The sequence below is a fragment of the Suncus etruscus genome, chromosome 7 (genome assembly GCF_024139225.1).
Source record: "Suncus etruscus isolate mSunEtr1 chromosome 7, mSunEtr1.pri.cur, whole genome shotgun sequence".
In the NCBI taxonomy this organism is placed as follows: domain Eukaryota; kingdom Metazoa; phylum Chordata; class Mammalia; order Eulipotyphla; family Soricidae; genus Suncus; species Suncus etruscus.
The window spans coordinates 130328482-130472660 of NC_064854.1; the positions used below are offsets into that span (position 1 = coordinate 130328482).

General features: G+C 41.3%; 3 protein-coding genes and 1 non-coding gene across 5 annotated transcripts in view; 1 reads left to right on the top strand and 3 right to left on the bottom strand.

The window, feature by feature from the left end:
• Positions 1-6053: 6053 nt before the first annotated feature.
• APPL1 (adaptor protein, phosphotyrosine interacting with PH domain and leucine zipper 1) lies at positions 6054-51680 on the top strand. Of its 2 annotated transcripts, XM_049776180.1 has the most exons (22): positions 6054-6128; positions 13744-13842; positions 17647-17706; positions 18204-18275; positions 19776-19863; positions 21412-21453; positions 23450-23508; positions 25974-26120; positions 28042-28124; positions 30800-30958; positions 31960-32148; positions 33704-33746; positions 35205-35261; positions 38310-38401; positions 38892-39074; positions 41724-41776; positions 44563-44737; positions 44840-44876; positions 45574-45720; positions 46326-46376; positions 46858-46947; positions 50157-51680. In XM_049776180.1, exons 1-22 carry the CDS (start codon positions 6075-6077, stop codon positions 50301-50303), a joined length of 2127 nt encoding a protein of 708 aa, XP_049632137.1. In that variant the 5' UTR covers positions 6054-6074; the 3' UTR covers positions 50304-51680. The 2 variants fall into 2 exon arrangements, with proteins under 2 accessions (XP_049632137.1, XP_049632138.1); XM_049776181.1 differs by lacking the exons at positions 6054-6128; positions 13744-13842 and having other exon boundaries at positions 18217-18275.
• A 5122-nt stretch (positions 51681-56802) lies between these two features.
• On the bottom strand, positions 56803-69700 carry ASB14 (ankyrin repeat and SOCS box containing 14). Its single transcript, XM_049777722.1, is given in 8 exon segments — positions 56803-56978; positions 56981-57175; positions 67168-67301; positions 67303-67324; positions 67404-67534; positions 67998-68051; positions 69583-69676; positions 69679-69700. Coding segments are annotated over 8 exon segments (828 nt in total).
• Positions 69701-73399: 3699 nt separating this feature from the next.
• Positions 73400-144179, bottom strand: part of DNAH12 (dynein axonemal heavy chain 12) — a 227137-nt gene continuing 156357 nt past the window's right edge. The window contains 28 exon segments of the mRNA XM_049776149.1: positions 73400-73620; positions 74932-74999; positions 76621-76712; positions 77493-77630; positions 79571-79775; positions 83984-84087; positions 86244-86432; positions 86984-87217; positions 90613-90750; positions 93186-93326; positions 96202-96455; positions 97043-97193; positions 100982-101126; positions 101283-101441; positions 103773-103913; positions 108272-108444; positions 114561-114753; positions 117837-118029; positions 119367-119581; positions 125381-125526; positions 125980-126127; positions 127686-127927; positions 128283-128423; positions 129714-129803; positions 136798-136929; positions 138380-138556; positions 139446-139526; positions 140222-140384. Coding sequence (XP_049632106.1) covers positions 73430-73620; positions 74932-74999; positions 76621-76712; positions 77493-77630; positions 79571-79775; positions 83984-84087; positions 86244-86432; positions 86984-87217; positions 90613-90750; positions 93186-93326; positions 96202-96455; positions 97043-97193; positions 100982-101126; positions 101283-101441; positions 103773-103913; positions 108272-108444; positions 114561-114753; positions 117837-118029; positions 119367-119581; positions 125381-125526; positions 125980-126127; positions 127686-127927; positions 128283-128423; positions 129714-129803; positions 136798-136929; positions 138380-138556; positions 139446-139526; positions 140222-140384 — 4444 coding nt within the window. The 3' untranslated portion in view covers positions 73400-73429.
• LOC126014956 (small nucleolar RNA U3) lies at positions 133892-134109 on the bottom strand. The gene has a single exon (XR_007497880.1). It is a non-coding gene; the product is annotated as a small nucleolar RNA U3 (small nucleolar RNA).

Sequence of the window (144179 nt, forward strand, 5' to 3'; positions counted from 1 at the left end):
CTATACTATGGTGCCAAGGGTGTTTGAGACAACTCCCATTTGGACCATTACTTTCTATTTTCTTTTTTTTTTTTGTTTGTTTTTTTTTGTTTTTGTTTTTTTTGGGTCACACCCGGCGATGCTCAGGGGTTACTCCTGGCTGTCTGCTCAGAAATAGCTCCTGGCAGGCACGGGGGACCATATGGGACACCGGGATTCGAACCAACCACCTTTGGTCCTGGATTGGCTGCTTGCAAGGCAAACACCGCTGTGCTATCTCTCCGGGCCCTACTTTCTATTTTCTTTTTGGGCCACATCCGGTGCCATTCAGGAGTTATTCCTGGCTCTGCGCTCAAAAATCTCTCTTGGTAGGCTTAGGGACCACATGGGATGCCAGGAATTGAACCAGTCTCTGTAGGGACTGGCCGCATGCAAGGAAACGCCCTACCACTGTACTATCTCTGGTACCTGGACCATTGCATATAAGTGATATCATTCTGTATTTATCCTTCTTCTGGCTTATTTCATTTAACATAACATCTTCCAGTTCCATCCATGTTGCAGCAAATGGCATGATTGCATCACTCCTTACAGCTATGTAGTATTGTACATATGTATTACCTCTTCACGATCCACTCTTCTGTTGTTGGACATCCTTTTGGATAGATGTTTTTCTGCTCTGGGGATAGATACCCCAAAGTGGGAATGCTGGGTCGTACAGCAGCTCAATTTTAAGCTTAGTGAGGATGTTGGACCAGGTAGCATTTCCACCAGCAGTGGAGCAGTGGATGAGCGTTCCTTTCTCACCACATCCTTGTCAACAGAGATTGTTCCCAGTATTTTTGATATATGCCGGGCTCACTGGTATAACATGATATAACTCATTGTCTCCATGATGGGCATTTTTCTCATGTTCCTTTTGGCTATTGGTTGGCCTTCCTCAGAAGTGTCTGTTCATTTCCCTCTCCCCACTTTTTGATGAGGTTTTTAGGGTATTTTTGTTTTGTGTTGGGTCACACCCAGCATTGTTTAGGGATTATTACTGGCTCTGCTCTCAGAAATTGCTCCTGGGGGGCCAGAGAGATAGCACAGAGGTAGGGCATTTGCCTTGCATGCAGGACAGTGGTTTGAATCCTGCCATCCCATATGGTCCCCCATACCTGCCAGGAGCAATTTCTGAGTGCATAGCCAGGCGTAACCCCTGAACACAGCCAGGTGTGAGCCAAAAATTTAAAAAAAAAATTGCTCCTGGCAGGCTGGGGAACCATATGGGATATTGGGAATCGAATCACAGTCAGTGCTGGGTCAGCTGTATGCAAGGCAAATGCCTTACTCCTGTGCTATCTCTCTGGCCCAGCGATATTTTGGTTTTGTGATGTTAACCATTGTGAATACTTTGTATATACTTGATATAAAACGTTTACCCTGTGTTTCTTTTGCCATACAGAAACATTTTAGTTTAAAGTAGTCCCGTTTATTCAGAACAAATTCTTTTTTTTTTTTTTTTTTTTGGGCCACACCCTTTTGATGCTCAGGGGTTACTCCTGGCTACGCACTCAGAAATTGCCCCTGGCTTGGGGGGACCATATGGGATGCCGGGGGATCGAACCATGGTCCTTTCCTTGGCTAGCGCTTGCAAGGCAGACACCTTACCTCTAGCGCCACCTCGCCGGCCCAAATTCTTTTTTATTTATATATATATATATATATATATATATATATATATATTTTTTTTTTTTTTTTTTTTGGTCTTGTTTTTGGGCCACACCCAGCGTTGCTCAGGGGTTACTCCTGGCTGTCTGCTCAGAAATAGCTCCTGGCAGGCACGGGGGACCATATGGGACACCGGGATTCGAACCAACCACCTTGGGTCCTGGATCGGCTGCTTGCAAGGCAAACGCCGCTGTGCTATTTCTCCGGGCCCCTTTTTTATATATTTTTAAACACTTCTTTTTTGGCGGGGCAACTCACAAGGTTGCTCCTGACTCTGTACTCAGAAATCACTCCTGGAAGACTCTGGGGATTATATAGGATGCTGGGGATTGAACCCAGATTGGCTGCGTGCAAGGCAAGTGCCCGACCACTGTGGTATTGCTCTGGCCCCAAATTCTTTCCGTGTTTTTTTTTTTTTTTTTTTTGGTTTTTGGTTTTTGGGTCACACCCAGCAGCGCTCTGGGTTTACTCCTGGCTCTACGCTCAGAAATCGCGCCTGGCAGGCTCAGGGGACCATATGGGATGCCAGGATGCGAACCACCGACCTTCTGTATGCAAGGCAAACCCCTTACCTCCATGCTATCTTTCTGGCCTCCCCAAATTTTGACTTAAAACAAATCACATTACTTGTGATTTATTAGTTAACATCTGAGATTGTTTTCATTGTACATTATTCTCTTTTTTGTTGTCTTCTTTGAGTCACACTTAGAAGTTCTTTAGGGCTTCTTCAGACTTGGGGTGTGGAGGTTTACTCCTGGGGAGCAAGCCATGGGTTACAACATGTGAAGTAGTGCTTCTGCTTTTTGATCTATTTTCCCAGTCCTATACACGATCATTTGAGGAAAGTACAAGTTCACCAGAATTTCAAATTGAGGGAGTGAATCCCTAGCCACTTTCAGAGGCTCTTTAAAGGAGCCTGTGAAAGGTCCCTTTGTCATCCTCAGTTGGAATGGAGGAAATCTTTAAATGTTTCCGTGATTCTAACTTCTCTGGAATCTTAGATCACTCCAGAAGAGGGAAATGGTTATTCTCCTTTTTAGAGCTTTCCAACCTGTGGGCTGCAAATTCCCCACTGTCATTTAAATGTGAAGAGCCCAGCCCCACCTCTGCCCTATTGCCTCAGAATCTTGGTCTAACAACCTCCCCAGGTGACTTTCAAGTGTGTGTAACATTGGTCATTACTAACCTAGGGAGACACTTTTGAAAGTAAAGCGCTTGCATCATTTGGGCTGCTGGGTTCTTCCCTTTAAGAGACCGCAGATCGGAACTTCCAGGCACATCACGTAAAAATCCAATTACTAAAAGAGCAAATAAAATTTTAGGAGACTACTAATTAGCAAACCTACTTAGCTGCTTGTCTTTTGGTTGCTAGTTATGTGTGTGAAGTGTCTCAATGTGTCAAAGAATCCTTTCGGCAGCTGCCACTTCTCCTGCCTGGCCTTCCACACAGTTAACCAGCTGGTCAAAGTTTTTTTTTTTTTTTAATTTTTTTATTTTTTATTAGGCTACTCGCAGGAGTCTCCAGTAACCCCCGAGGCATTCTATGAACAAAACTCGTTTCCTACATGTAGGGAGTTTGGACAATCACATAAAATTCAGACTGGTTATTAGAGAAGACTGACTTCTACGGCATTAAAGTCTTTTAAAATAGGGGCTACAGTCTTACACCCTCAAAGTACTGGATCCAAAGAAGGGTTTTGTTTATTTTTGGGCTACACTCAGTGATGCTCAGCGGTTACTCCTGGTTCTAGTGCTCAGGGGTTCATATGGGTTCTAATCTGAGTTGGTCATGTGCAAGGCTACCTGCTATAATATCGCTCTAGCCCCAGAAGCATTGAAAAAAATTCTTTTTAGTTTTAGAATTGACTAAAATGCCTCCCCATCAAATTTACTACTAACTTATTGTCTGCTTTTTCAATTTTTTTTTTTTTTTTTTTTTTTTTGGTTTTTGGGTCACATCCGGCAGCGCTCAGGGGTTACTCCTGGCTCCAGGCTCAGAAATCGTTCTGGCAGGCACAGAGGACCATATGGGATGCTGGGATTTGAACCACCATGGAGAGATAGCTTGAAGGTAAAGCATTTGTCTTGCATGCTGAAGGTCAGTGGTTCAAAACCCGGCATCCCGTCTAGTCCCCCGAGCCTGCCAGGAGTGATTTCTGAGTATAGATTCAGGAGTAACCATTGAGCGCTGCCGGGTGTGGCCCAAGAACCAAAAATGAAATCTACTCATTCTAGATTTATTCTCTTGTGACCATGGAGTCAGACCACTCAGTCTCCCTTATATTTCATGAAAGAAAATGGGATAGATAGGTGGGACCGAGGGCAAGATTTTTCAGAAGACAGATGACTTTACGATTTTACCATCTTCTTTGTATGTTGTTGAAAGCAACTTATAATTGTACAATTATAAAAAAGGCAGTGTGAGAGATTGGGGAAGAGAGTCAAAAAGGCCTAAATTCAAATCCAGACCCAGTTTTAGAAACCATCCTTTACTTTTTTTTTTTTTTTTTTTTTATGATTTATACAGCAAGAAGCTGAAGCGAATTAAAGAAGCTTTTTCTAAATAGTTTAGACCTACCAGAACTGCTAATCAGTCACTAACAGAACCAGTGAATCCAGATTGTTTGGTTGATATTTGCTTCTGGTCCGCACCCAGAGGACCGGTGACACCACACTCAGGACCTGCTCCCAGCTCAGTTCCTAGGGGACATTGTGACGCAGGGAACTGAACCCTGGGTTCGATTGTACATAGAAAACAAGTCCAGTCCCATTTTTGGATTGAGTCACACCCCTGCTGTATCTTGGGTCCATTCCTGCCTCTGTGCTTGGAAATCACTTCTGGTGATTGGAATTCAATGTCTTGTGAGGCGAAGCACCTTAACTCTGGAACTGTCTGTCTGCCCCAGTGTCCAGGTTTGTTTGTTTTGTGTGTGTGTGTGTGTGTGTGTGTGTGTGTGTGTGTTTGGGTCATACCCGGCACTGCTCAGGTGTGTGTGTGTGTGTGTGTGTGTGTGTGTGTGTGTGTGTGTGTGTGGTTTTTGGGTCATACCCGGCAGTGCTCAGGGGTTATTCCTGGCTCCAGGCTCAGAAATTGCTCCTGGCAGGCATGGGGGACCATATGGGACGCCCGGATTCGAACCGATGACCTCCTGCATGCAAGACATATGCCTTACCTCCATGCTATCTCTCCTGCCCAGTGTCCAGGTTTTCAAACGATGTTTTCATTTGTGATTTAAGACAAATCTGGAAGTCTGAATTGCTCTGCCAGTGCTTCAAGATCAGATAAGAAGAGTCTAGGAATTGGTTACAAGGTCACACATGACATTTTTCCCCCCACACCACTCTCCAGATAAAGCAAGGGCAAGATAAAAACGACATGCATTATAATGGGTGCTAATGTCTAATGGGGAGCACAGGACTGACCTTGAAGACAATGGAGTGGACAGAAAGGCCCAAGATGCGACGGAGGTTAAGACAGTCCTCCTTTTGGCCAACCTGCCAACTTCTAGAGTGAGACCAGCTAAGTAAAAGTGGTGCTGGAGGCCCTGTGAGGTGCATCGTTCAGGGAGTGAAGGAGCCTGCTTGCAGTCCTGGATCCTAGGCACCACATCTGGTCCAGTCACTGGCAGAAATAAGCCCAAGCGCATCTGCTTGTGGCCCCCAAATAGGGAAAAAAAAGGAGGGGGGGATAATGTTTTAAAATCTGCTGTTCAAGGGGACTTCTTCTGAGAATTATGTTACGGGTGACTGTCCTTCCACTGCAACTTTACCTTGCCCTCTTTCTTTGCATCTTTGTTCTCATAATTTAAAATAAAAAAATAAAATAAAATCTGCTGTTTTGGTGAAAGGCCACTTTTTTTTTTTCTTTCATTTTTTGGGCCTCACTGGGCTGCACTTTGGGCTCACTTCTGGCTCTGGGGTCAGAAATGACTCCTGACAAGCTCAGGGGATGGATGCTCGGGAAAGCTGGACATCGAACCCGGTGGCCCGAGTGCCAAGAGGCGCAGGATCCTTGCCACCTCCTGGCAGACTAGGCCGCACGCACGCCCCGGGCACTCGCCCCGAAGGCAGGCCGGGTGGGCGGGGCCTGGCCAGTCAGGACCGGAAGGGGCGGGGGACAGGGCGGTGACGGACGTCCGCGCGGCCAATGGGAGCGGGAGGCGGCGGGCAGGAGGCGGGACTTCCGGCGCGGCCGCGGGCGCCAGGCGGCGGGCGGCTCCTCCGAGGCTCGGGCGCGGAGGCGGAGGCGGCGGCGGCGGCGGCGGCGTGGGCGGGGCCGGCGAGAGCGTCGGGGAAGCCGCGAAGGTCTCGGCGCGTCCTGCCGCCGCCCTCCTTCCCTCCTCCGTCCGTCCGTCCGTCCGTCCGTGCGCGCGCGCGCCACGATGCCGGGCATCGACAAGCTGCCCATCGAGGAGACGCTCGAGGACAGCCCGCAGGTGAGGGCCGCGGGGCGGGACGAAGCCGGAGCGCGAGCCTCTCCCGGGCCTGGGGCCGCGCGCGGGGCGGGAGGTCGGCCCCTCAGGGGTCGCCCCGAGGACCCGGATGTCTCACTCACCTGGGTCCCGGAGGTCGCGCGGAGGACCCGGATGTCTCGCTCACCTGGGTCCCCGAGGTCGCCCCGGGACCCGGATGTCTCGCGCCGCGGGGGGTCCCGGAGGTCGCGCGAGGCTTGGGCCCGGCCGAGCTGTCATCGGCGGGGCTGCCTGGCATGGGTGGTCCCTGGCGCCCCGGAAAAGCCTCTTCGGGAGGGAAAAGGAGATGCAGTGAGGAGAGGATCCAGGATAAGTCAATGGTCACCAAGCACGCATGCAGCAGTGGAACGAAACCCAACGACTCCAAGACCCCCGATGCCGGGAGACCGCCACTGCTGTCTTCGTCCCCCCTGGCACCAGGAGGTCCTGGCCATGGGGACCGTCGGTGAGGCCCGGGGGCCACGAGCACGGCGCTTGGGCCTCTCTCGGGGCCTGAGATGGTGCCCAAGAAGATCGAGGACCGCGCAGACTCCCCCAACTCTTTGCACCCCCTATGCCTCTGCGCCCTCTGCGCTTAGCTGATCCCACTTTAAAGCTGGCCTAAGGGACACCAACCCCGTCACACCTCAGGCCTTCCTGCCCTCTTCATTGTCTTTAAGGTCAGCCCTGCATTCCAGATCGGACACTAATGCCCGGTATGGTTTATGCCGTACGTTGCACAAAGTGTGTCTCCAATCTTTTCTCTTTTTTTGGACATATTTTTCCATGAGGGGATGGGCCACACCTACCCGTTGTTCAGGGTTCTCTCCTGGCTCTGTGCCCAGGGGACCCCTTGGGGTACCAGGGATTGAACTTGGGCCAGGGGGTTCCTCCTGGTTCTGCACTCAGAAATCACTCCTGGCAGGTTCAGGGGACCACACGGGATGCCAGGCGTCGAATCGGGGCCTCTTCCGGGCTTGGCCGCTTGCAAGGCAAAGGCCTTTTTGCTGTGCTATCACTTGGGGCCCCCTTTATCTCAAATCTTTAAAAAAAAAAAACAAAACTGGTGGAGAGATAGCATGGAGATAGGGAGTTTGCCTTGCATACAGAAGGACGGTGGTTCAAATCCCCCACATCCCATGTGGTCCCCCAAACCTGCCAGGAGCGATTCCTCAGCATAGAGCCAGGAGTAACTCCTGAGCACTGCCGGGTGTGACCCAAAAAGAAAAAACAACCAAACCAACACCCATATACATAGGACAGTGCATACCACTTAAAGTGAAGACAATTTCTTAGAATACTTTTTTAGGAGTACTAAAATACTTTGGGGGCCCACCCAGCAGTGCTCAGGGCTCATTCCTGGCTCTGCACTCAGGACCAGTCCTGATGGCAGGCTCAGGGGCCCATATGGGAGGCGGGGGATAGAACCTGGATGGGCCCTTATGCAAGGCAAACAGCCCTACCCATCTTGTAAATAGCTCCTGGGTCAGAGTTTATTTGTTATTTTTTCTATTATAGTGTAATATGGCCCCAGAAGGACAAGAGAAAGCAGTTGCATTCCTCCGTTCCTGGCTAGCCTTTCCGCATGGGTTTTGTGCCAAATTGAAATTGGGCCCTGATTGATTTCTTTTTCATTCTGTTATCTCCACGAGCCAGTTGTTTGCTAGTCATATACTCTTATCAGCCAGCAGTGATACAAGTGAAACCTACTTGTTGGTTATATTGACTTACAGAATAGCTGAAGATTCTCTTCAGCGGCTTCGGGTGTACATTTATAAGCTGTATTTGTTTAGATGATTTGTAAAAAAAAATTTTTTTGTTTTTGGGTTAGACCAGGCAACGCTCAGTGGTTAGTTACTCCTCGCAGGCTTGGGGGGGGGGGGGAGGGTACCATTTGGGATGCCGAATTGAACGTGCTATCACTCTCAGCCCCTTTTTCCTTTTTGCAATTTGAGGCGAGATGTCTTCTCTGCTTGGGTGCCATGGGGCCAGCTTTTGGTTTGGCTACAGGGAAAGGTATATGTTCTGCTGGCCTCTACTTATTTTCATTGTCTAATTTAGCAGGTTGCCTTACCTTTCTTTTACTAGCCTGGTTTTTTATGACCCGTAAAAATTAGACATTGCTCACTGCATACTGCTGTGACCATGACTCATGAAGGATATGATCTCGTAACTCTTTCAATTAACTTCTTAAAATCTTCAACAGGTAGTTTACAACTCGTGCCATATTTTTCTATTGGGGAATGGGCCACACCTATCACTTGCTCAGGGCTTTCTCCTGGCTTTGTGCTCAGGGGACCTGATGGGGTACCGGGAATTGATCTTGGGTCAGCTCTGTGCAAGGCAAGTGTCCTACCCATTCTACTATCTCTCGGGCCCCAATGTTTTTAGAATTTGTATTTATTTTATTTTACTTTTATTTATTTATTTTGTGTTTTGAGTCATACCCGGCAGTGCTCAGGGGTTACTCCTGGCTCTGTGCTCAGAAATTGCTCCTGGTAGGCTCAGGGGACCATATGGGATGTCGGGATTCTAACCACCGACCTTCTGTATGCAAGGCAAATGCCTTGCCTCCATGCTTTCTCTCTGGCCCCACTTTATTTTATTTCATTTTTGGGCCACACCCAGCAGTGCCCAGGTTATTCCTGGCTCTTCACTCAGAAATCACTTCTGGCAGGCTCAGGGGACCATATGGGATGCTGGGGATTGATCCCGGGGTCTATCCTGGGTCAGCCACGTGCAAGGCAAACATCCTACTCACTTTGCTATGGTTTCAGCCCACTGATAATTTTTTTTTGGGGGGCCACACCCAACGGCACTCAGGGGTTATTCCTGGCTTTGCCCTCAGAAATCGCTTCTGGCTCAGGCCATAGGGGATGCCTGGGATTGAGCCCACGTCCATCCTGGGTCAGCCGTGTCCAAGGCAAATGCCCTACTGCTGTGCTACCACTCTGGCCCCTGATAAAATATTTTTGTAACTAGCCTAAAGATAGTTTGGTTATTGCCCTTGACATTTTGGGCATGGCTGGACAGATAGTTCAGAGGCTAAGGCACTTGCCTTAGCACATGGCTCTGGTCTTTTTGTTTTTGTTTTTGTTTTTTTGGGCCACACCCGGCGGTGCTCAGGGGTTACTCCTGGCTGTCTGCTCAGAAATAGCTCCTGGCAGGCACGGGGACCATATGGGACACCAGGATTTGAACCAACCACCTTTGGTCCTGGATCAGCTGCTTGCTAGGCAAACACTGCTGTGCTATCTCTCCGGGCCCATGGCTCTGGTCTTGACCCGGCACCAATTCTTGTTCCCCAACCACTCCCAGGCCTGGCCTTTGAGCACAGAACTCGGCTTGGCTCCCACCTAAAAAGAAATAATAACATTTGGGCATACAGTTAATTTTCAGTTTGGATTTTTTTTCTTAGGATGAAGGAGAGCAATGAAAAGTGTGAAAACTTCCCCTCCCTTCTCTTCTCTTCCCTTCCCGTCCCTTCCCCTCCCATGGCAATGATGGAGTTACACAAACACAGTGAGGGCTCACTTTAGTTGTTAGTGTGCCAGAGATCACACACTTCCTTATTTTGTTGTGGCCCTGGGGTGTCAAACGGCCTTGCCACAGGGACTACACTCTGCAAGTCGGGCATGTGGGGTGCTGCCATGATTGAATTCCTCACCTTCGTGCCTGCTCTTCTGTTGAGCCGCATTTCCTCTGTCCCCTGAAAACATAAACTGCTCTACAGTTATGGAGCTTTTTTCTTTGTCTGCTTAAAGTACCAGGGATTGAACCTATGTCAGCTTCCTGTAATTTCCTTAACTACTGTACTATCGTTGTCATCTCTCCCTGGACCATTCCTTTTGTGGGGCTGGCACACCCAGTGTTGCTCAGGGATTACTCCTGGCTCTGTGCTCAGAAATCATTCCTGGCAGGCTCAGGGGACTCCTGGGATACCAGGTATCGAACCCAGGTCAGCTGTGTGCAAGGCAAACACCCTACTCACTGTGCTCTTGCTCCAGCTCCCCACCCCCTCGGGCCCATTCATAAACTATTCAAAAAACCAGAAACAACATGAATTTTCTTGGCTAGAACAGATAAAGTTTTTATTATTATTACTGTTGGTTTTTTTTTTTTCCAGCCACACCCGGTGGCACTCAGCGGTTACTCCTGGCTCTGCACTCAGAAATCATTCCTGCCAGGCTTTGGGGACTGTATGGGATGCCCAGGATCAAACCTGGATCTGTTGAGGGTTGGCAGTGTGCAAGGCAAATGCCTACCATATGCTATCACTTGGCTCCAAGAACAGATAAGGTTTTTAAAAAGTAATTTTTTGTACATAGCTATCTCGCCAAAGATGTATCTGTGAGAAAACTGTGAAGAGAAATCCCAGTACTAAATTGAGGCTTCTTTGGCATGATAAGAAATACAAATAATGTGATCTACTCTATCCCAATCATAGTTTGTTTGAGGCCACCCTTGTGGGTCTCCTGGTGGGCTGAGGGGACATATGGGATGCCACGGATTCAACTTGGGCTGAGCATGTCCCTACCCATTGTACTCGGCCCCAGCCCCCCTCATTTTAACATCATGTGTTATGTTAAAACATAAAGAGTTTTTTTTTTTTAAGGGGGGGGTTCACACCCGGCAGTGCTCAGGGGTTCCTCCTGGCTCTACGCTCAGAAATCGCTCCTGGCAGGCTCGGGGGACCCTACGGGATGCCGGGATTCAAACCACTGTCCTGCATGCAAGGCAAACGCCTTACCTCCATGCTATCTCTAGCCCAAAACATAAGAGATTTTATCGAAAAGTTTAGAGCGAGTACAGGAAATAAGCACTTGCCTTACATGTAGCTGGCTGGGTTTTGTGTGTGTGTGTGTGTGTGTGTGTGTGTGTGTGTGTGTGTGTGTGTGTGTATGATCCCTTAGGTTCTTCCCAGGTCTGCTGCGTGCAAGTATGCTCCATTTCTGGTAATATGGTGCCTGCAGACCCTTTGACCTTGAATGTTACATATATGATTATCTTGGTCAATATAATGTAAGTAGATGGAATCTTTGTCCCTTTTAGAGCTAGCATACCATGGTTGACCAATTAATTGTTGGAATAAACTGATTTTTTTTTTTTTTTTTTTTTTTTTTTGGTGTTTGGGCCACCCGGCGGTGCTCAGGGGTTACTCCTGGCTGTCTGCTCAGAAATAGCTCCTGGCAGGCACGGGGGGACCATATGGGACACCAGGATTCGAACCAACCACCTTTGGTCCTGGACCGGCTGCTTGCAAGGCAAACCCCGCTGTGCTATCTCTCCGGGCCCAGAATAAACTGATTTTTAAAACAAAGTTCTAATATGCAAACATGCTGTTTTGTGGAATAAAAATAGGTCATTAAATTTTTTATTTAATTGAATCACCATAAGATACAGTTGCAAAGTTGCTCATGATTGATTTTCAAGCCATACAATGTCAACACCCATCTTTTCACCAGTGCACACCTATGTCCCCAGTTTCCCTCCCACCCTCCCCTCTCTGCCTGCCTGTATGACAGACATTTTCCTGAAAGGCCATTTTAGATTTTTAACGTGTAGTTAATCAAATAGTTAACATTTGTCAACAGCCAACTTGACTGGCTGTTCAGAGATTAAATCTGAACTTTCTGCATGCAAAGGATGGCACACACTTTAGCTAGTTAAGTTATGTCCTCAGAGAATATTTTAATTTCTTATCTGATCTTGGGATATAAAAAAGTATATCTTTACTTGATATGTTGTTTTTCTTTTTTTTTTTTGTTTTGTTTTTGGGCCACACCCGGTGACGCTCAGGGGTTACTCCTGGCTATGTGCTCAGAAGTCACTCCTGGCTTGGGGGACCATATGGGACGCTGGGGGATCGAACCGCGGTCCATCCTAGGCTAGCGCAGGCAAGGCAGGCACCTTACCTCTTGCGCCACTGCCCGGCCCCAGTTTTTCTTATTTCTTTTTCCTTTTTTTTTTTTTTTTGATTCTTGGGCCACACACAGTGACACTCGGGAGTTACTCCTGCTATGAGCTCAGAAATCGCTTCTGGCTTGGGGAACCGTTTGGGACGCAGGGTGATCAAACTGCAGTGCCCTACCACTGCACCACCGCTTTGGCCCCCTTAAAATAATTTTTGCGTTAAAAATCCCTAGCAAAGGGCCCGGAGAGATAGCACAGCGGCATTTGCAAGCAGCCGATCCAGGACCAAAGGTGGTTGGTTCGAATCCCGGTGTCCCATATGGTCCCCCGTGCCTGCCAGGAGCTATTTCTGAGCAGACAGCCAGGAGTAACCCCTGAGCAACACCGGGTGTGGCTCCCCCCCCCCCCCCAAAAAAAATCCCTAGCAATATGGAAATACATAAGCAGGAAAAAGTAACCTTGAAATCTACACTCAGGAAAAACTAGCTTTTCCCCTTGTTTTCATTGGGGAGTTGGTGTTAATTTGGATTGGTTCCTGGAGGGGTTTGTCACTACAATTAGAGACCATGAAAGAAGTAGTTATTCCAAATTATCCTGAAATAGCTTACTTAAAATCTTCTTATGTGAAATACTGCTAATTTAGTCTTGACCATTTCTTCTTTGTCCATTCTTTGTTTCATTACAGACCTTTTAATTCACATAGCTATATATCTTAGTTATGCCTTCTAAAAGTTTGTATGAAGTATTTGGGACCCCCTTTTATTTTTTGGTGGTGACATTAAGCCTGACTTATTGACATGCGTTTTACAATTAAGCCACACCGTTGGGCAGAAAATACATTTATTAAAAAGTTTCTCATTTTTTTGGTCTATGGGCCACACTGGCGGCGCTCAGGTTCCACCTGGCTCTGAGATCAGAAATCTCTCTTGGTAGGCTTGGGAGACCATTTGGGATGCAGGAGATACAACCCAGGTTGGCCATGTTCAAGACAAATACCCTACCCACTGTGCTATTGTTCTAGCCCCCCCCCCCCAAACTTTTTTTTTCTTTTTCTTTTTTGGTTTTTGGGTCACACCTGGCAGCACTCAGGGTTGCTCCTGGCTCTCAGAAATCACTCCTGGCAGGCTCAGGGGACCATATGAGATGCCGGGATTCGAACCACTGTCCTGCATGTAAGGCAAACGCCCTACCTCCATGCTATCTCTCCAGCCCCAAAGATACATTTTTTAAAAGTGATATCATGAACAAAAACTCCCAATATCTTGGCATTACTATCAAATGTGAGAGAACATTAAAATTCAAACTTAATAAATGTCAAATTTCCTAGGATTTTTTTCTTTCTTTAGGAAAAAATGCCCTTCCTTCCCTTCTTCTTTCCCTCCCTCCCTTCCTTCCTTTTCCTTTTGTTTTTGGGCTATAGCCAGTGGCACTTGGGTTACTCCTGGCTCTGCACTCAGAAATAACTCCTGGCTGGCTCCCTACCATCTTCCTTCCCTCTCTCCCTTTCTTCCTTTTTCCTTTATTTCAGCAACGGTCAGGGATCACTCCTGGTGGGGTTCAGGGGACCATACGGGGTGCCAGGGATTGAACCTAGATTGACTGTGTGAAAGGCAAGTGTTCTCCAGCCCTGGAAAAATGTTTTTCTTCATGATTGATGAAGTGATACACCTTCTTTTATTTCATGCAGACGAGGTCTTTACTGGGTGTATTTGAAGAAGATGCCACAGCTATTTCCAACTACATGAACCAGTTGTACCAAGCTATGCGTCGGATTTATGATGCACAGGTAAGAGCTAGATAGAGGCTGACTTTTTTTTTTTTTTTTTTTTTTGTGGTTTTTGGGTCACACCCGGCAGAGCTCAGGGGTTATTCCTGGCTCCAGGCTCAGAAATTGCTCCTGGCAGGCACGGGGGACCATATGGGACGCCGGGATTCGGGATTCGAACCGATGACCTCCTACATGAAAGGCAAACGCCTTACCTCCCTGCTATCTCTCCGGCCCCAGAGGCTGACTCTTATTTTTGAAAAGGAATCTCGGAACCATGAGGACAAAGATTGTGGATGTCTGTTTGACTGGTTATTTGCATGTTCGTGGTAATACGTATTTACTGAAAGGAAGAATGTATATTAAGTATTCTGTATATCAGAACTCAGTTAATAGTAGCTAGTTTTGTTTTTTTAATCATTTATGTATTTATTTGGTTTTAGGACCACACCGGATGGGGTCCTAAAGATTCTTGTGTACCTAAGGATCATTCCTGGGACTAGATGAGTTGCTGGTTGTTGAGCGTGGGTCATGCAAAACACATGCCCTACCCGTTGTACTATCTCTCTGGCCCCAGTAGTGTATTTATTGTTTATAAGTACTATGAAAGTAATAAAAGAATGAAGCATCTGCCCCAACTTTCTAAATACAGTTCTCACTAGAATTCATTGATAGTGATCTTTACTTATGGTTTGATTAAAAGTTCCATATTGTCACCAGAAGTTTCCCTAATTATATACTTTTTGTCTACTTTTTCTTTTGGAGTATAGTGTTTATAAAATAGTTTAATATGCTTAGAGAAGATATTAAAAAGTAGAGGTAGCTTGGGGCACAGGGTAAAGAATTTAAGAAAGAGTAAGACAACAATTAAGAAACTAGTTTTTTTTGTTGCTGAGTATGCATCAGGTTTGTGGCTATCTTTATATGATATGATCATAACTTAAATAGTAAGCCAGGTTCTAGCAAGCAATTTCCATTTCTTTTCACTATTTTCCTTTCGGACTCACATTATGCACTTTTTTCGTTTGCTTGTTTTTTGTTTTTTTGTGTTTTTTTGGGGGGGGTTACGCCCAGCAGCACTCAGGGGTCACTCCTGGCTCGACGCTCAGAAATATCACTCCTGGCAGGCTTGGGGGATCATGCCGGGATTCGAACCACCATTCTTCTGTATGCAAGGCAAATGCCCTACCTCCATGCTATCTCTTTGGCCTCTCACATTATGCACTTTAAAAGTTGCTTTGATAGTTAATTTTTACCTTGTGATAGATCTCTTACGATGATATGATTTCTAGGGGCCGGCGAGGTGGCGCTAGAGGTAAGGTGTCTGCCTTGCAAGCGCTAGCCAAGGAAAGATTGCAACCGTGGTTTGATCCCCCGGCGTCCCATATGGTCCCCCCAAGCCAGGGGTGATTTCTGAGCAAGTAGCCAGGAGTAACCCCTGAGCATCAAATGGGTGTGGCCCGAAAAACCAAAAACAAATGATATGATTTCTTTTTTTTTTTTTTTTTTTTTTTTTTTTTGGTTTTTGGGCCACACCCGGCGGTGCTCAGAAGTTTCTCCTGGCTGTCTGCTCAGAAATAGCTCCTGGCTGGGGCTGGAGAGATAGCATGGAGGTAAGGCGTTTGCCTTTCATGCAGGAGGTCATCGGTTCGAATCCCAGCGTCCCATATGGTCCCCCGTGCCTGCCAGGAGCAATTTCTGAGCGTGGAGCCAGGAATAACCCCTGAGCACTGCCGGGTGTGACCCAAAAACCACAAAAAAAAAAAAAAAAAAAAAAAAAAAAAAAAAAAAAAGAAATAGCTCCTGGCAGGCACGGGGGACCATATGGGACACCGGGATTTGAACCAACCACCTTTGGTCCTGGATCGGCTGCTTGCAAGGCAAACGCCGCTGTGCTATCTCTCCGGGCCCATGATTTCTAATCATAGATATTTTTTATTAATTTGTAATTGTAATGTTATTTTTGTCATATTTATCACTCACAATAAAACCACTAAAGCATTTTCTTCAAATGATGATTTTGCTTTTAATTAAGTTGATCATATTTGATTGTATGTTTTTTTGTTTTTTTGTTTTTGTTTTTTTTTTGGTTTTTGGGCCACACCCAGCGGTGCTCAGGGGTTACTCCTGGCTGTCTGCTCAGAAATAGCTCCTGAAAAAAAAAAAAAAAAAAAAGAAATAGCTCCTGGCAGGCACGGGGGACCATATGGGACACCGGGATTCGAACCAACCACCTTTGGTCCTGGATCGGCTGCTTGCAAGACAAACACCGCTGTGCTATCTCTCCGGGCCCTGATTGTATGTTTTTATTTTTGGGGGGGGGGTCATATTCATCAGTGCATAGGACTTCTTCTGGCTCTGCACTCAGTGATCATTCCTGGAGAGCTTATATGGAGTGCCAGGTATCTTTTTTTTTTTTGTTTGTTTTTGGGCCACACCCGGCGGTGCTCAGGAGTTACTCCTGGCTGTCTGCTCAGAAACAGCTCCTGGCAGGCACGGGGGACCATATGGGACACCGGGATTCGAACCAACCACCTTTGGTCCTGGATCGGCTGCTTGCAAGGAGTGCCAGTTATCTTAACCTGGTGGGCCACATGCAATGCAATTGCCCTACCTGCTGTACTATCACTCTGGCCCTGGTTATACGGTTTTATTTACTTTTTATCGTTTTTTGAGGGGGGGGAGGGATGTACACTTGCCTTCCTTAGAACTTACTCCTGGCTTTCCATTCCAGCGTCACTCTTAGCAGTGTTCAGGAAACCATATTGGGATGCTGATGTTGCTCAGGGACCATAAGGGTTGCTGGGGATTGAACCTTGGTCGGCTACACCTAAGGCAAATATCTTACCTACTATACTACCACTTTGGCCCAGTTAGGTTTTTAAATGCTTACTGTTGTCTAGAATCAGCATCTTCAAAGATATATTTTTTTTTTGTTTTCGTTTTTTTTTTTTTTTTTTTGGCCACACCCATTTGATGCTCAGGGGTTACTCCTGGCTACTTGCTCAGAAATCACCCCTGGCTTGGGGGGACCATATGGGACGCCGGGAGATCGAACCGCGGTCAGTTCCTTGGCTAGCGCTTGCAAGCAAGGCAGACACCTTACCTCTAGCGCCACCTCGCTGGCCCTATGTTTTCTTTTCTTTCTTTTCTTTTTTTTCTTTGAGGGGGCCATATCCAGTGGTGCACAGGGGTTCCTTCTGGCTCTGTTCTCGGGTCATTCCTGATGGTGCTCAGGACACTCTATGGATGGCGGAGTTTGAACCCAGGTTGGCCGTATGCAAGGCAAATAGCCTATCTGTTGTGCTATCACTCTGGACCTGCTTTGCTTTATTTTGGGGCCATCTCCAGCTGTTTTTGGGCTTACTGAGGTCTTTCTGACTGGTGGGATTCAGAGGACCATAGGCAGTGCTGGATAGCAAACCCAGGTCAACTCCTTACAAGCAAGCTCCTTACACACTGTCCTATTTGCTTGTCTCTTAAGAGGCAAGATTATTCATCAGCGTAGAATCTTTTGATTTTGCTAAGGTTATACACAATTTATTTGGAGCTTTCAAGCTTTAATAATACTTCATGCTTCGTATTCATTAGATGAAAACAGGCAGCAGTTAACTGGAATATTGCTGAATTCTTTGCTGTGTCTACTTCATGGTTTGAGCTTTCTTGTGTTTTATTATGGTAGTGCCCTTCCCGGTGAGTTAGCAAGGGGTTTAGTTTAGAGAACATTACAGTACAGCACATGTTAAATGGTATATAAAAATGGCTTAGGTATCTAAATAATCTCAGCAGTATTGTACTTATTTTACTGTTAATCTTTTTCCATAGAATGAATTAAGTGCAGCAACACACCTTACTTCGAAGCTTTTAAAAGAATATGAAAAACAGGTACAGTATTTGAAAATTTTAAATCATATTTTCAAATATGCGATAATGTCGATTCATAAAGTATCTTTATAAAGAAAGGATTCCTTAAGAATCTTAAGGTTTGTTTTGAGATCACTGATGGTAATTTTATTATGGCATTGAAATCTTATTATACCACACCTCATTTTAATGATTTGATGTTAAGACAAAGAATTACCCAGTAAAAGACTTGCTTGGCTACCTAATGGAGGAAGTCAAACTAAGTACTAAATTTAAATTTCTAGTGCAGTGTGCATTTTGTTGCCATATTAAATGTTTACTTAGCAAACATTTTAATTTTTACTAGTTATATGAATTATACTTAATTTAAATGACACTTTTATAGCTTATTCAGAATTTTGTGAGTCTTTTGAAGTTATTTAAAAATGTAAATTTTTTTGGGGGGGGTTAAAAATGTGAATTTTGATCTCATTCACCCAAGATTGAAATATTGGGCCTTTTTATTTCTCACTTAACAGCGTTTTCCACTAGGGGGTGATGACGAAGTGATGAGCTCTACTTTGCAACAATTTTCAAAAGTTATTGATGAGGTAAGTGCTTATTTTGCTTTAAAAAATAAAAAAATAAAAAAATTTTTGTTTGTTTGTTTGTTTGGCAGCACTCAGGGGTTACTCCTGGCTCTGCTGCGCTCAGAAATCACTCCTGGCAGGCTCAGGGGACCATATGGGATGCCGGGATTCGAACTGATGACCTTCTGCATGAAAGGCAAACGCCTTAACTCCACGTTATCTCTCCGGCCCCGTAGTGCTCACTTTTAAATTAGGTTATTTTTCTTATAAAAAGTCCTGATTCTGGAACTGGAGAGACAGACATTACAGTGGGCTCTTGCCTTGCATGTAGTAATCCGGGTTCAATCCGTTGCGTCCCATAAGGTCCCCCAAACACTACCAGGAATAATTTCCGAGTGCGGAGCTAGGGGTAACCCCCGAATATCACTGGGTATGGCCCCCAAGTTCTTTGTTTCCATACACTTTCCTGATCAGATACATGACTAGCAAATAGCATTATGTGGGTATGTTTTTCACTTTCTTGATGCTTTTTTGAAGAGACCTCTCAGGCAGTGTCTGCATATGTGGGGGTGTGCATATGTGGATACCTATGCTTGCATGGAGCTACCTCCAGCACTACTTGGCCAACTAGGCCTGATGGTTGAATGCTGTGACCCAAGGAAGAAGTGCTGTTTGGGCCCTGTTGTGCTACTCAATCAATCCTGGTGGCCACTGGGGCCATCTTTAACAGTGCTTTAGGGCCTCCTGCGCTACACCAGTGCTTTGGAGGCAAGCAGAGCTTGGGATCCAATAGAAGTTCCAAGCATGTAAAGCGTGTGCTTCTGACCTCTATGTGGTCACCCCAGCCTCTTTGATACTATCTTTTCATGCACAGAAATTTTTATTTTTTTAGTTTCTGGGTCACACCCGGCAGTGCTCAGGGGTTCCTTCTGGCTCTACGCTCAGAAATCGCTCCTGGAGGCTCGGGGGACCATATGGGATGCCGGGATTCGAACCACCATCCTTCTGCATGCGAGACAAACACCTTACCTCCATGCTATCTCTCCGGCCCTAGAAGTTTTTAAATTTTGATGAAATGTAGTTTCTATTTTCTTTGTTGTTTGTGCTTTTGGTGTTAGAACTAAGTGACAATTGCCAGCTCAAGGTTAGCTTGTTTTCTTTCACGTTTTAAATTATAATTAATTTTTAGCGTTTTTTTTGTTTTGTTTTGTTTTGTTTTTTTGTTTGTTTTTCTTTTTTTGGTTTTTGGGTCACACCCGGCAGCACTCGGGTTACTCCTGGCTCTGTGCTCAGAAATCGCACCTGGCAGGCACAGGGGACCATATGGGATCCCGGGATTCAAACCATCGTCCTTCTGCATGCAAGGCAAACACCTTACCTCCATGCTATCCCTCCGGTTGGCCCCTTTAGTGTTCTTTTATAGTCACTCTCCACTTTCTCCTTTTACTAGATTTTATTTAATTTATAGAACACCAGGTAAATACTTTTTGTTTTGTGTTATTTGACTTTTATTTTTCCTAGCTCAGCTCTTGTCATGCCGTGCTTTCAACGCAGCTTGCTGATGCCATGATGTTCCCCATCTCCCAGTTTAAAGAAAGAGACCTGAAAGGTACTGAAGTCAATGTTGTTTACTTTAATCAGCTGTCCAAAGATCAGTGCCTGTAAAATGTGTATTTTCCTCTATCTTAACTTTTTCTGACTGTAACTTGCGCCAATTTTTGTTAGTCACTAGCATTTATAGGAACACATGATAACTGTTCAGCTACATACTGAGGAATTTCACTGAATAACATGTTGCTGCAAGAAATTCTAATGAAGGAAATAAAGAGATAGACAATTGATATTCATGTGTTTGTAGCCAGGGAATGAGCATGTGCTCTGGAAGCTTAAAAGAGGGTGTCAGAATGTGGCTTGAATATTGAAAGTGAACAAGAGCTTGCAGGGAAAGTCATTGTCCTATGGTAGAGACTAGAATGCATGAAATTATGATTATAGAAATATAATACTTGGGACTGGAGAGATAGCATGGAGGTTAAGGCCTTGCATGCTGAAGGATGGTGGTTCAAATCCCAGCATCCCATATGGTCCCCCGAGCCTGCGGGGAGCGATTCTGAGTGTAGAGCCAGGAGTGGTCCCTGATCACTGCCGGGTGTGACCCCAAAAAAACAAAAAAAGAAATATTATACTTGTTTTGAAAATGAAGAGAAATTCAGTGTGGTATGTTTTGGGGCATGATAGAAGGCAAATTTAGAAAAAGATTAATTGGAACTAGATTATGCTAAAAATGGTTGGATTTGAGTTAATGAGAAAAGAAGGCCAATGACGTTCTTTAAGGAGAGAGGCATAGTTCCTTCCTTTTGGTAAGATGGAACTCAGTGAAATTGATTTCTGGGAGATAAGTTGTGAGAGGCCGAAGAGGTAGGGCCAGTGGCCCTGGAACTGGAGCTGTGTATGGGCTAGAGTGGCAACAGAGAGGGTTATGTGGTTATGTGTAAAATCTAGTAAGCAGGAGGACTAAGTCGTTTGTGGATGGTTTCTTTTCCTTCATTTAGGATAATTAAGTGATAAAATGAGAATTTCATAGAACTGACTGCTTTCTCTTAATTCACAATCTGAGGCAACAGATATACATAGAATAAAAACGTTGTCCTCGTGTGGTAGTGGCTGGTAAAGTGGTTAAATTAAATATGGAATAAAGACAAATGTATCTCAGGGAAGAATTCAAATTTGTGGTTATTATTCTCAGGAGTGGTCATGTCCAGAAGAAACTTTCTCTTTTCTCAATCTTCATGAATTGTCATAATTTTACTATTTTTTCATTCAGTATTTGAACTTGAGTTAATGTCAAAAAATAAATGTAATTGGATTCTATAACTAAGCACATTTTCACATCTTAGAATTTAAAATAGTTTTGAGTTTTGCTTTGTGTTTACTAATTTGTGCTAAGTAAATTTTTCTGAAGTGTGCTAATGATAGTATTATCTAGGGATAGGTATTATTCCGTAGAGTACCTGACACACAGAATTTTTGACATTGTGATTGTTGAAGCATAACATATTTTGAATTCTATAACCTAACTGGCAGTTAGTATTTTCTAAATAAAATGTATAATATTTTTTGAATATGCTGAATTGAAATTATTCTTGAACTTTTCCAGAAATCCTGACACTAAAGGAAGTGTTTCAGATTGCTAGTAATGGTAAGGCCTGAATACTTTGCTTACTTATTTTTTTTATTACAGAGATGCTTTTTTTTTTTTTGGTTTTTGGGCCACACCCAGCAGTGCTCAGGGGTTACTCCTGGCTGTCTGCTCAGGAATAGCTCCTGGCAGGCACCAGGGACCATATGGGATGCCGGGTTTTGAACCAATCACCTTTGGTCCTGGGATAGCTGCTTGCAAGGCAAACGCCACTGTGCTATCTCTCTGGCCCCAGAAATGCTTTTTTTTTTTTTTTTTTTGTGGTTTTTGGGTCACACCTGGCAGTGCTCAGGGGTTATTCCTGGCTCCAGGCTCAAAAATTGCTCCTGGCAGGCACGGGGGACCATATGGGGTGCTGGGATTCGAACCGATGACCTCCTGCATAAAAGATGAACGCCTTACCTCCATGCTATCTCTCCGGCCCCAGAAATGCATTTCTTTATGAACATAACTTAGTGGCTAGATTCTGTGTAATGATTTTTTTAAATTTTATTTTATTGTATTTTTTGGTTTTTGGGTCACACACGGCAGCACTCAGGACTTACTCCTGGCTTTATGCTCAGGAGTCCCCCTGGCAGGCTCGGGGGACCATATGGGATGCTGGGATTCGAATCATCATCCTTCTGCTTCTAAGGCAAATGCCTTACCGCTGTGCTATCTCTCCGGCCTCCTGTGTAATGATTTTTAAAAACTTGAGGTAGTGAAGTGATTTGGTGGTAGAGTACACACATGTCTTGTATGTGTTAGGATCTGGGTTTGATCTGTTACTGGAAAAAGAATTGGGGCTGCTGGGAAGAGTTCTCAAGGGGCAGGACATATCCCGAGCATATGTGAATGAAGTCCCGAACTTGACCTTGGTACCACATGGCTCTCTGAGCAGAGGGACTTCAGGCCTCTGGCATTGCTGTTTGACCCCATAAGAATTTTAAAAATAGGTGCCGGAGCAAAAGCACAGCAGATAGGGAGTTCGCATGCGGCTGACCCAGTTTTAATCCACAGCATCCCATAGGGTCCCTTGAGCACCACCAAGAAGGGCCCTTGAGCGAAGAGCCAGGAAGAACCCCTGAACACAGCTGGGTGTGACCAACATTTTTTTTAAAATTGAAATTGGAAAAAGTGATCCTAAATAAAAGTTTAAAAGTTTAAGTAAGGCCGGGTGGTGGCGCTAAAGGTAAGGTGCCTGCCTTGCCTGCGCTAGCCTTGGACGGACCTCGGTTCGATCCCCCGGTGTCCCATATGGTCCCCCAAGCCAGGAGCAACTTCTGAGCGCATAGCCAGGAGTAACCCCTGAGCGTTACCAGGTGTGGCCCAAAAACCAAAAAATAAAAAAAAAAGAAAGACTTTGACATTTGTAAACGGGGCCGGAGAGATAGCACGGAGGTAAAATGTTTGCCTTGCATGCAGAAGGTTGGTGGTTCGAATCCCGGCATCCCATATGGTCCCCAGAGCCTGCCAGGAGCAATTTCTGAGCATAGAGCCAGGAGTAACCCCTGAGCTGGGTTACCTGGATGTGACCCAAAAACTAAAAAAAAAAAAAAAGTTTAAGTAAATATTAGTTGGATCAGTGCTGTATTTAATTTTCACTGTGTGCATTTGTTAAAGTAGGATGGAGGGAGAACAACATTGGTGGTGGGAATGCCCCTGATCCAATGTCACTATGTGCCTAAAATATTACTGTGAAGGATTTGTAATCCCCTTTGGTCAAAATAAAAATGATTATAACATAAAAAATATGAAAATATGAATAGAGGGCCCGGAGAGATAGCACAGCGGCATTTGCCTTGCAAGCGGTCGATCCAGGACCAAAGGTGGTTGGTTCGAATCCCGGTGTCCCATAGGGTCCCCCGTGCCTGCCAGGAGCTATTTCTGAGCAGACAGCCAGGAGTCACCCCTGAGCAATGCCGGGTGTGACCCAAAAACCAAAAAAAGAATAGAGTAGTTAAAGCATGTTCTACAGCTTATTGTTGAGTTGCTAATAGTCATTTCTGCTTTCTAGATCATGATGCTGCAATTAACAGATATAGCCGATTATCCAAAAAAAGAGAAAATGACAAGGTGGGTGCATGCTTCTTTGTTTGTTTATTTTTGGGTCACACCCTGTGGCGCTCGGGTTCCTCCTTGGCTCTGCATTCAGAAATCACTCCTCGCAGGCTCGGGGAACCATATGGGATGCCAGATTTGAACCATCTTCTGACGTGGCTCGATTGCATGCAAGGCAAATGCTCTACCACTGTGCTATCTATCTCTCTGGCCCCCTGTATTCTTTTTTTTTTTTTTTTTGGTTTTTGGGCCACACCCTGTGACGCTCAGGGGTTACTCCTGGCTATGCGCTCAGAAGTTGCTCCTGGCTTCTTGGGGGACCATATGGGACGCCGGGGGATCGAACCGCGGTCCATCCTAGGCTAGCGCAGGCAAGGCAGGCACCTTACCTCCAGCGCCACCGCCCGGCCCCTTTTTTACTTTTTTTTTTTTTTTTTTCCCCCTGTATTCTTTACTTTTAGTGTTTCAAACCTGATAATTACTAATGATTAGAAATTCGGGATTATTTCTTTAAAAGTATTTTCCTACAGGGCCAGAGAAAGAGTACAGAGCTGAGTGCATTCTTTGCGTGTGGGAGACTGGATTCGATTTCCACACTGCATGGTCTCCCTGGCATTCTCAGTAATGACCTTGGAGCCAGGAGGAGCTAATGTACCCAAATCCATCAAAAGACAAAAAAATATTTTCTACTGACAAAGATTTCTACTGACAGATGTATGCTGATATTCAACATATGCCTAGCCCTTTTTTGCTTTTGATAAGGTTGCATATTTAAAAATGTTTATTTTCGGCCCCGGAGAGAGATAGCACAGTGGCGTTTGCCTTGCAAGCAGCTGATCCAGGACCTAAGGTGGTTGGTTCGATCCCGGTGTCCCATGTGGTCCACCGTGCCTGCCAGAAGCTATTTCTGAGCAGACAGCCAGGAGTAACCCCTGAGCACTGCCGGGTGTGGCCCAAAAACCAAAAAAAAAAAAAGTTTATTTTCTGGGGCCGGAGAGATAGCATGGAGGTAAGGCGTTTGTCTTGCACGCGGAAGAACAGTGGTTCGAATCCCGGCATCCCATATGGTCCCCTGAGCCTGCCAGGAGCGATTTCTGAGCATAGAGCCAGGAGTATCCCCTGAGCGCCACTGGGTGTGACCCAAAACCACCCTCCCAAAAATGTTTATTTTGCTTTATTGTGCTACCCTCAGAGTTGCTTAGTGTTAGGAGTTACACTTGGGAATTATTTCTGGCAGTGTTTGGACCATATGGGATGCCAGGACTGAACCCAGGGCATCTGCATGCCAGGCAAATGCCCTGTCCGCTGTGCTATTGCTCCAGTCCTTGGCAGATTTCTACTTCTTTTTTTTTTGTTCTGTTTTGTTTTGTTTTTGGGTCACATCCAGCAGTGCTCAGGGGTTACTCCTGGCAGGCTCGGGAGACCATGTAAGATGCTGGGATTCGGACTTCCATCCTTCTGCTTGCAAGGCAAATGCCTTACCTCCATGCTATCTCTCCGGCCCCAGGCAGATATTTCTTTATTATTTTCCTCTTGGTAGGCTTGGGGGGACCACACTGGATGCCAAGGGTCGAACCTAGGTAGGCTGCATGCAAGGCATACCCCTACCTGCTTGCTATCGCTTCAACCCCAAGAACTCATAGTTTAATCGTGGCCAAGTGCTGTGAGCAAGTTTAAGAAAGGGAGAGCAGTAGCGAGAGAACCTGTACAGTGTGATAGCAGCTGTACCTGACTGCAGTAGAGACCAATGGCTAAGCCAGTGCCAATTGTGGAGAGACTTTCTGTCATGTCTCTGTCATGTCTGGTTTAGTTACTGTACTACTGCTTTGGTTTTTAAAAGCAAAAGAATTTTGCTTCTAATATGTGATTTTTTTTATTTTAGCTTATTTCTTTCATTCTTTTTTTTTTGGGGGGGGGGGGCATACCCAGAAGCACTCACAGGTTATTCCTGGCTCTATGCTCAGAGATCACTCCTGGCAGGCTCGGGGAACCATATGGGGTTGCTGGTGATTGAGCCCAGGTCTGTTCCAGATCAGCCACTGCAAGGCAAATGCCGTACTGCAATGTTATTGTCTTGGTTCCATAGTATGTTATTTTTTTAAATTGATAGTAAAATACGAAAAATGCTTTAGCTAATATGATTTCTAAACTATCAGAAAATAGGAAAGTTATGCAGAATTGCTGGTTTTCTACTCATTCCTTAGATACACTTTTCCCTATAACCATTAGCTAGTTCAAAAATAGATCATAGTGTGTGGCCGGAGAGATAGCACAGCGGTAGGGTGTTTGCCTTGCATGCAGCCAACCAGGACGGACCCCAGTTTGATTCCCAGCATCCCATATGGTCCCCTGAGCCTGCCAGTGGCAATTTCTGAGCACATAGCCATGAGTAACCCCTGAGTGCCGATGGGTGTGACCCAAAAACCAAAAAAAAAAAAAAAAAAAAAAGAATGGTAATAGTGTTCTGAATCTATTCACAGGTGAAATATGAAGTAATAGAAGATGTCTACACTTCTAGAAAAAAGCAACACCAGACTATGATGCATTATTTTTGTGCATTAAATACTCTTCAGTACAAAAAGAAAATAGCTTTATTAGAGCCGCTTCTTGGGTACATGCAAGCTCAGGTGAATATTGAACTATGTTTTGTGTATAACTGCCCTAAAAAGTTGATATCAAGCTTTATGTTTATATTGGATACACACAGAATTACAAACCTTTGTCAAAATATTCCTGTGTGTTTAAGTAGTAATTATTTTTTGTTTGTTTTGTTTTTGGGCCATACCCATTGACACTCAGGGGTTACTTCTGACTGCCTCAGAAATCACTCCTGGCTTGGGAGGACCAAATGGGACGCCGGGGCATCGAACCACGGTCCATCCTAGGCTAGCACTTGCAAGGCAGACGCCTTACTTCTAGTGCCACTGCTCCAGCCCTTAAGTAGTGATTTTTAATATTTTTGGTTTGGGGGCTAGCCCCATCAGTGGGCATGGCTCAGTTTAAGTTTGTCTTACATTTCTGCATACTTCCTGAGTTAAAGATTATATAGACTGCAGAGATCGCTCAGTGGACCAAGTGCACGTTTTGCTTACAGGAGGCCTAGGTTGTCCCAAGCCCTGCTTGCTCTCTTGAGCACTTGCTAGGAGTGAATCCTAGTCACAGAACTGGGGGAGCATGATCAGTATAGCCCCAAAATCAAGCAAAAATTATAATAGAAGAGCTCCAAGTTTTCAAAGAAGTGAATCATGGCAGAATCTAGAAAATTAAATTTGAATAACAGAAGATGAGCTGGCAGTCCCCTAAGAATCCAGAACTAAAAGGAATTGGATATATTTTAAATATGGGAGATTATTTCTTTAAATATAAAATCTCTGTAGTAAGCAAGCTTTAGTTATTTATATGACTTATTTACAATGCTTAAAATTTATATTTTTTGTTTTTTTTTTGTTTGTTTGTTTTTTTGGGCCACACCCGGCAGTGCTCAGGGCTTACTCCTGGCTGTCTGCTCAGAAATAGCTCCTGGCAGGCACGGGGGACCATATGGGACACCGGGATTCGAACCAACCACCTTTTGGTCCTGGATCGGCTGCTTGCAAGGCAAACGCCGCTGTGCTATCTCTCCGGGCCCTTAAAATTTATCTTATCAATTAAAATAGTTTTGTATATACATGCATTATTTATTTATTTTTTGTTTTTGTTTTTGGGCCACACCCGGCATTGCTCAGTGGTGACTCCTGGCTGTCTGCTCAGAAATAGCTCCTGGCAGGCACGGGGGACCCTATGGGACACCGGGATTCGAACCAACCACCTTTGGTCCTGGATCGGCTGCTTGCAAGGCAAACGCCGCTGTGCTATCTCTCCGGGCCCTATACATGCATTATTTATTATTATTATTACTACTGGTTTTTGGACCATACTTAGTGGTGCTCCAGGGTTATTCCTAGCTCTGTGCTCAGAAATTATCCCTGGCAGGTTTGGGGGCCCATAGGGGATGGCAGGAATCAAACCTGGGTCAGTTGTGTGCAAGGCAAATGCCCTATAGCTGTGTTATTGCTACAGTCTCATGTACATGTTTTTTTTCTTTTTTTTTGGTTTTTGGGTCACACCTGGCGTCGCTCGGGGTTACTCCTGGCTCTTCGCTCAGAAGTCGCTCCTGGCAGGCTTGGGGGACCATATGGGATGCTGGGTTCCAACCAGGGTCCATCCCAGGTTGGCCACATGCAAGGCAAAAATGCCTTATCGCTGTGCTGTCTCTCCGGTGCCCCCATGTGCCTGTATTATTATGTAAAAGAATGTACAGCAGTAGTTCCCTTATTTGTCATTAAGCACATAACTTTTAAAATATATAGTAAGATATTTTGTGTTAGAGGCCATATTAGTATGTAGTAGTATATTATTATAATTGTTCTATTTAATTATTAATTATTGCAACTGTTATTGTCTACAAGTTAATTCTTTGTTTTTTTATTTGTGTCCTTGGAAATTGTTGAGATGATTAATTTTCGTGTTTGTGTTGTTTACCTTCGTTCCTACATCCTTTTGCCCCAGATAAGTTTCTTTAAGATGGGTTCTGAAAATCTCAATGAACAGCTGGAAGAATTTTTAACTAATATTGGAACAAGTGTGCAGAAGTAAGTACTTTCTTTGATAAGGTTGAAAATAAAGTTATGTGAATGATAAGTTGACAGCTAAATGCTATCATCTAAATAGGTTTGGCATTTATTTTTTGTTTGTTTCTTGAGCCACACCTTGTGATGCTCAGGGGTTTTCCCTGGCTCTGCAGGAATTACTCCTGGTGGCGTTCACAGAACCATGTGGAATGCTGGGGATCCAGCTTGAGTCTGTTGTGTGGAAGGCAAGCACCTGCGGTACTGTCTCCAGATCCAAGGCATTTCATTTGTTTTTTCGTGTTTTGTTTAATTAATTTTTATTTTTATTTTTTTTTGTTTTGGGGTCACACCCAGCAGCGCTCGGGTTCCTCCTGGCTCCACGCTCAGAAATCGCTCCTGGAAGGCTCGGGGGATCATCTGGGGTGCTGGGAATCAAACCCCCATCCTTCTGCATGCAAGGCAAACGCCTTACCTCCATGCTGTCTCACTGGCCCCAATGAATTTGTGATTTGGAACCACTCCTGATTCTGGCCGTGTACTCAAGACCAATCCCAGCAACTTGGCAGGACCATATGGATGCCAGGGTTTAAGCCTGCTTGGCTGTGTGTAAGACAAGCACACTGCCTGCTGTTTTTCTTTGTTTGTTTTGCTTTGGGGTTCCTCCTGGCGGCGCTCAGGGGTTTCTCCTGGCTCTATGCTCAGAAATTGCTCCTGGCAGGCTTGGGGGATCATATGATTGCCGGGAATCGAACCCAGGTCCGTCCTATGTTGGCTGCATGCAAGGCAAACACCCTACCGCTGTGCTATTGCTCAGACCCCTTACTTATAAATTTCTGGCTTTGGGGCCAAACCAGCCATGCTCAGGGTGTGCTCCTAGATCTGCACTCACGAATTATTATTAAGAGGCTTAGGAGGGGGGCGGGGCCAAAAAAAAATAAAAGAGGCTTAGGAGGGCTGGCGAGGTGGTGCTAGAGGTAAGGTGTCTGCCTTGCAAGCGCTAGCCTAGGGAGGACCTCGGTTTGATCCCCAGGCGTCCCATATGGTCCCCTCAAGCCAGGGGCGATTTCTTTTTTTTTTGGTTTTTGGTTTTTGGTTTTTTTTGGGCCACACCCGGTGACGCTCAGGGGTTACTCCTGGCTATGTATTCAGAAGTCGCTCCTGGCTTGGGGGACCATATGGGACGCCGGGGGATCGAACCGCGGTTCATCTTAGGCTAGCGCAGGCAAGGCAGGCACCTTACCTCTAGCGCCACCGCCCGGCCCCTCAGGGGCGATTTCTGAGCGTTTAGCTAGGAGTAACCCCTGAGCATCAAACGGGTGGGTCCAAAAAAGCAAAAAAAAAAAAAAAAAAAAAAAAAAATTTAAGAGGCTTAGGAGACTGTATGGGCTACCAGGGATTTAACTATATTCTCTCTCCAGCCCTAAAATTTCATGTTTAGTGACTCAGTAGTATTACATGTGTGTGTGTGTGTATGCATATGTACATATACATATATACACACGTTACAGCTTATATCTTTATTCAACTGTGTGGGTGAGCATGTCCAAATCTTGGATGTTATAAGTACTGAGAAGATTGTTGGATCAGATAGTAGACTTATTATATAACTCTTAAGAATCTCTATACACACACAAACCTTACAGCTTATATCAGGGGTCTCAAACTCAATTGACCTGGGGCCGCAGGAGGCAAAGTCGGGGTGATCCTTGAGTGCAGAGTCAGTAGTAGGCCTTGAACATTGTGGGGTGTGACCCAAACAACTAAAACAAAACAAAACAAAAAAAGAGTCCTCTAGGGCAGGGCCACAAAACGTTGTACAGAGGGCTGCAAATGGCCTGCAGGCAGTATATCTTTATTCAACTGTGTGGGCGAGCATGTCCAAATCTTGGATGTTATAAATACTGAGAAGATTGTTGGATCAGATAGTAGATTTATTATATAACTCTTTTGAGGATCTTTGTACTGATTTTTCACAAGGATGGTATCAATTTACATACCCACCAACAGAATATGAGGTTCCTTTTGTGATTGTTGTCTTTTTGTTTTGTGTTTTGGGTTATACCTTGCTATGCTTAAGGCTCACTCCTAGATCTACACTCTGGGATCATTGGTGCTGGTGCTCTGGAAACAATATGTGGAGCTGGGGATAGAACTCGGTTCATCTACATGCAGTACAAGAGCCTGACCTGCCGTACTGTCTTTCCAGTCCTGGGAGTGATGTTTTAAAGGCCAGGACAGTGTTTGAAAATTCTTCTGATGTTAGGCATTTAGTTTGACTTTCTCAGTCTTGGGGTTTGTATGATTCTCCAAATTCCTAAGGCTAACTCACAGCATGTTATAACTTTAATCTCTGATGTCAGTGGTGTTGTCTTTATATGGGGCGAGGAGATAACTCAGGACTGGCACCATCTGAGACTCTGTCATTAGCTTTTGTGTCTTCTGAACACTGCAGGGTGTGGCCCTAATGGCTCTGGTGAGAGGAAGGAGTTGGACTGGTTGAACCAAGTTGGCCGGCATCGCTCTGCCCAAGCAGCCCCCACACTAGGCCACATAGTACCTGGATTGGTCCCTGGACACCCCGAGTGCTGCTTGGGTGGTCTCTCAACAACCCCCCAATTATATAAGGCAAAAACATACCTAGACGAACATGCGTTGGTAAGGAAAAGTCCACTGTAGTGATCGTCTCTCTGTGTCAGTGTTCGCAGGGAAATGGACAGCGACGTAGAAACCATGCAGCAGACAATAGAGGACCTGGAAATCGCCAGCGACCCCTTATACATGCCTGACCCAGATCCCTCCAAGTTCCCCGTCAATAGAAACCTCACCCGAAAGGCTGGATACCTTAATGCTCGGAAGTAAGTTAGCTATTGTGATCTTCAGAGACTGTATCTTTGAAGTCATATCAAGCTGATAATAATATGTGTTTGAATTTGTCTGCTAAATTTTTTTTTTCCTTTACCAAAGGTTGAATCTTTTTATTTAGCAATATTAATATTTATACAAATTGTTAGAAGTTTCTAACAAATGGGGTACACAAATTTTAAAAGAAAATCCTACTTAATATTTATTAAAAATAAATTTCAAAAGTAAAATTATACTTGAGATATTTGCTGAGTAATTTATAATTATTTAAAAAAGTTAAGTCGGGCTGGTGCAATAGTCCAGTAGTGAGGCATTTGCCTTTCACGAGGATGATCTAGGACAGACCTCGGTTCAATCCCTGGTATCCCATATGGTCCCCTCAAACCAGGAGCGATTTCTGAGCGCATAGCCAGGAGTAACACCCTGAGCGTCACCGGGTGTGGCCCCAATCCCCCTAAAGAATTAAAAAAGATAAGTCACTGTGCATTTAAAAATAAATATCATAATATGAATGTTTTTAATTATATCTAATTTTATATGCAGATGACACTGCAAAATTTGTTTTTACCTGCAGATAGGATAAAGTAGGATAAAATTAGAATATGAGGGGCCAGTGAGTTGGCGCTAGAGGTAAGGTGTCTGCCTTGCAAGCGCTAGCCAAGGAAGAACTGAGGTTCGATCCCCCAGCGTCCCACATGGTCCCCCCAAGCCAGGGGCAATTTCTGAGTGCTTAGCCAAGAGTAACACCCTGAGCATCAAACGGGTGTGGCCCGAAAAACAAAACAAACAAAAAAATTGGAATATGAACTATAAATTATAGCGCATTAGGGATTAGTGGATTTGAATTTGTTTTAAAGACTGAAAAGCTGACATTCACAGTTTCTAGGTACTCTGGCTTCCTTTTGCAAGCTAATTCTTTGTGATGTACTTTATATTGATCTGGCATGTGTGATTCAGATGCGTTGTCACTAAGAAATATATTCTTTTCATTTAGTAAAACAGGCTTGGTGTCATCGACCTGGGACAGACAATTTTACTTCACACAGGGTGGAAACTTAATGAGCCAGGCCCGCGGGGATGTCGCGGGGGGCCTGGCCATGGACATAGACAACTGCTCAGTGATGGCCGTGGACTGTGAAGACAGGCGGTACTGTTTTCAGATCACCTCTTTTGATGGAAAAAAGTTAGTATTCTTTTCTGCTACTAGTCAAGCAGAAGTTCTAGATAATCCTTTTTCATTTAGACATCTTATGGATAGTCCAGGCTTATGTGTTTAATCATTTTCTTTCCAGTTTTGTAGACATGTGTTGGATTTTTCTTTCTCACTTTTGTAATGGTATCCTTGATATTTTGAGACTGTCAGAGCAAGGTCATCTGGTAAAGACCTGTGATTGCCTGTGGCCTAGACATTTTTTTTATTAACAATGCAGCACCTTATGGGAAAGGTATCACGGGTAGTGGGAAATACCCTAACCCATTGGGGTCACGGAGTTCAAATTCTGGTTCTACCACTGCCTGTGTAGTCTTAGATATGCTGCATACTTTCTCTGAACTTTATTCGGCATGTAAAATGCCTTGAAGGGATTAGGCATTCCTAATTTTGTAAATTGCCATGAGGGATAGAAATCTAACTTGTGCTATTGTAACCAGAATATAGTAGATGCCAACAATAATGTTACTATCAGGTGTCTTCTGAGAACCAACACCTGTTTCTTTTTTTATTTTGGAGTAGGAGGAGCTGTATTTCCTATGCTACTAGTGTTCGAGGGTCACTCCTGGCAGAGCTTGAGGGACTATGTGTCCTAGGTATTGAACTGGAACTCTGACATGGGATATATGTGCTCCAACCCACTGAACTCTCGCTGACTGCTTATTTTGGGGTGCAGTTAGCCATCTCAGAGGTCATTAAAATCTTAGTTCAGGGCTAGAGTGATAACACAGGACAGACCCTGGTTCAAATCCTGGCATCCCATGTGGTCCCCTGAGTCTGCCAGGAGCGACTACTGAGCGTGAGTCGGGAGTAACTCCTGAGCGCTGCTGGGTGTGACCCAAACCACCCCCCCCAAAAAAAAAAGTTCAGAGGTCATAAAAATCTGAGTCTGCCAATAGTAGGCTACAGGGTTTGCACATGCAAGGCCCTGAGTTTGGTTTTTCTGCACCGAAAATTTGACATATAAAAAAACTCTTGAGTTCTGGGGTTGGAGCGGTGGTTCAAGCGGTAGGCCGTTTGCCTTGCATGCACTAACCTAGGATGGACTGCAGTTTGATTCCCCCAGGGTCCCATATGGTCCCCCAAGCCAGGAGTGATTTCTGAGTGCCTAGCCTGGAGTGACCCCTGAGTGTCACCGGATGTGGTCCAAAAAGCAAAAACAGAAACAGAAAAAAACCTCTTGAGTTCTGATGTTGTGGGGTTTGTTTAGTTTGCTTTCTATGCCTTGGTTTGGTGGCCGCAACTGGCAGTGCTCAGGGCTTCTGGTTCTGTAGTCAGGTCACTCCTGATGGTGTTTGGGGGAATATTTGGGGTGCTGGGATTGAACCCAAGTTGGGTGCATGCTAGGAGAGTGCCTTACTCACCTGCACTAGCTCCAGTTTGTTTTTTTAAGAATCTTGATTTAAAGATTTAAATTTAAATTTAAAAAATTAAATTCTCAGATGAAGTTGAAAATGCTTTGAAAAAATGAGATCAAAGGAAAAAAAGAAAATGGAGTCAGAACTTTTTCTTTTTCTCTTTTTTTCAGATCTTCAATTTTGCAGGCAGAAAGTAAAAAAGACCATGAAGAGGTAAATATTTTAGCTAGTTTCTCTAGCAGTATTTATAAAGTATTTTTAATGACAAAGTACATTTTTTTTTTTTTTTTTTTTGGTTTTTGGGCCACACCCGGTGATGCTCAGGGGTTACTCCTGACTATGCGCTCAGAAGTCGCTCCTGGCTTGGGGGACCATATGGGAAACCGGGGGATTGAACCGCGGTCCATCCAAGGTGAGCGCAGGCAAGGCAGGCACCTTACCTCTAGCGCCACCGCCCGGCCCCGACAAAGTACATTTTAATGTAGTTATTAAATTTTATTTTGTCAAAGCTGTTCTCAGAATCATGGTGTTTAAATAAAGCAATTATTAATTAAAAAAAAGGCTGTTCTCAGGCATCATTTTCAACAAATTTTATTGTTCACCCAGTAAGATGAGAGAGAGACCTCAGAGGTTATCTCTCTATCTCTCTCTCTTTCAGCTCGGATTTAAAAATGATCTTGTGACTGTTGCTTTCTGGCAGGCTGTTTATATCATGAGGTGACAGTTTAATTTATTCCCTTTGCTCACAATCCCAGTGAGACAGTATTTGCTGCATTTAGACCATGTGGCAGTAGGTACGGCCTGGCAGAAGGTAACTCATGCCTAAAGCCTTGGGGAAATGAAAGACAGAAAAACAAAGATTTGGAATGTCTGTTCTTCCTAACAAGCTTATTATTTTTGGCTCCATTCTTAATCCTGATTCAGCAGATATGGAAGGTAAGTTTTAGAAAGTTTATCTTGATAAAGATTCTTCAAGGAAAATGTGCTTTTAGTGGATTTTGAATATTCTGGTACTAGAATTTTATCATTGATAGAAGATGATAAGGTTAAAAGTTAAGTAGCAGTCTACCTTTATGGCAGCTTGTGGAAAAGAACAGGTATTAAAACTTAATCTTTTTTTTCAGAGACAAGGGTTCTCTCTACAGTTTCCCAAATAATGTTGTGTTATGCTAGTGAGGCTCTTCAGGTATTGGAATCCTAACTAGTGAACCAGTAGACAGGGAGGAATGTTTTTCTGTTAACTATTTATAACCTTGAAAGAGATGAAATTTTGTAAAATACAGTCACAGAAAGTACATTTTCTGCAGTAACAGTTTTCATGATATCTGAATCCAGACTATCTCCTCTGGTGAAGTTGAGGGGTTTCTATTTCACTATGTTCTGTTTTGTAGTTAGTATATATTGTGTTACGTGACACTTGAGCATGGTTATTGACTTGTCTCCTGTGAAAACTAAATGTGGCATTTGAAAATAAATAACCTGTTAAGTGTTTTATTACATCCCCAAATATCATACATCTCTGTTTCTGTATAGAGGGTAGTATTTATATGCGGCAAAAATTATCTGCTACTACTTCAGTGAAACTTAAATTACAATTGAATTTTGAATATTCTCTTTCAGAAGAGATCTGGGAAAATGTTACTTATATCTTTTTAATTTTTCTTCTTGCAGTGGATCTGTACAATAAACAACATATCTAAGCAAATATATTTAAGTGAAAATCCAGAGGTAATATTTCTTTATTATATTCACATCTGGCAGAATTGAGTATTTGTGGTTTGTGACTTTTATTCAGTCATGATTTCCCAACTTTTGCTCTGGAGCAGGGAGCTTTTATATATGGTGTATATAATGATGCTGGTCTTCCTAGGACAATAAATTACTTTAAAATCAGCTGATGTTGAAATCATCTAGCTAATATGTATTTTCATGGAATCAACTTTGTGTTGTACTGAACACCATGAAGAAGGGAGATATAAAAGGAAAACAAACCATTTTTTTTTTCTATTTTTAGTCTTTTTTTTTTATTTATTTATTTTTTTTTATTTTTATTCTTTTATTGTTTGTTTTTGGGTCACACCCAGCGGCCCTCAGGTTACTCCTGGCTCTGTGCTTAGAAATCACTCCTGGCGGGTTCAGAGGACCATATGGGATGCCAGGTATCAAACTGTATCCATCCCAGGTCGGCCATGTACAAGGCAAACACCTACTCTCTCTCCGGCCCTATTTTAATTCTTACCACCCACCAACCCTTTCTCCCACCTACTTATCAACCAACCAACTGACCATTGGGAGCCACACCCGGCAGCGCTCAGGGTTACTCCTGGCTCTGTGTTCAGAAATTATTTGTGCCAGGCTCATGGGATATGGGATGGCCATGTTCAAGGCCATGTACAAGGCCTTACTGCTGTCCTATCACTTCAACCCCTATTCTATTTTTATTCGATTTTTTTTTCTTTCAGTAACCTTTTATAGGAAGATAAAGTAAAACTTTAACATTTCACATTGGTTTATAATTGAAGCCTGGGTGATAAACTAAAATCTTAAGATTTGAGGCCAGGGCTAAGGAGTGACTCAAAGGGATAAAGAACATGCTTGGGCCCGGAGGGATAGCACAGCGGTGTTTGCCTTGCAAGTAGCCAAGGCAAACACCCGATCCAGGACCTAAGGTGGTTGGTTTGAATCCCGGTGTCCCATATGGTCCCCCGTGCCTGCTAGGAGCTATTTCTGAGCAGACAGCCAGGAGTGACTCCTGAGCACTGCCGGGTGTGGCCCCAAAACCAAAAAAAAAAAAAAAAAAAAAGAACATGCTTGACCTCTGGGATGTGGGAGCCCAGCACTGCATGGTACCCCAGCACCGCTCCAGGAATTGCCAGTTGAACACTTCCATGGTGGCAGCTCCCAAATCCGAGAACTTTTAAGATCAGAGTGAACTTTGGTTTTAGAGAAGAGAACTCTGGACAAGTAGAAATCCTAGAAAGTAGGCCTCATCCATGTTTTGAGGAACAGAGAAGACATTGCAGAATAAAAGCCAAAGCAGAAATGGAGAAATGGGGCCAGAGTGGTAGCACAGCGGTAGGGTGTTTGCCTTGCAAGTGACTGACCTAGGACGGACCACAGTTCCATCCCCAGGCTTCCCATATAGCCCCCCAAACCAGGAGCGATTTTTGAGCTCAGAGCCAGGAGTAATTCCTGAGTGCCACCAGGTATAGCTGGAGTTGAAAGTTCTTGTTGGAGAATAAAAGAGAACTGTGGATACAGTTTTTCTGAGTTCTAATAATTCTAACCAATTAATAGAATACTCTGGTTTTAATTAATATTTTTTAGAATATCTAGAATTGCTTTACCATATTAACCAGAGGAGAAAAGGAATTTTGATCAGTTTGTGGAATCTTAAAGTTTTTTCTAACGGGCCCAGAGAGATAGCACAATGGTGTTTGCCTTGCAAGCAACCGATCCAGGACCAAAGGTGGTTGGTTCGAATCCCGGTGTCCCATATGGTCCCCCGTGCCTGCTAGGAGCTGTTCTGAGCAGACAGCCAGGAGTATCCCCTGAGCACCGCCGGGTGTGGCCCAAAAACCAAAAAAAAAAAAAAATTTTTTTTTCTAACTAGGGGCTGGAGAGATAGCATGGAGGTAGGGCGTTTGCCTTTCATGCAGAAGGATGGTATAGTCAATCCCAGCATCCCATATGGTCCCCTGAGCCTTCCAGGAGTGATTTCTGAGTGTAGAGCCAGGAGGAACCCCTGAACACTGCCGGGTATGACCTCAAAAACAAAAAAAATTTTTTCCATTATTATTTGTTTTAAATTTTGTCTTTAACAAATGTACTGTTAACTGTGTGTTCTAGTGATTGACAATACTAGCCTTAACCTATATTCTAAGAATCTAGTCTTAAAATTTTTTTTTTTTTTTTTTTTGCTTGTTGGGCCACACCCAGCGGTGCTCAGGATTTACTCCTGGCTATCTGCTCAGAAATAGCTCCTGGCAGGCACGGGGTACCATGTGGGACGCCGGGATTTGAACCAACCACCTTAGGTCCTGGATTGACTGCTTGCAAGGCAAACACCGCTGTGCTATCTCTCCAGCCTCTAGTCTTAAAAAATTTTTTTTTTTTTTTTTTTGGTTTTTGGGCCACACCCGGTAATGCTCAGGGGTTACTCCTGGCTATGCGCTCAGAAGTCGCTCCTGGCTTGGGGGACCATATGGGACACTGGGGGATCGAACCGCGGTCCGTCCAAGGCTAGCGCAGGCAAGGCAGGCACCTTACCTTTAGCGCCACCGCCCGGCCCCAGTCTTAAAAATTTAAAGAAAAAAAAAATCACTTCTTATTGTATTACTATGAAAAACACTATTCCCTTTAAGATCTAGAAGTAAATAGGGACCTAGTATATAGTATTATAAAGTCAGTTATATATTTTAATATTAAAATGAGAGATGTAGGAATACTTGAATGGTTCCAATTTGCTTTTTTTTTTTTTTTTTTTTTTTTGGTTTTTGGGCCACACCCGGTGACGCTCAGGGGTTACTCCTGGCTATGCGCTCAGAAGTCGCTCCTGGCTTGGGGGACCATATGGGGCGCCGGGGGATCGAACCGCGGTCCGTCTCCTAGGCTAGCGCAGGTAAGGCAGGCACCTTACCTCGAGCGCCACCGCCCGGCCCCTCCAATTTGCTTTTTAAGTATAACTCAAAGAAGTATTTTAATTCAGAGAATTCCATTCAACATTTTAGGTTTCTTGTTTTGCCGATATTTGTTCTTTTTTCAAAATAAAAACAGGAAATTGCTGCACGAGTAAACCAGTCAGCCTTGGAAGCGGTCACTCCTTCCCCATCTTTCCAGCAGAGGCACGAGAGCCTGCGGCCAGCTGGGTGAGTTACTGGGCTGCAGATCATATAAAGAACTATTTGGCCTAGTGGGAGTCTTAGTGCCTGCTTTTGTGGTAGCAGAGATACAGAATAGTATAGAATAGTAATGTGGGGCCGAGAGAGAGCACAGCGGTAGGGCATTTGCCTTGCACGCAGCCAATTCAGGACTGATGGTGGTTCGAGTCCCGGCATCCCATATGGTCGCCCGAATCTGCCAGGAGCGATTTCTGAGCGCAGAGCCAAGTGTAACCCCAGAGCGCCACCAGGTGTGACCCAAAAAGCAATATATATATATATATTAGTGATGCTGATGTGTTGATGGAGGTGAATTAATGGTTTTAAATGTAATGTTCAGGATAAAAGGGGTTTGTTGCTTGAGGGATTGTGAGTATTGAAATATGCTCTTTTCTTAGGTAAATCTATGTTTACTTTTTTCAGCTGGGGATTAATTTCCAGAAGAAAAATCAAATAAAAAACTTTGTTTCTATTCTAGACACTCTCGGCCACCGACAGCTCGAACCAGCAGTTCAGGATCCTTGGGATCAGAGAGTTCCAATTTGGCCGCTCTCTCTCTGGACTCACTGGTTGCGCCAGACACCCCCATTCAGTTTGATATCATTTCCCCCGTGTGTGAAGACCAGCCTGGTCAGGCAAAATCCTCGGGCCAGGGAAGCAGGTTGGTAACGGCTCTCCCAGGGAGACTGTTCCGGTCTGGAAGGTTTTGGGTTTAATGCGTTTAGCTCAGAATCATCCCACATATCATCCTGTGTTTCTTGGCTGTATTGTACTTGGATTTTTTTTTTTTTGGTTTTTGGGTCACACCCGGCAGCACTCAGAGGTTCCTTCTGGCTCTATGCTCAGAAATCGCTCCTGACAGGCTCGGGGGACCATATGAGATGCCGGGATTCGAATCACCGGCATGCAAGGCAAATGCCTTATCTCCATGCTATCTCTCCAGCTCCTGTACTTCGAGTTTTAATAATTTGATAAAGCAAAGTAATGAAGGCTTCTCACAATTAGCATTCTTCTTTTTTTGGGGGGAGGAGTCGCTCTCTACCTCAGGCTCTACACTCAGAAATTGCCCCTGCCAGACTCTCAGGGGACCATATGGGATGCCAGGACTCGAACCACGGTCTGTCTGCATCAAGGCAAATGCCCTACCACCCTACAGCTGTGCTATCTCTGGCCTAATTCTGAATTTTTTATTCGCTCTAAGGCAGGAGAGGTAGTATAGAGGGTAAAGTGCTTGTTTTGCAAAGGCATTACCATATTTTGATCCCTGGCACTTCATATGGTCCCCAGGCACCACCAAGAATGATCACTAAGCACAGACCCAGGACTAGCCCTTTTGTGCCCTAGCCCCTCTTCAAAAGGAATTTGTTCTTTTGGTAGTTCCAACAGGATGCTGCCTCCCCCATACCATTGGCCCACGCTGTCTGAGATTTCCCCCCCTCCCCCATTTTTTTTTTTTTTTTTTTGTTTTTGGGCCACACCCGGTAACGCTCAGGGGTTACTCCTGGCTATGCGCTCAGAAGTCGCTCCTGGCTTGGGGGACCATATGGGACACCAGGGGATCGAACCGCGATCCGTCCAAGGCTAGCGCAGGCAAGGCAGGCACCTTACCTCTTGCGCCACCTCCCGGCCCACCATTTTTTTTTTTTTTTTTACTCCTTGGCTGTCTGCTCAGAAATAGCTCCTGGCAGGCACGGGGGACCATATGGGACACCGGGATTCGAACCAACCACCTTTAGTCCTGGATCGGCTGCTTGTAAAGCAAACACCGCTGTGCTATCTCTCCGGGCCCGAGATTCCCTATTTTTACTGTTGCAAGATTTTTTATTTCTTTCTAATTTTTCCCCCCCACATGAAAAAGATTTTTTTAAATTTGCTCTTAAAATCGCAGGAGAGGGGCCCGAGCAATAGTACTGCAGGGAGAGTGTTTGCCTTGCTGCGGCCTACCCAGTTTTGAATTCTGGCATTCTGTATGGTCCCCTCGGCCTGCCAGGAGTGATGTTGGACCACAGAGCCAAGTACATTAACCTCTGCACTATCTGCCCCTGACTTTTTTTTGATTTGGGGGGGGGGGGTTATTTTTTTCAAATCTCTTTTTTTTGTTTTGTTTTGTTTTGTTTTGTTTTGTTTTGTTTTTGTTTTTGGGCCACACCCGGCATTGCTCAGGGGTTACTCCTGGCTGTCTGCTCAGAAATAGCTCCTGGCAGGCACGGGGGACCATATGGGACACCGGGATTCGAACCAACCACCTTTGGTCCTGGATCGGCTGCTTGCAAGGCAAACGCCGCTGTGCTATCTCTCTGGGTCCTTTTCTCAAATCTTGAGAGTAATCAATTGTCATAAATTTTTAGAAAGTATGAGCTGGTATCAGAATAAGAAATATCCAGGAAAATATACTAAAATAATTTCCATTATATTTTAATGGATATTTATTTATATAAAAGAATTTTTTTCATCAAATCAATAAAAAATTTTTCTTTGGCCGCAGAAAGAAACACAGAAACATGACATAAAGGAAATGATTGAGGCAGATAGGCTGGTCACCTAATAGATTGTAAGATGTTAATTTGTATATATGATTAATACCTGATCATGGGAATATATTTAACATTTGCTTCAGGTTAGTTATGTGGTAAGGAGATGAATTTCAAATGATCTCACTGTTAGTGCAATTTTCGAGTGACTTAGGTCTCTGCTTACAAAATCAACTTGGTATCGTATTTTCCTTATTTTTTTGGTTTGACAATAAACAGGCACACTGAGAAGAAAAATTGCTTCCATCTCAGATTAGCTTCAGTCTTGCATTGTGCCACTGGGGCTATGAGGAAAACAGGCTTAAAAAATACTTGGTCTGTTTTTTTCTCAAGTAGCTAAAATTGAAGCCAAGTCAGCTGTTCCTTTTCAAAATCAGTAACTTTTGTCTTTCCTTTTGTTGTTGTTTTGTTTTTGTTTTTGGGCCAGAACCCTTTGACGCTTGGGTTACTCCTGGCTCTGTGCTCAGAAATCGCTCCTGATCGAACCGTGGTCCGTCCTGGGCTAGCGCACACAAGGCAGATGCCTTACCTCTAGCACCACTGCTCTGGTCCCCCGTCTCAGTCACTTGAATTGTGATTACGAGGGGGGTGATGGTGTTTGTGCCTATGCATTTGCGTGTGAGTGCAATCAATTGGTCTTCAGTAGTAGTTTTTGTTTTTTATTTTAATATATGTACAGAGTTTTGTCATACCTAATTTTTAATTCTTTTCAAGGAGGTTTCTTCATGCGGTTCAGTGACACCTGACCATTAGTTGATGAATTTAAAAATGTTTTTCAGGCGTACAAATCCATTTGGAGAATCTGGAGGAGGTACAAAATCTGAAACTGAAGGTAAAACAGATGCGTAGTCATTCTTAAAATACTTTGTATTGCTTCTTTTTCTCTTTTTTGTTTTGGGCCATCCCCAGTGCTGCTCAGGCCTGTTCCTGACGCTACTCAGGACCACTCCTGGCAGTGTGCTTGTACCCTGCCATATGTGTGGTACCAGGGATCAAACTCAGGTCAGCTGTGTGCAAGGTCTGCCTGCTGTACTATCGCCAGTCCTGATGTCTACTATTTTTATACTTTAGAAATTCTCAGATTAAACTGAAGAATTTGTTTATATTACTTCTCCTGCATATGCTATTTTAATGTTATAAGCTTTTTTTTTCTCATTGTACACCTAACAAAATTTATTTCAATGTAAGATTTTTTTTAATGTACACAGAATTGTAGTAATGGCATACTTTTGACTTCATAGACAAGTTCTCATATAGAAGATATGCTTTAGGATGAAATGATGACTAGGAATGTGGAAATTATTCACCCAATACTCATCTGATAAGGGGCTAATATCTAAGATAGATAAGGTACTGATGAGCTTATCAAGGAAAAAAATCTAACCCCATCCAAAAATGGGAGAAGAGATGAACAGAAACTCCTCGAAGAAGTAACACAGATGGCCAGAAGACACATGAAAAACAGTGAGATGTCATCTCACACCACAAAGAACAAGAACAACGGTGTTAGCACAGATATGGGGAGAAAGGAAAGGGACTCTTATTCGCTGCTGATGGGAATGTTGACCTGGTCCAGCTTTTTCGAAAAACAATTTGGAGATTCCTCAAACACTAGAGTTAAACACACACACACACACACACACACACACACACACACACACACACACACACACATACACACACACACACACACACACACACACACAACTAAAATTGAGCTTCCATATGATTTAGCAATACCACTCCTAGAAATATAGCCTAGGGCCCTCCAAAATATGCAAAAAAGCCCTCTGCACTCCTATGTTCATTGCTGCACTATCCATAATAGAGAGCATCTGGGAACAATCAAAATACCTGAGAAAGATGAGTGGCTAAAGCAACTGGTACGTACATACACAAAGGATAATTCCTCAGCTGTTAGGAAAAACAAAGTCCTGAAACTTGCTTATATACATGGATAATATGAAGAGCATTATGTTGAGTGAAATTAGATAAAAAATAATTGCACTCATTTGTGAAATAGATATGGGCCCGGAGAGATAGCACAGTGGCGTTTGCCTTGCAAGCAGCCGATCCAGGACCAAAGGTGGTTGGTTCGAATCCTGGTGTCCCATATGATACCCTGTGCCTGCCAGGAGCTATTTCTGAGCAGCCAGCCAGGAGTAACCCCTGAGCACCGCTGGGTGTGGCCCAAAAAAAAAAAAAAAAAAAAAAAGGAAGATAGTCTGGTAATATCCAGAGATGAGACAAGGACCAGGTAGGAAGGAAGTCTGCCTCCACTAGAAGGAGAGTTGCATTGAGGGCAGAGAAGAGACTGTTATAACAATGGTAGTTGTCAGGAACTGGGTGCTGAAAGGAGATAAAGTAATATGCAGGATATCCCTTCAGTAATAATACTGCAGACCACAGTGGCTGAAAGGAACAGAGGCAGAGAGAGCAAGAGAGAAGAAAAATGTCTGCCACAGAAACAGGCAGGGGAGAGTGCAGTGGGGGAGGCAGGAGGGAAACTGGGGCATTGGTGATCCGAAATGTGCACGGCTGAAAGGTACTTTGCATGACTGAAACTCGAATCACGAACATCTTTCTAACTAATTCACAGTGATTAAATTCAATAGTTTATATACATAAAATATATATATATATTATATATTTATATATTATATACATATAAAAGCTTATATACACATATAAGCTTTCCTCACAGTGGATGTTTTCTGATACTCAACATAACTTACATTTTTTCTTTTTTCCAGCTGCTATTTTGATATCCTTTCAAACTTAAAGAAAAACTGTAAAAGTACAAGGAATTCTTTTTACTCAGAACTACCGACCTGTTTGAATTTGCGACTTTCCTTTTCCTATAATGAGCACTAGTCAGAACTTACTTTTAAATGCTTGGGTTAGTTTCACTCTTTTAACTGGAAAACCTGAAAGGAGGAGACCAGGTATCTTATTATTGTTATTATTTTGTTTTGGGGGCCACACCTGGCAGTGCTCAGGGCTTACTCCTGGCTCTGTACTCAGGGATCACTCCTGACTGGCTTTGGGGGCCTTATGGGATGCTGGGGATAGAACCTGAGCCGGCAGCTACAAGGCAAGTGCCGTACCTGCTGTCCTACCTCTCCAGCCCCAGGTATCTTAACTCTTTAAGAACTGTGGTGGAGGGCCTGAGAGGGATGAAGACACTTGCTTGCGTGCTGCTAACATTAATTCCATCCCCACACTTAAGCCCTCAGTGCACTGCTGGTAGCAGTGTCTGAGCACTGCCAGGTATGGCACCCTCCCCCCCAAAAGGGAAGATGTGGTAAAGGTACAATTATATCCCCAAAACATTAAAACTGTTGTAACCTGTTACCTCAGTAACAAGAAAGTATTTGTTTTTTTTGTTTTTTTTTTTTAAAAAAAAGGTAAACGAAGGCAAAACTAGAAAGGATGTGCAGTGGATAAGCGGTGAAGGGATTTTGTACTTGGGAGGTGGACATATTGTGATAGCACATATTTTGGAAAGGTGAAATTAAATTCCTGAGATACTTTTCAATCTTCTAAACCAATTGTTACCTTAAATTAAGAATAGGAAAAAGTGAGAGACATAACATCATGAACCTTGTTCTGTTGTAGATTCTATTCTTCATCAGTTATTTATTGTCCGATTCCTTGGTTCTATGGAAGTAAAATCAGACGACTGTCCAGATGTTGTTTATGAAACTATGCGCCAAATCTTAGCTGCGCGGGCCATCCATAACATCTTCCGCATGACAGAATCGCACTTACTGGTCACTTGTGATTGCTTAAAGTAAGTGTTGACCTTTCCCTCAGTAAAAAATAAAGGAAATTTTGTTCACATTTCAATTTAATTGAAATCTTTTTCCCTATTTTATTTTAACCATTTCTATAGGTTAATTGATCCTCAGACACAAGTTACAAGGCTCACAGTGAGTTCCCTGTTTGGAGATCATTATTACCTTGTTGGGGGCCACTTCTCCAGTGGTGCTGGAGGCTACTTTTGACTTGAGTACAATACCAGGGGCAAAGCTGGGTCTCCTCCCAGGGAAGGACGTAGACTTCAGTCTTTGGATCCTTTTATATTACATTGCTTTACACATGTACAATTTTCCATCCTTGGAATAGTCCTGATTCTGCATATTCAGGTATGATGGTATAAATTATGATGATTGGGACTTAGGCTTTTAGAATAAAAAAAAAGAGGTAGTGAAAATTCCATGCAATTTAGAAAATCAGTGTAATCTAGTATGATCTGTGTTGTTTATGCCTTCAGTTAATGAACATGTGTTATACACACAGGAATTAGAGACCACTTCTGTTACCCGACTTTGTAAATAGGTTCATGGCTAATACAATAAAATCGGTATACCAGAGTTCTTAATTCTGCCTGGAAACCCAGACCAAATATGACATTATCTGTTCTTACATTACCATTCTACTAAAAGATACTCTGGTTTCTCTTCAGATCGCATAAATCTTTTGCCTTTTACCATTCTGTTAAAAAAAAGTTGGCTATCATGTGCTATTTAGGGTATTTTATATAACTTAATGGATGTATAACTTTTAGGGAAGTTGTACTAGCTAGAATATTTTCATGTTTGCTTCTGATGTTTTCTGTGCCAACAGTTTCCATTACCCAGTGTAGTTCTTTATGCTACACACCAAGAGAATAAGAGGCTTTTTGGATTTGTTCTGCGTACATTAGGCGGAAGAAGCGAAAGTAATCTGTCATCAGTCTGCTATATATTTGAATCAAACAACGAAGGAGAAAAGGTACATTATTTCCCAAAATGTGTTCTGATATAAAATACAGACCCTAATTACAGGTAGTTCTTACCAAGACTTTTGGGGAAAATATTCTCCAACTTCGCCTTGTCCAAGTGAATTTCTCTCTAGTACTATCTAGAGAATTGGATTGATCACTGGGGCCTCCAGACTGCAAATGCGTATCTTCCTTTCCATTCTAGCTAGTACCATCTCTTCTGCTTCCTGGCCCCGGGTAAGCTAGTACTAGTCGTTAGTTTATCCTGGGCATGGACATGGTCCTCTGCTCAGCCATTTTTATAGGAATTCAGTTTAAGCAGCAGCAGTTGCTGCTTGCTTCATTCTTTGCAGACCTTACTAAGCTCAGTGACGAATTTTTGATAATGATGTGTGGTAGATGAGGGAAGTAAGAACCAGCAGTGGCAGCTTACAAACTCTGGAGGAAATACTCAAGGGTTTGATCTGGGGGTGTTGGAACTTATTATATCAGCTTTGTTTGAAGTTGTATATTCTGGAGCTACAAGACTTCTTACATCCACTCTTCGTTACTTGGATATTTGAAGTGACTACTTACATTTGAGAACTTTCTGAGTTTTCTCCACTTTTTCTTTTAGATTTGTGATTCTGTTGGACTGGCAAAACAGATCGCTCTGCATGAAGAACTGGTAAGACCCTTGAGACACATCATTACCCAAGAATGTAAACTGAGATAATGTAAGAGTTTTATATTAGTAAATAAATAATCTTGCTAAGGAGGGTTAACTGTGTAGGCTCTTGCTGATATCATCTTTAGAATTTGGACAAATGGCTGACAGAGCATGAGAGATTTGGCATTTTTTATACAATTAAAATCATTGAAAGGGTTACAAAGGTAATATTAGACAGTCTAAAATGGATGGTCTTTAAGTTTGGGCCTCACAATTTCATTATTATTGACGCTGACTTGGCTGGGGTGGGAGGTGGTGGCATGGAATGGACTCTGGGAACACTGGCGGACGGAGGTTGACACTGGCGGTGGGATTGGTGCTGAAACATGGTATGCCTAACACGCAGTTGTGAAGAACTTTGTAAATCACAGTGCTTTAAATAAAAAATTTAAAAATGAAAGTTCTCTATTTAATTCATGTTTTAAATTCATCTCTTTAGGATCGTAGAGCATCAGAAAAACAAAAAGAAATAGAGAGGGTAAAAGAGAAGCAACAGAAAGAGCTCAGTAAACAAAAGCAAATCGAAAAGGTGTGTATTTCTGATGTCTGAGTTGTCTGTATTCGATTTATGGAACGTCTTTCCTTAATCAGCATGGTCATTTTCAAAATCAAAAACTCAGATCTAGATCTGTTCCTGCTTGCACAGCTACTTTGTAGCCAGGCGATTCTTAGAATTGCAGGAAAGATAAAACATTTGGTTTCTGATATGATATTTACATTTTACTAATACAGATATGTAGTGTGTTTAAAATTTGTTTACCAAATTTCTAATTTCAGTGATACTGACTCTTTTGCGAAGCCATATATTGAATTAGCTGCCTTAAGAATGCATATGTAAATAAAAATTTAATATTCTTGGGAATATCAAGTCATTATCCGTTTAATAGTGATTTTTTATGCTCTCAGAGGTTTTTCCAGAAATAGCCCCACAAACCAAATCAATTTACATACAAGTTATCATAAAATAAAATGAGCTTTTTGTCTGGTATGCAAAGATTGCATTCTATCAGTATTTTAATACTTTTTGTTTGTTCTTTGTTTGGGCCACACCTGGTGACACTCAGGGGTTACTCCTGGCTATGCACTCAGAAATCGCTTCAGCTTGGGGGAACCATATGGAATGCCAGGGGATCAAACCACGGTCCTTTGTAGGCTAGCACAGGCAAGGCAAATGCCTTACCATTTTGCACCACCACTCCGGCCCCAAATTTTAAATTTTTGAAAGTTTAATTAAAGAACCATGGTTCATGAAATTCTTGGAAGCTGAGTTTAGTCCCACCACCATTACCAGCTCTCATCACCACTGCTCTCATTACAAATTATGAAGTTCAGTGGTTACAGCCTAGATCTCAAGTTTCAGTGTTTTGAGTCTGTACTTTGTGTGTGTAGCTCTATCCCACTCTCCCACATCTTCAATATAACCAAAGCCCTGACCCCTGCTCCCATGACTTCCCTTTCTCTTCTTCTTCCTGCCTGCCTGAATCTTTCTCCTCTGTCCTCGTCCTCCCTGGGTCAAAGGTGGATGAGGCGTCTCCTTACTCCATGGTATTTCTTCATCTAGTTATTCTGTGTGCCACAGATAAGTGAGAATGTCCTGTATTGTCTTTCTTTAACTTCCACTTCCAACCAGGTTGCAGCAAATGGCATGATTTTACTTTTTGTTGGAGCTGCATTGTTTTCCCTTGTGTGTGTGAACCACGTCTTCATTCCATTCTCTGTCGTTGGACACCGAGGTTCTACCTCTAATTTTCAAACTTCCTTTGTTAACTGTTTGCAGTAGATTCTTTGTCAGGGTCCATGTCTGGTAGAAATCATAGGTAGTAGTTGGGATGGCTTCCTCAACATGCTAACTTTCATATCAATAAATTTGGAGAATGTATTAGCTTCATGGGATTAGTAGAGTTAGTAATATGCTGTGGCATTGACAGCAGCGTTCCGAAGGAGGAGATAACTGAACCATGTAAATTGGCAGCAGGTTGGAGAGATGGATGGATGAAGGAGAGGGAAAGAAGTTCAGAGACATTGAAGTCAAGGCTCACTTAGTAAGATTAGACCTGTGGTTCCCAAACCTATTTAGTCTACCACGCCTCACCCTTTGTTTTTGTTTTTTGGCCACACCTGGTGATGTTCAGGGGGTTACTCTTGGCTCTGTGCTCAGAAATTGCTCCTGGCTTGGGGGACCATATGGGACGCTAGGAGATCGAACTGTGGTCTGTCCTAACTTAGCGTGTGCAAGGCAAAGGCCCTACTGCTTGTGCCACCGCTCCAGTCCCTCACCTCCTCCTTTTTGTTTTTGGTTTTTGGGTCACACCCGGCAGTGCTCAGGGGTTACTCCTGGCTCCACGCTCAGAAATCACTCCTGGCAGGCTCAGGGGACCATATGGGATGCTGGGATTTGAACCACCGACCTTCCGCATGCAAGGCAAACGCCTTACCTCCATGCTATCTCTCCAGCCCCCCTTCACCCCCTTTTTAAAAAATTACTTTATTAGGGGCCAGAGTGATAGCACAGCAGTAGCACAGTTATAGCACAGAGTGATTGCACTCAGTCAATCCCGGACGGACCCTGGTTCGACTCTCAGCATCCCCGATGGTCCTCCGTGCCCGCCGAGAGCGATTTCTGAGCACCGCTGGGAGTGACCCAAGCCCCCTCTCCAAGAATTACTTTTATTCAAACACCGTGGTTACAGAATTGTTCATGATTGAGTTTCAGTCATAAAATGTACTCCAGTACACATTTCCTGCCAGTGTCCCCAGTTTCCCCTACCCCCTCGCCTGCCTCTGGGGCACAGCAGACATTTTATCCCCGCTCTCTCCCCTTTTTATTTCCTTTTATATACTGTACTACTTTCTTTTCAAAAAATAGTTTTTAAAACCCCCCCTCCCCCCTTCTTTAAACAAGCAGAAAGTGACTCCTGTTAGTACTAACGGCATTATGGTCCAGGATGTGATATTTCCCCTACTTTGGAAACACTGGGTAAGGCAGAAGAAAGTGATTATTTAGCAAGTTAAATTATGTAAGATGGAGAAGGGCTGGGGATGATGCGTAGTGATCCATTGTGAACCCGTTAGGGTGTAGTGAGAGGTAAAGAAGGACTGAGTCTGGCCATAAAAAAGGAGAAAGGGAATGTTGCATTTAGAATACATACAGAATTTCTAGAATGATGCCGTAGTTGACTTTGGTTTTAGTATTAGTTGGTGTACAACCTTTGTTTTTGGTAAGTTTCCACATTACACATGCATATTATCTAGATAGAAAGATTAAGATTCAAGTGGGGGGAGTAGGGAAGTGGGAAATGTGGGGTATTGGTGATGGGAATGATGGCACTGGTGAAGAGGGATGTTCTTTATATGACTGAAACCCAACGACAACCATGTTTGTAATCGAATTGTATAAATAAAGGCGTTTATAAGAAAAAAAATACAATCTAAAAAAAACTCATCCGCCTTGTGTATGGTTTAACTTTAATGTAATTCCCCGTGATCTCAGCCAGTTTCATATGACTTATATCACTCCTAGAATAGTAGTGATTATTTTTGCTTTTTGTTGTTTTGAACCTCTTTGAGCAAGAAACCTGTGGTGTTGCAAATTACAGCTTGTGTACAAATTAAACTGAAAAACAAAACAAAAACACAAAAGCAAGAAAGATTAAAGTGGCTCTGAGGCATGTATTTTAGCTGTATACTTTTCCACTTGACTACAGTTAATTTAGTTTCTTTTGTGTTTCTTTCCTCTAGGATTTAGAAGAACAGAGTCGCCTGATAGCTGCTTCCAGCAGACCAAACCAAGGCAGTAGTGAGGGGCAGTTTGTCGTCCTTAGTAGTAGCCAGTCAGAAGAGAGTGATTTGGGAGAAGACGGAAAGAAGAGGGAGTCAGAAGCATAAATAGGTTATTCTTTGTTATCTATCCCCCTTGGGGGTTCATTGACACTTTCTGTGACGAAATGGCACAAGGTAACAACTACGTTGCAATATCAGGAGGAGAGTCAGGTTTATATTTGCTTGTTTGTTTTAGTTTCCTTTCAAAACCAGGTTTACCGTGAGGACTTAACTTTGCAATATTGCTTCTTTAAGAATATAGACTCTTCAGTAGCATCAAATCCCACATGCTCAAAGTTCACCTCCCGGATGTAGATGGCTAAGGAATTGCGTTTTGAATTTTATTGCATTGTGATTGACTGTGACCAATAAGAAACCATTTATCCTTCAGCTGTAGCTCTCCATGGATGTGCTCTTTCACTCATTTAGGACTGTTGTTCTTTGCTGGTGGAGAAGAAACTTGACTGAAGAGGTTCGAAACCCTTTAATCAGAGAATTCCTTCAACTGGGGAATATTTTAACAGTATGAAATGTGCAATAGAACTTTTTTAAAATGAGATTTTAGACTGAGTTTTGAATTGTTGTAGGTGGTACGGTTGACTTCAGGGCATTTCCATGGTGGCTCATGTTTCTCTGATGTTTCTTACTTGGTACCGGTGGAAAAGAAGCTTCAATGTTTGCTCAAGATTGATTTGCCCTTGGCATTTCGCTATCACATTCTTAGTTCTCAGGTTGGAACTTGAATTATTGCTGCAGAGCAGTAATGGTTAATATAAGATTTTGGGATTTATTAAAAGGGACTTTTGTTTCAGAACATTTTAGATTAGGATTTAATATATAAAGATACTGTTACAGGATAATACAGTGTATTTTCTGCATTGTGTGAAATAATTTTTATTGAAATCAAGTGGCATTTCAGAAGAAGCTCGGTAACAGTGATTTCCTGCTTAACGTAGAAATTACCACTTTAGTTTAAAAAGGTAACCTTCCAAAATTTCAGACTGATGCTCCCAGTATTTTCATAATCCTATGTTTTGATAAAATACTGATGACCACTTTTTATCCATAAAGGCGGACAGCTAATATATATGGATAGAATAATTTGCACTAATCATTGTAAATACTGTTTTTCTTCACAAGAGTAAAAGCTCTAATTTCATTTAAATTTGAAAAGAAATTGCATGCTTGACAGAAAAGTTGACTAAGGAAGAACTTAGCCTGGTGCAGAGGTTAAAATGCTGATTCTCTGTTCTCTAAAACTCGGATTTCTTTCTTGTCTCAGATTTTTAACATTGCTGGTAGAAATTACGTCCCCGTGTTTCACATGGAAAAGTATATATAGGTACATTAAATATATTGAGTAAAATATTTTACAGAAGTCATACACTAAAATTTTTCAAAAGATCAGCCATTAAAACTAATTTTACAAGGGAAACGTTATTTTTACTCAGAAAAATAGATTTTTTTTATTAGTTTTGAATTAGAAATGGCATCTGTTTTGTTCTCACGACCTAGTGTGCTTGTTTCCTCGTGTCACATGCACTCTTTGTAGGAAAGGGATAGTTAATCATAGATAGGATCATGGTTTTTATTTTCCATGTGCCAAATGGGAATGTTTATTTGAAGATCATCATTTTTAAGTCTTATGTTACCAAAACATATAATTAATAAGTGTATTTTGTGCATATTAAAAAGGAGTTGGTTTCACACTTGTTTATTATTCTTTTTTTTTTTTTTTTTTGTAGAATTTTCTATTTCTTTGGTGGTGTCTGCTTCATTAAGTTTTTCTGGTGTGTACTATTTAATTGCCACCTCAATTAGAAGAAAATGATCAACCTGGAAGGTGGCTGGCCTTAGGCGCTACCTCTACTAAGCTGGGGCCTTGCACACCGGTCCCCTCCGTTAGCACTTGGTCTAGATACTTTAAGGGTATTTTCAGACTTAGGGACGCTAACTTGCTAAAAAAAAAAACTCATCAGCCTTGTGTATGGTTTAACTTTACTGTAATACCCCGTGATCTCAGCCAGTTTCCTAGGACTTGGTAGGTCTTGGTAGGTTTTCACAATGCCACATTAATGGCCATAGTAAATCAAGGCATTTCAACACCAAATAGAATTTATAATCCATGTAAGGGTTTAACAGTTTTAGGTGATTTAACTTGTTTTCCATTGCTGCAAACTGTATGAAATATTTCATAATTGTCTGTATCAACTTTAATAAACTCTCCTTTTTGTTTCAAAAGGCTACTTGTGGGTTCATGTATTATGTTAAAGATCACCTTTGTTATTCTCTGAGATTCCTTTTAGCTCTTAGATGCTTTGTTGGTGACTTTTTTCGATCTTGGGATGGCCTGCGTAGAGTCAGACTTTCATTGAATGATTTCTGTTTCAGTTTAAAAGGACAAAACTTGATCCTACCTAATCCAACTACCTTTGGTGCTACTGTTATTACTGTTATTGTTGTTGTTGTTGGGCCACACCCGGTGACACTCAGGTTCCCCCTGGCTCTGCACTCAGAAATTGTTCCTGACGGGCGGGGTGTGCAAGGGAGACAGGGACCAATGTTGGACGCACCGCTCAGGCCCAAATTCAGCTACCTTTAGGAATAGTACTTCTGTTACTGGTAATGAAGTCAGAAGTTAGGACGTTATTGTATCCTATTTTTCCTTTAAACGTTTTTGGTTTTTTTTGGGGGGGTCACACCTGGCATCGCTCTGGGGTTCCTCCTGGCTCTACACCCAGAAATCACTCCCAGCAGGCTCGGGAGACCATATGGGATACCGGGATTCGAACCACCATCCTTCTGCACGCAAGGCAAACATCCTACCTTTGTGCTTTCTCTCTGGCTCCCTCCTCTAAATATTTTAAAAAATTGCTCACAAGGGACTGAAACTTTCCCTTGCAGAGCGAGCCCCAAAACCAGTCTAGTTTTTGCTATGTCTACCTGTGTTGAATTTCAAAAGAAATCTCAAGCTCCACAAATGAAGGATGATCAATGTAACTGTTTCCTTATAACTTGGGAAAAGTATGAAGGTGTGCAGACCAGTCTAGGTAACATAATCTTGTGTAGTAAAGTCACCTGAATTAAGTTGGGTTTCTTTTTTTTTTTTTTTGGGCCACACCAGGTACAATGAGGGGTTACTCCTGGCTCTGTGCTCAGAAATCATCCCTGGCTTGGGGGACCCTATAGGACACTGGGGGATCGAACCACGGTTCGTCCTAGGTTAGCACGTGCAAGGCAAATGCCCTACTGCCACCACTCCGGCCTCCTGCATTAAGTATTTAAGATTTTAATTTTATGGGCCGGGCGGTGGCGCTAAAGGTAAGGTGCCTGTCTTGCCTGCGCTAGCCTTGGACGGACCGCGGTTCGATCCCCCGGTGTCCCATATGGTCCCCCAAGCCAGGAGCAACTTCTGAGCGCATAGCCAGGAGTAACCCCTGAGCGTTACCGGGTGTGGCCCAAAAACAAAAAACAAAAAAACAAAAAAAAGATTTTAATTTTATAAATGCTGAGAAACCCTAAGAAAATGTAAAGTTTTCTGCCACCTGAACTAATAAGATGAAAATATTAACATTAACTTGACAACTTCCTAGCATTCAAATACTAAATATTCCGATATATTGGTTGTAGCAAACTGGTCTTCCATTTTTTTCAGAAAGTGTGGATTACTCTTCCATGATGTTAGCATAAATATTTAAACTGGAGCAATATATGATGTTACACTTTCTAACCAAATCTCTGTGGCGATGTATTCATGTGATTCACTTTGGTTAATATGAGAATGGGAATTAAGTTGTAGCTAATATGGAAAACTTTTGTATGTTTGTTGATTTTGTAATGTAAGTTAATTGGCTAATTCTTATTTCATTGATACTATCAATTATGTTTCATAGAGTTAATACTAAGTGTCCCTTAAAATTGGACTTGAGGGAGCCAGTGATATAACTCTAACCTTGCAAACGTGCTTTCCTACGTCTGAGGCACTGAATTCAGTCCCTGGGACTAAGAGGATTAGAAAACTCAACATTATGTTAGTGCTACTCATGTGGAGTGGAGAATTTGTTTCCATTTTGTGAAAATAGGTTTCACTGACAAGTCTTAAGAATATATGTGTCAGACTTTTAATGTATCATAAAGTCCATTTTTTTGTACAGTCTTTGGTATGAAACATTTCATCTATTTTCTGGATTTTATTTTTCCAGATAATTTCAGAATAATTAGACTAAATCTGACTGTTGCGACACTTCCACTAACTACACATGTAGACCCAGTGCAGTTCCCTAATGGCGAAAAGAAGGCCAGTCACTGATTGGGAGAGTTTTAGGCATTTTTTTCTTTTAAGAAAGGCGTCGATAATTACTGAATGAGATTCCCATAATTAGGGGCAGGTTGTAGTGTAAATGCCAGTTTCAAGTCATTGATATGTGTAGTTTTAATACTAACATGTTCATCTTGTGAATTCTTTCTAGTTTCCTATAACGCTGACATAAGTTTTTACTTTCTCTTTTTTTTTAAAGTTTTTATTTTCTACTGTGAGTTTCTAGTCTAGTCTGTTTGGGATTTTCTAAAATTTACATACTTTTGAAAGTTCCAGAGAATGATGATATTAGGTGCCAGAGAGATAGCATGGAGGTAAGGCATTTGCCTTGCATGCAGAAGGACGTCGGTTTGAATCCCGGCATCCCATATGGTCCCCCGTGCCTGCTGGGGGCGATTTCTGAGCCTAAAGCCAGGAGTAACCCCTGAGTCCTGCCAATGTGACCCAAAAACCAGAGAATGATATTAATATTAGATATTAATTTTAGAGTTGTATAACTTTAAAATTACATGAATATGGATGGATATGAAGTCAGAGAGGGATAGAATAATTTCACTCATTTGTGGGATATAAAAAAGATAGTATGGGGTCAGAGAGAGAGCATGGAAGCAAGGCGTTTGCCTTGCATGCAGAAGGATGGTGGTTCGAATCCTAGCATCCCATATGGTCCCCTGAGCCTGCCAGAACGATTTCTGAGCATCATCGGGTGTGGCCCAAAAACCAAAAAAAAAAAAAAAGAATGATAATAATGTCCAGAGACCATAGAAATGATGTCCAAAAGGTCCAGTCTATGGTAGACAGCTTCCCACAAAATGGGGAGTTAGGCCAGAGAAGGGACCACTTGACAATGATAGTTGGAAATGGTCATGCTGGACAAGAACGGGGTGCAGAAAGGAGATAAAGTGAATCTGCACGATTCCCCTTCAGTAACAAGATTGCAAGCCAGTGTGTGAAAGAAAAGAGGAAGCAAGAGAGGAAAAATATCTTACACCGACAAGGAGGAGGGAGGACAGGAGGGAAGAGACATTGGTGGCAGGAACTGTGCATAGTGAGTTCCACTCCATGACTGAAACTCAGTCATGAGCAACTGTGACTGTCTCGTGGTGGTTTAATTAAGTAACGTATTTATTAAAAAAGTACATGTGTATCTGAAATATATTTTAATACTGAAACTTGCATAATCCACACTCTCAGACAACACAATTTGATTTCTTAATAGGGGTTTTTATAATATTATGTATTATTTAAGTTTATTTTTATCCAAATAGTCTGTTAGCTTGAATTCCTCTATCAGACATCTTAACTTCGTTCTCCCATAATATATGTTTTATATATATATATATATATATATATATATATATATATATATATATATATATATATTGGTTTTTGGGCCACACCCGGTGGTGCTCAGGAGTTACTCCTGGCTGTCTGCTCAGAAATAGCTCCTGGCAGGCACCGGGGGGGGGGGGGGGCGGGGGGGGGAGGACCATATGGGACACCGGGATTTGAACCAACCACCTTTGGTCCTGGATCGGCTGCTTGCAAGGCAAACGCCGCTGTGCTCTCTCCGGGCCCTAATATATGTTATATTATGCTTTAAGAAATGTACTAAGACCAGTCGTAAACATTAAGAGTAGAGCTGACCAGGCTTGTGGTGAAAATGGGACATCATTTAAGTACCGAATCTTGCGGTTGAGCAAGTATCTTTGCTTTCTTCCTTATTTTCCATATATCAAAACTTGTATGAGAATGTAGCATAAATATATAGAAATAAAAAATTGAATTAACAAAACTGATTCTAGTGAAGCCCGCCTATGTATTGGGCTATATTTATTACTCATATAATAAGACATTGATTTTTGTTTTGTTTGTTTGTTTGTTTGTTTTTGGGCCACACCCGGTGACACTCAGGGGTTGCTCCTGGCTTGGGGGACCATATGGGACATCAGGGGATTATGGTCCGTCCTAGGTTAGCGCCTTACCACTAGCGACACCACTCTGGCCTCTCATCTGGAATAATTTTTATCAAATTTATAGCACTCAATATAGTATGGTACAAATAATTCTGCTGAACACATCTAAAGCTGAGGTTCTGAAAAAGATTTGTTTTGACTTTTGACTGGTTCTTAGTTTATAGTAAGAGACTGCAATTGTTATTCCTTATAGTTGGTATAGGTATAGGCAGAAATATAAGATACTGTTTTTCAGGGGAGTTGCAGGTGAAGGAAAGAGAAGGGTTTTTGGTCAGCTGTAATGGGCTTTTGAGACGAGGCACTGAGGGCCACCCGTAGTTACCCTGAAGCACAGAGCTAGGAGTAAGTCCTGAGCTCCATGGGGTATGGCACAAGACCAAACACACAAATAGATCTTGCCTTTCTGTAATAATATTTCCATGATTTCGGTGTGGCCACTCTGGGCGCCAGAGCAAGAGGAGTGAATCCATAGGAGCTGTGAGGGTCAGGGTGTGCCCCAGACTTCAACATAAGCGTCACCATGTCCTGTTTTCCCAGTTTGGCTGCTTCATGGAGAGCTGTGCTCTCGTTGGCACACGGAAGATTGACGTCTGCCCCATGGGTGAGGAGCAAGGCAACCATCTCATAGGAGTCTTGTAGAACTGCTGGATTTTAGAATTCAGGTGGACATTATGTTCAGAGTATATTAGTACTCTAGAGAGTATCTTTATTTATATATTAGTACTCAGATCTTTATTTGTGGAAGGACAACTTCCACTGGTGCTTAGGGGAACATGTTATGCCTGGGGTCAAACCCAGAGTTCTAGCATGTCTAGAAATCACTTCAGTCCTGGGACTTTGATTTTTTTTGAGGAAACTGATAATGTGTTTTATTAACCCGAAATACTGTTTCCTCCATGCTGTTATCTCTCTGCTTGCTGAACACTGTCCTCAGACAGCCCTTGAGATCTGCTTGTGATGAAGCATTGGCTACCGATATAGGGGCAATACCCTAAGGGCAGGAGCATAGGTTGATTCCTAGGTCTGCACCGCTAGGCTAAGTATTATCAGTGAAAGCCAGGTCCCCAAGAGCACTCTGGGGAGCAGCCCCACTGCTCTCCTCCTTGAAAAACAGTGAAGGCTACAAAACTGATTGGTGGGGCTGCAGAAATAGTACAGCGGGTAGGACACTGGCCCTGCGCGTGTTTTTTTTTTTTTTTTTTTTTTTTTTTTTTTTTTTTTTTTTTTAACTATTTAATATCTTTTTATATTTTTTTTTTTTTTTTTTTTTTTTTTTTTGTTTTTTTTTTTTTATTAATTATTTTTTTTATTATTTTAATTATGACAACAAAGATGCAAAGAAAGAGGACAGGGTAAAGTTACAGTGGAAGCCCAATCACCCATAAACAGGATTCTCAGTAGTTCCATCGATGATATCCCAGCCTTGAACTTTCAGCCAAAGAACATTAAGAAAAACAAAACTGAACCCATGTACAATACAATTACTTTGTCCCTCAAATCCCCAGTTGTAGTACATATTGTTTCTTAGCAGCACACCATATAATCTAAAGATATTAGACTTATGTAACTCTTTAAACATTGAGGGCAAAGTACATTTATCTAGTTCCATGCACATGCTTACTAGTTTAAGTTAACCTCAAAAGTTTTTTTTTTTTTTTTTTTTTTTTTTATCTTTATTTAAACACCGTGATTACAAACATGATTATAGTTGTATGATTACAGTCATGTAAAGAGCACCCCCCCTTCACCGGTGTAACATTCCCACCACCAATTTCCCAGATCTCCCTCCTCCCCACCCCCCTACACCTGTACTCGAGACAGGCTTTCTACTTCCCTCATTCATTCACATTTTATGATAGTTTTCAGTGTAGTCATCTCTGCAACTGCACTCATCACTCTATGTGATGAGCTGCATGTCCTGAGCTGCACCTACCAGCCCTCATCTCTCTTGTCTCTGAGATATTGTTAAAAATGTCCTTCATTTTTCTTAAAGCCCATAGATGAGTGAAACCATTCTGCGTCTTTCTCTCTCCCTCTGACTTACTTCACTCAGCATAATAGATTCCATGTACATCCATGTATTGGAAAATTTCATGACTTCATCTCTCCTGATGGCTGCATAGTATTCCATTGTGTATATGTACCACAGTTTCTTCAGCCACTCATCTGTTGAAGGGCATCTTGGTTGTTTCCAGAGTCTGGCTATTGTAAATAGCGCTGCAATGAATATAGGAGTAAGGAAGGGTTTTTTGTATTGTATTTTTGTGTTTCTTGGGTATATTCCTAGGAGTGGTATAGCTGGATCGTATGGAAGCTCAATTTCCAGTTTGTGAAGGAATCTCCATATCGCTTTCCATAAAGGTTGTACTAGACGGCATTCCCACCAGCAGTGAAAAAGAGTTCCTTTCTCTCCACATCCCCGCCAGCACTGCTTGTTTTCCTTTCTTGTGATGTGTGCCAATCTCAGTGGCGTGAGGTGGTACCTCATAGTAGTTTTGATTTGCATTTCCCTGACGATTAGTGATGTTGAACATCTTTTCATGTGCCTTTTGGCCATTTGCCTTTCTTCTTTTTCAAAGTGTCTGTTCATTTCTTCTCCCCATTTTTTGATGGGGTTAGTTGTTTTTTTCTTGTATAGTTCTGTCAGTACCTTGTAAATTTTGGATATTAGCCCTTTATCTGATGTGTATTGGGTGAATAATTTCTCCCACTCAGTGGGTGGCCTTTGTATTCTGGGCGCTATTTCCTTTGAGATGCAGAAGCTTTTCAGCTTAATATAGTCCCATCTGTTTATCTCTGCTTCCACTTGCTTGGAAAGTGCTGTCTCCTCCTTAAAGATGCCTTTAGTCTCAATGTCCTGGAGTGTTTCACCTACATGTTGTTCTATATACCTTATAGTTTCAGTTCTGATATCAAGGTCTTTAATCCATTTGGATTTTACCTTTGTATATGGTGTTAGCTGGGGGTCTGAGTTCGCTTTTTTGCAAGTGGTTAACCAGTTGTGCCAACACCACTTGTTGAATAGGCTTTCCCTGCTCCATTTAGGATTTTTTGCTCCTTTATCAAAAACAAGGTGGTTATATGTCTGAGGAACCTTCTCTGAGTACTCAAGCCTATTCCACTGATCTGAGGGTCTGTTTTTATTCCAATACCATGCTGTTTTTATAACTGTTGCTTTGTAATACAACTTAAAATTGGGGAAAGTAATGCCTCCCATATTCCTTTTCCCAAGGAGTGCTTTAGCTATTCGAGGTTGTTTGTTGTTCCAGATGAATTTCAGAAGTATTTGATCCACTTCTTTGAAAAATGTCATGGGTATCTTTAGAGGAATCGCGTTAAATCTGTACAATGCTTTTGGAAGTATTGCCATTTTAATGATGTTGATCCTGCCAATCCATGAGCATGGTATGTGTTTCCATTTCCGCGTGTCCTCTCTTATTTCTTGGAGCAGTGTTTTGTAGTTTTCTTTGTATAGATCCTTCACATCTTTAGTCAGGTTGACTCCAAGATATTTGAGTTTGTGTGGAACTAATGTGAATGGGATTGTTCTCTTAATGTCCATTTCTTCCCTATCATTATTCGTGTATAAAAAGGCCATTGATTTTTGTGTGTTAATTTTGTATCCTGCCACTTTGCTATACAAATCTATTATTTCTAGAAGCTTTTTGGTAGAGTCTTTAGGGTTTTCTAAGTAGAGTATCATGTCATCTGCAAACAGTGAGAGCTTGACTTCTTCCTTTCCTATCTGAATTCCCTTGATATCTTTTTCTTGCCTAATCGCTATAGCAAGTACTTCCAGTGCTATGTTGAATAGGAGTGGTGAGAGAGGACAGCCTTGTCTTGTACCAGAATTTAGAGGAAAGGATTTTAGTTTTTCTCCATTGAGGATAATATTTGCCACTGGCTTCTGGTAGATGGCTTTGACTATATTGAGAAAGGTTCCTTTTATTCCTATCTTGCTGAGAGTTTTAATCAAGAATGGGTGTTGAACCTTATCAAATGCTTTTTCTGCATCTATTGATATGACCATGTGATTTTTATTTTTGTTGTTGTTTATGTTGTGTATTATATTAATAGATTTACGGATGTTAAACCATCCTTGCATTCCTGGGATGAAACCTACTTGATCAAAGTGAATGATCTTCTTGATGAGGCACTGGATCCTGTTCGCCAGGATTTTGTTGAGGATCTTTGCATCTGTGTTCATCAGGGATATTGGTCTGTAATTTTCTTTTTTGGCAGCATCTCTATCAGGTTTTGGTATTAAGGTGATGTTGGCTTCATAAAAGCTATTTGGAAGTATTCCTGTTTTTTTCGATTTCATAAAAGAGCCTGGCCAGAATTGGTAGTAGTTCCTCTTGAAAGGTTTGAAAGAATTCATTCGTGAATCCATCAGGGCCTGGGCTTTTGTTTTTGGGTAAATTTTTGATTACAGTTTTAATTTCCTCAATAGTGATGGGGGTGTTTAGATATGCTACCTCTTCTTTATTCAACCGTGGAAGGTTATATGAGTTCAGAAATTTATCCATTTCTTCCAGGTTCTCATATTTAGTGGCATAGAGTTTCTCAAAGTATTCTCTGAATACCCTTTGAATCTCTGCAGTATCTGTAGTGATCTCCCCCTTCTCATTTCTAATACGCGTTATCAAGTTTCTCTCTTTCTTTTGCTTTGTGAGTTTTGCCAATGGTCTATCAATCTTGTTTATTTTTTCAAAGAACCAACTTCTGCTTTCGTTGATCTTTCGGATTGTTTTTTGGGTTTCCACTTCGTTGATTTCTGCTCTCAGCTTTGTTATTTCCTTCTGTCTCCCTATTTTTGGGTCCTTTTGTTGAGCACTTTCTAGTTCTATTAGCTGTGTCATTAAGCTACTCAGGTAAGCTCCTTCTTCCTTCCTGATGTGTGCTTGCAAAGCTATAAATTTTCCTCTCAGTACTGCTTTTGCTGTGTCCCATAAATTCTGATAGTTTGTGTCTTTATTGTCATTTGTTTCCAGGAACCTTTTGATTTCCTCCTTGATTTCATCTCGGACCCACTGGTTATTGAGTATGAGGCTGTTTAACTTCCAGGTGTTAAATTTTTTCTTCTGTGTCCCTTTGCAGTTCACATCTAACTTCAGAGCCTTGTGGTCAGCAAAGGCAGCCTGCAAAATGTCTATCTTTTTTATTTTATGGAGGTATGTTTTATGTGCCAGCACATGATCTATCCTGGAGAATGATCCATGTACATTGGAAAAGAATGTGTATCCAGGTTTCTGAGGATAGAGTGCCCTATATATATCTACTAGGCCTCTTTCATCCATTTCTTTTTGCAGGTCTAGTATATTTTTGTTGGGTTTCCATTTGGTTGACCTATCAAGTGTTGACAAGCCTGTGTTGAGGTCTCCCACAATTATTGTGTTATTATTGATATCCTTCTTCAGATTTGTCAACAATTGTATTAAATACTTTGCTGGACCCTCATTCGGTGCGTATATGTTTAGGAGAGTGATTTCTTCTTGCTGTACAAATCCCTTGATTAGTACATAATATCCATCTTTGTCCCTTACAATTTTTCTGAGTATAAAGTTTGTGTCATCTGATATTAGTATGGCCACCCCCCGCTTTTTTAAGGGTGTTGTTTGCTTGAATGATTTTCCTCCAGCCTTTGATTTTGAGTCTATGTTTATTCTGACTATTCAGGTGTGTTTCTTGTAGACAGCAGAAGGTTGGCTTCAGTTTTTTGATCCATTTCGCCACTCTGTGCCTCTTAACTGGTGCATTTAGTCCATTGACATTGAGAGAAATAATTGTCATGGGATTTATTGCCATCTTTGTGTAGAAGTTTGGTGTGTTTTTTTGTTCTGTCTTGTTTTTAGAGTAGATCTTTCAGTTTTTCTTTTAAGGCTGGTTTTGAGTCTGCAAAGATTTTGAGCTGTTGTTTATCTGTGAAGCCGTGTATACATCCGTCAAACCTGAAACTTAGTTTTGCTGGGTGCAATATTCTTGGCGAAGCATTTATTTCATTGAGTTTTGCCACTACGTCCCACCACTGCCTTCTGGCCTTGAGTGTTTCTGGTGACAGGTCTGCTGTAAATTTCAAGGATGCTCCGTGGAATGTAATTTCCCTTTTCGATCTTGCTGCTTGCAGTATTCTATCTCTATCGGTGGGTTTCATCATGGTGACTAGGATGTGTCTTGGGGTGTTTCTACTGGGGTCTTTTTTAGCTGGTACTCTTCGGGCATGCAGGATTTGGTCACATGTTTTCTTTAGCTCTGGTAGTTTCTCTGTGATGATGTTCTTAACCATTGATTCTTCCTGAAGATTTTCTTCTTGGGTCTCTGGAACTCCAATGATTCTGAAGTTGTTTCTGTTGAGCTTATCAAAGACTTCTATTTTCATCTTCTCATATTCTTTGAGTAAATTTTCCATTGTCTGATCATTTGATTTGAGGTTTTTTTCTAATCTCTTCTGCTGTGTAAAGTTGTTATGCATCTCATCTTCTAAAGCACTAATTCTATCCTCAGCTGCTGTTAACCTGTTGGAAAACTCATCCATTATGTTCTTCAATTCGTCTATTGAGTTTTTCAGACCTGTTATCTGATCTGATATTTCAGTTTGGAGTTTTCTGATTTCTGTCTTCATATTCTCTTGATTTTTATTAGTGCTCTGATTTATACTTTCTTTGATATCTGATAGCAACCTCCATATTTCGTCTCTAAACTCCATTTCTGAAAGACTGCTTAGGTAGTTGGTCGTTGTTGGGTCATCAGAGTTTCCATCTTCATTCTCTATGGTTGAAGTTGGTCTGCGTAGTCTCCCCATTGTCTCGCTTACGCTGTGGGTTTTTCTACGTGTTGTGGTGGTACTCATTGGCGAGGTGGAGTGCCCCCAAACACTCACCTCAGCCGAGGCAAGCCGTCAGGGGATGCCTGGGGAGGCCCCCAAGTGTCTGCCAAGCAAAGAAACCAGCACAATCCACAACTCCAACAGAAAACTCACAGCCCCAGCGAGACACGCCTTGAAGAGATTAATGCTGAATCAGGTCAAAGTTCCCAGGTTGATGCAGGCTGGGGGAGGTCCCAAAATGTCTGCCGGGCCTAGGGGTCCAGCAGTCAGCCTGATCTGCAACTCCGGCCCCCAAACACTCACCTCAGCCGAGGCAAGCCGTCAGGGGATGCCTGGGGAGGCCCCCAAGTGTCTGCCAAGCAAAGAAACCAGCACAATCCACAACTCCAACAGAAAACTCACAGCCCCAGCCCCCTGCGCGTGTTTGACCCACGTTAGGTCTACAGACTTCCTTATGTTCCCCCAAGCATGGCCAGGAATGTTTTTTTTTTTTTTTTATGCTTGTAAACTTTTGTTTCTTTTTTTTTTTTTTTTTTTTTATTTTTATTTTTAATTATGAGAACAAGGATGCAAAGAAAGAGGACAAGGTAAAGTTACAGTGGAAGGACAATACATAACATAATTCTCAGAAGTCCCCTTGCTGATATCCCAACTTTGAAATTTCATCCAAAGAACATTAAGATTGTAACACACTATAATATTTCTTAACAGCGCACAAGGCAATCTAAAGCCATAAAACTTACATAACTCCTTAAACATTACAGGCATAGCATTTTTTTTACATTTCCATATTCATGCATATTAGCTTAAGTTAACCTCAAATCTTAACTGGGTTCTTTTTAAGGATTAGAGTCAAAGGAGCACAGCAAAAATGGTCTTAGAGTGGCAATTGTTGTTTGCATAGGCCCACCAAAATATGAGGGACATGGAAAGAAATAACCTTGGCCTAAATACAAAAAGACCCGACCCCTGAAGGTTCCTGGCACAAGACCAACTCTAGGCTCCAGGCACGCTAGATCGTCCAATCCAAGACATTGTCTGTAGTGCCAACACACTTATATTTTCACACAGTCTCTGTTGTTGGTATCAAGCTTCTGTATTTAAGATCCTGGAATCTGTATATCCAACATTGAAGTCAGGATGTGGAGCGTCCTCTGGTTTCACCTTACAGTCAAAGGGCAATGCAGGGAGCCCTGTCCTGTAAGCAAATCGTTGTTGTTGTTAAGTCTTCTCAGTGTTAATGGAAGTCTCTTTTGAGCAGAACAATGTCTGAGCAGTGTAGAGTCTTCCTTGGTAGAGGATTGCTTCCAGGTGATGCTATAGACCAGCCTGGATGTTTTGTGGATGGCTTCCCTGATTCAGGGAAATGCCCTTTCTTCTGAGGTCTGTGCCAGGTCGTTAGGTCAATGTTCAGGGTATAAGGTCCCTTTGCACTATAAGATTTGTCTGTACCAATCTCTATTAGATAGGATCTTATTTATATGTATAGTATTTTCCCATTTTAATGTGCCTATGCAAAAAAGGAGCAATGCCACGTGCCCATAAGGGGGTGATAAGAACAATTATGGTTCAATCATAAGCATTAATCTGGGGGACTCTTTCTCTAAGATTCCTTGTTAAACAGCTCAAAAAGAGAAGATGAAAAGCGGTTAGAATCGTCACTATATAAGACAACATTTAGTAAGAATTATAGCTGTCAGAGAAAAAACACAAAATATTCTAAATAAATACGTGTCCATTTTATGTATCTTGAAACAGTTTGGGGTTGTTACACACAATACACGGCTTTGGTCTGTGATACGGCTTGTACCCTACTGATTAAAAAGAGTAATGTAGATTAGAGATGTTTGGGGGGGATAGAGAGTAAAGGAATAAAAAAGAGCTTTGTAGGGATGTGGGAAAGGGCACGATACAAAATAAAGATACTGGATACATAAAACGTAACATAACAGTAAGGAATACTCTTAATAAATGAAGTACGCGCGGGGGCGCTAGCTTTGGGATGCATAGGGCGGGATTTCTCCCCCCCTCCCCCCCAGGGCCCGATTAACCAGGCGTGGCCCTGAAGACCCACCAGGTTTGGGGGGATCTTGGCCCCCTGGACTAGGAGTTCAGCCCAGGGGACCTGTGGCTAGCTGTCCTGCCCAGAGCCCCCAGCATACCAGTCAAAGACCCAGAAATCCTGGCATGTGGAGTGGTCTCCAGGAATGATTTTTGAGAGTGGAGCCACGAGGAGTAACCTCTAAGCACCTCTGGGTGTGGCCTCCAAATATCCCCCCATAAAATAAAACAAAAATTTCAAACACTGGAGAATTTAACAGGTTGATATGCCTGGGCCCTTTGTTGGGAAGCTCTTTCATTTTCGTTGCGTTAAATTCATGGGCTGATCATGAGAAGACTCGGCAGTGTGAAGCCCAAGCTGCCAGCTTCCGGATTCTGGTGGGAAAACTGGGAATCTGTTAGTACCTGATCAATTCCTCCAGTGTCTTTAATCCAGGAAACCTCCCCTGTCTAATAAACCCCAGTTCAAAAAACCTGTGCAAGCCAGCAGGATGGAATCTTTTATCATTTTCAAACTTTCTACTTTAGCTGTCTGTTCTTTACCCAGGCACTATAAGGTGATATAGTAAAAATTCCCACCCCTCCTTTTTTATATTTTTCTTTTTTTTTTTGGTTTTTGGGCCACACCTGCCAGTGTTCAGGGGTTACTCCTTGTTCAGAAATAGCTCCTGGCACATTCAGGAGACCTTATGGGGTGCCAGGGATCAAACCTGGATCCATCCTGGCTTGGCTAAGTGCAAGGCAAATGCCCAATTACTGTGCTATCTCTCCAGCCCAATTTTCCCCATCTTTTAAATAATTGTTCCGTTGTTCTTTTTTTCTCCATATCAGTTTAATGCTTAGTTTTGTCCACTACCGATTAAATATTTGATTTTCTTCCCTTTAGGGTTGGCATTAGCCACACTCAGCTGGATTCAGGGGTGCTGGGGTGCTGGGTGCGGGAAGAGGAATCTTCCCTGACCCATTTTGAGATTTTTTTCCCCAGAGACATCAGCCCGATCAGACTACCTGGAAGTATCAGTAGCCATTCACTTCTTTTTCCCCCTTTGTGCCTAACTCTTGAAAGTATTGTTATGGGAGGGAGTGAAGTGACTGGTTTCTGTCTCCATCTTACCCAACAATGGCTTACATTTTCTAACCCCTATTTTCCTTCTTATTTAATTTTTTTGATGGAGGTGTCTCAAGTGTTGTCAGGAGACCTAGGGACCCCACTGGTGATTAGGCTAATAAGGCCAGTAACAGCGAAGCACAAGAGAATGTGGTGCTGCTCCTGGCCTTACTAGGCTGGGACCTTGAGGGTCATCCCCAGAGGTATTCACTGGATTCAGTAATGCTCGGATTACCATGTGGTGCCAGGAATCAAATCCAATTTCTTGAGATATTGCAACAGGTAACCTCACAGGACAGCCTACAGAAAAGTTTCTTTTTTTTTTTTTTTTTTTTTGGTTTTTGGGCCACACCCGGTAACGCTCAGGGGTTACTCCTGGCTATGAGCTCAGAAGTTGCTCCCGGCTTGGGGGACCATATGGGACACCGGGGGATCGAACTGCGGTCCGTCCAAGGCTAGCGCAGGCAAGGCAGGCACCTTACCTTTAGCGCCACCGCCCGGCCCCAGAAAAGTTTCTTAAGGACTGGGGACCTATGACTGGCCGTTTGGGACACAAAAATGCACCAAAAGTTGCCTTTAAAACTGGGGGCAGGGAGGAGACTCGGAATCTTGGACTCTCTCCCAGAAACATGTCTGCTTACCAGTAAGAAGAGGAGAACTGCCTTCAAAATTCTTGGCGTTAGGGTTGCAGCCGTTGAGAAGAAGAAAACAAGCATTTTCTAAAAGGCGATTACTGACGGCCAAAAAAAGCAGAGTTTCACCACTGTGAGTGGTGCTCCCACACACTGGGTTTTGAAGCTGAAAGAAACCCATTAAAACACAGGCGAAAATGTAGAAGTAACATTTCTCCGAAGCAGCACGAGGAGTTAGAGAATACCTTCCAGGGTCATTTCTAAAATCTTTTTTGGTTGCACTGCGGCCTTGTGCAGTGGAAGCCAGCCTGCCCTGTCTGCTTCTTCAAAAGCAGAATGATGCTTGGTGAGTTGGGACAGCACCTCTTCCTCGCCTATTAACGAGTCAGAAGAGGACAGGTTCACATCGTGTGCACCCCACAGACAGGCAACCCCAGGCTCCTGGATTCACCATTAAGGGCAGTGTGTACGATCACCAAATTCTAGCCCCATCTCTCAGGGAAGACAAGTTTAAAGTGGCAGAGGGTCAACAAGCAGCAAGGCCTTTTGTCCAATATGCCACACCACCTGGACCTGTTACTATCTTGTCACTTATAGAAAAATAGCGCGTTAGGTACAGAGAAAGGCAGGACCTTTGCTATGTTGTGCTGACGTGTTCTCCCTGAGAAAGTATCATGAGAAAATCTGCATGAGACTGCCATGTCAGTCAGTCGTGGACTCAGGTCCACACTTGTGAGAGCCTCCTTCTAGCTCTCCTCAAGTTGGAGGGGGAAATGTGCCAGATAGTCCCATTATATCTAACCACACACTGAAGAGGAAAACAGGAAAAGTACTTAACTGTCTCTATTGTTTCCACTATCTTCTTAGAGTCAGTGCTCAAAAAGGAATGGAAGCTGCGTAGAAAAAGAATATATGTCATTTCCACATCCAGGAAAAGAAACAAAGACAAAAGTAGTAAATAATCATGGCTGAGTCTTGAAAACAAACAAACCAACTATGTGTCAGAGTTTTTATTATAAACACTATGAAGAGTTTTGAGCTGGAGTGGTTGTACAGCAGGTAGGGTGCTTGCCTTGCACACAGCTGACCCGGGCTTGATCCCCAGCATCCCATCTGGTCCCTGACATCCATGTGGTTGCCCAGGCACCAGCAGGAGTAATTTCTGAGTACAGATCCAGGAGTACCGCCAGAACAAAAGCTAATCATTAATGGCGTAGCTGTTACCCAATGAGATGCTATCCAGTGGCAGACTCAATGAGGCTGTTCTCTCTTCTTTGACTATTCAATGAACCCAAGGTGAAAGAATGAATTAATTCCCACAATTTGACCACCTTGCAATTTGGTGAATTAAATGTTTTCTCTTGGGGCTGGAGAGATAGCATGGAGGTAAGGCGTTTGCCTTTCATGCAAGAGGTCATCGGTTCGAATCCCAGCGTCCCATATGGTCCCCCGTGCCTGCCAGGAGCAATTTCTGAGCATGGAGCCAGGAGTAACCCTGAGCACTGCCGGGTGTGACCCAAAAACCACAAAAAAAAAAAAAAAAAATGTTTTCTCTTAGGGCCGGAGAGATAGCACAGCGGCGTTTGCCTTGCAAGCAGCCGATCCAGGACCAAAGGTGGTTGGTTTGAATCCCGGTGTCCCATATGGTCCCCCGTGCCTGCCAGGAGCTATTTCTGAGCAGACTGCCAGGAGTAACTCCCTGAGCACCGCCGGGTGTGACCCCCCCCAAAAAAAAATTCAAAGGACACCTCCTTGAATTCTAATTCCTCTAGGGGTCTCTAACTCAATTTACCTGGGGGCCGCAGGAGGCAAAGTCGGGGTGATCCTTGAGTGCAGTCAGTAGTAAGCCTTGAACATTGGGGGGTGTGACCCAAACAACTAAAACAAAACAAAACAAAGCAAAACAAAAAAGATTCCTCTAGGGCAGGGCCACAAAATGTTGTACGGCAGCGAGTTTGAGACCCCTGCCCGGGCTATCCTATACTTTGGTTTTTTTTTTTGGGGGGGGCACACCCGGTGACGCCTGGGGGTTACTCCTGGCTGTGCGCTCAGAAATAGCTCCTGTTTTGGGGGACCATACGGGACGCTGGGGGATCAAACCACGGTCTGTCCTAAGTTAGAGCATGCAAGGCAAATGCCCTACCGCCTGCACCACCACTCCGGCCCCCTATCCATTTTTTTGGTTTTTGGGTCACACCAGGCAGCGCTCAGGGGTTCCTCCTGGCTCTACACTCAGAAATAGCTCCTGGCAGGCTCAGGGGACCCTATCGGATGCAGGGATTCGAACCACCGTCCTTCTGCTTGCAAGGCAAACACCTTATCTCCATGCCATCTCTCAGGCCCCTCCTCTATCCATTTTTTAACGCCACAAATTATGTCTTCATTATTGAATATGAAAACAACATTGCCATTGAAAAACGTTACCTTTCATCCTCTGCTGCCAGCTGTGTTCCTGGTTTGTAGCTGTCCTGTATACTTTGTTGAATGATGACTTGGGTATCAAAGTCATCATCTGTGCTTCATCACTACTATAGTTTTCCATGTGAAATGTAGATAGATTTACTTTAAAATAGAACGTTAAAATATTTTAAGTTGTGAAAGCAGATGATCTGCCTGCTTAAAATCATAAATAAAATTCAGAAAATGACAAAAAGGATAGTAAGAAAGAAAATTAAAAATTTTAAAAATGAAGATAATCATATAAGCCTTAAAGTTTACTGAGTTGCTACAGCTATAGTATAAACAAGTTTCCATGAGAAGACCCATGTAATTAAAGACTACGCAGGAAAAAAATGACCAATAATTCTGTAAAATTAGGCCAGTGCATTGTAACTATCAATATGCTTATATTGATCTATATTAACTGTGGTTCATGAATTTTTTCAGGGATTATAGAACTACTTGAAAAAATATCTTCCTTAAGCACTGAGACAATGTTAAAATTATATTATAAATATATATTCATATATAATATATGCAATATATTATATTATAAAATCTTAAAACACATTATAGAATGTACTTAAAATATTTATCAGGAATTGTGATAGTAAAAATAAGTAAGTTTATTAGACAATCTCTCAAAGGAAATGCTAATTTTAATCTAGAACAGGCTTGATCACATAACAAAACACGTTTCTTTTTACCTCTCGATATATTGTTTAGGATGGCACTGAATTTTTCACTGGTAGAGATTAGCACATAAGATTTTATTTATATTTGGGATCTCCAGGCTCCTGTAGTGACCATTCCATTAATAGCTTTACTATAAATACTCGATCATAGGACAGGCAGGCACATCTCTTTATTTTTACATGTGGCTAAGTTCTGGAAACATGATCTCTTTTCTTCGCCTTGATATTCATTAAATATAAAGAAGTAAACACTTGATTCCAGGAATAAGATGCTTTTTACCACAGGAAGTAAAACTATTATCTGAAGATATGTGCAAATACCCTTTGTAAACAAGAATTGATTTTACACCGAAGAGGTCATTTTACTCTGACTAAATTGTCAAAAATGAGAATCCCACACATTGGACTCAATAAAAATTAAAAAAAAGACTATCCCGGGGTCGGGAAGGTGGCGCTAGAGGTAAGGTGTCTGCCTAGCAAGCGGTAGCACAGGACGGTCAGCGGTTCAATCCCCTGGCGTCCCATATGGTCCCCCCAAGCCAGGGGCGATTTCTGAGCGCATAGTCAGGAGTAACCCCTGAGGGTCAAACGGGTGTGGCCCCAAAAACCAAAAAAAAAAAAAAAAAAAAAAGACTATCCCAATAATATCCATTCTTGAGGTTATAGAGCTACAGGCTAACATGTGCTGGGATTCCTAAGAAAAGAATTATCTCCAGCTAAAATGATAAAACTTTGACCCATATTTTTCAATGAAATGTTTTAAAGTAATTATTGTGCCCCAATATTATAAGTAGATGTTACATAATCAAAATATTAGTTAATAAGAATTGGGGATATATCTCAGTAGAAGTATAAGCCCTTCCCTGGGTTCCATCCTGATTCTACAAAAGCAAACAAAAATTGCACAAAACTGAAAACAAGCAAACATTAAAAGATTGATCAGTTGGCATTTTCGATTAATATTAAGCAAATATCTGATGCCTCTTGGTTTGTGGGATTGCTTGATAGTAGATGGTAAAAATCTTTGTATGTAAAGTTTACTGCATTGAGTGGTTTCTTCTCCTTTTCACAGGGGAAATATGTTGAAAACAAAATTTCAAAATAATTTTTTTGTGTGGAAAGTTTTTTGTTGTTACTGTTGTTGTTGCTGCTGCTGCTACTACTAAGTCCATTGCCACTTAGCTGTAACAAGAAATATAAAATAGGGCCGGGCGGTGGCGCTGGAGGTAAGGTGCCTGCCTTACCTGCGCTAGCCTAGGAGACGGACCGCGGTTCGATCCCCCGGTGTCCCATATGGTCCCCCAAGCCAGGAGCGACTTCTGAGCGCATAGCCAGGAGTAACCCCTGAGCGTTACCGGGTGTGGCCCAAAAACCAAAAAAAAAAAAAAAAAGAAATATAAAATAAAGTGTTTCATGCTTGCCAAGGGGTCAGGCTGGGGGAGGGGAGGGAAATTGGGGAAAATAGCGGAGGGAATATTACTCTGGTGGTGGGATTGGGATTGATATACCACAAACAATGTACTCGTGAGCAACTATGTAAACCACAGTGTATAAAAAATAAAATTTTAAAGAAAGGTGTACTCTCTAATAGTAGTTCAATTTGATTGTATATCCGAACTTGATTTTCATCTGCATATTAAACCAATAAAGACACTAAATAAGGGTTTAAAATAGTTGACATGTTGAAGACACATCTCCTTTGATGGTGTCTGACAGTGATATCAGAAGTCTCTCTAGGACTGGGGAGGGGTGAAGGCGCTTGTCCTACACGCAGCCACCCTGATTTAAGCTCCTTTACTGCATGCATTGGTGCTCTGATCACTCCTCAGAGTACTGCCAGGAGTGATCCCTGAGCAGAGAGCCAGGAGAAATCCATGAGCATTACTAGAAGTGGGGAGAGAGAGAGAGAGACAAAAAGAGAGAGAGGGAGAGAGAAGAGAGAGAGAAAGGAGGAGAGAGCGAGAGCGAGCGAGAGAGAGACAGACACAGAGAGAGAGAGGAGAGTGAGAAGTCTATTTAGAAGATTTTTATTCTTTTCTTATTTGGGGGGGTTGGGCCATACCCAGTGGCACTCGGGTTCCTCATGGCTCTGTGCTCAGAAATCGCTCCTGGCAGGCTGGGGTACCATATGGGATGCTAGAAATCTAAGTTATAAGGACTCAGGAATTGGACCCAGGTTTGCCACATGCAAGGCAAATGTCCTACTGCTGTGTATTGCTTCAGTCAGCCCCTAGAAGATTTTTCTGTTTGTATTTGAGCTACCACTTCAGTGCCCAGGAGGTACTCCTGGCTCTGCGTTTGGGAACATTCCTAGCAGGCCCGGGGATCATATGGGATACTCTGGCAAAACCCAGGTTGGTTGCATGTATTATGTCTCTCTCTGGGACCTAGAATGTTTTTCTAATCAAACTGAATCAGAGAACAGTCCTCAGAAGCATGATACCCAGTGAATGTAAAGTCAATATGATCTTTCGAAAGAAGACTTTAAAATACCCAATTTTCCAAGATTAAAAAATAATGTCCTTTGTTTCAACAATTCCACTTTTAGGAGACTATACCCAGTGGCCAAGCATGGCCAGACTTATGTACAGAATGATAATTCAATGTTTGTTTAAAATACAATAGCAGTAGTACAATAGAATACACAAGTTGACTAACTTTAGTATTGTGGCTGTAGTCGTCAAAATATATTTGTATTAAGTTTTAGAAAAAATAGTCCAAAATAAATTTGTAGTCCAGTTTATATAATATGTGCTATGTTGCATCTGGAGTTCTAAAAGACTGTATACTTTTTTCTTAAAAAGGCATGTAAGGGGCCGGAGAGATAGCATGGAGGTAAGGCGTTTGCCTTTCATGCAGAAGGTCATCAGTTCGAATCCCGGCGTCCCATATGGTCCCCCAAGCCTGCCAGGAGCAATTTTTGAGCATGGAGCCAGGAGTAACCCCTGAGCACTGCCGGGTGTGACCACACACACACACACACACAAAAGGCATTTAAACTGTTGACGCAAATAAAAATGCTTTAAAATCTAAAATGTTAAAAACAAAGTAACATATCAAGATAAAGCTTTTAAAGATATCTATTTTGAAGTAAGACAATTCCCCCATTTTATTAAAATGTTTATTATTTGTCCAATTCAGTCATCCAGCTGACAAAGCAGAGCAACCCCACGCTTGATCCAGTGCTGGATGGGAAGGTCCGTTTTAAGCAACATGGCGATGACGAAGTTGGTGGAGTGTCCTGTAGTGGAAAGGGTCCCTTTACGCTCGCTCGTCTTGTAGAGAGGACAGACGTATGCATGTGACCTCACAGCCTGAGTCTTTATAACTTGGAAAAAAAAAGAAAATATATTTGTAGGTCAAGGGGAAATAGTCATTGGTACTAAAAGAATTTCTATTAATATTGTAATAAAATAATCAGTATAACGTGTAAGGTCATGATCACAGTTAATAAGTTAAAATTTTTTAGTGTTTATAGTTGTTAAATAACTGTTTGTGAGATGAGACAAGTGATTGCATATGATCCAGAGGACAGGAGTTCTTAGGTAGAGGTTGACAGGAACTGATTTTTAAAGTCCTAATCACTTAGGAAGCATGAAAACATGCCAGATTACTTGGGAGAAAAAGAATAAAGAGGAGAAAATGGGGAAGCAGCAATAAAAAAGGGATTAAGGACCGGGGTAGATGCAAGGGGCCAGGCAAGAGACATGCCTGGCATTGCAATGCATCGGGTTTGATCTCTAACCCCACACAAATTCCACAGCCAGGCAGGAGACAGAGCTCTGATGGTCTTCTGGCACCTTCTGGCTGAGCACTGAGCACAGAGCCTAACTACTGAACACCAGGCTCATCCTCCCTGTAAAATTCTCAAAAATCAGATAGAGGGGCCGGAGAGATAGCGTGGAGGTAAGGCATATGCCTTACATGCAGAAGGACGGTGGTTCGAATCCCGGCATCCCATATGGTCCCCCAAGCCTGAGCGCTGCTGGGTGTGACCCCAAAACCAAAAAAAAAATGCATAGAAAAGTATTAGTGCCATTTCTTCAGACTTGTTGGGAAATGATGGCGAAAGAGGGAGGCAGCAATTCATTTCCTCATGGGGTCAAAAACCTGACCTCCTCTGGGGCCGGAGAGATAGCATGGAGGTAAGGCGTTTGCCTCTCATGCAAAAGGTTATCGGTTCGAATCCCGGCGTCCCATATGGTCCCCCGTGCTCGCCAGGAGTGACTTCTGAGCATGGAGCCAGGAGTAACTCCTGAGCACTGCCGGGTGAGACCCAAAAACCAAAAAAAAAAAAAAAAAAAAAAACCTGACCTCCGCTGCATTGCGACACCCATGCCATGGGAATCTGGGCTGGTTCTTAAGCGTTGGGGTTTCTTGTTAGAAAACTCACTTTGAAGCTGAAGATCTAGATCAGTTGTGTTCTCTGAGTGCAAAGGCACTCAGGAAAAAATACAGATGGGAAACTTAGATTTCCTAGCAAGTCTGGAGGTAGGGCTAAAAAAATGCCACAGTCTTTGGGATAAGAATGCTCTGCCCCTCATACCGTCTCTTCAGCCCTGTGGTCCCAAGGAACATTCAAAAGTGTCCGTCATTATTTCCCTAAAACACTAAGGAATTTTGTGAGAAGTATATTTACTTGGTTTTATCCATATGATGGGCATCAGATCAAACAGAATTTTGGGATATTGTTCCGAAAGCAATCCACTGCGAAGAGAAAATGGACAGCAAGTTTATTAAAAGTAGCCTGAAATTTGCATCATGGAAATTTATGCTTAGATATTAACTTAAAATAGATGAGGGCTATAGGTATGCTGAACAAATACAAAATGGTAGCAATTAAGGAAGAGATCAAGAAAAAAACTGAGAGGAAATTATGAAAGAGTGGCAAGGGCAAATATTTTCTGCTCTTCTAAAGTATCATCCACGACCCTCACAATAATTTGTTGCCACTGAGGCCTACTTTTACAGATAGAAAGGTTGAATAATTTTCTCCTAGAAATAATAGCTCTTGAGTTAGCACTGAAATTCAAATATAGAACTGCCTCTTTAGAAACTGGTTTCTGGGGCCGGAGAGATAGCATGGAGGTAAGGCATTTGCCTTGCGTGCAGAAGGACGGTGGTTCAAATCCCGCCATCCCCTGTGCCTGCAACAGCGATTTCTGAGCATAGATCCAGGAGTAACCCCTGACCGCTCCCGGAGTGACCCCCCCCCCCCAAAAATAAAAAAAGAAACTGGTTTCTATCTCCTATGCTGCATTGTTCATTTGTAAGAGGATGGGAGAAAGGAAAAAAATGCTGATAAGGCTTCAGATATTGCTCTAGGTAGAGTGTGCTACTTAGCCAACCAGTTTGATCCCCAGCACCCTAAATGGTGTCCTGAGACCTGTCAGGAGTGGTCCCTAAGTTCAGAACCAGAAGGAAGCCCTGAGTACAGCTGGAAGTACCCTCCAAAAAGAGAAAAAGGAAAAGTGAGTTAAGACAAATGTTAGTAGAATGGGAGAGAGAAGAAGAATGAGAAAGAGGATGAGAGAGATGAATCACTTGATACTCTGCAGCATATGTTACACAGGTTCAGTGAAAGGGATCAAACTCAGGGCCTCTGCATGCCAAGCAGGCACTCCAGCCCAGTGAGCTATTTGCCCAGCCGAATTATAGTCACTAATGGCTTGTTAAAGAGTACAGCTTCAAAGGAAATAGCCTCTCCCCTTCTAATTATACCCACATATTTTAAAAAAGAAATAGTATTGCTTAGCTCTTAAGCTGGAAATCTAGTATTAAATCTAAAGATTTATGTGAAATGGCATCAAAGAAAAAAAATACAAGAAAACCGCTTTCATTCACCACTAGAAATGGGAAATTTACTCGACTGTCAACAGCATAAAAGAAAGCTGATCTGAAGCCGAGAGAGAGTGGGGAAACCTGGAGTTCACCCTGGCTTGTCCAAAACCCAGAGTGTGATCCGTGACACGTCCCCAAACCCACCCTACCCTCACCCCAGTGCCTCCAAGTGTAGCCCTCAAAGGCCCCAACCTCTGCCACCTGCCTTGAACTATCAGACCTGACTGGCTGAGTGGTATTGGGGTGGTCCTCTGGGTCCAGCGACTATTGAATCACTGCAACTCACTTTTCTTCTATAAGGCCATTGAACAGTAACAAGCTCAGGGCCTAAAATATACTCACTCATGATCAATTGTCCCAGTCTGACCAATGATTCATATTAAGGATTCTGGTATTACTTGTTACTTGCAGAATTCCCTAGAAGAGGCTGTTGTGTTTGGAGGGTGGACTTAGGATGCCAGGGCCAGTGGCAGCTGAATTCACTGACCTTGCCTTATCCCAGCGTGCTCCATCGAGATAAAGTCCGTTGATAAAAACGCCATCTTCGGGTGTTACATTGGATGTGTAAGAAGGAATGACCTGAAGATAGAAGCACACACTCAGAGGGAGTTCTCCTCTCAACAACTACCCTATGTCTTGTAAGAAAACATTTACTAACTGTTCATAACACATTTGCTAGAATATACTAGCAGATATTGTTCAATACATTGTTAATATAAAAACAATACAATATTGCTAAATATAAAATAATGTTAAGTATCAAAAGTTTCAGAAAATGTAAAACAGTCCTTTACATTTCTTTATATTTTACTGGACCTAAGGTTAATTTTTTTTATTTTGGTTTTTGGACCACACCTAATGATGCTAGAGTTTACTCTTGGCTCTCTGATCAAGCGGCACTCCTGATGGTGCTTGGGGGTTCATATGGAATGCTGGATCTTTACCCACTGTACTCTTTCTCAACCACTCAGATTAACTTTGGCTGAGTTGTAAAACCAGCACTGGATGATTTGAATTGAATATTAAGATAGATGAGCTCAATGGCTGGGAGTAGTAGAGTACTTGCCTTGCATGCAGACAGAGTTTGATCCCAGTCACCACACAGAGTCTCCCGAGACCTCCCAGGAATGACTCCTGAGTGAAGAGCCAGGAGTGACCCCTGAGCACCACTAGATGTGGTCTCAAAGGCAAACAGACAAGAATGGCATATGTATTTTGATCGACAGATTAGTAAGACAAATACCTATTTCCTTCATAAAACACCATCGAAGTGGTTAAATTATGTATAATGGTTGATATAAAATTAACTTTACACATTTTTTGAAAAATATAATGATTGAAATGTAATAGTCACTGTACCTCAAATTCATATCCCAATAAGTCAATAGGGATAGTGTATTTTCTGGCAAAATTCTGCATAGCTCCAGTTAAAAAGGCTTGGGTGAAAAAGAAACCTGAGAGCCAGAACACATTAGGCTTTCCTAAATCATACCAGCCCTATAAAGAGAAAAACAAAATGCTTAATGTACATTTGTCAATTTATGTTTCATCTGATATTCAATGTCAGATCCAATGTCAAATTAATTTGAGACTAAGACCAGAATGCAAAATACTAACTTTTTTTTTTTTTTTTTTGCTGTTTTGGGGACTACACTCAGCAATGCTTGGGGGCTACTCTAAGCTCAGGGTTAAAAAGTTACACCTGAAGTGGTGCCCAGGGACTATGTGGTACCAAGAGTGAATTTGGGGTTTTCACAGAGAAGCGTGGGCTTCATGCCATAGACTCTTGCTATAGTACTCATTCATTGAGTATGTTTTTGTAAATTTTTTTCAAATCAAAGCTAGTTTACTATTATATCCCCCCCACCCTTTTTCAGTTTGCTTTCAGGAAAGGAACCTGGATACTCGAGACCTGGTAGATGAAACTCCATGGGGTCGATTCCTCTTACACTGCTCATTACCATATTGCTTCTAGATTTGAAAAGTATTATTCTTTTAAGAATGTTATTAAAAAAGAATGCTCCATGCACAATCTAACCCTGGAAGCCTTTCCTCAGCAAAGCTCACCTTCGCCAAAGATGATTTGCCTAGGAACTGGAAAACCTTGACTCCTGATTTGCTAGCTTCATATTTTTAAGCACTCTGACCCATTCTACCTGGATCAGTTTTTCAACTGCAACCTGTGGATCTATGGATTGATCTTCAATGTGTGTGTGTGTGTGTGTGTGTGTGTGTGTGTGTGTGTGTGTGTGTGTGTGTGTGTGTGTGCTGAGCGCTGCCAGGGTTTTTTTCAAAAACCCACCCCCACCCCCCAAAAAAAAAAAGGAAGAAGAAAAAAGGGTTGAAAACCTCAGCAGATTCCGCAAAGGTAAGAGGATAGTGGGAGAAATATCACAAAGTTCAGGTAAGTCTTTGATACAGGATGATGAAAAGTGCCTAATTAAATGGAAGGGCTCAAGGACAAATTCAAACTTCAGCAGTAGAAAGTTCAATATAAATCTTTTATTTGCAGGACTGGAGAAATAGCACAGTGGCAGAGCTTTTGCCTTGTACGCAGTCAATACAAAATGGATCTTGGTTAGATTTCCAGCATCCCATATGGTCACCCAAGCCTGACAGGAGTGATTTCTGAGTGCAGAGTATATCCTGAGTGTGACCCAAAAACAAACAAAAAAATCTTCTATGTGCAACACAAAATAAATCAGTCTTGGAGTTGATCCTACCTGGCACCAGGTGTAGACCCTCTTGAGAAATCAAAATACTAACTTTCAAGACCTTGGAAGCACAGCAGCAGTTGCAGTCAGTGTTTCAAAAGGTTTGGAAAATGAGTTGAAGTGTCAAGAAAAGGGAGATAGGAAGGGGAGGGGACAACTTGCAGATTATAACAGATGCCTTTGGTCAAGAAAGAAAGGAAAGGAAAGGAGTCAAAGACAAGTTACGACCATGTTCAGAAATCACCAGATAGAGTCAGACTTTCTGTGTTTGCCTGAGTTGGTCTGAATAGCATTTATGTGCCTTCAGGGTTGGTGCTATTTTAAGACATTCAACTTTTTTCTGGTTTTTCAAGACGAGGACAATCATTTTTAAGTATCAGCCAATATTGTTCAATCCAATAAATCCAATTCTTTCTGTGATTTACCAATAATCATACATAACAACAACAGTAAATTCTGGTCTCAGAGAACTATGAACTTAGAACCTCCAAAAGTATGTCATATATTACTTGATTTCAGGTCAAGTAAACTTTAATTTTCTAATCAATACTTTGTGATGTGAGTAATTTTTAATATCTAAATTTTTACTAGATCATCATGAGATTACTAATTATGTTCCATGCAACCCAGAGATATTCAATAGTTAGTTTTTAATATTTTATCAGTTCAACAAAAGTGAAATATAGTTGATACGTATAAACAATTATAGATGTGATCTTTTACCTGTAAAAAGCTCAGCCGAGCTAGAAAATCTGTGGTGTAGCTTCCTAGGGGCTTAAGGCTTGGGTATGATCGTTTGGCCCAAATTTCTGGAACCTTCCCAATAAGCAAGCTGCCAGAAAGTGCCTCCAGCGTAGAATCCATGACAACCACACCCTTAAGAGCTTTTTCTAGGTCCTGCAGAGTGTTACGTATAGTTGTAATTAAACTGCAATGAGAAAAACTGTTAGCACACAACACATGCATATACAAATGGTTATAAATATCAAATCAATGTTGTCTTTCTAGAAAACAGCAAGGTTTTTTTTTTTTATGGAATTGTTCCCTAAATGCAGACACTAAGTAACATAAAGTAATTTTAGGTGCTATACATTTATCATTTTAGTTGCTACACACATATTTTAAAATACAGAAATTAAAACAATTAGCACAAAAACATCGTTTCTTAGATGCTGTTGCTTAGTACTAACTTTATTTAAATAGCTGAAGAGTTAAAATAATTGTTAAATGTTGTTAAAACTTAAAAAGAAATTAAAGGTGTATGTGAAAAAAAGTATTATTTTCATTTTTTGGCCTCACTCAGTGATGCTCAGGAGTCACTCTTGGCTCTGTGCTCAGAAATTACACCTGGCATGCCTATATGGGATGTCAGGACTTGAACCTGGATTGATCCATGGCCTACAAGGCAAATGCCCTCCCTACCTGTAGTGCTATCATTCCAGCCCTGAGGAAAAGTTTTTTTTTTTTTTTTTTCGGGTTACACCTGGCAGCGCTCAGGGGTTACTCCGGGCTCTGTGCTCAGAAATCGGTCCTGGCAGGTTCAAGGGACCATATGGAATGCCGGGATTTGAACCACCAGCCTTCTGCATGCAAGGCAAATGCTCCACCTCCATGCTATCTCTCTGGCCCCAAGGAAAAGATTTTTAAGATGAGAAGTGTGGAGGGAAGTTGACACTTGGTAGAATTGGTACTGAAACATAGTTTGTCTAAAACAACTATGAATAACTTTGTAAATCACACTGTCCTAATACAAATATAAATTTTTTTTGGGAAAAATAAAGAGCTGTAGGTGGGGCTGGAGTAATAGTATAGCAGGTGGGTGTTTGCTTTAAATGTGGCCAACTCAGGTTTGGTCCTTGACACCGTATATAGTTTCCTGAGCCCCGCCAGGAGTAAGTCCTGAGGACAGCCGGGTGTCAACCTCCTCCCTCAAAAAGGTGCATGTTTTTCGTATTTTTCAATATAACTAAGAAGAAAGGAATAAAGCAAGGCTGGGGCCAGGGGCCAAATGGTCTTGTCTCGTATGCATTGGTGGGGAAATAAAGAAGGACAGAGCTAAATATCCAAGCCAGTGTCAATGATAATAGAATCAAGGACCTATACATTAACTTCAACAATCTAAACTCAAAGGAGCCCGCTACACTGGCAGGTCAGGGGGCAGAGGTGATAGTAGAGGAGGACGCATTCTGGGGCCATGGGTGGAAAGAGGTGGACACTGATGGTAGAAAGGGCCCCCACTCACTGTATAGCTGAAATTCATCTGTGAAGGACTCTGTAGATCACAATGGTTTCAATAAAATTAGAAAAAAAGATGAAGTCTAAATAGCCAAGCCAAAGCCAACGACAAAAGAATCAAGGGAACAAAACCTTAACGATCTAAACCCAAAGGGGCCAGTGACGCTGGCAGGCCAGGGGGCAAAGTGTGGTGGGACAGGATGCACTCTGGGACCATGGGTGGAGGGAGGTCGACACTGGGGGTGGGAAGGGCCCTGACTCATTGTGGATCTGAAACTCAACTGTGAAGGACTCTGTGGATCACATGGTTTCAATAAAATAAAAATTAAAAATAAAAGGTGTACAAGAGGTTACAAACTTCTTTTCTGTCACCTCATGGAGACATGCTAGAAAACCTCAGCACTTCTGGGGCTGAGGTGTTATACCTGCTTTGTAGAACAGAATTCACTGGGAGTGATTCCCACATCCCCAGAGCACTGTTGGATGTAGCATCTCTAAAATATTTTAAAAATTAAAACAAATAATTTGTTTGCTGTTATGAGGGACCATCTGGGGTGCCGGGGACCAAACCTGGATCAGCTGGATGCAATGCAAGTGCTCTCCCTGATGTAGTATCTCTCTGACCTTAAGAATGACTTTTTAACCAGTAAAGTCATTCTTTTATAATTTTTACATTATAAAAGAAAATATATTTTCACTTTGGGGGAAGAAGATTGTGCAACTTTTTTTTTTTTTTTTTTTTGTTTTTGGGCCACACCCATTTGACGCTCAGGGGTCACTCCTGGCTATGCGCTCAGAAGTCGCTCCTGGCTAGGGGGACCATATGGGACGCTGGGGGATCGAACCGCGGTCCATCCAAGGCTAGAGCAGGCAAGGCAGGCACCTTACCTCCAGCACCACCGCCCGGCCCCGCAACTTTTCTTATTTAAAAAATGTATTTATTTTTTAGTCACACCCAGGATATTATTCCTAGACTGTCTCACTTGAAGTTCTGAACCTAGGTCAGATGCGTGCTTTACTGTCACGTTGTCACACTGGCTTCCCTGTACATTCTTCTTTTGCAGATGCATCGACTTACCTTTTTTTTTTTTTAATTTAAAAATTACTTTATTTAAACACCGTGCTTTGTAAGTTTGTTCATAATAGTTGCTTTTTTATTTCCACAGTTACAAAGTGTTCAGGATTGAGCTTCAGTCATACAATGTACAACACCACCCGTCACCAGTGCACATTTCCCACCTCCAATGTTCCCATTTCCATCCCAGTCTCCTCTCTGGCCTCTTCCCTGCCTGCCTCTGTGGCAAACATTTTTCTTCTTTCTCTCTTCCTTTTTTTCCCCTTTTTAGCCACTGTGGGTTAGAATATAGTTACTGAAGGACTATCATGTGTGTCATTTTATCTCCTTTCAGCACCCAGTTCCTGTCCAGAGTGATCATTTCCAACTCTCATTGTCATAGTAGGTCCTTCTCTGACCTAACTGCACTCCTCATGACCTTCATTTCTATTGTCTCTAGATGTTATTACTATATTTTCATTTTTTTTTGTTTTAGGGCCACACCCTGTGACGCTCAGGGATTACTCCTAGCTATGCACTCAGAAATTGCCCCTGGCTTGGGGGATCATATGGGACGCTGGGAGATCGAACCACGATCCATCCTAGGTTCACATGCAAGGCAAACACCCTACCGCTTGCACCACTGCTCCGGCCCCTGTTTTTGTTTTTGTTTTTGATTTTGGTTTTGGGGCCACACCTGGTGACGCTCAGGGCTATGCACTCAGAAATCACTTCTGGCTTGGGGGACCATATGGGACTCCGGGGGATGGAACCATGGTCCGTCCTAGGTTAGTGCGTGTAAGGCAAATGCCCTACTGCCTGCACCACAGCTCCAGCCCCCATACTATCATTTTTAAAAAATATCTCACAAATGAGTATGATCATTCTATGTCTATCTCTCTCCCTGACTTATTTTGCTCAGCATAATACTCTCCATATTCTCCATGTACAAGCAAATTTCATGCCTTCCTTTTTCCTAACAATTGTGTAGTATGCCACTGTGTAGTTGAACCACAGTTTCTTTAGCCACTCATCTGTTCTCTGGCACTTGAGATGTTTCCAGATTCACACTGGCTAGTGTGAATCGTACTTCAATGAACAAAGTGCTGTGGTTTCTTTCCTTTTCTACATTGTGCTTTTGTTCCCCTAGGCCGGGTATATTCCTCGGAGTGGTATTGTTGGGTCACATGGAAGTACAATTTCTAGTCTTTTGAGGAATGTCCATATTTATACAAATTTTCTCCCCCCCCATACAAGTTTTCTTAAGGATGACTATTTCCAGAGATACTCAGTCCACCTATGGGGTGCTCGCGTGGTACAGAAATCCAACTCTGGGTCTTACGCACACAAGGCACATGCTTCAGTCTCTTGAGCTATCACTCTGGTCCCAGGTTCAAACAAGGAAAAATGTTGGGCCAAACATGTACAGCCCCACAACAATAAAAAATAAACAAGAGCAAAATCTTCTAGTAAAATAGCAGGCTTAGTTAGAGTTCTTAATACTAAGTATACATGTTTTTGTTTTTGTTTATTTGGTCCACATTGGCGATGCTCAGGGGTTACTCCTGGCTCTGTGCTTAGCAATCATTCCTGGTAGACTTAGGGAACCATATTGGATGTCCAGGTGCATCTTGAGTCGGCTGTGTGCAAGGCAAATGTCCTACTGATGTGCTATCACTCCGGCTCCAATATACATGTATTTTATTTTATTTTATTTTTTTGGTTTTTGGGCCACACCTGACAGCACTCAGGGTTACTCCTGGCAGGCTCGGGGAACCATATACATGTATTTTAATAAAAAATAAATTACAGTAGCCTTCTTAATCCCTGGGGATATAGGTCCTTACTTGTTAAATCTTTCCATTTCTTGTACTAAGACGGTGTTCATGCTTTCTTCATATTTCACAGGGTACTTTACCAGGGCTTGTTCAATGTCAAAATTACTTGGTAGCTATGGAGATAGATTTTAAGATCACAGATTACTCACAGAATAAGACCATTCATTTAATATCTTATCACTAAAAGCTAACTTTAGGCAGTTACTATGTGCCTGGCATTATATTCACTGCCTTCTATCCACTAGTCTTAGGCAAGTATTATTGTCTACATTTTACATAAGATGTTATTTAAGAACAGATCAGTTAAATAACAGACAAAGAGCACACATTCAAAAAAGGGGTTTGTTTAAAATGCACTTGCCTGTAACTCCAGTATATAGTTTTACTATAAGAGACAGCACAGTATTATAGAAGATACACATTTCTTTTTTTTGGTTTTTGGATCACACCTGGCAGCGCTCAGGGGTTACTCCTGGCTCTCTGCTCAGAAATTGCTCCTGGCAGGCTCAGGGGACCATATGGGATGCCAGGATTTGAATACCGTCCTTCTGCATGCAAGGCAAAGCTTTACCTCCATGCTATCTCTCCGGCCCCACATTTCTAAAAATTTGTGGTTGGGTTTCTGTCATGTAAAGAACACCCCCCATCACCAGTGCAACATTCCCATTACCAATGTCAGGGACCATTCTTAATGGTGCTTGGTGAATCATATGGGCTGCTAGAGATCAAACCCGGGTTAACTGTGTGCAAGGCACGCATACTCCCTGCTGAACTATCTCTCCTCACAGTAGATTGCTTGTTAGTTGGCAGTGCTGGGGATTCAGTCAAGGGCAATGGACAAAGAAAGCCCAGCCCAAACCCTTTCAAAGCCCTTTGATCTAAGTCTATACATATAAATTCCAAATGCTACTGGTAGGTCTTTTCCTGCTAGCTATCTTGTAAGAACCACCATTCTGCAAGAGTGAGAACCTCTCCCTTCAGGGATAAATTGCAAAAGGCTGCAGGGGTTGCAGGCAAAGTCTCTTGGTTATTTTGTGGGGGCTGCAGCCCAGGTGATGAGATTTGCTCTTGCTCCAGAGTTCTGCCTGGCAAGGCTACCAGCGGATAGAGCAGAGGAGTTACTTCCAAGGGCTTCCAAGGCAGATGACCCAGACAGCCATGTTCTGCTTGGCAGAAGTCTAAAATATGGGTGAAGATCTATGCTTAGTGTCTTCATCTTCTTAAGGTCCCTTATCATTCTTTAAGTCAAAAGACTCCCAGCAACCTACCAGATGGAAGACCTAGGACAGACACTGTCAGAAAGAAGCAATCCTGCTGACACTATGATCTTGTACTTCTAAATTCCAGAACATGAGACAAGAAATTTCTGTTTGTTGTTGTTGCTGCTGCTGTTTCGTGGGGGGACGGTCACACCAGGTGGCACTCGGGTTACTCTTGGCTCTGTGCTCAGAAATAGCCCCTGGCAGGCTCTGGGGACCATACAGAATGCTGGGCATTGAACCAAGGTCCATTCTGTATTGGCTGTGTACAAGGCAAACGCCCTACTACTGTGCTATCTCTCCGACCCCTGTTTGTTTTTAAATAAGTGCCCTTTGTAGTTTTTTAATTGAGTTTAAGAGGAAATGAAGGAGACAGTATTGTTCCACTTTCCTGATAGGTCTGAATATAATATTGGGCAATATAATGGCAATGGGGAAACTGTTAGAGCTTATTTAATGTAGATCTCATCTTTTCTTACTTAAAAGTATAGGTTATGAGCCATTTATCTTAACTAGTAATTGCAAACCATTTTCTTCCTTTAAAAAAGTAGGTCTATTGTTTAGAATAGAAATAAATCATAAGGGCTGGAGAGAGAGCATAGCAATAGGGCACTTGCCTTGCATGCTGTCAGATGGTGGTTCGAATCCCGGCATCCCATATGGTCCCCCGAGTCTGCCAGGGCGATTCCTGAACATAGAGCCAGGAGTAGCCCCTGAGCGCTGCCGGGTGTAACCCAAAAACCAAAAAAAAAAATCATAAGCTGTCTTTACTTATTTATGATTATAGTTACTAAGAACTTACTGTGTCAGGCATTATATAACTAAATATATAAAATTATATAATAAAATTATATAAACATTATATAACTAATTCACTTCTTACAGATTTGGAAGCCAATGATCTGTAAGTAAAGTATTTCATACTTAAAGTCAGAATGCTGCTGTGTGCTGTTTTCAATTTTATTTCATTGCCATTTAAATTTATATTATAAACAATTGTTAAACAGTACCTTCTGGAGAATATTTTGGGAAATTTCAAATAGAATCTGGTCAGTACTTCCAGAGGATCCTGTCTGTTTGGAGCCTCCCTGGGTGAGAAGTAGTGATTCAAAGAGGATTTTTGTTTGTTGAAGATCTTTGGAGATATCAACATTTTCATGTAATCCAAATATCTCAGGTTCTTGAGTAAAGGGAAGTTTCTACCAGAAAGTGATTTAAGTGAGTGTTATATCTTTTACAGGATATATAAATTCATAAGGTAGATAAATGCTGACCAAAAATTAAAAAACAACTAAACAGGGGCCGGAGAGATAGCATGGAGGTAAGGCGTTTGCCTTTCATGCAGGAGGTCATCGGTTCGAATCCCGGCGCCCCATATGGTCCCCTGTGCCTGCCAGGAGCAATTTCTGAGCCTGGAGCCAGGAATAACCCCTGAGCACTGCCAGGTGTGACCCAAAAACCAAAAAAAAAAAAAAAAAAAAAAAAAAAACAACTAAACATTAAACCTGTGGTGGACCAGCTGCAGAGCACTTGTCTTGAATACAGGAGGCCCTATGCTTAGCTAACCCAGCACCCAACACTGCCCCCCACTAGAGAAATCAAACAATTACTAGAAATGGAAAAGAGAGGGAGAAGGCTTACTGTCATAAAATATTCGTCTAACTGTCCATGATAAGAAAACACTGTACTCTTTATTTCTAGAAAAGAATCACACTTAAAAATTCATCCTATCTTCACTGTTATCAGTTACCTTAATGAATTCAATGTACTCATCATAGGTGTCTTGGGGAGGTGCATAATAATTTCCACTTGGAGAAAACTTATAATGAGGGTTTTCGATTATGTGTGGGTTATAAAAGTCAGCCAACATGGTTAAGAGAAGACGTCTGTCCCAGTCGTCCGTTACTCTTCCTCCATAGTTACACTCCCCAGTCAAGTAGGAGATAGCATCAAATGGAATTTTATCATATTCATTTATAAATAACTGAAAGAAAGATAAAATTAAATGAGAACATTTTCTACTTTTCCACTTTGGTTCCATTTAAGATGGCATTAAATATCAAACATCTATCTGCACAGAAGTGGAGCTGAAAGACTGTAATGGTTGTCTTTGGGTAGTTTGGATCGTTAATTTAATTTTAATTGTTTTAATTTAAATGGCTTTGCTTTGTGAAACTTTAATATTTCATAAACAAACACATATTACTTCTGTAACTTAAAATTATTTAGGGGCTTGGGGCTGGAGAGGTGGTGCAGCTGTAAGATAGACCATGGCTCAATTCCCCATTGTCCCATATGGTCGGTCCCCCAAGCCAGGAGCAATTTCTGAGCGCATAGCCAGGAGTAACACCTGAATGTCACCAGGTGTGGCCCAAAAACCAAAAAAAAAATTATTTATGGTCTGAGTGCCACTGGGTGTGACCCCAAAAACAAAATAAAACAAAAAATCAATCTTAGAGTACCAGAGCAATAGCGCAGTGGGTAAGGCAATTGCCTTACATGCGACTGACTTTGGTTTGATCTCTGGCATCCTTTACGTACAGGAGCATGCCTTGTGTGTTGGGATCCACGTTTCAAATAATCTGCCCAAGTAACTCCCCACACTACAGAGCCTGATAACAGAAAAATCATTGGGACTAGCAATGAACTGCTGGCCCTATTGGCCAGGTATCACTAGCAGTAGCCTGAGGTCCTCAGCTCTATTTGGGGCACACTGCCTCCCAAAATAGCAATCCCCTCTTAGATTTCTTGTTCCTAAATATATAAAAATAGTTCCACCTTAGACTTTCAGGTTTCTAGTTTTGGACCTAGAAAAGCCATTAAGACTAGAGAGCCACTGGTCTGAATCTGCCCAAAAGGATGAATTCTGGGGCCAGAACAATAGCACAGTTGGGAAGGTAAGCACCTGAGCCTGCCAGGAGGAATTTCTGAGTGCAGAGCCAGGAGTAACCCCTGCATACCACCAGTTGACTGGTTGGTCATATACAATAGGAGAGTCTGGGGAAATAATTAATTAGGTATTCCCAACTAAATTAGAATCAAAACCAGTGTTAAAAATTAGTCTCCCTCTGTCATGTAATTACAATTTCACAAGCACCGATTTTAACAATGTTAGATTTTTTTTTTTTTTTTTTTTTGGTTTTTGGGCCACACCCGTTTGACGCTCAGGGGTTACTCCTGGCTATGTGCTCAGAAATCGCCCCTGGCTTGGGGGGACCATATGGGACGCCGGGGGATCGAACCGCGGTCCTTCCTTGGCTAGCGCTTGCAAGGCAGACACCTTACCTCCAGCGCCACCTACCCGGCCCCAACAATGTTAGATTTTAAACTGACAAATTTGATCCAAAGTTTCTTCTTTTTTAAATTTATCTTCTTCCAGAATGCCTGTCCCAGAGACAGGCAGGAGGTGGAGGCTAAGAGGAAAATGTGGACATAGGTGGTGGGAAAATTGCACTGATGAAGAATAGTGTACACTCTATGACTGAAACCAAACTAAAAACATTTCTGTAACCATGATGCTTAAAGAAATTATTATTAAAATTATCTTCTTCCACTTACTTAAAACTTGATATGAGCATGATATTGGTATAAGCGTAACTTTGGTATAAACATGAGCCATAATTTTACAGAACTCATCTGATTGAAATATAATGATATGTAATTGGGCTTTATCAACCTTTACTTTTCTCTTTTATATATATGGAGCCCCTGTCATAAAACCCTGCCATAGCAGAAACATATTAATATCTGTGGCTGTCTGACTGAATTAATATATTGTGTAAAAATGACAGAAATAATGAAGAAAATACTTGAGTTGAAAAAAACCTTAGTTTAAATCCTACCTCAACAGCAAGTATACTTCTCATATTTAGTTATCTAAAACAATAGGGACAGGCCAGAGTGATAGCACAGCAGTAGGGCATTTGCCTTGTATGCTGCCGACTTGGGATGAACCCAGATTGGATCCCTGGCATCTCATATGGTTCCCCAAGCCAGCCAGGAGTAACCCCTGTGCGCCACTGGGTGTGCCCCCAAAACAAAGCCAAACAAACATAAAACAAAAAAAAATAGGGACAATACCAATCTTAAAGAGTCTCAATCAGCCTGCTGATTAATATATGTGTTACACCTAGTTCAAAGTCTGATTTAGGAAACCTCTAACAATGTAATAAAAACAAAATGATTCCAAAATTCAGTGCTGGAGTCAGGCCACACAATAGAATACAATTCCACAGATAGTGAGTAAATTGTTTAAATTATAGTGAATATCCTTTTATAAAACAATAACAACAACAACAACACTGAATGTCTCCATTGTGATTCTACAGAAACTGTAAAGGTGCCCTTACACTGAAAAACCACACCTGTTATCTGGACATGATTTTTCCGATGCATCAATCATAGATGCTGAGCTGGGGGACCACATGGGATGCTGCGAATTGAACCGGGTTGCTCCCGGTTTGGTCACATGTAAGGCTAACGCCCTACCACTGTGCTATCTTTTCAGACCCCCCCTTTTTAAACTTTATTGATTGGTTTTTGGCAGAGAGACTTTTTTTTTTTTTTTTTTTTTTTGGTTTTTGGGCCACACCCGGCGGTGCTCAGGGGTTACTCCTGGCTGTCTGCTCAGAAATAGCTCCTTGGCAGGCACGGGGGACCATATGAGACACTGGGATTCGAACCAACCACCTTTGGTCCTGGATCGGCTGCTTGCAAGGCAAACGCCACTGTGCTATCTCTCCGGGCCCTGGCAGAGAGACTTTTCTGATGACAACAGCGAATCTGCAGCTGACCAGAGTTGTGTGGCAGCTCTGAGAGCTGTGGTGTCTGATATTCAACCAGGCTGAAGAAACCAATTGCTACTCACGGATATGATGCTGAATGTTGTGGCTGTCTGTGACTATGAAACCTACCCGATATTCTTTTGACAAATTCCTTTTCTATTCATATATTGTTTGTTTCTGGTAGGGCTAAACAATAGATTTAACTGAGTAGAGAATAGTGAGAACCTATGTAAAGTCAGCACTGAATAGAGAGTTGCAAAAAAGACAAGCAAGCTTCCTTGAAAATCGTATTTTTGTTTTGTGAAACCAACTCGAGACTTTCCATTCTTCAGACCTATCTCTTTTAAAAATATCTATAGTTGAATTCATTTTGAGACAGGTTTTCTGTTACTTGCAGTAGCAACAAGAAAATTACAGACTAAAATAATACCTCACAAACAAGTTACATACCTCATAAATTACAGACTAAGATAAGACCTCATAAACCACTAGCCAATTACAGTATTGGGAGAATTGATCAGGCTAGGTGGAGTTAATGATCTACGGTTTAAATATATATGATCCTCCGTTCAAGTCAATCCCTATCTAATTTTACCTGTAGTTGCCGAATACTGATGCGTAAGTCTGACTCATTAAATCCATATGGAATATTCCAACCAAGAGGACCAAATTTTTTTCTCTCTTGCACCAGAGCATGGAAAAAACAAACTCCAAACAGCAACTTCTCCCATGCCTTTAATATAAAAACCAAATAAGGAAAAATTCTGATTAGGTTTTCATTAGTAGAAGTGAGGAAATTGATCACCTTTTACAATAGACTATATTCATAGCTTTACAATTTTCTTTTTCTTTTTTCTTTTTTTGGTTTCTGGGCCACACCTGGCGGTGCTCAGGGGTTACTCCTGGCTGTGTGCTCAGAAATAGCTCCTGACAGGCACGGGGGACCATATGGGACACCGGGATTCGAACCAACCACCTTTGGTCCTGGATCGGCTGCTTGCAAGGCAAACGCCGCTGTGCTATCTCTCCGGGCCCTCTTTTTCTTTTTTTCTTTCTTTTCTTTTGTTTTGGTTTTTGGGTCACACCCAGCAGCACCCAGGGATTACTCCTGGTTTTAAGCTCAGAAATTGAATTGCTCCTGGCAGGCTCAAGGGACCATATGAGATGCTGGGATTCGAACCACTGTCCTTTTGCATGCAAGGCAAATGCACTTGCCTCCATGCTATCTCTCTGGCTCCGAGCTCTACAATTTTCTTTCCTTTTTTTTTTTTGTTTTTTTTTTGGGCCACACCCATTTGATGATCAGGGGTTACACCTGGCTAAGCACTCAGGAATTGCCCCTGGCTTGGGGGGACCATATGGGACGCTGGGGGATTGAACTGCGGTCCTTCCTTGGCTAGCTCTTGCAAGGCAGACACCTTACCTCTAGTGCCACCTCACCGGCCCCTACAATTTTCTAATATAAAAGGACATGCTACCTAAAATTAAGCCCACTCAGACTGGTGGGTGGGAGGCAAATTAAATGCAAGTAGGGGAGCATTGGTGGAGGGAAATGGACACAGGTAAGGGGAGTGATGTTAAAACATTGTATTCCTGAAACCCAATCACCAATACTTTGTAATTGGACATTGACAAAATAAACAAATAAATAAAGGGGCCAGAGCGATAGCACAACAGTAGGAGTTTGTTTGCCTTCCAAGCAGCTGATGTAGGACAGACATCAGTTCGATCCCCTGGTGTCCCATATGGTCCCCCAAGTCAGGAGTGATTTCTGAGTGCTTAGCCAGGAGTAACCCCAGAGTGTTACCAGGTGTGGTCCAAAAGGCAAAATAAATAAATAAAATGGAGTTGGAGTGGTAGTACAGCCATTAAGACACTTGCATTGCAGTTGACCTGCGTTTGATTCCAGTCACACATCTGGTCCTTCCAATCTACAAAGAGTGATTTCTTTTTCTTTTTCTTTTCTTTTTTTTTTTTGGGGGGGGTCACACCCAGCAGCGCTCAAGGTTTTCTCCTGGCTCTATGCTCAGAAATCGCTCCTGGCAGGCTCAGGGGACCTTATGGGATGCCGGCATTTGAACCAATGACCTTCTGCATGAGAGGCAAACACTCTACCTCCGTGCTATCTCTCCAGCCCTGCAAGAGTGGTTTATAAGTGCAGAGCTAAAAGTAACCCCAGAGCCCAGAAACAAAACAAACAAACAAAATAACAACAAAAAGAAAATAATTTTCATTTTCTCCCCCAAATAAAGCTTACTATAAAAGTATTAATTGGAATTAATTCCAAGACTAGACAAATGCGATTATTAAATTATTCAATTAAATAATTCTATTATTCTAAGGTTGCTGAGTTACCCTTGCCTAGAATGTAAATTGCATTGGTTTATTGATAGAGGCTGCATCTTGTAAGCTAGTCCACACCACTAATTAATGCACTAGTATTGCAGTTTGCAATTTCTTGCCATCTTGTGGCTTCATTAATGATGTTCCACTTTGTTGCACTGTGTTGAGTGTGACATGAAATGTTGGCAGCAATGATCATTTTTGTTGGTACAGTGTGATGTGATGTCTAAGTGTGAGCCATAAGTGGCTACACACCAATGTCATCCTGTTAAAGTGTCGTCTAGTTTCTAGATATTTATACTTTGTTTTTGTTTCCATTTGTAAGAATGTAGGCAGGGAAAAGAAGTGTTATTTATTGGGACTCCTAAATCTCTGCAATATCATATACAGTACTGTTTTATATAAATAAACTAGAAATCATTAATATGCCAAAACTTAATTACTAAAATTGAAGTTTCACAAAGGCAAAAAAATTTGGGGGAGTGTATTTCATTCTCATTGCTTTATACCTCGTCTATAAGAAAAGTGACAATCATCCATATTTATTGACAATATTAATAGATTATGTAAAAATAAAATTACTACTCTCAGATCTTAAACATAGCATTAGGTTTTGATTTATAAACTGATTCATTTATTCACTCAATAAATAAAGTCATTTCAGTATATGTGGGAAGTATCAATCACTAGAAATACAATAATGAACCAGAGAGATATAATTTCTTATGCTTTAGGAAATATCTAAAGTTTAACTTTCATAAATAAAATACACCTAAATATATTCCCACCATAAAATATATTTATAGTTTCAGAGAGGAATATTACCAGTTCCTTTTTTGGGCATCCCATAAAAAAGTTAGGATCAGAAATTGGATCAGTTAGATATGACTGAAGGAGATTTAGTCGAAGGCCTGTAGGTGGTTCATTAGTCATTTTGACTCCATTCTGTAGAACTGTGACTGGGAACTAAGACAAATGGACAGAATTATTCAAGATAAACAGCATGACACTTAAAATACATATAATAATATTTTTAAAAAATATAAAGGACTTTAATGAAAAAAGACAGATGGTACACAAATACATGCAGAAAATGCTCAATACCATTATTTATTATGAAGGATATGAAAATCACAACCATGATAAGCTATCATTTCACACTGATGAGAATGGCTTATGCCAGAAATACTGGAAATGAGAACTGTGGACGACTCTGACAGAAACTACCCAGCTTCATGACTGAAATCAAATAATATAAGCAGTTGACCCTTCTCTGGTGGGACTGGAGAATGTGCTGAAAACTCTCAAGTATTCATGAAACTGGGGAAGTCCAAGAACTTCCACACAACCCTGTCACCAGAAAAGGCAGCAGCCTTCACCACCTGCTATCTTCCTGTCAGAGAAACAGCCCCGCTCCTCTAAGTTCTGAAATAAAATGATGTCCATGGCTCTTCCCAAATCGTCTGATCCAGGCTGAAAACTCGGATCTCTGAGAATGGGTTGAGGCTTTTTGCTGTCTGCTTTTCCCTTTCTGTTTGAAGCCACAGCTGTCCACCCCCACAACTCCACCCCCACCCCCTGATAGAATGGCCCAGTTCCACAACTTAACCTTATCCAACTGCCAAGTCACCAAATTTGTCCCAGATCAAGTGATCTGGGGCTACGAGGCCGTGCAACACCTCAAAATTTCATAGTAGTGTCAGGCCAATAGGATCACAGCAAACCTGATAGGGAATTTTGATAGAATGCCACCAAGCTCAGCAAGCCTAAATATTAACACGGAGAGCTCAACTAGAACCAACCACAGCCCAGTGACTCCTCAGACACTGACTTTAGCAACCTTGAGAGATAAAAACATAATTTCAAATTGACCCTAGTTGATCTAAGCTTTGATAATTCCATTTGCTTTTGTGTTGTGACAAACAATATGAAGTAAATTTGTTTGCATGTGCAAGGGTTAAGGTGCTAAGTAGGAAAGTGGGGCCACTGGTGGAGGGAAGTTTGCACTGGTGGTGGGAGTGGTGTTTGAACATTTGATGCCTGAAATGACCGTGTTATCAACAACTTGATAAATCATGGTGTTACAATAAAAAATTTGAGAAAAAGATCTCTAGCACACTATTGAAATTGTAAATTAGTGCATATAAACACAAATACAATAATTCCACTCCCAAACATTTATCTGAAAGATATAAAACAGTAATTATATTTGTGCTTTCATATACATAGTAGCATTATTTAAAAAAACCAAAATGTGAAATAAATCTAAATACCCATTTTTAGATGACTGGATAAAAAAATTGTGATATGTAGAGATGGAGAGTTAGTACAACAGGTAAGCTGCTTGCCTTGCATGAAGTCAAACTGAGAGACTGCCAGCGTGATCCCTGAGCATAGATCTAAGAGTGAAGCCCTAGGCATCAGTGGGTGTGGTCCAAAAACAAAAACAAAAAAATAACACAAAACCCCCCAAAGAAGTTATGCACATATGACTCAATACAATTCTACTCTGATATTAAAGAAAGAAAAACTCTAGAGTCTATGGGGACAACAATGGATGAAAATTGATACATTAATCTAAGAAAAGCAAGCAATGAACACCACTGACAATTACCAGGGGATTGTATTAGAAGTAATCAAATCAGGGGCCGGGCGGTGGCGCTGGAGGTAAGGTGCCTGCCTTGCCTGCGCTAGCCTAGGATGGACCGCAGTTCGATCCCCCGGCGTCCCATATGGTCCCCCAAGAAGCCAGGAGCAACTTCTGAGTGCATAGCCAGGAGTAACCCCTGAGCGTCACAGGGTGTGGCCCAAAAACAAAAAAAAACAAAAAAAAACAAAAAAAAACAAAAAAAAGAAGTAATCAAATCAAATAAAGTTGCAACAGCAACAACATCCAACTAGATAGTGCTGTTAGATTGATTAAACTAATTTGACTCATTGAAAACTCTGGCGGTGGCGCAGAGGTAGGGCCTTTGCCTTGCATATGGCTGACCCAAGACGGACCTCAGTTTGATCCCAGCATCCCATATGGTCTTCCAGCAAGGGACGATTTCTGAGCACAGAGCCAGGAGGAACCCCTGAGCATCATCGGGTGTGCCCCCCCCCAATAAGGAAAGAAAACTCTGGTGGTTACATAGGGAAAGAAGAAGATCAATAGGAGGAATATTTGGTGATAGGATGGCCCTGTAACTTTAGTTGTGAATGTAATATGTCCTATAAACATTTAGGGGTAAATTTCCCTAATATCAGAAACTAAAGATATGTCATATGATAGTATTAAAATTATATGAAGGCAGAATTCAGAAGTATTTTAAATATCTATTTATCTATTTATTTATTTATTTATCTTTGGGTTTGGGGTCACACCCGGTGGTGCTCAGAGGTTATTCCTGGCTTTGACTCAGGAATTACTCCTGACAGGCTCAAGAATGATATGGGATGCCAGGAATTGAACCCAGTGCAAGACAAACTTCTACTCACTGTGCTATTGCTCCAGCCTCTTAAAATCTACTTTAGGTAACTGCAATACTTTATACAATTTAAGTACTATGTAATAATTAAGTTATGATTAAATACAATATAACTGAAAAGTGAAAAGATACTAAATTCTATAAGAAATAAACATAGTGGGCCGGGAAGGTGGCGCTAGAGATAAGGTGTCTGCCTTGTAAGCGCTACCAAGGAACGGATCGCGGTTCGATCCCCCGGCATCCCATATGGTCCCCCTAAGCCAGGGGTGATTTCTGAGCACATAGCCAGGAGTAACCCCTGAGCGTCAAACGGGTGTGGCCCAAAAACCAAAAAAAAAAAAAAAAAAAAAAAAAAAAAGAATTAAAAATACTTTTGGGGAGGGGTAACTTGTGAGCCAAAGTCTAAAGGTTGGATTACATTCTTCAGCATTGAAATCTTCACATATTTTTTCCAAAACAGGCATCCAGGAAACAGCAAGGTGACAGTTCTGTAGACAAACCCATGTTCCATCTTGTATTGCTGCTTTAATCATTTTGGTTGCTATTGGTCCTTGTCCTTGTCCCAGTGAAATAGCTTGGAAACTATTTCCAGACATACCTTTATCATTTGCAAATTTCAGTAGGCCTAAAAAGGACATAAAAAAAAAAGAGTTTTTGGGCTGGATCAATAGTATAGCAGGCCAGGAACTTGCCTTGCATATGGCCAACCTAGGTGTGGTTCCTAGAACTTGATGCAGTGCCCTGGGCATTGCCAGGAGTGGTCCCAAGTCCTGAGCACCACTGGGTGTGTCCCCAAAACAAACAAAAGTGTTTCACTGCTAACTGTAAGATTGTAAAACATTCCTTATGTTGCAATATATAGATAATTAGTTGTGGATAATTCTAGTTTTCATTCCTTATATATATTGGATTTACTAATCGATTTATAATTATATACAAAGTAGATATTGAGAAAGATGACCTCTTTGTAATTTTTGGTTTTGTTTTTGGGCCACATCCAGTGATGCTCAGGGGGTACTCCTGGCTATGCACTCAGAAATTACTCCTGGCTTGGGGAACCATATGGGATGCCGGGGGATTGAACTGCGGTCCGTCCTAGGTTAGCACGTGCAAGGCAAATGCCCTACCACTTGTGCCACCATTCCAGACCCTTTTTGTAATTTTTAAAAAGTTGATAGGTATATATATATATATATATATATACATACTTACTGGCCATAGGGTCTGCTCCTGGAGAGAGCACAAAAATTAAGGGAATGGTGCAATTTGAATCCAAGAAACTCTTTGTCAGATCAAATGGCGGAGGCTCTACAAACTTTTTTCCTAGTTTATCTGTTACATAATTTGTTATAGCTGGCGTTATCTGTTGAATATAGAAAAGATATAATATTTAGAGTGGTTATTACTTTACAGGACAACTTTATTTCTGAAATTCAACATTATATGAAATGGACTGATCTTAAACGTATATAAAAAAAAGATGCTAAACCTCATTCAAGATAGCAGAGATTAAAAATTGTTCTTGTTTTTGCTTCATTTTGGTGATAAAACTCCTGCTAGTTTTCTTTGCAGCTAGATGTGAGGATGTGATGAACATTTAGCCAAAGAATGCAAATCATAACTATCTACTTAGCTTCCAGATCATGTTTTTATAAGAAATACATGGGGCCGGAGAGATAGCATGGAGGTAAGGCGTTTGCCTTTCATGCAGAAGGTCATCGGTTCAAATCCCGGCGTCCCATATGGTCCACCGTGCCTGCCAGGAGCAATTTCTGAGCATGAAGCCAGGAGTAACCCCTGAGCACTGCCGGGTGTGACCCAAAAACCACAAAAAAAAAAAAAAAAAAAAAAAGAAATACATTTACCTCAACAGATGCATTTCAAGAGCAAGCTTCTAATTATTTACATAAAAATTTTACTTAAGTACCATGGTTACAAAATTGTTCATACTCAAGTTTCAGTCAGAGAATGTATACCGCCCTTTACCAGTGGACTTTTCTGCTTCCAATGTCCCTGATTTCCTTCCCATACATCTCTGTCCCACCCCATTTCTAGGGTAGGCATTTTCCTTCTCTCACTCTCTCTCTCTCTCTCTCTCTCTCTGACAATGTGATTTGTACTATAACGAATAAACAATCATCAATATGCATGCATGTTACTTTATTCCCTTTCAGCACCTAGGCCTTGTCCAGAGTTATAAGTTCGAACTATCATTGTCATAGTGGACATTTCTCCACTCTAACTGCACTCACCACTCTTTGTGGTCATGAGCAAGCTCTATCTTAGTGGTAAGGACCACACTCTAGAGCAGTGGTTTTTAGCTGGCAATTCATGAGCCAGTGCATGTGGGAAGGAAGGAAGGATGAAAGGAAGTAAATAAGAAACTGGTCTACCATAGAGGTTATTAGTTGGTGGCACACAGACCATTGCTGAATAGGCATTTGTCCTTAGGTATAAATGTTGAAAATCACTGCTGTAGATGACTTCATTAGGCATGAAAGAGAAACCTTATTTATTTATGATCTCTAAGAATTGGGCTGACCTGCCAGCCCTCAAGCTACTCATTCTTCAATTTACCATGAATATAGGTGATTTATTATTAAAAATATTTAAAAAGTAGTGTTTGCCAGAGCATCTGGTTAACTTAGATGATAGTTGCTGAAGTATTATTATTCCTGAGAAAAAAGAGATAAAATATGACCTTGACCTTCTTCTGGTAGAAACATTTTAGAATGTAGAGCATTAAAAGTGATTTTTCAAGAAAAGGAGCAAAATTACTGATTGTTAGCAAGGCAGGAATAAAGAGTTCAAGAAGCACAAGAATGCCAGAAGTTTCAAAAAGAGTTAAAATGACAGAAGACTATCAGCAAAAGAGCTCAGGAATCTACAGAAGACTCTCTATAACAGCAGGTTGGAGCACTTGCCTTGCAAGCAGTCAATCCAGTTTTTGATCCCCAAACCCCGGCATTCCACATGGTCTCCTGGTCCTGCCAAGAGTTAATTCCTGAGTACAGATCAGGAGTAACTCAAGTGCCACTGGGTGTGACCCCAAAACAAAAACAACACAAAACAAAAAGAATATCTTTTTTTTTTGTTTTTTTTTTGTTTTTGTTTTTGGGCCACACCCGGTGACGCTCAGGGGTTACTCCTGGCTATGCACTCAGAAATCGCCTCTGGCTTGGGGGGACCATATGGGACACTGGGGGATCAAACCGTGGTCCATCCTACACTAGCACTTGCAAGGCAGACACCTTACCTCTAGCGCCACCTTCCCGGCCCCACAAAAAGAATATCTTAATTCAGCTAAATATTATGATACACACAGCTAAGTCCAGGAAAATAATGATTGAGAAAGTATGGATCTACCCGAGTTCATGCAAGGCTGGGAACAAATTTCAAGTAGCCTCACTGGAGAGCTATTTGTCATCATTTGGGGGTATGCCTTAAGGACACCCTCTGAAAGTCACATTTTAGTAAGGAAGTGAAACTATCCATTGAGTAAAAGTTATTCTAGACCTTCAACATTTTGGGAAAGGAACAATCCAAAGTTAAATTAATTGTGTAGCCAAACAAGTTGACAAACTTTTTTATATAGGCCTAATAAGTGCTTTTAGGGTTTATGGAACATATAAATTTTTTGCTGTATATTCTTTTTTCTTCTTTTCTTTGAGTCACCCCTTTACAAATTAAAATCAAGGGCCAAGAGATAGTACAGTGAGTATGACACTTGCCTTGTATGCACTTGACTCTTGTTTGATCCCTGGCAACCTAAATGGTACCCTGAGCCCACTGGAACGATCCCTGAGAATTAGCTAGGAGTAAGCTCTTGAGCAGCAGGGTGTGGCCCAAACCAAAATAATAATAATAATAATAATAATAATAATAATAATAGTAAAATAAATAAAAACTATCATTGAAAGCCAGGTATGTGACAGTGCTAGAGCACTTGCCTTTTATGTGTAGACTCTGGTCCGTCCCTAGAATGGCAAAAATCAGAAGCAAAAACAAAACAGAATCAGTTCACACATTGTACAAAGAAGCTCTGAACGTGGCTCCAAAGGCAGTGTGTGCTGATGCTGAACAAACAGAACACACTCAACGATCTTTAAAAGGAAGCTAACAAAAGGCAAGTGGTCAACCATGTGCAGCATTCAATGAAACATTAAGCAGTTGAAGTAATCAGATTAGATGCTACACAAGAAAGATCAGTAAAATGAAAGATAGAAATAGAAACAGTCTATATTTAAGTCCAGATTTTAAAAGATTTAATTTTTTTTTCTTTTGGTTTTTAGTTTTTGGCCACACCTGGTGACACTCAGGGGTTACTCCTGGCTATGCACTCAGGAATCGCACCTGGCGGACCATCGACCATAGATCTGTCCTAGGTTAGCATGTAGCAAGACAAATGCCCTATTGCTTGCATCACCACTCCGGCCACAAAAGATTACATTTTTTTGTGTGTGTGTGTGTGTGTGGTTTTCGGGTCACACCCGGCCGTGCTCAGGGGTTATTCCTGGCTCCAGGCTCAGAAATTGCTCCTGGCAGGCACGGGGGACCATATGGGACACCAGGATTCGAACCGATGACATCCTGCATGAAAGGCAAATGCCTTACCTCCATGCTATCTCTCCAGCCCCAAGATTATATATTTTAAAAATAATTAAACATATCTGTCACCCATAGTTTAGAATCAAGAAGTTTGATATATTGTCTATTCACTTAATTGGGTTTGGAGGCCACACCCAACATTGCTGGGGTAGAGGGTTATTCCTGCCTCTAGGTTCTTGGAACTACGGGGCTGTCACGCATTGCTGAGGGCTGAAAAAGGTACTAGAAGTTGCATTCAGGCTGTATTCAATCTGAGTCTTAGGGCTGCCAAGTGGAAAGCAGGCGCCTTGACCCTCATGCTATCTCACTGGCCTTTCATGAAATAACTGGGCTGGTGGAAAATTGTTTTGAAGAAATAATAGGAGAATTTTTTGAAGTTGAGGAAAACTATAAACCCAAGTTGTTCATGAATTCCTTTGAACATGCAAAGTGAAGTTTACAGAACTAATAATAATAACTGGAACCTAGTACAGGGAAATGTATAAATGACAAATTATCTGGGTTTCAAAAAAAATAAAAGAAAAGCCATATTTGGTTTTTTACCTTATCAGGTCTTAAACAACGAAGAACTATTATTTTTTGTAGCTCATTTAAGTTCTTGTTCATTGGCTCTGGGTATTTCACATTGTACGGCTCTTTGCTGTCATAGATTACTCGCCATTCATCTATATTTGTACAAAAATGCGTCCTAAATGGAGAAAAAATTCTTTCACTGTGAAAATATTTAAGTAAAGATAGTCGAACAAAGACATAAACCAAGATAGTCACAGAATCATTTCACGACCACTTGAATGCAAACCTACCCAGCATGGCAAGTGCTCAATCACCGAATTTAAACAATTACCTGAATTCTCTGAACGCAGGCAATTCACCTGCGCGACAGATTTCCTCCCAACTCTTATCCGGGAGCCAAGATGGAGCAGGATTTTTCTCAGCACTCTTAAGACTTACTCCTCCAGTTAAAAGAAACATCAGTTCCTGATATTCAATTTCTTTCTTTGCCCTATATTTCCAAAATAAGGGCATCTGTAAGTGGCTGATTTAAAAATTAAATTCCTATTTTCTAATTTGGAAAATAATAACCATGATTGACTGACCTTACCGTTATATAATTAGAAAACTGAAAAAAAAAGGATAAGCAATCATTTTGGGTAGTTCAATAATAGCCAGTGAAGGAAGTAGTTTCTGAACAAAGGGAAAAAAAGAAAACGGTATCTATGATCGTCTCAGATAGTTGTCTGGAGGTACTTTATAGTCCATAAAGCATGGAGGCTATCAAAATCAGAGCCTGGTAGTATTACTGAGTTGAAGAGACAGTTATCTGAGTAAGGAAGGCTGGGTGCAAGAGTATGTGGCAGAGCTCAGGAGGAGAGAGATATATAGAAGAAAATCCTTTAAATATCTGCAGAGGTCAGGGCCGGAGAGATAGCACAGCGGTAGGGCATTTTCCTTGCATGCAGCTGCCCCAGGATGGACCGGGTTTCAATTTCCAGCATCCCATATGGTCCCTGGAGCCTGTCATTTCTAACCTCAGAGCCAGGACTTTTTCATTCAGCCATTGGAGAAATTAAATGAGATCAAAGATGTAAAAGTATTTTATATCTGATACTTCATACATATTAATGTACTCAGTAAATGTTAGGGTTTTCTTTTATGGGGTCACACCTGGTGACATTCAGGGGTTACTCCTGACTATGTGCTCAGAAATGGCTCCTGGCTCAGAGGACCATATGGGATCAAACCCAGGTCCGTCTTGGGTCAGCAGCATGCAAGGCAAATGCCCTACCACTGCGCCACCACTCCAGCCCCCAAATAAATATTTTTTTTTCTAAAAATAAAGTTCATCTTCTGGCACCACAACTTAAGGGAGTGCAATGTCTGGTGAGAACAACTAAATGTGTGCGTACAACAACTAAGTCTGTGTGTGATCACAGAGCATTGCAACAAAAGGAAAGGGAAAGTGGGGGTTGCGGAGATCTAATAAAATCTTCATCGAAGAAAATGGTAAATAAACATATTAAAATATTCTTTACAGGAGCCGGAGAGATAGCATGGAGGTAAGGCGTTTGCCTTGATGCAGAAGGTCGGTGGTTCAAATCCCAGCATCCCATATGGTTCCCCCGAGCCTGCCAGGAGCGATTTCTGAGGGTAGAGCCAGGAGGAACCTCTGAGGGCTGCTGGGCGTGGCCCCAAAATAAACCAAAACAAACAAACAAACTGAGAACAAATATTGACAGGTATGTAGAGAAACAGTAACTCTCATTAACTGTATATAAAATGGTACGAATAATTTGTAAAACGGTTTCTTACAAAACTAAACATATTCTCACTACATGATCCAGAAATTACTCTTTTGTTTGAACAAATGAATTAAAGCCCATATGCACATAAAAACCTACGCACAAATGTTTCTATCAAGTTTTGTTTTTTTGGTTTTTTGGTTTTTGGGTCACACCCGACAGTGCTCAGGGGTTACTCCTGGCTCTACACTCAGAAATTGCTCCTGGCAGGCTCGGGGGACCATATGGGATGCCGGGATTTGAACCACTGACCTTCTGCATGCAAGGCAATGCCTTACCTCCATGCTATCTCTCCGGCCCAGGTTTTTTTTTTTAAGAATTTTTTTTAAGAATTGTCAAAGAATAGATACAAGATACAAGTAAGAATACATACATACAATACAAGTAAGAATAGATACCTGTAAGATGTTGGTGAGCAGATAAAAGTACAATACATTAAAAATAGAATAATTCAGTTTTGTACAAAATTATGTAGCATGTCATGAAAAGAAATGATAGGAGCTTAACTGCATTTTATTTAAGTGAGATAAACCATTCTGAAAGAAAAAAAATTGACCTCCTTGCTGAGAATTAATATATATTTTGATTTGTAGACTTTATTGAACCACATATAAATATTTGACAACTCTTCTTTTTTTTTTTTTTGTTTTTTTTTTTTTGTTTTTTGGGCCACACCCGGTGATGCTCAGGGGTTACTCCTGGCTATGCGCTCAGAAGTTGCTCCTGGCTTGGGGACCATATGGGACGCCAGGGGATAGAACCGCGGTCCGTCCAAGGCTAGTGCAGGCAAGGCAGGCACCTTACTTCTAACGCCACCGCCCGACCCCTTGACAACTCTTCTATGTGTTCTAAATTTTGAAAAACAAGTAAACACCAAAACACAAATGCTATTGTAGAAAACACTGTTATTAGGAAAACATGCAAGTAAAATAACGAGTCAAGCAGAGCAAAATCATAGTCTCCTTCTTTGAAAGCCCTATTATTTGATTAGTTTTTCTAGATAAGTTTTCTAAGTAAATAAAGAAAAAACTTACAGAAGAAGATTGGCACATAATAAAAAGGAAAACAAGAGCTTGTCCTTCTCAAATAGTGATCGGCAAATATTACAATATAAGTTGTACGTGAAGTGGTCATTTAAATATCGTAGGCGCTTTTCCAAAATTTTGGATTTGTTACTGAAAGATTAGAAAAGGAAAATAAATTGAGTCAAACTACACTAAAATAAAATAACATATGAATGTACAGTTGTTTTTATCTTCTAAGTACTTAATGCTAAAAATATGAACACACACAAATGAATATATGTAACCTGGTAAAATTCAAGCCCTCTAACAGAGTACACAAATATAAATTTCCTGGTTGTAATATGACAAATATATAAGTTGCTAACACTGGGGCCAGAGAGGTGGTGCTAGAGGTAAGGTGTCAGCCTTGCAAGCGTTAGCCAAGGAAGGACCGTGGTTCGATCTCCCAGTGTCCCATAGGGTCCTCCCAAGCCAGGGGCAATTTCTGAGCACTTATCCAGGAGTAACCCCTGAGCATCAAACGGGTGTGGCCCAAAAAACCAAAAAAAAAAAAAAGTTGCTAACACTGGAGAAATTCGATGAAGGTATGTGAGAAATATCTGTATTCTTTGTGTGTGTGCACAAAGCTTAAGAATTTATGTATCTAAAAACAGGGTATGAGTATGAAAAAATAAACAAGGCTTCCACAACCTCTCTATATTCAAAATTCTAAATGTTTTATTGTACTCTAATTTGACGGAAAACTATCAGTTTATCTATGAATCTTGATTTAAGGCTTTTAACTTTGGAAAGAACTTAAAAGACAAAGAATCATAAAGCATTTACCTATCCAAAGAAGCATAAATGCAGATAAACATATATATGTCTATATATGTATATGTATATGGATATACATATATAAAGAAATAGCTAAAAAGCAGGGCCTGAACAATTTACAGCTGGTATGGAGCTTGCCTTGCATACAGCTGACCCAATTTTGATCTCTATCATCCCATATTGTTCCCTGAGTACCACCAGGAATAATCCCTGAGTACCTCTGAATAGCCCCCAAACAAAACAGAAAAATACATATTAAAAAGTCAAGAAACATAAACAAAACCATTACTTATGGGTGGGGATATAAACTTTTTCTTCTTTATATTCAAAACTTTAAAATGTTTTAAAAATTTGTTATAGATTTTGAGTATCAGGATATACTTTTCAGTATATAATGGAAATATTTCTCAGCAATTAAAAATACAAGGTCCAAAAGATAGTATAGCAGGAAAGGTGCTATAACACCAAACTTATATAACAACCAAACTTAATATGTTTGTCATTGTCATGGCTATTTCCAATAGCCAGAATGTGGAAACAACCCAAGTTGTTTCCCTGAGACCAGATAAGCAAAGGCACTGTGGTTTACCTACACAATGGATTACTATGCAGCTGTTAGAAAAATGAAGTCAGAAAATTTGCCTTTACATAGATGGATATGGAGGCTATTATGCTGAGTGAAATAAGTCAAGGGAGAGAGATAAACACAGAATGGTCTTGCTCATCTGTGGGATTTAAGGAAAATATAAGACAGTATTGTAATAATACCCAGAGACAATAGAGATGAGGGCTGGAAGGACCAGTCCATGATATGAAGCTTACCACAAAGAGTGGGAGTGCAGCTAGAGAAATAACTACACTGACAACTACCATGACAATGATAGAGAAATATGATGCCTGTCTCAAAGACAGGTAGGGGGTTGGGTAGCAGGGAAATGGGAGGACACATTGGAGGTGGGAAAGTTGCACTGCTGAATGGGGGGGGGGTTGAACATTTTATGGCTGGAAGCCAATTAATATCATGTTTGTAACCATGGTGCTTAATAAATAATTTAAAAAATGCTTGCCCCAGAGGCAGGTGGTGTGAGGGTGTGGTGTGGGGTGTGAGGGAGGGAAAGTGGGGACACTCATGATGGGAAAAGTGCACTGGTGAAGGATGGTGTACATTCTATGACAGAAACTCAATCATGAGCAATTTTGTAACCATGGTGCTTAAATAAAGTAATTATAAAAAAATATGTCTCTCAAGGCAACAAGCTGTGGTGGTGGAAGCCTGCGAGCAAAGGTGGAATGAAGTTGACACTGGTGGTGGGATTGGGAATGGAATATTGTACACTTTAAATTCAATTATGAATAATTATATAATAGTGTATTAATATTTAATAAAAATTTAAAAAGACATTCTTGTTTTGAATACAAAAAAGGAGGGAGTGTGTGTGTGCAAGAGAGAGAGAGAAAGAGAGAGAGAGAGAGAGAGAGGGAGAGAGAGAGAGAGAGAGAAAGAGAGAATAGCAGATAAGGCGCTAGTCTTGCATGTGGCTGATTAGGTTTGTTTCCTGGCATTGCTCAGTCCCCAAGCACGACCAGGAGTGCTCTCTGAGCATAGACCTAGGAATCAGCACTTCCAGGTATGACTCACCCCTTCCCTTCTGAAAAAATAAAAGCCATGGATATACACAACAATCTGGATGAATTCTTAGAGAATTTTGCTGGACTAGGAAACCCTAGTCACACACTATTATGAGTTAATTTATGTCAATTTATAACATCACTGAAATGAGAACTTTAATGAAGATTTTAGGGAGGTGACTATGGTTATAAAGAGCAGCATGGAAATCTAGAGTGATGACCCGTATCTTGACTGTATTAAGTTCAATAATTTCTTTTCCCGAGGAGTCAGCCAACTTTATTTCACGGCCCCAACCTCCATGCACACCTCCTCACATGGCCTCTATTCTCAGCCTTTCCTAACAACTACTTCTCTACTCCTGGCTCTCTCTGCCTCTGTCTCACTTTCAGCAGCTTTTTCCAGGCTTCCTAGCTGACTGACTCCCTTTGCTGGAGCTACTGCTGCTGCTTCTTTGAGGAGGCTCCATTGCTGATACTGAATCTGATGCGGAATCTCTCTGCTGAATCTCACTGTTGATTCTCACTTCTGCCCATTCTGACTTCTGCTTCTCATTATCAAGTTCAATAATCTTGACTGTGATGGTGAACTTTCAGTATTTCATTGTTATGAAGACTGGGTAAAAGGTAAAAGGTGAGGCCACTGTATTTTTTCTCATCATTACATATAATTCCACATTAACCTCAAACATTTAAATTTAATCTATAAAATAAGGTTTGGACCAACACAATGAGGTGGAAGGCTGGAGTACTATATCTTCTTTATATAGGTTTTACATCAAGGATTTATATGCATACAAGTTAAAGACAACAAGATGAGAAAACAAAACTAAAATACAAATTAAAAACTTAACTATATGTAATATGAATGATCATAGCACTGAAAAGAGAAAAACTAATCCAAGAAATTAGTGTATACATTAATTTGCTCCAAAACAAAAAAGAAATATTTGTGTGGACATACACATTCTCCTTAGTATAAACTTAAGAACTATTCAATTTTCTATAATACATATAGACATTTTATGTTTAACATTCTTTTTTTTTTGTTGTTTTGGTTTTTGGGCCACACCCGGTAACGCTCAGGGGTTACTCCTGGCTATGCGCTCAGAAGTCGCTCCTGGCTTGGGGGACCATATGGGACGCCGGGGGATCGAACCGCGGTCCGTCCGAGGCTAGCGCAGGCAAAGCAGGCACCTTACCTTTAGCGCCACCGCCCGGCCCCATTATGTTTAACATTCTGAGGAATTTCAAAAATGTTTCCGAAGTGGCTACATTATTTTTCAAATTTACTATAACATATTTTTCTGATAACTTCATATCCTCATCAATATTTGGCATTTATATCAAATCATCAATTTAATTTCTCCAACTTTGAAGGTTATATGAATTAGAATTCAAAATTCAGAAAGGAAAATTTAGGATTTCAATATTTCTCAAAAGAAATTGTTCTATCAAGAGTTCATACAGAACACACAATAGGCTCAAATAGTATTTTGATATTTATTTATTTATTTAATAATATCTACCTAAAAACACAGCAGTAATGGGGCCAGGAGATAGTAACAGAGGGTAAGACATAAGCCTAGCATCATTCTACCCAGGTTCAATTTAATCTCATAACAAGCATAAGAAGTAGATATACCATATTTCATAAAATAAACCAACACATTACAGAAAGATTAATTGACTTGATTATATTTAGTATTTTATTTTATTGGTTTTTGGGTCACACCCAGTGGCACTCAGGGGCTACTCCTTGCTCTATGCTTAGAAATCGCTCCTGGCAAGCATAGGGGACCATATGGGATGCCAGGATTCAAACCACCATCCATCCTGGGTCAGCGATGTGCAAGGCAAACACAGGTTTATAAAACCGTGTGCTATCTCTCCCCATATTTAGTATTTTAAATTAGTATATTTCAAAAAGATTGAATCCCTAGATTAAAAAAAACCCACTTTTTTGAAGTGTTTGATATTGAGTGTACATTACAAAACTATTAGAAACACTTTAATTAAAAATGGTGAAAATACAACATAGGGAGGAAAAGGTATAAAATATTTACCTGTCATGAATAGAGTTAATATAAAGATTCACAAACCAGGTGAGAGAATACTGGTACATGGGGTCAATGTTGGCGAGATCTGCAATGCTAAAGAACAATACCGATGAATGTTTAGCAATGGGTCGATAGCCTTCTCGAGATTCTGCTATTTTGATTTCTGTTCTTTCTGCAATCTAGGAGACAAAGACCAAGATTGAAAATGTTTTAGTTACGTTTTTTTTTTTTTTTTTTTTTTTTTAGTTTTTGGGCCACACCCAGCGTTGCTCAGGGGTTACTCCTGGCTGTCTGCTCAGAAATAGCTCCTGGCAGGCACGGGGGACCATATGGGACACCGGGATTCGAACCAACCACCTTTGGTCCTGGATCGGCTGCTTGCAAGGCAAACGCCCCTGTGCTATCTCTCTGGGCCCTTAGTTACGTATTTTATATAATGAAGGTTACATTTGTAAAAAAAATACCTTTTAACTTAATGACAAAATTATAGAAGCATAGTCCAAAAGGAAGAGCTTAATTATGTGACAGGAAAAGGCAGGATGGCAGGATGGCAGGAAGGAACAAAGGAAGGAAGGAAGGAAGGAAGGAAGGAAGGAAGGAAGGAAGGAAGGAAGGAAGGAAGGAAGGAAGGAAGGAAGGAAGGAAGGAAGGAAGGAAGGAAGGAAGGAAGGAAGGAAGGAAGGAAGGAAGGAAGGAAGGAAGAAGGAAGGAAGGAAGGAGGGAAGGAAGAGGGAGGGAGGGAAGGAAGGAAGGAAGAAGAAGAAAGGAATGCAAATATTCTTTTTTTTTTTTTTGTGGTCTTTGGGTCACACCCGGCAGTGCTCAGAGGTTATTCCTGGCTCCAGGCTCAGAAATTGCTCCTGGCAGGCACGGGGGACCATATGGGACACCGGGATTCGAACCGATGACCTCCTGCATGAAAGGCAAACACCTTACCTCCATGCTATCTCTCTGGCCCTGGAATGCAAATATTCTTATTGCATGGATATAACAATATGTTTATATGTATGTATGACAATATATGTTACATATAGTTGTTTTATATATATATATATATATAGAAAGGGAGAGAGACAGATATAGGTTACATGTTATATTAATCATATTACATGTTATTTTATTATGGCCTACAGGGACCATAATGATAGTTCAGTGGGTAGGTCCATTTGCCTTGCATGCAGCTGACCTGGATTCTATCCCCAGTACCCGATATGGATCCTCAAGTTCTGCTAGGAGTGAACTCTGAGCACAAAGCCAGAAGTAAACCCTAAGCATCACTGGGTGAAGCCCCAAACCACAAATAAATAAATGAATAAAGGTGTCAACATTTGTATCAGAACCCAGCTCAAAGGAACAAAGTTTAGCAAAATAGATATTTAAGAACATTTTAAGCAAAATGCCCTCTGCACTTCTATGTCTATAGCAGCACTATTTACAATAGCCAGAATCTAGAAACAACCCAGGTGCCCAACAACAGATGAGTGTCTGAAGAAATGGTGCTATATTTATATAATGGAATACCATGAAGCTGTTAGGGAAAATGAAGTCATGAAATTTGCCTACACATGGATGGGCATGGAGATTATTATGCTGAGTGAAATGAGCTAGAGGGAGAGAGACAGGCACAGAAGAGTCTAATTCATCTGTGGTATTTAAGAAAAATAAAAGATAGGATGGTAATAATATCCAGAGACAATAGAGATGAGGGCTAGGAGAACCAGCCCATGGTAGGAAGCTTGACACAAAGAGTAGGGAGTGCAGTTAGAGCACTAACTGTACTAACAAATGCCATGGCAATGACAGCCATGACCATCAGAGTTGAAATTGATCACTCTGGATAAGAACTGAGTGCTGAAAGGGATATAAAGTGATAAGCATGGCACCCCCCCACAGACAATAGTGCAAACCAGAAAGGAGAGTGAGAGAGAGAAGCAGAATAGACAGGGGGTAAGAGGGGGGAGAGAAATGGGGACATTGGTGATGGGAAAGTTACACCAATGAAGGGGGGTATACATTCTATGACTGAAACCCAACTATTAACTTTTCTGTAACCATAGTGCTTAAATAAATTATTATGAAAAAGCATTTGTTAAAAAGGCACATGAAAAGATGTTCAACATCACTAATCGTCAGGGAGATGCAAATCAAAACTACTATGAGGTAACCACCTCACACCACAGAGATTGGCACACATCACAAAAAAGGAAAACAAGCAGTGCTGGCGGGGATGTGGAAAGAAAGGAACTCTTTTTCACTGCTGGTGGGAATGCCGTCTAGTACAACCTTTATGGAAAGCGATATGGAGATTCCTTCACAAACTGGAAATTGAGCTTTCATACAATCCAGCTATACCACTCCTAGGAATATACCTGAGGAACACAAAAATACAATACAAAAATCCCTTCCTTACACCTATATTCATTGCAGTGCTATTTACAATAGCCAGACTCTGGAAACAACCAAGATGCCCTTCAACAAATGAATGGCTAAAGAAACTGTGGTACATATACACAATGGAATACTATGCAGCCATCAGGAGAGATGAAGTCATGAAATTTTCCTATACATGGATGGACATAGAATCTATTATGCTGAGTGAAGTAAGTCAGAGGGAGAGAGAAAGATGCAGAATGGTTTCACTCATCTATGGGCTTTAAGAAAAATGAAAGACATTTTTAGCAGTATCTCAGAGACAAGAGAGATGAGGGCTGGTAGGTGCAGCTCATGACATGAAGCTCATCACATAGAGTGATGAGTGCAGTTGGAGAGATGACTACACTGAAAACTATCATAACAATGTGAATGAATGAGGGAAGTAGAAAGCCTGTCTCGAGTACAGGTGTGGGGTGGGGTGGGGAGGAGGGAGATCTGGAAAATTGGTGGTGGGAATGTTTTACTGGTGAAGGGGAGTGTTCTTTACATGACTGTAATCATACAACTATAATCATATTTGTAATCACAGTGTTTAAATAAAGATAATTATAAAAAACATAATAAATCATAAATTAAAAAAAGTATTTGTTAGCTGATGGTTTTATATATTCATTTTATACTAGTTCCAGAAAATATTGTTATTATTTTAAATAGCAAATAATTTTTTATCATTCTATCATTTAATTCTGTAGTCTTTATATGTATATAACATAAATGTTCAGGTTTTGTTGTGAAAGGGCCCACTCAATGATTCTCAGGGGATGATCCTCGCTTGATAATAGTTACTCCTAGGGGTGCTCAGCAGACACCTGGATTCAGAGGTCTAACCCAGACTTCCCACATGCAAAGCATGTGCCAATCCCACTGAGCTATCTCTCTGGTGCTATAATGTATTTCTAAGTAGTGCTGCTAAACATTGAGCCATAATACAAGTTATTAAAAGTAAAAAAATATAAGTATATTTAGATTAGTTACCATTAGTGAGCACAAATAAAAGATAAAGGCACTTTCTACTAAATAACATTAAAAGTATATGGGGTTAATAGAGGAGATTTGTTACTTGAAAAGAAATATCTGAACTGTAATTGTATTTTACTTTTTTGTTTTTGTTTTTGGGACACACTCAGCAGTCCTCAGAGGTTATTCCTGGTTCAGTGCTCAAAAATCACATCTGGCAGGCTCTGGGGACCATATGGGATGCTGAGGATTGAACCTTGATCAGCCACATGCAAGGAAAACAGCCTACCTGCTGTGCTATTGCTCCAGCCCCTGCATTTTACTTTAAAAGAATCCACGAGAGGGGCCAGAGAAATAGCATGGAGGTAGGGCATTTGCTGTGCATGCAGAAGAACAGTGGTTCGAATCCCAGCATCCCATATGGTCTCCTGAGCCTGCCAGGAGTGATCTCTGAGTGGAGAGCCATGAGGAACCCCTGAGCGCTGCCGGGTGTGCCCCCAAAAACAAAACAAAACAAAATCCACGAGGAAGTGAACATAAAAATCTTCGAGAGTTTTGAGAGGAGGTTTTGAAGTTCACTAAACAAATTCAAAGTTTTATGTTGGTTTAAACTATGGCTTATAATATAAAAGGCAAGAGAAGGAAAAGAAGAGTTTAATGGGAGGGAATGCAGAGCAACACCAGCACCACCAGACATGGCAGTGAACATGAAGACTCATTATTTTTACAGTCACACAAAACGGAACCCTCTATGAGGTGAAAATTCCTGGACCTTTCCGATTTCCTTTATGTCTGAGTTAGAATGCATGGGAAGGAGTGTGCTTGGATATAAATGTTTAATTCACTGGCAGGTAGAACGATGGAAAGGTCTGACCATCAGTAAAAATCAGTTTATAGAAGTCGTTTTTTGTTTGTTTGTTTGTTTTTGGTCACATCCAGCAGCGCTCAGAGGTTACTCCTGGCTCTGGCTCTAAGCTCAGAAATCGCCCCCCGCAGACTTGGGGGACCACATGGGATGCCGGGATTTGAACCACTATCATCCTGCATGCAGGGCAAATGCCCTACCTCCATGGTATCTCTCCAGCCTATAGAAGTCGTTTTGCAATACTAACTAATCACATGAAATTTGGTCTCCACTACTCTTTCTCCACTAACACTTGTTTTCTCATCTATGAGAGGAAAAGATGATGGATGGAGTTACGGTCTCTTTCACCAATAACACTATAGAATTCTATTAAAATTATGATGTAACAATGCCAGTAGGTGTGTTAGGGGACGTTTAATACTGATTTAGTCTCCTTGTCTTCTTTTCTCCACATGCCACACTCAATTCTTACGCCTCTCTTCCTGTTGAACTACAGTTATTAAAGATGTCCCTATTTGTTCCTCTAACCATTTACTATTTCTTCTACTGATAATCAAACACCAATGACCTCCATATAACTTAAGCTCCAGTCAAGGGTAGAGGTAGCTAAGTTTTGGTTGTTTTGTTTCTGGGTCCTACTAGTGGTGCTCTGGGTCTACTGGGAGAGTCACTCCTGGACATTCTTGGGGAACCATGTAGTCGTGGGGATAGGACCTAGGCTCTCCACATGCAACATACGTGTTCAGCACCTTGAGCTATTCTTCTGGCTTTCATATTCATTTTCAAAAGGTCACAGAAAATTATCTGAATTTCTTGCATCACCTATATAATAATTAACTAATACTTATAAACCTTTTGTTCTAATTCTATTCTGTATTAGGTTTTAAATAATTCAGAACAAAGAAATATTCTTTAGTGAGCTTCAATTCTATGGGATCTAGGGCATGATTCAAAGGCTGGTGTACATTCTTGGCGAATGCAGGACCTTGGATTCAATTGCAATACTGCAGTGTCCCCTCAAGCATTGCCAGAATGGCCCTGGTGATCCCTTGCACCACTAGGCCACAGCTCTAGCCCACACACACAGATCTAACCTTAGTACGGAACTATCAGGCCCACTGTGTAAGACTAAGCCTGTCCCAGATGTGGATCCCAGACTCCTGACTCCACCAGTACTGCTGGAGTAGCCCCTATAAAAAAATAAGTGACTTTCTCTGCTCTGGAAGGAGAGGGAAGGGCTCCCAAATAATTCTTTTAAGCTCGGGGGCCATGGTTCAATGCAAAAGCCTGAGAACATGATATGATGCAGTATTGGCCCTGTGGTACCAGGGTATCTGGTCTAACCTGGAGTTTCTGGGGGCTTCAAGGGAAGTACTTTGATTCTCAGAGGACCACATGGTGCTAGAAAACAAAATGGATCAGGAGGCACAAACACTCTAACTGCTGTGCTATCTCTTAGCTCCACATTGCTATGATTTTTAATTTTATAAATCTTTTGTAGTTTCATCAGCCTAGACTAGCACTTTCTTCAGAGACAATGTCATCTTCAGAGAAAATTGTCATCTTAAGAATGAAAATCTGCGGCCAGTGAGGTGGCGCTAGAGGTAAGGCGTCTGCCTTGCAAGCACTAGCCAAGGAAAGATCGCGACTGTGGTTTGATCCCCCGGCATCCCATATGGTCCCCCCAAGCCAGGGGCAATTTCTGAGCCCTTAGCCAGGAGTAACCCCTGAGTATCAAATGGGTGTGGCCCAAAAAACAAACAAAAACAAAAAAAAAACAACAACAAAAAAGAATGAAAACCTGGACCCGTAGAGATAGCACAGTGGCATTTGCCTTGCAAGCAGCCGATCCAGGACCAAAGGTGGTTGGTTCGAATCCCGGTGTCCCATAGGGTCCCCCGTGCCTGCCAGGAGCTATTTCTGAGCAGACAGCCAGGAGTAACCCCTGAGCACTGCCGGGTGTGGCCCACCCCCCCAAAGAATGAAAACCTAAAAAAACAAACAAACAGAATGAAAAGCTATCTCGGATTAATTTTTTACCTGCTGCTTCTTTGTTATCTCATTGGACATGATTTTAGCAGAGTCTAAGACCTTTATTGCACTTTCATCTTCTAAAATGTTCCCTTCTGAAGATGATAATGTCTCTAATATTTTTTTCTCAATGTCTTTTAGCTGTTTATTGTTAGCTGCAGACTGAAGAATAAGAGCATTTCGTTCTTCTTCTAATTCTGGCCTAAAAAGAGAGAGACATTTCATATAAATTGTAAATATTCATTTAAATTAATATGTACTACATATCACAATTTTATAGATATTTAAATACTTTTATAGACATTAATACAAGCTTAGATGACTTTTATATCCTAAGAGAAAACTATAACATCCACATAAACAATAACTTGAGAATTTTATTTTATTTTTAAAATAATATCTTTATTTAACACTGTGATTAAAACATGATTGTAGTTGGGTTTCAGTCATAAAAAAAAAAACAAAACAAAACCAAAAAATCCCTTTCACCAGTGCAAAATTTCCACCACAAATGTCCCCAATCTCCCTCCTCCCCTACCCCTTGCCCATATTCGAGACAGGCATTCTACTTCCCTCACTCATTAACATTGTCACCATAGTTGTCAGTGCAGTTATTTCTCTAACTGCACTCACCACCCTGTGGTGAGCTTCATATTGTGAGCCGGTCCTTCTGGCCCTCATCTCTATTGTCTCTGGGTATTATTACAATAATGTCTTTTCTTTCCTTTTTTTAGGCCACACCTAGTGGTGCTCAGGATTTTCTCCCGGCTCTGCACTCAGAAATAGCTCCTGGCAGGCTCAGGGGACTATATGGGATGCCGGGATTTGAACCATCGTCAGTCCTGGGTGGGCTGCTTGCAAGGCAAACGCCCTACCACTGTGCTATCTCTCCAGCCCCAATGTCTTTTATTTTTCTTAAAACCCATAGATCAGTGAGACTATTCTATCTCTCTCTCCCTCCCTCTTCCTCTCCCTCTCCCTCCCTCCCCCTCCCTCTCTCTCCCCTCCTCTGACTTATTTCACTCAGAATAATAGTTTCCATGTCCATCCATTTATAGGAAAATTAATTTGAGAATTTTAATCCCCCCAAAGCATTGATTGTATAGATATGAGATTATAGATATGTGATATAAGAAGAGATGTAGTAATTCTCTCTCACAGAAGTTCTAGAGGTTTTGGGTTCCCAGGCTTACAAGCATATGGCAGGTGAGGGGCATATTGATGCTGGGGAAGGGCAAATGTATCTTCCATGATGCTCATGGGTTGGAGGGTAGAGGGATGTCAAAATGGGTTCATCCCTGATCTATGGGGTGGGATGCTGAGAATCGAACACGCGTCCATTCTGGGTCAGCCGCGTGCAAGGCAAATGCCCTACCGCTGTGCTATCAATCCAGCTTCAGTATTTTCACTTTTGATTTTATGCAATGAGACCATTTGACAATTCTATACTAAAATTTAAATGAAATAAAATACTTCCTCACAAGTTCCTTCTAGGTGTCACTGATTTTTATTGTTAAAAACAAATAAAAGGGGCCGGGCGGTGGCGCTAAAGGTAAGGTGCCTGCCTTGCCTGCGCTAGCCTAGGACGGACCGCGGTTCGATCCCCCGGCGTCCCATATGGTCCCCCAAGCCAGGAGCGACTTCTGAGCGCATAGCCAGGAGTAACCCCTGAGCGTTACCGGGTGTGGCCCAAAAACAAAACAAAAAACAAACAAAAAAAAAAAACAAATAAAAACTGAACAAGAACTGGGTGCTAAACAGAGAGGAAGTGATATGTGTGATACCCTTTCAGCAACAAAATTATAAACCACAGTGTCTAAAAAAAGATAGGGGCTGGAATGGTGGTGCAGGCGGTAGGGCATTTGCCTTGCGCACACTAATCTAGGATGGACATCGGTTCGATCCCCGGCGTCCCACACGGTCCTCTAAGCCAGGGGTGATTTCTGAGCACAGAGCCAGGAGTAACGCCTGAGCATCACAAGGTGTGGCCCAAAACCAAAAAAAAAAAGAAAAAAAAAAAAAAAAGAAAAATGTTTCCCATACAAGCAGGCAAAAGGAAGGGTGGAAGGAAAATTGGAGACACTGGTGGCGTAAATTTGGACTGGTGACGACTGTTGTATATTGTATATTGAAACTCAATCATGAACAATTTTTTTTGTTTGTTTTTTGCTTTTTGGGTCACACCCAGCAGCGCTCAGGGGTTACTCCTGGCTCAATGCTCAGAAATTGCTCCTGGCAGGCTCGGGGGACCACATGGGATGCTGGGATTCAAACTACCGACCTGCATGCAATGCAAACAGCTTACCTCCATGCTATCTCGCCGGCCCCATGGACAATTTTTTAACTATCTCATGGTGATGTAATCAAAGAATTTATTTAAAAATTTAAAAAAGTGCTAGTAATATAAAAGAATAAGACGTGAAGAAAACAAAAAATTCCTGTAATCCTACTACTCCAAGTAGATAATTGCTAACAATCTATAAACTTCATTTGTTCCAAATCTTATCATATTAATATGAATTGAGTTATGCAATAATTTTAAAACAAGGTATTAAACATATAGTTTTTCTATGCAAGTATTTTTGCTTAGGGATATACTTGATTGTGCACTGGGCTTACTCTCGGCTCTGTGCTTAGAAATCACACAAGGCAGTGCTCAAGGAACCATAGGGGTGCTAGTATCTAACACAGATTTTGCCCTACCACCTGCACTATCTCTCCAGTCCCTTGCACACTAATTTTTCATGGTAATTCTAAGTTTTTTATTGTTTCAGTAACATCCTGACAATAATTCTTTGGGAATTTATGATTTAGTCCATATCATATATTACTAGAGGCTAAAATTTCCCCCAATCAGAAATCATGACATGCCATGTAAACCTACCACATATACTAAAAACCTAATGCAATATAGTTGATATAATTTACTAATATACTTGATATAACTTACTTTTATTTACTTAAAGGCTACTTTAAAGGGTTATATAATTATTTAACTTATAACAAAATATAAAACAACACAATTTCAAAGTAGTCACTTATAGTATTAAATCCCTTGGGGCCGGAGAGAGATAGCATGAAGGTAAGGCGTTGGCCTTTCATGGAGAAGGTCGGTGGTTCGAATCCCGGCATCCCATATGGTCCCCTGAGCCTGCCAGGAGCGATTTCTGAGCATAGAGCCAGGAGTAACCCCTGAGCACTGCCGGGTGTGACCCCCCCTCCAAAAAAAAATCATAATATACATACTCTTCTCTAGACTCTCTGGGTACAACTAAAAATACATACCTTTCCTTTGCAACAACAATACCTAGTAATTGATCTTCAAGTCCTTCAGGAGTTATCATGAAATTGAGCAAAGATACTTTGGTAGCCAGCTCTGGCATATAATGTGGATTTCTGAGTTTTGTGGTAATATAAAACTTGAAATCAAAGGAATACTCAATAATGATCTCACCAAGTCTGATGCAATCAAGGCCACCTGTATTTTATAAAACAAATAAGCCAGAGTAATATCTGTGCTTAAGTTACAAATAAAGAATATAAAACAATTGAAATTTAAAAATAGAAATGACAAAACTCACAGACACAAAATTAAGTTTTTTTTTTTTTTTTTTTTTTTTTTGGTTTTTGGGTCACACCTGGCAATGCTCAGGGGTTATTCCTGGCTTTATGCTCAGAAATCACCCCTGGCAGGCTCGGGGGACCATATGGGATGCCGGGATTTGAACCAGCGACCTTCCACATGTAAGGCAAACGCCTTACCGCTGTGCTATCTCTCCGGCCCCGAAAAGTAAGTTTTTTTATATGCAAGCCTGATTCATTCTTAGTACTATAAGACATTTTCGATTGTCAGTGTCTTCTATATCAAAATCTATTTTAAGTATACTATAATTTATATCAATTTTTAGTCATGATTCCAAAACTATTTATTTATTTATTTTGGTTTTTGGGCCACACCCAGCAGTGCTCAGGGGTTACTCCTGGCTATCTGCTCAGAAATAGCTCCTGGCAGGCTCGGGGGACTATATGGGACACCGGGATTCGAACCAACCACCTTTGGTCCTGGATCGGCTGCTTGCAAGGCAAACGCCGCTGTGCTATCTCTCCGGCCCCTTAATGATGAACTTTTATGGTGCATTGTCATGCAACAGAATTTTCAGGGGCCAGGGAGATAGCACAGTGGTAAGGCATTTGCTTTGCATGCAGCTAACCAGGAAGGAACCCAGTTTGATTCCCAGCATCCCTCAGCCTGCCAGGGGCCATTTCTGAGTGCAGAGCTAGGAGTAATCCCTGAGTGATGCTGAGTGTGGCCCCAAAACCAATCAATCAATCAATCTATAAAGAATATATATAAAAAAAGAATTTCCAGATGGTTTAAGCTTCTTTATGATCCCTATAGAACTATGATCTTGATAACAGTGATTAAGACAATAAAGAGAGACAAAGTATTCATTTCAAATATCTAATCAAAGGGGCCTGAGTGGTGGCGCAGCGATAGGCCATTTGCCTTGCACTTGGCTGGCCTAGGATGGTTTGATCCCCTGGTGTTCCATAGGATCCCCCAAACCAGGAACGCTTTCTGAGCTCATAGCAAGGAGTCACCGGGTGTGGCCCAAAAGCCAAAAAAAAAAAAAAATCTGATCAAAGCTAACTTCTGGTACTTGTTCCAAACTTTCTTTTACTCATAACAATGGCATAAAAGTTCTAAGTTTACTAACATTATTGTAGAATTTACCTAAGACTCCTTTTCCTCAAAGATATATCTCAAAAATGATTTTCTCAGTTTCTGTTCCTACCGACTAATATTAACTTTACCTTGTTTAAAAGTTTGCCTAAGTAGTACCGGTTCTAAATATGGATCCAGTTCTTCTCCCACATTTTCTAAGAGAAGAGGTCTTCCAAACTGAATGCAATTTTCCATCGTTCTCATATAGTCTGAATCTGATAGTTTAATGACACTCAGAGAATTCTCTTTCTCAGAGTTTTTGATCCACTTATTGGCTTGACCCTGGGGATCAATCATTAAAGGCCTAAAATACATAGGGAAAAATGTCTGAAGAGAACACATACATAGTGTGATTTCTTTCAAAGTATTTAATCTAAATAATAAGCATTATAATAAATCTATACAAATATAAGCGTTTCACATCTATTATTAAGACTGACGTAAGTCTTGTGAGAAAAAGTGAGTGAAAAGGATACTTTTTGTCATTTATATTTGAACAAAGAAATTCAGCTTCAGGGAGCACTTTGGCTAAGTTACCCCAAGTTAAAAACCAGTTGAGTGACAGAAGAAGGTCTGTTGCGTTACTTAATTGGAATACAATAATTTTCACAAATGTACTAGCTACTGTACTTTTTGTTTTTTCTTTAAAAAACCTTCTGGGGCCGGAGAGATAGCATGGAGGTAAGGTGTTTGTTTGCCTTTCATGCAGAAAGACGGTGGTTCGAATCCCGGCATCCCATATGGTCCCCCGAGCCTGCCAGGAGCGATTTCTGAGTGTAGAGCCAGGAGTAACTCCTGGAGCAGCCGGGTGTGACCCAAAAACCAAAAATAAATAAAAAATCTTTTATTGCTTTTTCTTTTTTCTCTTCTTTTAAAAACAACTGATCACATTTAGCTGGAAAAAATATATTATGGTCAACTATATTAACTATGTAATTTTTCTTTAAATAAAGTAAAAAAATTAAAAAAGAAAAGAATATGGGGCCAGTGAGGTGACACTAGAGGTAAGGTGTCCGCCTTGCAAGTGCTAGCCAAGGAAGGACCACGGTTCGATCCCCTGGTGTCCCATATGGTCCCCCCAAGCCAGGGGCGATTTCTGAGTGCTTAGCCAGGAGTAACCCCTGAGCATCAAACGGATGTGGCCCGAAAAACCAAGAAAAAAGAATAAAAAAAGAAAAAGAATAAAAAAGAAAAGAATAAAAAGAAGAGAAAAACATACTTGCAGTGACAAGGAAACTTGTGAAATTATTGTATCTTAATGAGGTCATGAAGTCATTGTCAGAAGGTTTAGTAAGCTCTTGTGGCTTAGCTGAGCATTATTTTAGTTCATTTATTTCTGAACATTAGGTGACGTCAGCTACAAATTGTTTCTAAATTTGTGTGTTCCTATGGGGATGACAGTATTAATCAAAAATGAAGTTGTTGTGGCCATGCACTCCAGGAATTCAAAGCACTATTGTTGATATTGCAGTCCTTATGGGGCGTGTTTTCAGCTGTCAAGTCTTCTGGAAGTACGAGAAAGCAGGAGGAGGGAGCCCACACTAACTCCAAAAAAAGACCTGGTGATATCAGCCCAAATACTGTATTTTGAGCAGATTGATGTCTCTGCAGAGAGTTGTAAAAGAGTGGTGCAGCAGAGCCATCTAGGTAATTATGGGTGATGGATGCAGCAGGTGTGGCTTCGGCAGGGTGGGGAGTTGGCCCACCCTTGCTTTCCCAGATTGCCAGATTTTAGCCTCCTGGCCAGTGTATCCATCATTTTTCACGGCTTGTTTTATGTCTCTTTCAAGAGCACAGCGAATCTAGGGAGCTGGCAGGTACAGATCTGACTGCTTTTGTGGGGTCTTTTTTCTATGATTCCATCTGTGCTTTGTATGTCTTGGGTATTAATCCTTTATTAGATGAATAATGGGCAACCAGTTCCTTCTAGTCTGTGGTGTGTCTTTGTATTTTGGTCACTATTTCCCTTAAGGTGCAGATGTTTCTTATTTTTTTAAATAAATTACTTTACTTAATGCTGTGTTTAAATAACTTTTTTCGAGATTTTCACTTTTATTTTTACAAGTAAAATGACTAGACTGAAGCCAGAAAAACAACTCCAGATGTGAAAATAAATAAGGGTGGGAGGGCAAGAATCCTGGCCCCCTCAGAGGTAGTAGGGGGTGGGGTTGGCAGGGCCAGGTTCCCTCTTGTCAGTGCCACTGGACAAACTGCTTTTTTTTTTATTAATATCTTTATTTAAACACCTTGATTACAAACATGATTATAGTTGGGGTTCAATCATTTAAAGAACACCCCTCTTCACCAGATGGACATTCCCATCACCAATGTCCCAGATCTCCCTCCTCCCCACCCCACCCCCACCTGTACTCTAGACAGGCTTCTACTTCCCTCCTTCATGCACATTGTTAAGATAGTTCTCAGTGTAGTTATTTTTCTAACCGCACTCACCATTCTTTGTGGTGAGCTTCATGACCTTCCAGCCCTCCTCTCTTTTGTCCCTGAGAATTATTGCTAAAATGTCTTTCATTTTTCTTTTTTTTTTTTTTAATTTTTTTTAATTTTAATTATGACAACAAAGATGCAAAGAAAGAGGACAGGGTAAAGTTACAGTGGAAGCCCAATCACCCATAAACAGGATTCTCAGTAGTTCCATCGATGATATCCCAGCCTTGAACTTTCAGCCAAAGAGCATTAAGAAAAACAAAACTGAACCCATGTACAATACAATTACTTTGTCCCTCAAATCCCCAGTTGTAGTACATATTGTTTCTTAGCAGCACACCATATAATCTAAAGATATTAGACTTATGTAACTCTTTAAACATTGAGGGCAAAGTACATTTATCTAGTTCCATGCACATGCTTACTAGTTTAAGTTAACCTCAAAAGTTTTAATGGGTTGTTTTTCTTAAGGATTGGAGTCAAGGGAACATAGTAAAAAACGATATTAAAGTGGCATTTGTTTGCATAGGCCCACCAAAACATAAGGGACATGGAAAGACAAATTATGGTCTAAATACATGGAGACCCTACCCCTGAAGTTTCCTGGCACAGGACTGACTCTAGGCTCCAGGCAAACTAGTTTGTCCAATTCAAGTCATCGTCTGTAGTGGCAATACACCTCCATTCCTCACATAGTCTCTGTTGTTGGTATCATGTTTCTGTATTAAAGATCCTGGAGTCTGCATATCCCATATTGCAGTCAGGATGGTGCAGAGCATCCTCTCGTTTCACCTCACACTTAAGGGGCAATAGAGAGAACCATGTCCTGTAGAGCAGGTCATTGTTGTTGTCATGTCTTCTCACAGGTCATTGTTGTTGTCACATCTTCTCAGTATAAACGGAAGTGTCTTTTAAGGAGGTCGATGTCACACCCTTGGTGGTGTCTTTCCTGGTAGAGGACTGCTTCCAACTGTTGCTATAAAAGACCTTGGATGTTTCGTAGATAGCTTGCCTGGTTCCAGCGTGAATGGAGAATGCCCATTCATCTGAGGCCTGTGCCAGGTCATTATATCAATATTCAGGGTGTAAGGTACAATGTAATGAGATTTATTAGATAATAACTAATCTGTATGTATAGTGTTCTCCCATTTTAATGTGTCTATGCAAACAAGGATCAATGCCATGAAGCGTTATTGGTGCATCTGGAGGCAATAGGAACAAGACCAGCAATTTCCATGACATAGTTCAATCATAGGCATCAAACTGAGGGACAGTTCCACCAACAATCCTTACTGAACAGCTTACAAAGAAAAGACAAGATGAAAAGTGGATAGAAACATCATGGTAGGAGAATATATAGAGAGTTACAGCAGTTAAAGAAAATAATCATAAAATATTCAAAAGATATATGTGTTCAATATGTGTTCGATTTGTGTCCTTCTAAATAGTTCTGGGATTTGGAAGATCTACTGTATGTCTTTGGTCAGAGATTAAAGCTGTGAGTTACTGAAGTTAAGAAGGGTAAATCTGGGGTACTGATGGTTGGGAGGAGCATATGATCGCGCGGGGGCGCTAGCCCCCGAGCGGTTTCAAAATGTAGACTAGTATGAAATTGCCAGTGACAGCCCGAGTATAGCTGAGCAATTATCTGCCACCCCCCAGATCAAACGCCACCCCCTAAGCCAACCTCTGGAGCCGGCCTGGGAGTGGGAAAACCCAGGGTGCCCCATCAGCTCCTCCCAGAAACCCACCTGGAGATCCAGAGGAAAGGGGGAAAGGGGGGTCGGGTGACCCAGGTCCGGGCCCCCCACCCTAGGCCAGGCCAAAAGGCCGCTGGCACATGCGGAGGTCTGCCAGCTGCCCGCCCGTGCTGCTAAAAATCCTGCTCCAGGAAGGGAGAGAGACCCTCCCAGGCCCCAAGGGCAGGGATTTAAGCCCAACCTAGGCCGGTCCCCAGACCCGGCCTGGGAGTGGGGAAAACCCAGGGTGCCCCATCAGCTCCTCCCAGAAACCCACCTGGAGATCCGGAGGAAAGGGGGAAAGGGGGGTCGGGTGACCCAGGTCCGGGCCCCCCACCCTAGGCCAGGCCAAAAGGCCGCTGGCACATGCGGAGGTCTGCCAGCTGCCCCTCATTTTTCTTAAAACCCATAGATGAGTGAATTATTCTGCATCTACCTCTCTCCCTCTGACTTACTTCACTCAGCATAATAGATTCCATGTCCATCCATGTATAGGAAAATTTCATGACTTCATCTCTCCTGACAGCTGCATAATATTCCATTGTGTATATGTACCAGTTTCTTTAGTTATTCATTTTTTGAAGGGCATCTTGGTTGTTTCCAGAGTCTGGCTATTGTAAATAGTGCAGCAAAGAATATAGGTGTGAGGAAGGGATTTTTGTATTGTCTTTTTGTGTTTCTAGGGTATGTCCATAGCTGGATTGTATGGGAGCTCAATTTCCAGGTTTTGGAGGAATCTCCATATGGCTTTCCATAGATGGCATTCCCACCAGCAGTGAATAAGAGTTCCTTTCTCGCCACATCCCCACCAGCACTGCTTGTTCTCATTCTTTGTAATGAGCGTCAATCTCTGTGGCATGAGATGGTACCTCATCATTGTTTTGATTTGCATTTCCCTGATGATTAGTGATGTGGAGCGTTTTATCGTGTGCCTTTTGGCCATTTGTATTTCTTTTTTATCAAAGTGTCTGTCCATTCTTCTCCCCATTTTTTGATGGGATTAGATGTTTTTTTCTTGTAAACTTCTGTCAGTGCCTTGTATATTTTGGACGTTAGCCCCTTAATTAATGGGTGTTGGGTGAATAGTTTCTCCCACTCAGTGGGTGGCTCTTGTATCCTGGGCACTGTTTCCTTTGAGGTGCAGAAGCTTCTCAGTTTAATGTATTCCCATCTGTTTATTTCTGCTTCCACTTGTTTGGAGAGTGCTGGTGTTTCCTTTTTAATTATTGTGGGTCTGACTTCTCAAGGTCAGAAGCATCACATCTTTTGGAGAACCAAAACTAGGGTCCTACACATGCTAAACTAGTGCTTTAGCTCTTGATCCCTATCCCCAGGCCCATGTTCTATTATCTTTTTTTTTTTTGGTTTTTGGACCACACCTGGTGATGTTCAGAGGTTACTCCTGGCTCTGTGCTGAGAATCGCTCCTGGCTTGGGGGACCGTATGGGATGCCAGGGAATCGAACTGCCATCTGTTCTAGGCTAGCACAGGCAAGGCAGACGCCTTACTGTTTGCACCACCACTCCAGCCCCCATATTCTGTATCTTGATAGAGCTTAAGTAATATAAGTGTGCACTTCTGTTGGAACTCAGAATGGTAAAAAGCCCTGTGGCTTTCATTGTATATAAACTATCTTAAAGAAATCAACAAATAAAAAATATTGGTAATAATTTTAATGAATGAACTATTTGTAACGAAATATATCCATGTCTCCAACTTACACTGAAATGCCTAAAAAATTATCATGGATAACAGAATGGCTAAATTTGTGATAAAGTAGCAATAATAAAATACTAATTGCAGAATCCAGAAAGAGTCACTATATGAGTGCATCTTATAAGTTTATTTTCATTTTTCTATTTAAAATTTTCCAAATAAGAAATGGAAATATATATATATACATATATCATCTTACTTACCAACGCCTTGAATTATAAACAATTACGCCATTATCTATGGAGAAAGTATCTGTTGGTAATCCAGCAATATTCCAAGCTCTGATTTTTACTGGGTCACCCAAGGTCTTACTCAATGAGAACTCCTCTGAACATGGGATATTTTTCTCCTGTAAGAAGTAAACAAAAAAAAAGGAAATAAACAAAACATGATATTTACTTTAACATTTTTGATTGAAAATTAAAAAGTTGTGGCCGGAGAGATAGCATGGAGGTAGGGCATTTGCCTTGCATGCAGAAGGACAGTGGTTCGAATCCCGATATGCCATATGGTCCCCCAAACCTGCCAGGAGCGATTTCTGAGCATAGAGCCAGGAGTAATCCCTAAGTGCTGCTGGGTGTGACCCAAAAACCAAAAACAAAAGAAAATTAAAAATTTAATTTAATTGTGTTCAATTTTCTTTAATAACTTTAAGGAAAAGAAAAAACTGAATTAAATAAAAGTATGCATTTACTTTTCTAATTAAGCAAGAAGCAAATACAATTTTAAATCATATATTTTCACTTATTTCTTCCGTCTGTCTTTCTTGTTCTTTTCCCCCAAATATAGCAGAACACGTTACCTTACACAACAAACTCCAATCCTTTGTACATGTTAGTCGAAAGCCAGAAGTAAAAGCTCCAAGGTAGGCTATTACTCCCGCTGATACTAGTACATCACCAATCAAATTTTCGTATTTTATCTGAAGGTCACTTGCAGCTTGAGACCACCTGTGAGATCAATTAAAGGGAAAATGTACTCACAATATAAAACTTGAAGACAGTAAGTGAAATTATAAGGGGATTTCATTACAAATTTTGGAACAAAAGGCTACAGAATGTTGAGGAATTTTTTTTATTTAAAATGGGGTTTGGTTCAACTAATCCTAAAATGCTGTCATGTAAAAGTCAGCTACTATATTAATGATATTCCATCTTAATGAGACTATGAGTCATTTCTTATAGGCCTTGATCCTTCTGAGTAAGCAAAAATGAGTAACAAAAACCACAAAAGTATTTGTCTAATGATTTTCCTAGGATAATTTGGTTTACTGGCACTGCTATATCCCAGGATTTATCATCAGTCTGTAAAACAGGAATATCTGCAACTCATTACAAAACTTACATTCAAGTTGTTCTGAAACTGATAGGCTACTTCTGAAGCTGATTTTTCTTGACTGCATTGAGGTGGGCTGGTTTACACTCAGTGGTGTTCAGGGCTCACTCTGAGTTCTGCCCTCAGGAATCAGTCTTGGCAATGCTTAGGGGACTCTGTGCAGGGTCTCAGAATCAAATGGTTCAGCCGTGTGCAAAACAAACACCCCAGATCCTGTATTATCTCTCCATCCCCAATGTTGTTCTCTATTTTATAAAATCCTTACAGTGAAACACTCAATTCCAAAACCATCGTGTCTGCATTACAAAATACTGTTCAAGGTATATTACTTTATTATCAAAGGCATATGAGCTAGTTATAAAGATAACTGGCATAAATAAAGCTGATTGGCTTTGTTAAATCAAGCTAGTTACATACTCCTTGAAATACATTTTATGCAAATGAACTACTATTCCTCCCAACCTTTTTATTATGAAAAATTTTGCCATTAATAAGTAATTATACAATGAGCATCTGCACACTTAGCACTTAAATTAAAACATGCTATAATTTATGTATTTACTTCCTTTATATCTTTTAGCAATTTTCTTTTTTCTCTCTTTTTTTTTTTTTTTTTGGTTTTTGGGTCACATCCAGCTGTGCTCAGGGATTACTCCTGGCTCTATGCTCAGAAATCGGTCCTGGCAGGCTTGGGGACCATAGGGGATGCCAAGATTTGAGCCACCATCCTTCTGCATGTAAGGCAAACACCCTACCTCCATGCTATCTCTCTGGCCCCACTTCTAGCAATTTTCTTTTTTTTTTTTTTTTTTTTTTGGTTTTTGGGCCACACCCGGCGTTGCTCAGGGGTTACTCCTGGCTGTCTGCTCAGAAACAGCTCCTGGCAGGCACGGGGGACCATATGGGACACCGGGATTCGAACCAACCACCTTTGGTCCTGAATCGGCTATTTGCAAGGCAAACGCCGCTGTGCTATCTCTCCGGGCCCACTTCTAGCAATTTTCAAGCAAGCTACAAGCATTGACCTTGATATTCCTGTTTGGAGAGGCCCAGACATGTACCCTGAAGCTATCAAGCAGCCATTTCAAAATCATAGTCATGATAAACACCCTAAGAAAGTCACACCCTTATGCCTGAAGTCTTAACTCTTGTTCAAATCAGTAGAAAACTGACCTGTTTTTTTCTCCACCTAGTCCTCCAATTAATTTTGAGGCTCTCTCAAGTTTCTTTGCACAGAGTTCCACTTGGTCTTCTAAACGAGCCTTTTCCTCAGTTTTTTCTTTAAATGTTTTCTGCAAATTTTCCAAACGATGTTCTACGTCTGTTAATTCTGTTCGCTTCCTGTTCAAAATCTCCATAATCCCACCCAGGGATTTCTGAGCGTCTGAGAGGCGGGCCTTCTTCGGAGCCACTACCTATTTTGGGAACAACATATACAGCTGTGACAAATGCTCTGCAAAACTGTTATTGACATATATAATCCTTTATAGATACTATGGGTTAGAAGGATGTATGATTAAATAAAATTATTACTTATATTATTACAAATAAAACATCCTTAAATTTTACATTATATTCAAACACAAAATAAAATATCTACATATCTTATAAATATATATACACATGTATATAGATAATTCTGGACTATGAAACATATCTATTTGAGGTATCCTCCCAGTCCTTTAAAAAGTTCTTAACAAAGGAATACATGAACAGATTTAATTTCTAGAAATTTCTGAAAGAAAATGGTTGTGCAGATATGTAAAATACCTTTGCGACTCTGTCATATACTTCCATAGCCATGATCCACTTACACAGACCCTCAGCTGCAGAAGAAGCTTTAGCAACCTTAGGAGGGTCAAATTCAGGGTTTGTTAAGTATTCACCACGGATCTTCTGCATAACAGTCACCTATACAAAAATATTAAGATTTTAAATTTTCAATGCCTACTGCACAATCAGAAAATGAAAAAGGAATCATAATGCTAAAATTTTTTGCATAAAAGTCATATTGCCTTTAAAAATAAAATGGAAATAAAATGGGAGTGGTTATGAGAAATGGTACAGTAGTAGGGTACATGCTTTGCAAACAGATGATATAAATTCAATACTTAGCATGCCATACAGTCCCCTATGGACACTAGGAGTGATTTTTTTTTTGGGGGGGGGCCACACCCAGCAGCGCTCAGGGGTTACTCCTGGTTATCTGCTCAGAAATAGCTCCTGGTAGGCATGGGGGACCATATGGGATGCCGGGATTCGAACTGATGACCTTCTGCATGGAAGGCAAACGCCTTACCTCCATGCTATCTCTCTGGTCCCAGGAGTGATTCTTGAGTACACAGTGAGGAGTAACTCCTGACTACTGCCAGGTATGGCCCCAAACAAAATAAAATCACTTTGAGTTGATTTAAAAATTAAAAGATAAGAGCAACTGTACAGAAACACAAATGATATTTGTTATTTTTTTGGGGGGGGGGGGTTAAGGATTACTCCTGGCTATGCGCTCAGAAATAGCCCGACTTGGGGGAGCCATATGGGATGCCAGGGGATCGAACTGCTGTCCATCCTAGGCTAGAACAGGCAAGGCAGACACCTTACCTCTAGCTCTACCTCTCCAGCCCCAGAAACACAAATGATATTTGAAAGAAAAACAGGGAAACTTCTCATAGATATTAAGGCAAGATGCTTCTTTTAAAATTTAAAGCTTTTTCAGGTTGGCCAGAATGTGCCTGAGGTGCCTCAGTGACACATGCCTCCATCGGTAAGGCCCTAAATTTAAGACATCTCTGATACCACAAAAACAAGCAACAAATAGAAGCAAATACTTTCTTCAGAATGGAAAGAATAGACACAAGGAAATATAGCACTGAAATGTTAATAATTAAACTTTAGATGGAAAACAGCACACTATACTTTTTAAGATCTCACATATCTTTGGAGAGCAGATTATACTATATTATAGTCTATCAGCAAACAAATACTTTATTTTGTGTCACTAGTAGTCTAAAACAGCAATTTATTAAATAAATTTTCAGTGGTCTAAAATGATGATTTATGTGTTATGAGAATTCATAATATATTACATATTTTAATCCTAAACACAAGTGGTAATTTTATGTCTTACGTAATATTGTATCGTACTAAGAATCTTATGCATCATGACAAAATTATATGTATAAAAATTCCAATGAAACTCACTGGAATGTTGTCCTTGTCATATTCCTTCAAGTCTCTTAAGAAATTCATATCTCCCAGGAGTTTTTTGCTCGGTCCCCAGTAATCAAGTATCTATAAGGGATAATTATTAATTATATTACATGTACATTTAAGGGTGCTAACACACATTTTTTTCTTCTTATAGTTTAAGCTATTTTATCTATTGAAACTGTATACTTTCAAAATATCAGCTCATATACTATTAGACATTAAAATGTTTTTCTCAAATAAAAGGTTGTCTGGTAATAATAGCCAGAGACAACGGAGATGAGAATCAGGAGGACCAGTCCATGATAGAGAGTTTGCTACAAAGCGGTGAGTGCAGTTAGAATAGAGAAGGGTCCAGTGTGACAATGATAGCTGGAAATGATCACTCTGGACAAGAACTGGGTTCTTAAAGGGGATAAAGTAACATGCCTGGCCCCCTTCATTAGCAATAGTGCAAACCACAGTGAAGAGAGAGAAAGAGAAAGAGAAAGAGAAGATGCCTGTCCCAGAAGTAGGCAGGAATGGGTGGTGGTAGGGAAACTAGGGACACTGATAGCAAGCAATGTGCACGGAGAGTATACATTCTTTGAACAAGAACTTATTAGCCAGAATCTGGAAGCCACACAGATGTCTGATAAGAGATGAGTGGCTAAAGAAACTGCGGTATATCTACACAATGGAATACTATGCAGCCATTAGAAAAAAAGAAGTCATAAATTTTGCTTATACATGGATGGACATGGAGAATATTATTCTGAGTGAAATGAATCAGAGAGAGGATAAACATAATAATCTCACTCAATGTTGGGACATAAGGGAAATAAAAGACAGTGTGGTGATGATATCCAGAGATAATAGAGATGAGGATTAGAAGAACCAGTCCATGGTAGGAAGCTTGCCATAAAGAGTGGAGAGTGAAGTTAGAGTAGAAAAGGTCTAATATGGAAAGGACATTCATGGCACCCCTTCATTTGCAGTAGTACAAACCACAATGTCAAAAAAGAAAAAAGGGAGAGATGGATATAGAGAGAATGAAGTAAAATGCCTACCCCAGAGGCAGGCAGGAGAGGGTTGGAAGGAGGGAAGAGGGTATTGGGAAGGGAGGGGGAGAAACTGTTTGCACTGGTGGCAGAAAATGTTCACTGATGAAGGTTGTTATATAGTGTATGACTGTAACTCAATCATGAACAACTTCATCTGTAAAAAACAATAACTGCATTATGAACAACCTTGTAATCATAATGTTTAAATTGAAAAAAGAGGGGCCAAAGCAATAGCACAGTGGTAGGGCATTTGCCTTGCACACGGCTGACCCAGGACAGACCTGGGTTCGATTCCCCAGTGACCCATATGGTCCCCCAAGTCAGGAGGAATTTCTGAGTGCATAGCCAGGAGTAACCCCTGAGTGTCACCAAGTGTGGCCCAAAAACCAAAATATAAAAATAAATAAATAAATTGAAAAAAAAAGAATTTATCAAAAAAGAAATCTTGACAACAAGAATGGAAATTTTGTGTTAAATTTAAAAGCAAAGAAATGGCCACAACAGCAGAAGTATTTGAGGATCAGAGAATTAGTCTAGTAATTAAGGCATTTGTGTTGCTTGAGGTCCACCCAGGTTCCATCACTAACAGAGCATCTAATCACCTGAGCACCAAATAAATAAATCCTGAGAATAGAGCCAGTTGTAACACCTGAGCACTATAGAATATATTGCAAGAGGGGGCATATGTTAAAAAAACACTAAAATCTAACAACATAAAAATTTCTGTATAAAAAATTAACAAAATAAAAAGGCAACCCACTGAATAAAAAATGAACTTATTGGGGCCGGAGAAATAGCATGGAGGTAAGGCATTTGCCTTGCATACAGAAGGATGGTGGTTCGAAGCCCGGCATCCCATATGGTCACCCGAGCCTGCTAGGAGTGATTTCTGAGCTTAGAGCCAGGAAGAACCCCTGAGCGCTGCTGGGTGATCCAAAAAACCAAAAAAAAAAAAAAAAAAAAAAAAAAGAAAGAAAAAGAAAAAAAAAAAGAACTTATTATCAAATTTACTAATAAAAGTTAATTAGAAAGGGCCTGGAGAGATAGCACAGCAGCGTTTGCCTTGCAAGCAGCCGATCCAGGACCAAAGGTGGTTGGTTCGAATCCCGGTGTCCCATATGGTCCCCCGTGCCTGCCAGGAGCTATTTCTGAGCAGACAGCCAGGAGTAACCCCTGAGCAATGCCGGGTGTGGCCCAAAACCAAAAACAAACAAAGAAACAAACAAAAAAGTTAATTAGAAAGAATAAAATTAATTCTGTATAAAACAAAAGATTAGCATAAAATTTAATATAAGAAAACATTTTCACTACTTAAACTTTTTTTTGGCCACACCAAGAGGAACCCAGGTGGTTCTGGTGGTGCTTGGAAGGCCATATGGGATGCGGGGGATCAAACCTGAGTCTGCCACATGCAATGCAATTCTCTATCTGCCATACTATTGCTTTGACCCAAATGAATCAATTTTTACTTTCCTTTATGCTGGTCTCGTTCAGACTAGAAAAGTAGTACTGAAAACAAAGGTTTGTGCTTTCCCTACAAATGTCTATACTGTAACCCAATCAACAGTGTGATTTTAGTTGGAGGTTGGGTCTCTGAGAAGTTCTTTAAATCATGAAGAGGATAACTGCCCCTTTATATAAAAGAGAAACCACAGAGTTCTCTCCCTAGGATTCTATCTTGTGGGGACACAGAAAAAAGATGGCCAACTATGAAGCCGGAGCTATGGACCAACAGTAGGGCATTTGCCTTGCACGCTGCTGACCCAGGACAGCCTGCGGTTTGATCCCCTGGCGTCTCATATGGTCCCCCAAACCAGGGGCGATTTCATAGCAAGGAGTAACCCCTGAGTGTCACTAGGTGTGGCTCAAAAAACAACAACAACAACAACAACAACCACTAAAATATGGCCAACTCTAAACAAGAATTAAGGCTTTCACCAGACCCTGGTCTGTCAGAACCTTGATCTTGAATGTTCCAGTCCCAAGAACTCTCAAAAATTGAGGATTGGTAGAAGGAAAGCACAGTATGATCTCATTTATCTGTGTCATATAGAATAACTAAATGAAAAATATAATGTAGTAAAAGAGGATGGAATGCTGAAATCACTCTTGACCCCAAAGCTAGGGGAGGAAAAGGACAAAGAGTACCTGAGCACCACCAAGTGTGGTACCAAAACCAAAAATAAATAAATATTACCTATAAGTCAAGCTGGCTGTGGTAATTGTTACAAATGAACTGAGAAAGCAAACATTTTATTCTAAGCAATCCTTTTGCCTATTTAGATTTTAAAAGTAAAAAAAGTAAGTAGTGGAAAGAAAATTACATGTTGCTCTGCCATATTTAATATAAAGAACATGGTACAAATAAAAGATGATCAAGAGCTTCTTACTTTTTTACCTACTCCTAAAATCTTGATAAGAACTGAATTGGTATGTGTAAATGAGAACAGCTTCTATGATAAATTCAGTGAAAGATAAAATGACCAAGGACCAAAAACGAAATTCTCTGATTCAATGGTTTACACTAGGCATTGTAAAACATCCAAAGGAAACAAATTTGTGCATTTAGTTTAGGATGGATGCAATGCCGTTCTTCAAAAAAGAGATAAAGCCTTGGATTGCAATAATATCAGTTAACTTTGATGTGACCTATTGTTTATTACTTTTAATTATGAACTTTATATACATGCTAACAGTTTATTATTTTCGTCAACTTGTGAGTCAGGTGCTGTGGAATCCCCTGTAGATTTTATCTTTCAGGGTTCCACACAGGCTGACCATCTTGTTCAAAGTTACACTCCTAAGAGGATCAAGGATTTCTGTATTCTGGCTGCTGACCACATGCTTTCAAAATTGTGTTTTTATTTTTAATTTTATTTTTAACTATCTTTATGTAAGCACCATGATTACAAACATGTTTGTAGTTGGGTTTCCATCATAAAAAGATCACCCCCCTTCACCAGTGCAACCTTCCCACCATCACTGCCCCCCCACTCCCTCCTCCTCCACGCCCTGCCTGTCTTCGAGACAGGCATTCTAGTTCTCTATTATAACTACTTCACTCAGTAAAATATTTGAATGCTCAGAAAGAAATGTCTTTAAATTACATCTCATACTTTTTTCTTTTTCACCACTCAGACTGCATCCTCTCCCTCAACCCCTTCCAAAGGAAGGGGAGAACGACCATCAATGGCAAGAGGCAGCCACAGAAGAGAGACCTAGAGCCGTCTTCACGCTTAGGAGAGGATGCTCTGGCTCCTCCTCGTGGCTTCGGGTGCTCTACACGATCAGAGAAACTTCTCTAGTCACATGCTATAGAAATGATCCGCCTGGGAGACGGGAGTCTAGCAGCATGGGGTCCGGCAGGCCTCCGCCATGCCAGAGGCCTTCTTTTTTTTTTTTTTTGGGGGGGGGGTCACACCCGGCAGTGATCAGGGGTTATTCCTGGCTCCAGGCTCAGAAATTGCTCCTGCAGGCACGGGGGACCATATGGGACGCCGGGATTCAAACCAATGACCTCCTGCATGAAAGGCAAACACCTTACCTCCATGCTATCTCTCCTTCTTAACCAGGCCTAGGGGGGTGCGGGACTTGGGTAACCCCAGCACCTCTCTATTGCCTTGCTCCAGATCTCCAGGGCTCTACCCCGGGCCACATGCCTGGGCAAGCCAGCGAGTTGGGTCCCTTGGTGGAGCTTGAAGGTACCCTAGGCTTTCCCCCATTCCCCACTCGGCTCCTTAGGGAGGGTCTGGGTGGGGCTCTGAACTACCGGCCTCCCAGTTTTTTTGAAGCAGTCACTGGTAATCTCTTACGCACAAGATACATTAATAGTACTGACTATCATTGAATTATGTGTTTATGTATGTAGAATGTCCATTTGTACTCTGCTTTTCTCACACCACTACAAAAGATCATTTTCTCTTTACTCTCTCACCCCTATCATCATTACTCTACATTTACCCTTTTTAACTTAAGTACTGTAGAGTCCTAAGTCACAGACCAAAGTGGTACCCTGGAGTTAACACCCACCCAACTATTCCAAAAGGCATAAAAAGGACACGTAGGTCTTTTCAACATTTTGGGTGTTTTCTTTGACGGCTATAATTTTTGCTGAATATTTTCTTATACAGTGACAATCCCTCCCCCCTTTTTTATCTGCTCATTGTGAACTATTTAATATGGAATTTGGTGTGAAAGAATCCCTCAATTTAATGCTTATGTTTGAACCAAGTCATGGGTATTGTTGGACATGTTCTTACGCCCCCATATAATCTGATAACGCCACAAGGCTTTATTTTCTTGTTTGCATAGGCACACTAAAATGAAAAAAAAATACTATACATACAAAAAGAGTTCTTATCTAATAGAGATGGGAACACACAAATCTTATAGTGCAATGGGACCTTACACCCTGAACATGGGAACATAAAGACCTCGCACAGGCCTCAGAAGAATAGGCATTCTCATTCACCCCTGATCTAGAGAAGACATCTACAAAAACATCCAAAGGTTGTCTATAACATCACCTGGAGGGCAATCCTACTACCAGGGAAGACCTTACCGCTGCTCATGACATCGACCTACTTAAAAGAGACTTCCCTTAACACTGAGAAGACTTAACAACAATGACCTGCTTACTAGACAGGGCTTTCTGTATTGCCCCTTAATTGTGAGGTGAAACTAGAGGATACTCCACACCAGCCTGACTTCAATGTTAGGATGTGCCAGATTTCAGGATCTTTAATACAGTAAACCTGATGCCAACAATAGAAACTGCATGAAAAATAAAACTGTATTGGCACTACAGACAATGACTTGGATTGAATAAACTAGTTTTCCTGGAGCCTAGAGTTGGTCTTATGCCAGGAAACTTCAGGGGTAGGGTCTCCTTGTATTTAGACCAAGGCTTTTCCTTTCCATATCCCCAATATTTTGGTGGGCCTATGCAAACAATATTTGCCACTCTAACACCGTTTTTACTGTGCCCTTTTGCCTAACCCTTAAAAAAAAACCTCTTAATGGGCCCAGAGAGATAGCACAGCAGTGTTTGCCTTGCAAGCAGCCGATCCAGGACCAAAGGTGGTTGGTTCGAATCCCGGTGTCCCATATGGTCCCCTGAGCCTGCCAGGAGCTATTTCTGAGCAGACAGCCTGGAGTAACCCCTGAGAACATTGGGTGTGGCCCAAAAACCAAAAAAAAAAAAACCAAAAAACAAAAAACAAAAAAAACCTCTTAAACTTTTGATGTTAACTTAAACTAATATGTATGTGCATGAATATATAAAAAAATACTATGCCTTCAATGTTTAAGGAGTCACATAAATTTCATGGCTTAAGATTGCTTTGTGTACTGCTAAGAAATGTTTATAATGTACTACAATCTGGGGACTTGTGGACAAAGTAATTGTACATGGGTTCTGCCTTATTTTTCTTATGTACTTTGACTGTAAGTTCAATATTTAGGCATCAGCAAGGGGATTTCTTCTGAGAAACTCTGTTTTATGGGTGATTGTCCTTTCACTGTAACTTTACCTGTCTCCTTTGCATCATTGTTCTCATAATAAAAATAAAAAAATTAAAAAAAAGATGTATGAAAAATAGAATCATATGGGCCAACCAGACAAAGATTGGGACTAAAATGGTCATTCAGCTAAGTCTTCACTTATTCAGTTCAAAGTAGCAATATTTAATAAAAATTACTTTTATATATAAAAGAAAGAAATGATTCTGAAAGTATAGTCTTACATCTCATAATTTTTTTATAACTTAGCTGGAAGAGAGTGCTTTTTCAACCTCATAATAGTAGGGGGACCTGCATAGAAAGAACAAAGATGGGAGTAACTGAAACCACATTTCCTGTATGATTCTTTAGTACACAGAAAATTGTACTTATCATAGTTAATTCTGAATAATTTAACTTGAAAAACAATGTTTCTTCCTTAGAATGGCTATTAATATTAATTTAGCCATTGACTAGTAACATTTAATTTAGTATTGTTTATAACCATGAATATTATTTTATATCTATCGTATTACCTTGCCTCAGTCCTGAAGGATCTGTAATATTTTCTGGTTTTTATATCTTTTCATTACGCAAACAGCAGCCATAACTAGTTTAACACCAGAGGGAGGATTTTTCATTGATTTGACAATTGTGATGTCAGATGGCTAAATCAAAAGAAAAGAAAATATCTTTATAGAATAGTTAATATTAAAATGTTTTTGTTTAAGGGCCGGAGAGATAGCATGGAGGTAAGGCTTTTGCCTTGTATGCAGAAGGTCAGTGGTTCGAATCCCGGCATCCCATATGGTCCCCTGAGCCTGCCAGGAGCAATTTCTGAGCGTAGAGCCAGGAGTGACCCCTGAGCACTGCCAGGTGTGACCCCCCCAAAAATAGTTGTTTAAGTAATCTGAAATATAAAAATAAAATTTTTATTTGAAGTTGCAATTGCTTTTTCTTTGTACAGCTATAAAATGACATATAAAATGTATGACTAATAATGACAGGTATCTTAAACAGATTAAGACTAGAGATTCTCAAATGTCTGCAAGTGCCTATATCCTTATGAGAAATACATTATCTTACAAAAATTATTTTGCACACATGTTAGAAAATTGCATACTGCACATACCAAAATCAAACATTAAGGATGACTTAAGTTAAAAATAATTAGGTAATGGCCAGGTATCTAGATCAGTGGCAGAGCTCTTGCTTTAAATGTAGGAGACTTGGGTCTGATTCCCAGTACCACACACACACACACACATACAAACACACAGACACAGACACACAGACACACACACACACACACACACACACAGAGGACAACGGAATGAAGTGTTTTTTAAATATGCAGAAAAGAAAAAAGACAGAAAATAAATAATTCCAGTACAATGTGAGCAGTATGTTATATAACTATAAAGGCTGTTATAACAAAATCAAATATGCTCTATCAAATGATACACTAAATTATTCACAGGTTGAGCAATTGTCCTGTGAGGTATATTCTATGAAAGTTATAGCAGTAATGAAAAAGAAGGCCAATAATGGGGTCTGGATCCTGGACCATCTTATTAATCTCAGTCTCCTTAATCAGTAGAAGTAGCCTCTTCTGGTGAGGTTGTTCTCATTCTGCGCTGTAAAGTCACATACAACCCAGTGTACTGTAAATACATCTGCACTGGAAATGGCGTGGAGGGTGTGTGACACGACACTCGGGATCAAATACAGAATCTCATACATACACAGATTCTCTTTACTGCTAAGTTACATCCCCAACCCGTATTGGGAACCATGTTTATCTGCACAAACATGCTCAGGAGGCTGCAGAATGGATGCGTCAGACTCCTTAGTATATATTCCCACTTCGTGTACAGAATGGCTGGCTCCTTTCAGAGACAATCTGCTCTATTCCCAATGAAAGATCCTGAATAAAAGTGATAATGTATGAAGATAAAAAATACAGAAAACAGTGTTAGAGAGGAACTGTTAAGAGGCAAATTTCATTTGACAGGGCAAAAACATCATTACTCACTGGAATCGGACTCTAATTAAACAGGGACAGCACACATTTTTTTCTTTGTTGATAATCTACAACAAACCAAGTAAAACACTTGCCTTTAGTGTATCCAGTGCAGAGAGAGCAGCTTCCAAGGCTGGGATTGCCTCAGCCAGGTCACTCTCACATTCATTTTTCAGAATTTGGGCTTCTTCAGCCTTTCCACTGGCTATCTCTTCATCAAATTTCACCACCTTTCTTTTTGCTTCCACTTCCGCAGACTCTATCTCAATAACCTATCTCAAAAAAGGGAAAAAGAAAGATGGCTACTCAAATATCTAATGTGGGGTCAGAGGTTCTGAATAAGGACAAACGTCATTTTGTAAAACCACATTCTAGACTTCTCTTTCTCAAGCCTAAATTTCCATTCACTCTGTTCCAAGCTACCTGGCCATACCAAGTAGCCTACCTGGAAAGGACATGAAGGAGGGCTAAAAAGGAGCAACCAATCATCTTAAAGATCATCAGAAGCTATAACCTCCTCCTCCCCTCCCTCTATAAACTGGCTTGTGATCTTGGCAGGGATTGACTCCTCCCGGAGAGAGTCCTGGGTGGTCAGTTTGGGGCTTGTGGCTGACGAAATAAAGTTTTGTTTGCTTTACTCCAATGGTGTGGTCTCATCCTTCGACTCCAAATTCTAACATTGCTTTCTCAATTCAAAAGTCAAATATTTGAAAATTGTGGTGTGGTGTGGTGTGGTGTGTGTGTGTGTGTTTGTGTGTGTGTGTGTGTGTGTGTGTGTGTGTGTGTGTGTGTGTGTGTGTGTGTAAGGTAGAAGACCCAAGATAAACTAAGGAACAATGTGAATATATGGAAACTAATTTTAGAATGGACTTCTCACTTTCTCAAAAAAAAACCAAAAAACCAAATGAGATTCATAAGCTAGTTCATTACAAAATACTTATTAAATAATATCAATTTCCGGGGCCGGAGAGATAGCACAGCAGTAAGGCGTTTGACTTAGACGCAGAAGGATGATCTTTGGAATCCTGGCATCCCATATGGTCTCCCGAGCCTGCCAGGAGTGATTTCTGAGCATAGAGTGCTGCCGGGTGTGACCAAAAACCAAAATAAAAAATCAATTTCATTGTCTCTGGGACTCAGTAATCAGTCAACATACTCTACCTGCATCATATGTGCATTTTCAATTTTAGCTTCCTCCAGTTTAGGCTGTAACTGAACGAGCTCCATTTTCATTTCACCAACCTAAACAGATAGTTTAGTTAAGTGTTCACAGCTACAGAAACCCAATATAGAAAATAGAAACATATGTTTTGTATTAGAGCCAAATATCTTTTAGTTTTTCTTCCAGATCTTAACATAACAAACTAGACCATTACACAACCATATTCTCACCATACTGGGTATATGATAGGACAGAGGGAGGGAAATGGGAAATGGAAAATGGAAATGGAAAAAATTTCAGATAATGAAGATGGTGGCCACTCTGGATATTCCTATACTATATTCCACACTATATACGCATGGAATATGATATGAAGAAGCCCCTGTTAAACTTCTATTGCTTATATTAACTAACACTAAATTTTACAAGCAGTTACCTAGCCCAAAACAAAATCTTGTATTTAGTCAGCTATTATAATAAAAAGGACAGCCTTGGCACATTATTTTTAAGTTCCCTATAATTAAGACTATCATAGAATATATTGCCTGTTTTTTTTGAGAAAACTTAGTGAGCTTTTCTAACAATCAAATTACTCATTTATAAAATTAGGATAATAAAAGTGTCAACCTCATAGAATTGTTAGGAAGGACCCTGGGAAAAATATATATGACACACATGGCACATAGACTTTCAATAAACTGTAGCTACTATTCTTATTAATTCTTACATATGGTAGATAATTTGAAAAATCACTTTGAGGAGTTCCTCAAATTACCTGGGACTCAGCAAAAGCTAACTTGTCAAGCCCATTCACATATCGCTGTTTTGCTCTCATAATAGCTTCTCTCCTTTTAGTCAAAAGCAGTCTAAAGGAGGCAATAAGTTCAAGATAAGAAGTAGCAGTAACATAGTTATGTCTTCCTAACTCCTGAAGAAACCTAAACAGGGATAAGAAACAAGGTGAAGGGAAGTCACACTGGTGGTAGGATTAGTGTTTGAAATGTAATAATCGAAACTACTGAACTATAACAACTTGGTAAATCACAGTGTTATAGTAAAAATTAGAAAAAATAAGATATTGGAACATTTACATTTTTTAAAAAGCATAGTTGTGGCCATCTCTAACACACCTATGGTCAGTATCATTCTTTTTTTTTTTTTTTTGCTTGTTTTTTTTTTTAAATCTTTGTTTTTTCTTTTTATTTAAACATCATTTTTACAAAGTCGTTCACGATTGAGTTTCAGTATTTTTGGGGAGGGTTGGGGTAACACCCGGAAGCACTCAGGGGTTAATTCTGGCTCTGTGCTCAGAAATCGTCCCTGGCAGGCTCAGGGGACTATATGGAATGCCAAGATTCCAACCACTGTCCATCCTGAATCGGCTGCGTGCAAGGCAAACACCCTATCTCTGTGCTATCTCTACGGCCCTGGGTTGCACTCTTACAATGTACACAACCCTTCACCACTGTACATTTCCTGCCACCAAAGTCACCAGTTTCCCTCCCATTCTTCCTCCCGCTTGCCTCTGAGGCAGGCATTTTACTCCTCCTTTCTTTTTTCCCCTTTTAGACACTGTGGTTTGCACTATTGTTAACAAAAGGTACCATGCCTATCATTTTATCTCTGTTCAGCACCTATTTCTTGTCCAGCATGATCAGTTCCAACTATCAATGACTTAAAGAAGAGTCACCCTTCTCTATTCTAACTGAACTGCTCCACTACTTGTGGTGAGTTTCCTACCATGGATTGGTTCTACTGGCCCTCATCTCTATTGTTTCTGAATATTATTATTATTATCATACTATCATTTTCTTCTTATATCCCACAAATGAATGAGATTATTCTGTTTATCCCTCTCCCACTGATTCATTTTGTTCATTTCTTCATATTCATCCAAGCATAAGCAAATTTCATGACTCCATTTTTCCTAACAGCTATATAGTATTCCTTTGTGTAGATATACCAGTTTCTTTATCCACTCATATGTTCTTGAGCAATTGGGTTGTTTCCAGATTCTGGCTTTTGTAAGTAGTACTGCAATAAACATAGGAATGCAGAGGACTTTTCTGTATTGTGTTAATATCAAAATTGAACTAGTATATTAATGATGAAGAACTGAAAGCACTCCCTTTGAGATCAAATACAGGCAAGGATGTTCACTGTCTCCATTTTAATAATATTAATATTAGCAGTCCTAGTCCAATAAAAAAAGACAACTAGAAACATCCAACTAATACAGCAAAGTGGACAGCTGCTGAGGTGATACACAAATTATCAGTTAAATTACTATCTGAAAATAATGAATGTGAAGATGAAGCAATCAGAGTCTTTCTCATTCAAAATAATGTTAAAAAGGAAGTATTTAAAAATCAACTTAATTGGAGATGTGGGAGATCTATACTATGAAAACTTTAAAACACTTAAAAGATATAAGACCTTGGGCCAAGCCGGAGAGATAGCATGGAGATAAGGCATTTGCCTTTCATGCAGAAGGTCATCAGTTTGAATCCCAGAGTCCCATATGGTCCCCCGAGCCTGCCAGGAGCAATTTCTGAGCGTGGAGCCAGGAGTAACCCCTAAGCACTGCCTGGTGTGACCAAAAAAAAAAAAAGACCTCGGGCCAGAGAGATAGCATAGCGGTGTGTGCCTTGCAAGCAGCCGATCCAGGACCTAAGGTGGTTGGTTGGAATCCCGGTGTCCCATATGGTCCCCCGTGACTGCCAGGAGCTAATTCTGAGCAGACAGCCAGGAGTAACTCCTGAGCACTGCCGGGTGTGACCCAAAAACCAAAAAACAAATGATAATAATAATAATGATGATAAAAATATACACCAAGAAAAATCTAGGATCTGGACTTCAGAGTTGTCTTCCATGATCTGATTCCACTGGCAATGATAATAAACACAAAACAAAACAATGGGACTATGTAAATTTCTTTTTGTTTTTTAGACAACACTAGTGATGCTCAGAGGTTAATCCTGGTTCCTCACCAGCCCCCCCCCCCTCCAGTAATGCTCAGGTGTTACTCCTGGCGTTGCACTCAGAAATCGCTCCTGGCTCAGGGACCATATGGGACGCTGGGGGGTCGAACCACAGTTCGTCCTAGGCTAGCGTGGGCAAGGCAAATGCCTTACCGCTTGTGCCACCACTCCAGCCCCTAATCCTGGTTCTGTACACAGATGGGATAGGGATAGAGGGATAGAACACGATCAGCCATGTTCATGGCAAATGCTTTAACCACTATACAATTACTCCAGACCCTATGTCAATTTTTTTTTTTGGGGGCCACACCCGGTGACGCTCAGGGGTTACTCCTGGCTATGCGCACAGAAGTTGCTCCTGGCTTCTTGGGGGACCATATGGGACGCCGGGGGATCGAACCAGGTCCGTCCTAGGCTAGCGCAGGCAAGGCAGGTACCTTACCTCCAGCGCCACCGCCCGGCCCCCTATGTCAACTTTTAAAGCTTTTTCATGGAAAAAGAAACTTGGGCTAAAATAAGATTATGCCCCCTGAATGTAGAAAATAATTGCACATAATATACCAAGATATATACATATAAAATATTCACAAAACTCAACAACAAAAAACAATAACCCCATCAGAAAAAGGGAGACATTTCTACAAATAAATATGACTATCTAGAAGATACATGAAAAATTATCATTTATTATTATCAGAAAAATGAAAATGAAAACTACAAAAAAGGGACCATAACAATAGCATATTTGCCTTGCATGTGGCTAACCAGAGGTTGATCTCTAGCATCCCATATGGCCCCCCAAGTCTGCCAGGACTAATTTCTGAGCACAGGGCCAGCCAGGAGTATTCCCTGAGTAGCCGGGTGTGGCCCAAACCTCCCCCCTTACCCCTCCTACAGATATCATTTCACATCAGTGAGAATGGCATAAATAAAAAAGTTTTGGAAATAACTACTGTTGGGGTGGATGTGATGAAAGAAGGACCTCACTCGTTGCTGATTTGTCATTTGGTTCTTCAAAGAAGTAAGAAAAGAATAAGTAAGAAAAGTTTTAAGAGAGTGGCAAAAGAAGTAAACATTGAGTGACATGACCTAGTGATTCCATTTCTTGGTATCTATGCCCCAAACACAATAAAAACTAATTTAAAAACATATAGGTACCTTGTCCAATGAATTAATAACTATTGCTTTCCAGTCACTACTGAGGTCAAGCTTTATTCCCCTCTTTATCTTTATGAGACAGTCACATAATTTTATAGTACTACTGTTTGATATTAGGATTTAGTTCAAGAAGGTCAGAACAAGCTCTGTATATATAATGCCCTCACTTTAATCCCTGGTACCATATGACACACGAGAATTTCTATTCCACTCCCAACACTGCCAAATATGGCCCTGCTACCCTTAGCATGCACCATTAGGAGTGAACCTGGTTCCATAGATCAAAGGGTGACATGTTTTCTGATTTTGTCTTATCGATAGCTGATGAGGAAGGACAACTTGCTCTTAGATCAAGTTGTTCCCATTGTCAGGTTATCAATTTAGAACTGGCACATGTTGGTGTCAGAGCAGCATTGTAAATGCCCTGGAAATGGGAACAACTTGATCTAAGAGCAAGTTGTCCTTCCTCATCAGCTATCTATAAGACAAAATCAGAAAACAGGTCACCCTTTGATCTGTGCAAAAGCCAAGATCGCTATATACAGACGACTGGTTGTTGCAACCAAGACTGGACAGTACGCACCCAGGGATCAA

Excerpts from the sequence above, each read along its gene's own strand:
- APPL1 (XM_049776180.1), top strand. The coding sequence starts at position 6,075 with ATGCCGGGCATCGACAAGCTGCCCATCGAGGAGACGCTCGAGGACAGC. Across the intron at positions 35,262-38,309 it reads ATTTAAGTGAAAATCCAGAG|GAAATTGCTGCACGAGTAAA; the intron begins GTAATATTTCTT and ends AAATAAAAACAG. Across the intron at positions 44,877-45,573 it reads CACAAGTTACAAGGCTCACA|TTTCCATTACCCAGTGTAGT; the intron begins GTGAGTTCCCTG and ends CTGTGCCAACAG.